The sequence below is a fragment of the Saccostrea echinata genome, unplaced genomic scaffold (genome assembly GCF_033153115.1).
Source record: "Saccostrea echinata isolate AGI-Se365-2 ecotype Australia unplaced genomic scaffold, CSIRO_AGI_Sech_v1 ptg000056l, whole genome shotgun sequence".
NCBI classification, from domain to species: Eukaryota; Metazoa; Mollusca; class Bivalvia; order Ostreida; family Ostreidae; genus Saccostrea; species Saccostrea echinata.
The window spans coordinates 21,492,494-21,617,520 of record NW_026889805.1 but is presented as its reverse complement, the minus strand read 5'-3'; the positions used below and the strand labels follow the sequence as shown (position 1 = coordinate 21,617,520).

Genomic DNA, 125,027 nt, shown 5'->3' with positions numbered 1-125,027 from the left:
GGAGGCTTGGTATAAATATTTTCCAACATTTCAAAGTTCCTTTACATTTTGTTCGCTTAGAAGTTGAATTAATTTCCAAACATAGGATTTCCTATAATAACACTTTTTCAATATTTGTCTAATGTCATAATAAAAAGGACATTAAGAAAAAAAATGAAATTCATCTTCGATAACATTCAATGAATACATTTTACAATTGTAAAATCTATTTTTCCTAATTCACCGTGTCAAAACGTTACTTAAGGGAGTCGCGAAAAAAAAGAAAAAAGTTTCAACATTTAGATTATAAGCAGAAAGCCTAATTCTGCCAATTTGTATTTTGTACATTTCGATATAAGGATATCCACTCCTTAGCCAGGAAGGATAACTCTTAAAATCATTATTTAATTCACCCCCCACCCCCACCCCCCGTCTTGATTTATATTTGGAGAAGTTGGGGCAGATTATATAGTATTGAATCCGGATAGGGCCATGTAATTCACTATCGCATTATCGCACCATCGAGGTTAGAGTGAATGGTGCGATGACGATGAAGCGATGGTGCGATAGCGCATGGATTCAATGTCACGATGAAGCGATGACGATAACGCGATGACGCAATGGTGCGATGACGATGAAGCGATGTTCACTATCGCTCCAACGTGCTATCGCACTATCATCCTCGCATTGTCGCGCCATCGCATCATCGCTATCGCACCATCGCTTCATACATGTAGTCATCGCTTCATCGTCACTGTGCCATTGCATTACCGCGCAATCGACCCATCAGTCGATACTCGATGATGCGATAGTGAACTATATGGCCCTATTCGGATTACATAATATAGGCATTTGAATTACATATTCATTATAGAATTAAATCCAGAACATGTGGTTATAGTTACAGTAAAAAATATCAAAATAAAGCTTGAAATAAGAATATTTTTGTACAATATTAATTTCGTGCATCTCAATATGCTTCAAGGTTCTTCGAAATCGTAGAGACGGTTTTGTAAAATGTTGACATTGTATCCCATTAAAGTAGAAAACAAATAGACATTTTAAGAAGTTGAAATTTCCTTGACATTAGCCTTAGATATCAATGCTTATTAGCATGATATGAAATAAAAATTGAGCTGTGATGTCTTTCAATAACAGCACAAGATTTTCACACTATGTATTATATAACAATTGAAGAAAATAGAACTAAAATACAGTATAAGTATATGAAAACAAGAGGCCCATGGGCCACATCGCTCACCTGAGCACAGTGGCTGGCTGGGAAAAAAGCAGAAATCATTTTAGTATTGAAAAGTTTACATACATAAGTGGTCCAAACCTACCCTAAAAAGGGGGGGGGGGGTTGATTTGAAAAAACTTGGATCTACACTACCTGAGGATGCTTCCATATAAATATGACCTTATGGCTTTCCTGTTCTTGAGAAGAAGATTTTTAAAGATTTTTCCTATATATTCCTATGTAAAAATTGGATCCCCCACTGTGGTACCACCCTACACCCAGGGGTCATGATTTAAACAAACTTGAATCTACACTACCTGAGCATGTTTTCTATATCAATATGACTATCTGATCATGGCTTTGCTGTTCTTCTTCAAAAGATTTTTTAAGATTTTATCCTACATGTTCGTGTGTAAAACTTTGATCCCCAATTCTGAACCCGCCCTACCCAAGATTTGAATAAACTAGAATCTATACTACATAATAAAGGTTTTACAGTAAACTTAAGTTTCATTTTTTCTGGCCTAGTGGTTCTTAAGAAGAAGATTTTTAAATGATGCCACCAAATTTTCACTAATTCTTAATTATCTCCCCTCGAAAGAGGCTGTGGCCCTTCATTTGAACACACGTGAATTCCCTTCACCCAAGGATGCTTTGTAGCAAATTTGGTTGAAATTTGAGAAGAAGTCGAAAATGTGAAAAGTTTACAGATGGACGGACGCCGAACAAAATGTGATCAGAAAAGCTCACTTGAGCTTTTCAGCTCAGGTGGGCTAAAAAAAAAAACATGCAATTTTCTCCAAATGCCGGATACCTATATTTTTTTTCTTCCATAAAATCTATCTGTTGATAAATTTTCAATAGGAAATGCAAAGCTGGTGTTTTTATTCGCGTTTCCTGAAAATATATTTGATAATTCCCCCTTTATATATGATTGACTATACAGATGAACTTTGAAGAAATACCATGGTAAATACACATTACTTTGTGAATTCAGAAACATTTTTGTGAGCATTTTCGATTATTTAACTGTTGATTTTCAGAACCTGAGGATCGGACTACCTTAGGAGATCATTATCTGAATTACTGATATGTTGAAGATATCACTAATGAAATAATTGTCTTCTCTACAAGAATTTAGCACATATTCCTTGAATAATTTTGTTTTCAATTGATGATAGTAATAATTTAATTTAATAATAATTGATATGATACGCGCAATAATTCAACAGAAGAAAGTTTTCATTCAAACATCGCGCATTGAATCATTGAATTGTTGCTCTATTGTGCGCATCAATTTAATTTAAATAAAAACATATTTTCTTAAATTGCTACAATTGTCTGAGTCTTCAGTGCAAGCATTTAACTTGCAATCTGTACTTTTTTAGAGCCAAAAGCTTTTATATTTTTAAGAAAAATTAACAGTTTTTAGAAATTTCTCAAAAAAGAATAGATTTGGAAAAATACCATTACTCTTTCCCTTTCACCTCTAGACCATAATCAATGCTCACTTTGAAACAGTACCATTTTAGGTTATCAATCATAAATTATCATTACTCTAACACTTTTTTTTTTTAGTTTAAAGTAAAATGAGTGGTCAAAGTGGGCTCTCTCCTTGTTCACAAGCAATAAATAACAATAACACAAGGAATTAACAATCTATTGTTTCAAAACTATCAAGTTGAGCATATCTAAACATCATTAACAGAACAATGTACATCAATATCAGTATCAATTTAACATCCTTTCCTCACATACATAAAAAATAGAGAAAAAATAGCACCAAATAAAAAGAAGATAAAATGGTACAGTTATACAAATAAAAACAGCTGGTAAACATAATGCTCTTTGAAATGACAAATATTTATTGATTGTTGACCCCTCTGTATAACCATAAACTTTAAAATGTCTGCATAAATAATAGAAACATAACATGTGCCAACATGCCAAAATGCCCATTGAAGTATAAACCATTTTAACAAATTTGAACATATACCTAAAACTAATGAAAAATGTTTTTTTTTTACTTTGATACATATAAAGGCTAGTGTACATACTGAACTTCTCTAGTTAATTTTCAACATAGGGTACCTGCCATGTTTCTCCAGGAAAAATGTTTAAAGACATTGAAGTATTAGAGGTAAGAAATCACGGTTGTTTACTTACATTGGGAAAAATGCATGCAAATAATATTTTTTTTCAATGACTCTATTTTGATAATATATAATATTAAGAATACTTTATTCTGTGAATTTCAAATTGGGTCATTTACTGTAGATTTTTATTTATTCCTCATAACAAAGGGCAGATCACTCTTATGGCATATAATAGGACTGAATAAGAACTCTTCAGTGAGCAGGGTTGAGACCTTCCTTAAAACTAAGTCTTATAATATCTTGAATTGAATTTAACATATTTTTATTGACAAAATGTCAAAAATAATATTGTGGAACCCAGTTGTGGTGCAGGTCTGTGTTGGAGGCCATCATTTGAACAAACCTATAATTCCAGAAACTGAGGTTTGAAACAGATAGATAAAAGCTCAGTCTGAACCCTCTGTCTCATATGAGCTAAAACTAGTCCCATTGATTTTGTTAAAAAAAAAGGGGGGGGGATTAAAATCTTAATCACCTTATAAATCATAAAATGGAAGCTTTAAATAAATATGGAAAATAATTTCTTAGAAAACTAAGAAAACAGAAAAAGGATCAGGCAAGACAACTTGCTATAAAATAATATGGAAATTCATCTGTGTAAAATGATGTATGTAATATGAGAAAGTATGATGAGTGTGATATAGAGATGAACTATAAAAATTACAAATGTGGACTTTGATAAAAAACAGAGAATATGTATGGTAAATACACAGGTAAAATGATCAAAATAGAGGTGAAACAAGTACTTGTTTTTTGGAGATCACAGAAATCATAAACATTAACAAACATCACATTCGTGACATTGCAAATATCAATTTCTAATGCCAGCAAAAACAAAACATCAAGATACATTATTTAGGTGGGAAAAATAACAGAAATATACCATAAATTCATTTATCATCACACATGACAGATTTGTTATTCATGAAAAGAAAGTAATTATTTCTCAATGCATGTTTGTTCTATTGATAAGCTCTTTCATAGGCCTATTTCTACTTGTAGTTTGTAAACAGAATTCTCTGATGAAACTGTAGCTCTACTGGTTTCAATCCATTATTCTCTAAAATCTATTTATCAATTTGAATGCATTATCTGTGAGTATTTTGTTTAGAATTCCTGTTGTTTTTAAACTTGAACAAAGTTTTATTCAAAGTGCAAGAAAAATTTATGAGAAAAGAGATTTTAAAAAGAATTTAAACTTGTACATCAAACCTCAATACCTTGAATTTGATGGGGTAGGGGAGGGGGATTAAGAATTTAAAGAAACATCCCATGATTTAAGATATTGAGGTTTTAATTCAAAAAAGGGTTGGGACTTCCAACTTACTTAGACATATCCATGCAATTCAAGAAATTGATGTTTCAGATAGCTAAATTCAACTGTATTCTATTTTCTTGATAAAGATAACGAAGTCTTTATAACAAGATAATTTAATCATTATAATATAACTCATTATAATGAGATAATCAACTTGTTATAATTAATTACGAACTCATTATAATATAAGATAATTATTTTGTTTTTATTAGATAAATATTTTATCTTCTCAAAAATGAGCCTATCTAGCTTTCCTAGTAACAACAGCTGCAATATAAAAAGAACAAGGTTCACTAAGGTCCTCTTTTGGCCCTGTGAAAGTCAAAACTGCTCAGTTTTAGTTTAAAATACATTAAGTTTTACTTGGACCCTTTGGTGACTGCATATCTGTTAAAAATGATGCAAATCTCTTACTAGTCCATGTATTATATGCCATCATAAATTGTCATTATCCTCAAATCCTGAAAATTTCTTCAAAAATGCATGGCCAAAAATTTAAGCCATTTTTTTGATATTTTGCATATAGAGCCCAACCTCTGATCCAAAATGTGCAATTATATAATCAAAGAACTGTTTATAAAGATTATCATATACGTTTTATATTTTGGATTGAGGGGTGGGCTCATATTTTAATTCTTTGCTGAAGGTACTCAAATACACCCATTTTCTGCAAAAATCAAGATCAATGCAATTTAACAAAGCCGTTTTTAAATATCTGGACTTTCAGAGGAACTCTTTTTATATAAATGAAGGCACTATCTCTACTTTATATTGATGTTTCAAATGGGACATTGGATTTTGGCTACTTAATTGGTACATGGGCAGGGCCATTTCATGGATAAAGCAAACATAGTCCTTTGATTTACAGTCTTGATATCGTATTTTGTTTATGAAAATTAGACCCACACTGTAGGAGACATAGCATTTTTGAAGAAAACATTTTTCTATATAAGGTGGTAATCATGTCAACAGTTCATCAAAATTTAAAGAAAATTAATAAAAGAACTGTCACCTAATTGAATAAAAAAATTAATTGAAATTGGACTTCCATTGTAGAATGGTGTATTATGAAACATGTACAGTAGAGGGTGTAAATGTTTGAAAGAATTTTACAAAGTATTGTTGCTGTTTAGAGAGCTAGACAAATAAGGAAGTCAGATAATGGACATTTCAACATCACAGAAGCTACTCAGGTATACCACCAGTGGAGCTACAGAGCAGTATCCATAATAATTAATAACTGCAAGGCATTTCTTGCCTTTATTTAATACCTGTTTCAAATTCATAGTTTTATAACACTTCTATTGTAGCAATATCAAATGGAAAATTATTTTTGAAAAAATAATAAGAATACATGTACTGTCATGTGCTAGTGTTATGGTGTAAAAACAACATGAAATAATGACCTATTTGCTACCTGATATACAAACTGATTTCTTTCAAAGTACAAAGCTCATATTCAGAAAAATAAACGTCAATATAAATAGAAAGATGTTGTCAAACCTGTTCAGTAACTCAGTATCACATATGCATTGAAAAGATTTAAGTTTATTGAAACTTGCATGACATTATTAATATGTCAGTTATATCCAACCGCATACTAGTACCCTCAAAATGCTAAAATATCACACATATTTACTCTGGAATCACCACATTTTATGGGGGTTCAATTTCTATGTATACCCTAGCTTATCCATGGAATTACAACTTCAACCAACATGAATTAAAATGATTACACATTTTTCAAGATCACCACTGTACAGTCATAAAAATGTTACACACCTTGCGGGAGATTAAGGATCATCACCATACAGTCATAAGAATGCTACATGCCATGCGGGGGATCTGGTATCATCACCATACAGTCATAAGAATGTTACATGCCTTGCGGGGGATCTGGTATCATCACCATACAGTCATAAGAATGTTACACACCTTGCAGGGGATCTGGGATCATCAATGAACAGTCATAAGAATGTTACAGGCCCTGCGGGAGATTTGGGATCACCACTGTACAGTTATAAGAATGTTACATGCCTTGCGGCGGATCTGGGATCATCACAGTACAGTCATAAGAATGTTACACGCCTCACGGGAGATTTGGGATCATCACTGTAAGTGTTAATGGGCTCTGGATTAATACAGGCCAGACTGGGGTTCAAACAAGCTGCCAGTCCCTCCTTCACCCCACCTGGATCCCCTATAGTAGAGTGATGGTCTAACTTTGGACTGTTCTCATTTTCAATGTTCAGGTCTAAGGACTCCCCCAGTCCTTCATCTGCCCGGAGGGCACCAAGACCCCTCCTTGGACTGCGGCGACGAAGATTATTTGGTTTTTCTAGAAAAGACACGGATGTATTGTCCTTTTCTGACCTTTCAGAGGTCTTGCCCTGCGAGGATTTATCCAGGGAGGTGTAATCCGGGGGAGGATTTTTGTTGTGAGTCTCATTGATAGTTCCCATGGTGATTGACCTTTTTAACCTCTCTAGGTTGACTTGGTTGCGTCGTCTGCAAGATCTACGATCTGAAATGGACATAGAACATAGTGTTCTGATTAATCTGGTGTGCTATTCAAATATTCTCCTTTCAAAATATATGAAATATTTACAGTATTTAAGATATGAAATAATAAATTAACATTTTTAATTCAGAAAAAAAACCTATGTTGAATAAAGTGTGCTTTTTAGAATTTGACTTGAAGAGAAAAAAATTTTACAACACAGAAGAAAGTGATGTGAGAAGGCAGGCAGTTTTGTTTCTATGAGTACACAATTACAGACAACAAACATGGTGTTCAAATAAGTGGGAAAAAAAGGTAGAAATTTGGTACAGCTAATGTACAGAAAAAACTTTTAAAAGCAACAAAAAAATGTGTAGCACTTTACATAATTGTACATACTGCAATTTTGTTCCAAGATATAATTGCTAATTTATATCAAATAGAGGTACAGTCTTAAAATATCAGTTTTAGATTTTAAAAAATATTTAATGACATTTAAGAATGTGCTATTTTAGTCTTAATTTACATTGAATTTAGTGTTTATAAGAGCCATAAAATTACAGAAAAAGAGGTCACATCTCTCACCTGAATCACACTGCTTTTACTGAATTCAGAAGATACCTGGTACTTTATTATGGCCTAAACTATAACAATCTAAAGTACATTACAATATTTGCTCTTTGAATGAACAAATATTATTAAAGTCTACACTGGGTAAGCTTATCATATTGAAAATGTCTACATATTAAAATGTTGGACTCTACTGAAAATGTAAAATGTACTAAAGGGTACAGAGATCAGAGATCAATGACAAAGGGATGAAAAACAACCCATAATGGATAAACTCTCTACTACATAGTCAGAAGGGGTTATTCAACTTTGTAACATATTTTCTTTAACAAACAGCTGATTTTGTCTTCAACATTCAACAATTTCAAGAGTATTCTTATGTATTTTGATTTCACTTGACTTATACAAACTGTAATATGCTGGCCAGGATTTACCTATAGTTCACAAAGTACAGCTAAATACATGTAATTAAACTTTGTTTAAGATTCATAATCCCCCCGTTTCCTCATATAAAATGTTGCTTTAATACCGGTACTTTTGATTTTCCAATAGAAATGTATTTCGTAAGTAGGGGTGGCAACAATTAACTGAATAACCGACTTATCAATCAGAAAGATTGAAACTGGTTATGATTTTCATAATCGGTTAGTCAATTTTTTTTTTGCAGTATATGTATTTTTAATAATAATTTTTTTTTTTAAATCTAAAACTCATAGCTAACATGTTTAAAAATGAAATGCTACCATATACCAATCAAATATTTTACAATGCCACTGCTGTCAAAAAAGTCCCAGCCCATAATTTAGTCATTATAACTCTAATACAAATCAAAGTTTAAGTACCCCCTCATAAAAAAATTTACCTGTCATGCGTTAAAAATAACAACTAGCATAATTTTCTACTTAGCAATGTTTTACAAATTAATTCATCTTGTTCAGTGCGATACTTTACAATCTATTCAGCGAAATGCCACTAACCACAATTAATCCAGAGTTTGGCGATATTTTAAGAAAGACCTGGATGGCAAAATAGTACAAAAACCTAAGATCACACAATTTTTACACTTCCTCACTTTTTTAAACACCCAACAATAAAAATAGCAGAATCAGAATGGGGGGGGGGGGGGTAAATTGCAAATTTAGCAGGCATCTTGAATTCAGTGGATAATGAAATCTTTTTAATATGAAAATAAGAATAATAGTGGAGTTGCAAATTTAATGTCAATGCTGGTGAAAATAATTGGTTTGACTCTGATTGCAATATGTTCATGTTAATATGTTTTCCTCCCTTTATTAAAAAGTAAAGAATTTGATTATCCTAGTTCCTAGTTAGCATTTTTTTTTTTTTTTACAAATTTGTTTTTAAAAATATAAATTGAAAAATTCATAAAAAAATTACAAACAAGTCTCATTTTTTGTGGTTATTCAGTCAGAAAAATTTACATCTAATCAGTTACAAAAATGTTTCTGATTGCCATAAAGGAATAAAAGACATTTATCCTGTTAAGAGTTATCTCCCTTATCAGAGTATCGATGAACCTTTAACGGAAAAGAAAAGTACTTCAACATTTTAAAGATTATATTTTGATGTTCTAGTGGAAATTTATTCAGCTTACTTTTTAGGGATGTCAACCCAGAAAAACAAATCAACTTCTAAATGACATCTTAATGTATCTTTATGGAGTCTGATAAAGGTACTCTCTGAATAGTACGTATTAAAACACTGTTAGTCTCGATTAGTACAAAAACGAAAATAGATAAGAAATCTATAGTCAGAAAGCAGATTCTGCATAAATATATTTGAAGTTCTTGTATAAGCAAGATTCTGTGAGAAGCTCAAGTAAAAAGTAAGAGATATAAAAAAGAAAGACACCTTAGAAGTCACTAATATATGAACAGCGGTCATTTTTGTTAGTATAAGGCAAGCCATTGTATTATAATTAGTACACATAATATGAAAACTATCTCACACCTTTCACAAGAAAATTCCAAGTCTGATTAAATTTTAGTTAAATAGGATTTTCCTGTGAAATACTTGCAGTATATATTTTAAGCCATTTGTTTCATGTCCAAGCTTATACCTGAAGAGTCACTGGGCCTGCTTCCAGTCCTTATATTTCCCATCAGCTGTCGTCCAAGTGCTTGGGGACTTTAATAAAACTGTCGCTTATATCATTGGATCACATTGAAAAAAAAAAATCACAGAAAAAAAGTTGTGTGTAAACTACATGACCATCAAATTATGGAAGACAACAGTTACATTCAAGCACTGCAGTGATTCTTATAGCCACAACATCACTATGGTAACAAAATGGAGGAAGAAAATGTCATCTGGCATGTTGTCCCCAAACAAAAAACAAGGATTCAAACATGACGGAAACATTTGGACTGCCAGATAACATAAGTACATCAATTCTACAGAGAGATCTTGTATGGAAAATGGACTACCATGTGAATACTGGAGAAAAATATAATGCTGTTTACAAAAACATGGAAGAACACTTTCTTTTCTCTCTGACAACTTTTTGCATCCATATGGTAGCCCTTAAGGCTAGAGAGGAAAAGAGAAGAAAAGCATTGGATTGCTTTGATAAACACTGATATAAAAGGAAAGTGTGCTTAATCCATAGGGAAGCCATTTTGACTCTGTGTGGAATCAAAACTCTCTGAGAGCCCCCCACAGAGTTGTTTCCAATAACGCATCTTCTTACTGGTTGGTTTTGGCTGGTTGGGGTTCGGAGTTCGCATTCCGTTATTGCGTAATATTTCAAGCAGTTCATATCTAAAAGAGGATATGTCTTGTTTGATTTCTTGTACGTCGTCTTCTGTGACACCCTCCCCCCTAAGTGGACCTCTTTGCTTTTGCATGATGTATCTTTTTATCAAGTCTTTCATAACACGCTGAAAAGTAAAACTTTTTTAAATAAACAGTCTGCCACAACATATTATTTGTTATAAGGTATATTGTGATGAAGTGATTTATGACTTTACATATTAATCTCCCAAGATCGCATAATAAAAATCAATAGTATATATAATGATTGCTTTAATCAAATGACAATTGAAACTACTAGTCCATGCACAGTAAGTTATTCTCCATAATAACATACCTGATACCTAATTTCTTTTTCATTAATTTTCTTTACAATTTTCTGGAAAAAATGAAAATTTCAACATTACAATTCTTAACACAATTAATTCTTTACTAAGTGTTAATAAGCATTTGATTCATTAAATGTCTCTGATCATTCATATGGTACAAGTCTGTGAGAAGACTGTAGCTCTACTGATTTGGACTTGTTGACAGAAAGAATTCAGCAACTGACATCTCTTTTGTTTTGAAAGAACTCTTAGAAATAATTATAACACTTATTTACTCTATTCAGAGATCATTTTAAATGAAGGAATTTTGATTTAATTTTTAGATTCAATTTTACTTCTTATGCCCTGTTCACATGGACAATTTAATTCACTGCAAATTAAATCTGAACTGCATTCACACAGAGAATTTAATGTGAATTAGTTTAATTTGAATTAATTTTCTGCATATCAAATTGCTTTGCAATGACTCTGTGAAAGCTAAGTGAAGCTAATTTGAATTAAATTTTCATACATGTGTAATGGCAAAATTAAGGCAATGCCTCATGTTGGTAGTCAGATATAAGTACTTATGCTATTTTTAAGTAAAAAACAAAGGAAAATTAAGTTTACTACTAAAAATGTACAGACACTATAGCATTATGTCAAATGTATTATCTGCTCTGCATAATGTGACATGATTTGCAAATTACTTTTTTAATAGTCTTTCTTTAGATCTATAGAAATTTAATTTTTATTTGCATTAGTTTACTTTGCAATGATTGCTGTGTGATGGCAATTTTATTTGCATTAATTAGTTTAATTTGCATAATTTTATTTTGAATTAATGAATACAAATTAAATATTTACTTTGCATTCATGTGAATAGGACATTAAGTCATTTCTTTTCAAATTACAATACAGTAAAACACGCATAAAACGAGTGCTAGGGACAGATGATTTTGATTCGTAATAAACGTAATTCGTTATATCCATTAGTATCACAATACAGGCTTAAAGTCACAAGGAATAAAAATTATTACGCTGTAAGCATCAATTCATTATAAGCGTGTTTGCTATAAGTGTGTTTTACTGTATTGATATACAGTCATACAGTATTATAAAACCTCCTGCAGTCTACATCTGTACCATTCTTCATTCAAATTGGACAAATTTTACAAGGAGCAATACTTTAGAATAATAGCACTTTATCTACCATTATAAGCTAGCCCATGGTACATGTATTCAGTTTGACATAAGCGGCCACTCATATGAAGCAAAATCTCACATGAATTTTGTTTCTTATAAGAATGAACTTACTCGTATACTTTGCCATCTGTTACTTGTCTGGTTGAGAGAGCATGAACACAGATTATTTTTAAACCACAAAATTAGATAAATGAAGGATTTGGGGCTTGGTATGATGTTAAATGGAGGAGGGAGTGTTCCACTGTCCTCAAAATAACTCATCCATAGTTTGGACCGGGCAAACTTCCACTCTTCATCTGCTTGGCTCTGGAAAAGATATCACAAAGTTCATATTCAATTACAGGACACAAACAAAGATATCACAAAGTTCAAATTCAATTACAGGACACAAACTTTCTACCTATATACCATATAGTTGGTTTCTTAAGTGGATGTAAAATTTGGCATTTTACTTGTTCAAAGGTATGCTAATAATTTTGGTGGGATTTATAACGGACAAAGGATTACATGACCTTGTAAATACCAAGAAGAATACTGGCTATTTTACTGAGCTACAACTAAAATGTTAAAATAAGCCAAGGTTAGCACCCTGCTAAAATAACCCGCTATACTGTTAAAGAATGTTCAAATATATCTTGTACTTTCCTCAGTTCATGTAAATAAATGAAAACAAATCCCTCCTATTTTGGTTGAAATTTTAAGTCATATTAACTTTAGGTCAAATTAAATAAAAAATTCCTTTCAAACAAGCTCTCCACTATAAATATAAGAACAGCATTTAATTTTGTACTGTGCACACTAAACGTCAAACAAGGTCTTTTGGATGGTATACATTCCAGAAGTACTCTCTTGGATACAGTGGTATGTGGGTGGGAAATAGCTGATTTTCACAGAAATATTCCACCTTTATATTTGTTATCCAACACCAAATCACATTATACATTTATTGACTGGGTTCGAGGGCAACATGTGTTTTGTCGGACCCAAGAACCAAACTGTTTGCCTGAGGCCGTTAGGCCAAAGGCAAACAGTTTAGTTCGAGGGTCGACAAAATGCATTTTGCCCAAGAACACAGTCAATAAATGTTTTGTTATACCTTTTATTTTATTTACATACATGTATCGTGTACTGGTGTCCATAATGTAAATTTCCTTTACCCGCACTATGGTTAAACCTGTGATGTAGCAGTCCAATATCTCATCGACAGGTCCAATATCTCATTCAGCAGTCAAACATCGATTTTCAATGGACCGCTCAGTAAAACATTGGAAATGTCAGACTTTTTTTAGTATAGATTTATTTAAGGAATCACTGTCTAGTTAGTAGAGTATGCCAGGGCATCAACGATAGTTGGAAACGTGGGATAATTTGCATAACGGGCCAAGATTAATGAACCAGAAAGGGTCATCGGGAAATAAAATAAAATCCAGACAAGTTACATTGGATGGACAGACATAATGATTACTATCTGGTGCCCATATAGAGTGGGGAAACATTTAAACAACTGACTGATTTATATGTACCAGTAAATACCTAACTAAAGAATGCCTGGTTTTGCCCAGAAATCTTTCAGGGTTTATAAATTCTAAAACTCACTGATGTATTGTGGTACGAGTTACTCATCATGGCTATGAGCAAATTCAGAAGAACAACTAAGGCTATCCAGCTATAGGAACCAAACATCAGCTTTCCTATAAACTCAGTGAATATGTGCTTCTCCTGTAGCTCTGCATTGTTCAGATCTATCAGGCCATAGATAGACCAATACAGGGTCTGTAGAATCTGAAATAAGCTGAAAGAGAATTTACTACACACTTTTATCATGTTTTGCTTGTATTTACATCAGGTTTTAAGACTTAATTGTAAATTTAATTGGCATTAAAAAGATGCATTTTAAAAAAAACAAGAGGCCCATGGGCCTTATAGGTCACCTGAGTATCATATAACAACTTTCCAACAATTGAATTTTGTTCGTGTTTTGAAACAGGGGCCATGAAATTCACAATTTTGAAAGAGGTACCATTGCTCATCATAACCATACACTTAGCATGCTTACTTTGATTACTTACTTGATACCCAGAGACAGAGCAGTAGAACAAAGAAAACATTAAGGGCCATGAAATTCACAATTTTGGAAGTGGCACCATTGCTCATCATAACTAGGTACATAGTTCATTGGTTTAATACTCAGGAGTAGAGGAGAAAATTTTAAAAGAATTAATTCATTTTCACTATATAATATACAGAGCCCCAACCTAACATCAGAACCCCTGACTCAGGGTCCATGAAATTCACACTTTTGGAAGAGGCGCCCTTCCTCATCATAGCTATGTACATAGTCATTGGTTTAATACCCAGGAGAAGAGGAGAAGATTTTCAAAGAATTAATGCATTTTCACTATATAATCATTAGAGCCCCACCCTAACATCAGAACCCCTAACCCAGGGGCCATGAAATTCACAATTTTGGAAGAGGCACCCTTCCTCATCATAGCTATGTACATAGGTCATTGGATAATACTCAGGAGCAGAGGAGGAGATTTTTAAAGAAATAATGGATTTTCACTATACATTGTATAATCATTAGAGCCCCGCCCTAGCACCAGAACCCCTGACCCTGGGGCCATATATTTCACAATTTTGGTAGAGGGCTCAATGCTTATTACAATCATGTCAACAGTTGGCTGCTTATAGATGCACCCAGAGAAGCTATATGCCAAAATAGGTCAAAATTGGTTCAGTGGTTTCAGAGAAGAAGCTGAAAATGTTTAAATGTTAACACACGATGGACGACGCAAGACGACGGACGAAAACATATAGCAATAGGTCACCTGAGTAAACTCAGGTGACCTAAAAACATGACCAATGGCATATAACACTTTTATATATAACAGCATTAGCACTGAATTATTCTTTAGATATCAAAATTTTCTTCCTTGTTGATATTGAAAAAAAATACAATTTTATTCTATCATGAAGTAAACGTACTTGGCAAATCTTTTGTATCTGCGATCACAGGACTCCTCTATATTCTGCTCCCTACACTCCCTCTCTCTTAGTGTTGCATAGTACCAATATAAATGATTCAATCCACAGGCAAAAGAAAACAGCACCAACCCGTATAACACTGCAAACTTCATAATGTCCAGGATCATACGACCCAAAGATATCTGCAGGGGCCCCAAATGGGGATTCACTGTAAAAATGTAAATCAATTTCAAAGAACTAAATATATTGGCTGCAGCGAACAGAGACTCTGCTATAAGATTTGGGTCGTAGGCATTCCAGTCTTTTCTTTCTAGTTGTGCACTTGGTTTATTTTCTTCTATTTCTTTCTGTACCTGTAAGGAAATATAGATATTGTATTGTACGAAGAGAAATTGTAGGCTTCAATGCCCTTGTTTTTTTTTATTCAAATTGTTGATCTTAGTTTGAGAAGAGTTATCCCTCTTGACAGTGTAGATCAAATCTTGGTATTTCAACTTCAAAACAGCAACTTCATCAAATTCTGCTGAACTTACCTGTAAATAAGCTATTAACCTAAGTGTAAATGTTGCTATGTACAAAGAATTCGTAACAAAGTCCAGAATATTCCACATGTCATGGACATAATCATGTGCTCCTTCATCCCAAAGCTGTTTGATCTCGGTCCATATTAGACCTGTTAAAAAAAAGGTTACACACAAGTTTATGGTCAACAAACGAATTCAAACTTTTGGGAAAAAGTTTTAAAAGATGTCAGAAGTCATTATATTTAAAAATGGAGCTTATACAATCATTGATATACTTAATGTCAAATTGTACTCATTTTTATTATTCAGTGCAGTTTGCAATTAAACAAAATTACTTTTTCTGTTTCTGAGTAAATTTATCTATTGTAATATGTAATATGAGTGTTTTTCAGTGGTGTCCATTATAAGCTGTTGGCAGCCATTTTACCAGCTACATAGGCCAAGATCATCCATTCCACCATTGTGGCTGGAGCACCCCTTCGTTCTAACTTGATCTTCTCTATGTCTGACCCCACTTTGGTTGATAAGCCAGGAATAGGAATCTCTACCCTCTGTGACACCAAAATCAGTAAAACTGTCCAAAAAGAAACCATCCCCAGTAAATACACAGATCAACAAGTACCCAAACCATGATTCAGATATTCATACAAAAATTAATGAAATTTCATACTTCAATCTTCATAGATGTCCAACATTAATGAAGTACTGGGTACATGAATTTTTTTTTAAAGATGTATTTGCATATACATGTATATATCAAACTCTAATTTAAACTTGGTGAAAGATATTATACTTCAATTAAAATACTGTAAATATACTTTTTTCTGTGGGTCATAATTCCACGGAATCACAATTTCTGGTCAATCCGCAGGTAGAAAATGGATTATCATTGTATGTTTTAACTGTATGCTGTGACAAATTTCTGCAGAAAATCTGTGACCATGTACAAAGCATAAATTTATCCCACATCGAAAATAGTATGTCTACAGTAACAAAATAAACTACTGTAGAAAATAAACTTACGTAGGAATGTAATATAAGAAGCACTGTGACATATAAACTTTATAAAAGGCTTTCGTATAAGTTTGCCTAATCGACTCTTGGGTGCTAACAGATAAAACAATGACAGCAGTGGAAAAGTGAGTCCTATTAAAAATGTTATCATCAATCTGGATACGATATTATGTCGGCGGAAACCCGGCAAGCCCTCGTACCACAGAGAGGCTAAAAGTTGTTGGCAGTTAGGATGGGCTACAAACTGAAACAGAAAAAAACAGAGTTATCTTTCTTTTAACACCACTGCTTTGTCATAACAAGAAAATTATTGAGGAATAATTCCACTGTTAAAGATCTTCAGTACAGTCATTTCTATTTTTAAGAAGGACAATTAAGTTTTGAACACAGAGGGGGAGGTTAATATTTTCTTCCTGGGTATTTCAACTTCTTAGAATTACCATTATGAAGTTGTATTTGATATCAACAAGCAATGGCATCAAAATATGAAGATTAGTGTCTTCTATTAAAATAGATTTTATTTTAACAGCACCGGCAGGTTTACATAAAGGTATAATACACTTTTAAGGCAACAACCTTTTGGAGATAGATGTAAAAAGAAAAAATTATCAAACTTTGCTGCTACCAGAGCACTGACAACTAGGAAATATCTATGAACTACAGAATTTGGAAGAGGCAAGTATATATAAGAATTTATGAAATATGTATTAGTGCTCTTGAGTCCACAACTTCATTCACACATATCACTACAGTAAAACTCATTTAGTACGCACACGTATTTACGGATATAGCAAATTTTTTTGCAATCCCCAGCGAAATTCTTCACATTTCCTTGTAAACTTTAACAGATATACATGTAATGAACTCGGATATAGTGAATTTACAGTTATAGCGAACTGATTTTGCATCCCCTAGAAGTTGAAAATAAATAAATTTACATCTTTTATAGCGAATCTTCGAAGATCTAAATTTTAAAAAGATTGAACTGACATCATTTTGTAAGTATTTATATTTGAAACTCAGTTTTTCCAAAAACTTTTGTGTTCCAAAGTAAATTTAGTATTTTATACTTCCCTTCAATACATTTGGTAGACACACTTGAAGGAAAAAATCTATATTAGTAGTACTTATGAATTTGCTATATATACATTAAGGAATTCATTATACAGATATAACAAATTACGGATATAGCGAAGTAAATTCGCAGGTCCCAAGAACTTCACTATAAATGAGTTTTACTTTATGTCTTGCACCTCAACCTTTCGTCTTTTGTACCTGAACTCAAAAGGCTTATTCTTCATTACTATAGGAAGTATGACACTTACAGGTCATATGGTACTTGTTTATTTGTGTCTATACAATGTAGGGATTACCTATTAGATTCTTTGACCTTGCCCTTTGGACCTCTGGCCACCTAGCATCTCTGTAGCATTGCAGTGTAATACTGAAAGTTCTGATGGCAAGTACCCTTTACACTTTGTGCAAAAAAGCTTAAGCTGACTTGCATGCCTGCACATATGCTTGCACTCATTGAAACTCACATACTTGCTAATAATTTTATCACCTACAACTTTGTTGTCCATTTTTTTTTTTAATTTAGCCTCCTCCTCAAAGAAAAACCTATATCCAACTGATTATTTGTTTTAAAAGATTGCTCTCATTTCATGCAAACATTTTGTTTGTTTGAAAGGTAAAATCTTGAGATACGTCCTGACTTTTGTTAAAGATAATTGTCAAAGTTTTCGAGAAAATACTTCATTTTGTCATCCAGAAAACTATTAATGTTTTTAGGACTCACTTATAACTTGGACATTGAGGTTTGGTCCAAAATTTAACTCCCAAAGATCTTATTTATAAGCAAGTATATAACCTACCCTGGGTCCATATCATAGGTCCAAGAAGAATTCACTGCTTATTTAATTGTCATGGAAATAGTTTAATAAATGTGCAGGATTTAAAGACTGCCTTATTGGTTTAGGGTTGACCCCACTGGTCATCCCTTGAGCCCCAGAGGAGGGAAGACTATGAAATTCAGTATTCCTCTACACCCACGACAGTAATGTAAAACATGCTTAAACATTCATGTAGTGTCTGCATTGGATGAACAATTTGATTTGTTATAAACATGACTTGTTATAAACATGATTTGATATATCCAATAAATTCATGAGATATGTCTTAATTAAGGTCAAGATCTAGTAAATGAAAGGTGCCTATAGATTTTTCAAATTTGAGAAGCCAGTTCTTTTAATGATCCTTTACAAATCTAGCTTGGTGAAATAAGGTGTATCGGGACATAATTTTTAGGAAAACTCAACAAAAAAAACATGTTTTAAACTATCATTTTCAATGAAAAACTGAAGAAAGTCAGGTATAAATTTTGGAGTTTTTCCATCTCAGAAAAAAGAAATGTATCAATATTGCCCACAGTCTCTCAGAAAACAGTTTTCAGTGTCTTCCAGGCCTCTACTTGAAAATGAAATCAAATTGAATATATGTATTGGGGTTACTTTTGACATGATTTCAAATAGAATTCCATGAAAATGCTTCATTTTATACAAAATTCTATTACAGCCATAAAGTAGGGGAAAAATTAAGTCTAAATCAATTATGACGTCATAATGGATCTACCTTCAAAAAGACAGTCTAAACTCATTTTCTAAATGATGGGGAATGATAATCACTTGGCTATAAGTGTAAGCTCATTATTGGCATTTATGGTTCACTGTAACTGTGTTTTACTGCACTTTTAATTTCATATCCCCATCATTGTATTTAATTAACCTTTTTAAAGGACAAATTAATACACTTCACATGATACTATAAGCCCTAGCTACTCAGACCAAACTCAAGATGGCATCATGCATCGGCAGATGCAGACTTGGATGCTATATATATTGTAGATGTGTCCAAAGATACTATGTTAATGCAATTATCTTTACTAATGCACATTATTGAACATTCCTTGGAAAGACTTTCTCTCAATTATAGATTACAATCTCGAATCTTTGATTACCCTGTACTTATTTTATATATAATGATTTTCCTTTTCCAATTCATTTTAAACTCAGTGTCATACTAAGTGACCTTGTAGTTCTTGTTTTTGTAAGAATATACATAAAGAACATATGAATTTTACTACAGTCAAACCTCGTTATCTCTAATGCAATGAGGCTGAGAAAAAACTTCGAGATATCTGAGGATTCCAGATATTGAGGGTAAAATACTTAAAGAATAAGGGCTTGGGACTTTCAAATCACTTCGAAATAGCCATGGTATTTGAGATATCAGTGTTTGAGATACCGAAGTTCAACTATATTTTTTTTTTACTGCATGTTCAATTTATATCAGTTCTGGAAAATTAAAAATTTTTAAATTAGATATTCACTACAATTAGTGCCCAATTTTCACCTAGAAAGATTAAATTTGTATTTTAGTAAATATTCAGTTGATATGTATGTTTGTTAACTTTAATGACATCATGAGCCAAAGATGAAAGCTAGTGCACGGGCTTTTGGAGTGGAAGAATGACACTTTATAGTTGTCCATCTATCTGTAACCTGTTTCATGTCATTTGTAAACTTGTAACATTTTCATCACATCCTCCAGATCCACTGTGCCAGTTCAAAAAACTTCCTTTGGCAAAGAGGATTCATATATAATCAAATTAGTGTTGTAAACAAGTATCAGGTTAACTGATTAATCGTCGAACAATGCGAATATCCAGCGGGTTATTAAAACTGCTACTCGGTTACTCGGATATGGAGACAAAAGTAGAAAAGGAATGCTATTTTGTTGATAAATTAATACTTACATTTGTCCCCCATTTTATTTACCGTTATTTAACATTAGGCTTGATCTAGCATTTCACAAACACGACCAATTTGTTTTGATTACACTTACTAATTGATTGCTTTGATTGCCAAGGGGTATACCAGTTTTGAAGATAATTAAGTTAATTATAATAACCTAGTTAAATTGTGCTAGTCCGCAGTGCATGATTAAAACAAGATGCCGCCAAAACATCAGAGGTATAGATTCCAAAATATTTTAAAAGAATTTAAATCCGTAGAGTGTAAAATATGTGAAATGGAATTAACATACACAGAAACAATAACTCTGAAACCAGGGATCTAATAAGATTGCAAAGACAGCCAACTTTTACGGGATATTAAAAACAATTTTATTTAGAAGCTTTTGAGTTTTTGCAATTATAAATAAATAAAGTACATATTCACTGCATTTGTGTCAATGATAAACACATAAATTGTAACGGAGTAATGTTTATTACAGAAATGTTGAATATGTACCGCCAGCAAGGATGTTAGAGGTCTAAAGAAAAAGCATCCAAGTAACTGGGTACTCGATCAGAAATGTAAGCAAGTAATAATAATAAGGGTTACTGAAAATCATTCGATTTGACAACACTAAATCAAATGATTAGGGCCATGCACTTTTCCAATGGGATAACAAAATAACTTGGTGTCATTTTAAAAATCTCTTCTTTAAGAACCCCTGCACTAGAAAAGAATTTTGGTGCCTACTTTACAGCATATGCTGTGGAGGTTTACACTGTTATTTAATCTAGCTACAGATTTCCCATGAGGTCTGACAGTTAATTTCTGTATCAGATAGGAAGTGATTGTGTGCAGCAAGCAAAAAATTCAATTTGGTGACCATACCATATTCTACCACTCTTATGACCAAGTGTAACTACTGGGTACAGAGTTCCTCAACAAATATATCTGAACAATTAAAGCATACCAAGGTCTATACTGAAATTCAGTTTATGTTATTTTTCTCATTTTTCATGCTGCAAGAAAATAAGATCTAGAATATTGATTGATTGTATATAATTGTTCAACATTGCATTTCTACTTTAGAGGTTTCATGTTGCATTACTACTATATAAAGTCACATGTAAAGGGCACACTTGTGTAAAGGACACACCTCCAAAGTGGGGGGGGGGGGGGGGAGGTTCTTGGAAAAACACAGATCCTATGGATAAAACGATATGGATATGACTTATTTTACCAGCACATGTTATGTAAAGAAAATGTTTGAAAAGTTGAAATATTTATACCATTTTAAAAACAAAAGTAGCTAGGACACAATTGATTAATTTTCTCTTTTTGTTACTCATACATGTATTACTGTTTATACTCGCCTATAAGTCAGTTAAATATTTTCAGATTATTTTTGAGGGATTTGCCGTTGACCCGCTTATAAGTCGGTACAATTTTTTGGCCAGAATCGGCAAACAATTTCAAATCAATGCTCTTATGTTTAACCAGTGTTTCAAATAATACTTTAAGAAATGAAGCCGTTTTTTTTCCTCAGCAAATCAATTGCATATTGATACTCTTTGAATGTATTTACTTGTGTTCAAATAATATTTTTGGATATGGCATCATTAGTTAACCTTTATTTTTCAACAGATTATCAGTAATCATCGGAAATGTTTGAGAAATACTACATTCCTCTGTCCAGAAAAATACTAACTTTTTACGACTCACCTATTAGTTGGACATAGAGTTTTGAACAAAAATTCAACTCCCAAAATACTGGCTTATAGGCAAGTATATATGGTAATCCATTTGTATAGTAACAGGCATACCATATATGCATTGCTCTCAGCTTGTCCTTGCAAGTGCTTAGCAACACTTTGCAGGATTTCTGAGGCCTCCATGAGTTTATTTCAATCTGCTATATTCTCAAAATACTGCAAAAATTATCTTACACATCATTACATGTATTGACCCCCTGAGGATATTCTTCTTACTGAATATTCATTGGTTTCTTGACTAACATTGTTGTCTGTTAATTGGCCTAGGTATAGCATGAGCCTTTGGAAATTCAAAATTGCACCCCAGTTCTTGAGGATCATTACCAAACAAGAGGCCCATGGGCCACAACGCTCACCTGAGTAACTTTGGCCTTGCTGTTTTTCACCCGATTTCCCCCTTGTAATACCTATTGTGGCCCCGCCCTACCCCAGGGGTCATGATTTGAACAATTTAGAATCTACACTACCCCAGGATGCTTCCACATAAGTTTCAGCTTTTCTGGCCCAGTGGTTCTTGAGAAGAAGATTTTTAAAGATATTTTCTACATATTTCAATGTAAAACTTGGATTCCCTATTGTGGCCCTGCCCTACCCCTGGGGGTCATGGTTTTAACAATTTAGAATCTACACTACCCCAGGATGCTTCCACATAAGTTTTAGCTTTTCTGGCCCAGTGGTTCTTGAGAAGAAGATTTTTAAAGATTTTTTCTACATATTTCAATGTAAAACTTGGATTCCCTATTGTGGCCCTGCCCTACCCCAGGGGGTCATGATTTTAACAATTTAGAATCTACACTACCCCAGGATGCTTCCACATAAGTTTCAGCTTTTCTGGCCCAGTGGTTCTTGAGAAGAAGATTTTTAAAGATATTTTCTACATATTTCAATGTAAAACTTGGATTCCCTATTGTGGCCCCGCCCTACCCCTGGGGGTCATGGTTTTTACAATTTAGAATCTACACTACCCCAGGATGCTTCCACATAAGTTTTAGCTTTTCTGGCCCAGTGGTTCTTGAGAAGAAGATTTTTAAAGATTTTTTCTACATATTTCAATGTAAAACTTGGATTCCCTATTGTGGCCCTGCCCTACCCCAGGGGGTCATGATTTGAACAATTTAGAATCTACACTACCCCAGGATGCTTCCACATAAGTTTCAGCTTTTCTGGCCCAGTGGTTCTTGAGAAGAAAATTTTTAAAGATTTTTTCTACATATTTCAATGTAAAACTTGGATTCCCTGTTGTGGCCCCGCCCTACCCCCGGGGGTCATGATTTGAACAATTTAGAATCTACACTACCCCAGGATGCTTCCACATAAGTTTCAGCTTTTCTGGCCCAGTGGTTCTTGAGAAGAAGATTTTTAAAGATTTTTTCTACATATTTCAATGTAAAACTTGGATTCCCTATTGTGGCCCCGCCCTACCCCCGGGGGTCATGATTTGAACAATTTAGAATCTTCACTACCCCAGGATGCTTCCACATAAGTTTCAGCTTTTTTGGCCAGGTGGTTCTTGAGAAGAAAATTTTTAAAGATTTTTTCTACATATTTCAATGTAAAACTTGGATTCCCTATTGTGGCCCCGCCCTACCCCCGGGGGTCATGATTTGAACAATTTAGAATCTACACTACCCCAGGATGCTTCCACATAAGTTTCAGCTTTTCTGGCCCAGTGGTTCTTGAGAAGAAGATTTTTAAAGATTTTTTTCTACATTTTTCAATGTAAAACTTGGATTCCCTATTGTGGCCCCGCCCTACCCCCGGGGGTCATGATTTGAACAATTTAGAATCTACACTACCCCAGGATGCTTTCACATGAGTTTCAGCTTTTCTGGCCCAGTGGTTCTTGAGAAGAAGATTTTTTAATGACCCCACCCTATTTTTGTCTTTTCTTGATTATCTCCCCTTGGAAAGGGGCTTGGCCCTTTATTTTAACAATTTAAACTCCCCTTTACCCAAGGATGCTTTGTACCAAGTTTGGTTAAAATTGGCCCAGTGGTTCTTGAGAAGAAGTTGAAAATGTGAAAAGTTTACAGACGGACGGACGGACAGACAGACGGATGGACGGACGGACGGACGACGGACAACGGGTGATCAGAAAAGCTCACTTGAGCTTTCAGCTCAGGTGAGCTAAAAAGGGATAGTGCATCCAGATTCCCAAGTAAATAAGGTTCGTGATAGGTACCTATAGGGGCTTTAGGCACACTACCACCAGTATAGGGTGTACCATTAGGTATCAACAAAATTTCCCTCCCACTATTGACATTTATTATATACCCAACTGTTTGTCATTCAGTTTTACTGCTGAATTTATGCAATCATGTGACGGTGTGATCCGACGTTCCGGATCACCACACTGTGGTTTTCTGAATCCATATCACCCCTCTCTGAAACTGATGACGTAGTACACAGATAAATGACGTTTTTATTCTCGCGTATCAAAAAGTTCCTTTACAAAATGGATTGTTTAATGGATAAAAGTTATGTAATTGATCTAAAAAGCTTCCTATTATTATATTTTGCTAGTTGGAAAGGGGTATATAATAAATTTATCATTATAACAGTAACTTGATCCGAAGAGTCGTATCACGTCTCGTTGACAGGCGCGGATCATCAGATCAAACTCGACGCTTCGCGTCTCGTTTGATCTGATGATCTGCGCCTGTCAACTTGACGTGATACGACTCTTCGGATCAAGTTACTGTTATAATAATATATATTTATCAGACCTGATCCTCTATATTGCCATAACAGAAGCTAAATTATTATAAGTGCCACTTCACCATTTTTTTTATTTTTCATTTTCTACTCTTTAATCTGTATAATTTACACTTTAAACTGTATAATTCACACAATCATTCAGTAAACCTCATATGTATATCATGAATAAACATGATTTAAAGCTAATAGCTGGACCATAAATCCTGCAAGTTTATATTTTAGTCTTAAAAGGAGATGGGTGAACAAAGCCTGCAGAACGCCTATGTCTTCAGATATATAAACATAGGTAATCAGTGATTACAGAGCTCACCTCAACGAATGTTGTCTTTAAGTAAGGCTAAGTCACACACTAAACTAATAATCTAGTAGTGTGCATCCCTAGATGCAACATTTATGCAATTTTGGTCTGATATGGCTTGCTGCTTGGGAATGGACTTATCTAAAACTAGTCACTCATCCAGAAAATGCAAGTCAAATCCAGCATCTGTTATTTAAAAAGGTAATGTGGTATTTGTGGGGTTTGAACCCTTGCAAAAAAAATCCGGAGTATCATTTTCCTTTGAGACTAACATGCTAATTAACCACTATGCTACAACTCCTGATAAATATTGGCATTTAAATCAGGTTTCTGATATGACCCTAGACTAAATGGACTTCAAGTATTTCTCGGAAAGATGCAAATGTTGTATGGTAAAGGTGTACTTTTAAGGTATAGTGGGTCTTTACTCCATTTGTTGGTTAACCAAAAAATGTATATTTTTATGCAAACTTTGAGGATAAACTTTCATTAAAATGGAGCGAAGACCCATTCATATTAAAAAATGTGTATTATAGTATGAGAAAATTATCCTTTTTGCCCTCTTTAGTGTGTGTATGCAATTTCATAGGCAAATAATTTCAATCTTTGTGAGATTTTTGCAAATTGTGGAGATTTTACATATGGTAATATTTTTATTATTATAATAATATAATATTTTTAAATTTCAATATGAACTGTGTGTTTCTAACATATTTTTTTTTTTTACTATTTCCAAACAAAACATTCCTTATAACCATTGTTAATAGCCCTCCATTGATACCATCACAAATTTTGCCTATTTATACTGTTAATTTAGGTGGCAAGATTGAGAATAGACAATAAATGACAAGAATAAATACCTTTTTCTGTTTAAACTTGATGGCCAGTTTTAATCGACTGAGCTTAAGCTTGTCACTAGCGCGAGGTTCCATCTCCTGTCCTCCCTCGTTGTAGGCGGGATTAGTTGTATCATGGTTCAAGATCACTTCCAACTCCTTGGATCCACGGATCTGTTCCAGCAAATCCACTGCAAATTCTTGGCACTTTTTGGCTAATTTTTCATAATCCAACTTAAACTCATTTTCTAATTTGCTAAGTCTTCTAAGTTCCCAACTCAATTCAAAAGAGGTCAGAATAGGGTCTTTACTAGACAAAGCGATTAAGGAGGGACTTGCTAGTGCTTTGTAAGCATTGATGCGCGACCGACTGTGACGTAGACTGTCATCGGTACTTCCATCCATGCATGATTTACAGTAACACTTGATGTTGTGGGGTTTGGGGATCTGGTATCCCCGGTCTAGTAGTAGTTTGATGATTTCGTAGTTGTCACGGTGAGCTGCCAGGATTATCGGGGTGATATCGGGGGTAAATGAACTGGAGGGAACACTCTGATGAAGAGACTGAAAAAAAAGCTTTGTTATTAGTGTTATCAGTCTATTACTTTCAAGAATTATCTCTTAACTTTAATAAAATCAGTTGTAAAATCATAGGTAATTTGCAGCTTCTCATGTATAAGGCAAAGAATAATCAAGAATAATTAAGTTTTTATGTCCCCGTAATTGGAAATTCAGGAGCATTTAGTTTTTGCCCTGTCTGTCCATCTGTCTGTCTGTTTGTCCACAAAACTTTAACCTTACCCATAACTTTTGATTGATTGGAGCTATGGCTTTCATATTTCACATGTGTATTCCTTGTGACAAGACCTTTCTTTGGGTATCATCATACTTGACCTTGACCTTGGATTTTTGCCCCTGTTTTGCAAAATTTTACCCAACTTTAACCTTGGTCATAACTTTTGAACAGTTGGTGCAAGGGCTTTCATACTTCATACGTGTCATCCATGTGACAAGACCTTCCTTTGGATACCAACAACTTGACCCTTTGACCTTGACCTAGGAGTTTGACCTACTTTTGGAAAACTCTAACATTGGCCATTACTTTTGAACAGTTGGTGCTAGGGCTTTCATATATGTACTTCACATATGTAATCCTTGTGACAAGACCTTACTTTGGATACCAACAACTTTGACTCTTTGACCTCGACATAGCAGTTTTACCTTCTTTTGAAAAACTTTAACCTTGGCCGTAACTTTTGAGAGGTTGGTGCTAGGGCTTTCATATTTCACAAGTGTATTTCTTGTGAGAAGGCCTTTCCTTGGGCACCATTAATTTTGACCTTGATGTTTGACTTACTTTTGAAAAACTTTAACCTTTTCCGTATCTTTTCAATGGTTTTTCAATACAAGGGCATCAGTGTTTCACAAACACATCTTGTTTTAAAGAAGATTACAAAAGAAAATTCTAATCTGCATGTAGTACATCTTTTTTTCAACATGTCTGATTGTTTATCAATATACATTTCAAAATGTGAGACAAGAAAATTGATGCTTTTTTCTCTAAGGGCAAAGAAGGTTTAGATGAAGATATTTTGAGGGGAAGTCTGCTCAATTTAATCTGCATAATATATTCCTTGTCCAACTCAACATCTGTTTCAAGTACAATTACATACATCATTTAGAGGATACTAAACAAAAGGAAAAACTATCTTAGCTAACAAGGTGATCATTCAATTTAATCATATGGCTCTGACTATTAGACATGCATTTCACAAAGTTTGGAAACTCAATGCAGCCTTACATGTGTCCACAGAATCATTATTTCTCTATAAAGACCCACTTTTTATAAACTTCCTTTATGTTAAATGTTACACCCACATATTCCTCTCATATGATCTGAGGTCCATGATTTAAACAAACTTTAATAGACACTACTTATTAATAAGGGGATGGTTTTTTTTTTTTTTGTAAGCTACATCAGTTTTTATTGCAATGCAGTGGCAGATCCAAGATTCTTGAAAGGGGGGGGGGGGGGGGGCACCAGTTTGGGATTTGGGTGGGGGCCCAGAGTCCACACCAAAAAAATTGATTTATTAAATCTTATGTATATTTTTGGACACAAAGGGGGAGGCCCGAGCTCCCCACCCCTAAATCTGCCAAAGCAATGATTTTAAACAACTAAATATTATGTTCACATTCCAAATTCATTATTTCTTAATCTTCTCACCTTGGAAAGAACCTTTTCTTCATTTGAACAATCATAAATTTCCTTACTCCAAGAAAATATATTGTAAAGTATGGGTCAAATATGTCCAGTTATACTGAAGCATCAAAGTATTGAAAAAAAGGACCAGAAGTAGACTGTAGCTCTACTGCTTTCTTTTAACATTAAGGAAGAGAAAAGTTACACAGACTTGAAAATATGGTGATCAACACCAATAAATAGAATTATGATACCTAGAAATCCCACAGAATGTGTAGATATAGCCTTTTGAAAAAAAAGATCACAAAAATTTCTATTTTTAGGAACCATGGCAACACCCATTGACAAAACAGAAAAAGTGATTTTAAAAATATAACTATGTATCTTTGTGTAGTCTATCTGTATGCCAAGTTTATTGAAATCAGACTAAAACGGTAGGATGAGTAACATTTTGAAAGAATTTCACAGAAATATCTCTATTTAGTAACCATGGAAACACTGTTTGTTGCAATCAAAAACTGATATATAAAATTAATCATCTTAAAAACATGCAATCTGGGTACATAAAAATTTAAAAGAGAGCAAATAGCTGCATCTTTAGCAACCCTTTAAACATGAAGTCAGAGGCAAGGTTACTTAGATGGGATCCTCAAGGGAACCTGATAAGCATTAAAAGGGGATAAAACATTAATGCATGCAAGAGGAAAATCTGCAACATGGAGAAAATTTTATTGTACATACTTTAAAAACAATATTCAAAACAATCCCTTGTCCATTGGGAGTACATGTATAAGGACTCAAAGACAATAGCACATCAATATTAATTTTCATAATCTATTTTATAAGCTATGAAAATATCAAATTAAAACATAAGCTATAGATCTAATCACAGTAGAGCAGCACACTCTGAGATAGGTGTAGATCTACTTTTAGTTTTTGAAAGAAAATAAAAAGTATCTTCTAAAATTGATAAAATAATTTCAAACTATAAAAATATTCTATACAAAGACAGAATAATGCACTGCATAAAATAGCTTGGTACAAGTATAATACATGTATGTTAGCTGATATAAACATGCAATGACTGATTACATGGGTTTTGTACAATAAAAAAAAAACAACAACAATTTTTTTGAGGTACTATAGAATTTATGTTTTGCCCATGTGAAATCTTTACTATCAAAATTAGGGATATACTGAATTTGATGTTATAGTTTGTTTTATTTCACTTATATTTTTATAATTTGCAAGTTTTTTTTAGATACTCGAATGGCATATACTACAAGCAGTAATTATCATTCCATAGCTCCCTTCAAATTACAACAATTTGTTGAGCTCAATTATTTCACAAACAGTATTGCAATTTTGATAATTCATTGAGAAATTATAGATACTTTCACCAAAAATCCATAAACTGTATCGCCACGTAGATGTTTCCAACAAAAGAATGATTGAATTATTCGTTTTTGTACATGAATAAATATCTACAGTACCTCTGTTTAATAGCACTATAAAATTAAAAATAAAACTGCAAAGACATTTCAATACCAGTGTAGCACACAGAACTCTGATACAGATGAATTAATATGAATTCTGAACATTGATGTGTATTCATGATACAATAGTAGTCCATCCATCAACTTTTTGTTTTCTAAATTTTTTTTCAAATGTTTTCCATAATACATGTATTAAATATATTACATTGACATTTGAATTACTAATAGAACATTTGCATTTTATGTGAAAGAAATGTAAGTGAAAGGAAAACAGGAACATAATCTTGAAATAATACAAATAATGATAGAATGGAAGAATATAAAACATGAAACAGTATTTTTCTGATTGAATTCCATCAGGGACCTGAGCATGATGGTTATGTGTTGGTATAGTATGCTGGTTATTTAAAATATACAACTGTATAAAATATGAATTATAATCTATATAATTAGTGGTATGTAGTGATAAGTTAGATCAAGGGAGAATACTCACCCTTTCATGACGTGAATCGATGGACTGTAATAGACCACACAAAATTAAGCACAGACACAGACACATATTTCTTACACATATCAAAGGCCTTTTTTTCCTATTACATATCCTTTCTCTACTTTTCTATCACCCTTCTTTCCCCCCCCCCCCCCCCCCCCCCCCATGATAAAAACTAGAGGCCCATAGGCCACATCACTCACCTGGTCACCTTGGCACTTTAGTTAGACATAAGCAAGAATCAGTTCAGTACTGAAAAGTTTAAATAATATTAAGTGGTCCCACCCTACCCCTAACTGATGATTTGAACAAACTTGCTTCCATATTTATATGACTAATCATGGCTTTGCTATTCTTGAGAAGAAGATTTCTAACGATTTTTTTCTACATATTCCCATATATAGCTTTGATTGCCTAAAGTGGCCCCACGCTATCACCAGGGGTCATGATTTGAACAAAATTGAATCTACATTATCTTAAGATTCTTCTGTATTAATATTACTAATCATGGCTTTGCTGTTCTAGAGAATATGACATTTGAAAGATATTTCCCATATATTCCTATGTACAACTTTGATCATCAGCTGTGGCCCCATCCTACCTAGGGATCATTATTTGAACAAACTTGAATCTACACTACCTGAGGATGCTTCAGTATTATGGCTTTGCTGGTCCTCAAATGCCAGTATATTTTCCTATATATTCTTAATTATGTATAACTTAACTTTGATCCCCTGTTGTGGCTCCACCCTACCCTGGGGGTCATAATTTGAATGAACTTGAATTTACACTACCTGAGGATGCTTCTGTATTAATTAATATTACTAATCATGGCTTTGCTGTTCCTTAGATTTTTAACGATATTTCCTTTATGTTCCTGTGTAAAACTTTGATTCCCTATTGTGGCCCCATCCTACCCTTGGGAGTCATGATTTGAACAAACTTGAATCTGCACTACTTGAGGATGCTTCTTGAACAAACTTGAATCTACACTACTTGAGGATGCTTCTTGAACAAACTTGAATCTACACTACTTGAGGATGCTTCTTGAACAAACTTGAATCTACACTTCCTGAGGATGCTTCTTTATTATTATTACTAATCATGGCTTTGTTGTTCTTGAGGGAAAGATTTTTAAAGATATTTCCTATATGTTCCTGTGTAAAACTTTGATCCCCTGTTGTTGCCCCACCCTACCCCTGGGGGTCATGATTAAAGAAATTTGAATCAACATTATGTAATGAAGCTTTCACATAAGTTTCAACTTTTCTGGCACAGTGTTTCCTGAGAAGACGATTTTTGAGAGATGCCATTAAATTTTCACTAATTCTTAATTATCTCCCCTTGAAAGATGGCCTGGCCCTTCATTTGAACAAATTTGAATTCCCTTCCTCAAGGATGCTTTGTGGCAAGTTTGGTTAAAATTGATCCAGTGGATCTAGAAAAGAAGATGAAAATGTGACAAGTTATATATGATGACAACAACGATATCGACAACAAAAAACAAATTTTGATCTGAAAAGCTCACTTGAGCCTTCAGCTGAAGTGAGCTAAAAAAAAAAAGAGTGCACAAACAGTTTCTTGATCAAAATGTCTGTACAAGCCTAAAAACATGAGAGTTTGAAAAGAAATCTATACTGAATTTGTAGGAATTTTGTTAAGATACAATGAAAAGTTAGCATTTCTGCAATATATTGATTATACAGCTACAAAAAAAAATTACACAAGACCTTTAAGAGCAGGAAGTCCTTGATATGTGCATATTAATTATATAACAATAAAATCTACCACACAATCGCTGTAAGAAAAAATTAATACGTCAGAAAAAACAGATGGCGACTATTTACACAAGCAAAGATTATTGCACAAACAATAAAAGTATACATTTCTAATTAACCAGAAGAAGAGGTGCAGAAGATTATAGCTAAGGACACAGATAAAAAAAAATCACACAGGAAACAGCTGTTAGGTAACAATACATGATCAAAGTGCAGAGAAGAAAGCCGTGCTCAATGGCTGCCTCCCATAGTGAATACTGAGTGAACCTGTTCAGTGGTGTCGATTTTTTTAAATTACACAATATTCACACAAGCATATACATACAACTGATCCTAGGAAAACTGGAAATTTTACTACATTTGGGTTTCAGACATACAATTTCACAATGTGATACATTAATTTACATGCCAAATTAAGAAGATGATGTTTTGCCATTCAGTACATTTTTAATGCTGTATCATTTGATCACAACTCTTGCTGTTTCTTGTTTGAACATATCAAATATAAAACAATATCATTTGTAATCTTAATAGTAACCTTGGTCTGAACTATAGAGAGTGTGTTATTACCTAGCTGGACAGTCCTTTGCTTTGAGGTCAATGTCACTGAATTGGAATTTATGTAAGTCTTGTCTAGTCTTTAATGTTTTAGAGGAGAAATATTGACAGCTCAGATATGGCACAATGGTAGCTTGGCTCCAGAGAGTATGTCATCTTTCTTAAGCCAAGATCATGCACTTACGCAAAGTCGAGATCATAGATCAAGGTCAAATTCATAAACTGTATAAATTCTTGTCTACTCCCTAATTTATAATTGCTCAATCCTGAGCATTAGCAGACATCCTTGACATCAATAGCAGTGATCTATTTCTTAGGAGGTTACAAGTGTTCTGAGAATGATATCTGTTCAGTAAAGGATTCTAAAGATGATGAGCAGCTACCTTGTGACCTCAGAATCAATAGGGGTCATCTACTCTTCATTGAGTACTAGTGTACCAGATGATTTCTGTCAAGCAAAGGATTCTCAAGATATTGAGTGGTCAACCCATGGTCTACATACCAGCTGAAAAACCATTATGCCCCCCTTTTTTTTAATAGGGAGAGGCCAAAAAAAAAATGTCAGTGTGTGTCACAGATAGTCAAGCAGATTTCTTACTTTAATAGAATTAAATATCTCAAAAGCTTTGTCTATGTGCTTTTGACATGTTTGCAACTCTCTATTCCTCCAATAATAATGGAGCTCTCAAACAAACAAGAAATTTTGAGAAACATATATGCTCCATGTGTGGCAATAATTTTAAATTTAGGAAGTCTGTTACAGCAATGGGGTCAATTACATAGGAAAGTAATTAATTTAATTTATACAGTTACATGTTCAAAAACTTAAATTAAATTACCATTAAGGGTTTTGGAATGCAATTAATTAAATTTCAATTTCTTTGCAAATGTAATTAATTAAGTTACAAATTATTTACATTTTTATAAGAAACACTTTATCACACTAAAGCACTACTGACCACATGTATAAAAGCAATATAAATAAATATTCATGAATTTTCCTTTATATTTATACTAGATTTAGTTACACTGTTTATTTTACATTTACATTAAATGTTCATCAAATTTTCAAATATTGTGTCCCCTAATTTATGTCATTTGACCCTTTTCCTTTATATTGTAAACTCAAAAACCATACAGGTCATCTAATCCTTAGGGGAAACCAATAACAAGTTTTAAAGTTTATGTCTAAGAGCAAAGGGTTCTAAATATATAAAATGAAATGCAAAAGAAACACAACATCCTATTTTAGGGGGAAATATTATATATAATAGGATAAAATTTTGCTTCTAAAAAAGTAAGGACATCTTCAACTTTGTAAATATCGGTAATTTAACGGTTGAATGATTTTCATATCATTACCGGAAGTTAAATTTGAGTCCGCTTAACAGAAATCAAAAATTGCATGTTTAACAAAATATTTGGCAATAATATGGGGTTTTAAGAATTTTATCTGTTCATCAAAAGTAATGAAGTAATGTTATGAAAAATAAATTTTCCTTTCTTTTCCATAAGCGATCCCAAGGCCTCCTAAAAATGATTTCAGTACGAATTTCCATTGCTCTAGCAGGAAAATATCAAAATAAAGGTGATGGAGAGTTGCAGATGCAAATATGCAACACATCATGCCTCAACAGGCTCTTACTTATCATTAGCATGAATGACAGTCCTTGGACGGGAAGTCCAAGGGTTACTACACTGCACTTGGCTAGAGAAAATTTGACCTCATCATCTGAAAATCAGGCATTTAAAAATGGCAAAGAATATTTCTTTCACTCAGATCTCGAGATTGATGAACCTACTGCATCATAGAAATCAAGCTGCAACTATTGTACATGGCAGTCTAAATGCACGCTGTAATTGAATGGCCGGGGTGGGGGGTGTTTTAACATTCATGTGTTACTTTCTAAAGATTAAAAGATTATAATTTAACATTTTTATCAAATCTCTGATGTTTATAAATCGAGTTTTACCTTACTGTATTCATTTTTGAAAATCATTTGATATAAAATTCAAATATTTGTTGATTACTGCTTGTTGCGTTTCTTTTGCATTTCAGTATATTAAATGGATAATACCTTCCTATATTTTTTTTCAAGGGGGGGGGGGGGCAAGGTGGGAGGGCATTAAAATGATGTCACAAGTAGAATTTAACTAAAGATAATTATTGTCAACTTGAAAAAAAAAATTGGCCATTGCACTTCAAAGTCACAATGAAGAGTTAAAATTTCAATAGCTGTTTTATATTCTAATTTTCCTTTGATTTGGTTTGTAGCAGATATGCTCATTCAACAATAAAATATATAGGTGTTATAGGTACACTTTAACAACCTTAGAAGACAGACACACATTACAGCATCCTGAATTCCTGTTCAGCAGGGAGGGTGTTTTTATATTGTCTGTACTTTACCATTGGCACCAGTTTTAATGGACAAGAGGTGTTGTTCCAAGCTACAGTAAATTGGAAACCCTGTCAGATTAATTACATTTTTGTTTACATAATAGGTTGGAACTCCTAAGGTGAGATGTTATCTGATGCCTAACTGTTGGGTGGTTGGTCTTCCTATTGTTTATGGTTTATTTAGTGAGTACTACTGAGAGAGCGTGACTTCTCAATCTCTGTTTTTGTTCTTCTGCAAAAATAAACAGCTGTTAAGCTCAACTTGCTCCCTTCTTTAAAACATAAATATTTGGTGACCTGCTGGTAAATCCATTCTTTGATGAGATGAGATATAGCTGTTAAACTGAGCAGCTATGATCATCCCCTATGATGTGGGGGACTATATCGAATGTGGTAAAGGTTCATGAACTTGTCTTCAATGCAAGGACAAATTGACTTTATTAGTAACAGGCTGTAGAGGTTCAGCATATAACTTCACTGTCTGTATAGGAGGAAAATAACTTAAAATCCACTACCGTATATTCATATTCTCAGACAGTATTAAAAAATGAAAATTAAAGAAAAAAAGAATTATATATTATACACTGAATGGTAATTTTAATCATATTGAAGACAAACTATATTTTAGAAAACTCAGACATCCATAAATATATTGTAAGGCAAAAGGTCATTATTTTCACATCGAAAACATGAACTTGATATTTTCACAAATTCAAACCACTTTACATCAGATGCCTAATTAATGGGAGAAATAAGCAAAATCGTATATCCATATTAAAAGGATAATGTGTCAAATGGCCCACAGCAGACTGACACAAAAAAGTATTCATACTGAATTTTGTACTATTTTTTCATGTACTTCATCCTTGATATGTGTACCCACATGGGATACCACTTTTACCAAAAATAGGAAAACTATATGGAAGACATCTCTATATTTCAGATAGGGGTATACTGTTTAAATTGAATTTCAATTGCATTTTAACCCAACTCCACTTTTGAAAGCCATTAAAATTCACAAGTGCAAATGAGTACAGACTACCCTCTTGACAAAAGATACATCCCTGCAGCAATTAATTTTGCAACATTTTTTTATCTGTGAGATTCATGCAGATTTATCTGCACTAGCTGGATGCTGCGCATTTGTCCAGGTCATCATTATAAATCATATTTGTGAAAAAGCTGTGATGAATGTCAATCTACTATTTAAAACAGGAAAACAATTTCATTTCTGTATGTGAGCATTAAGCATCTATATTAAGTCCCTAACCTTTGTAAATTTTCTTCACTGGTCTTTCCTGCATTCCATCTATTAATATTGCATCAAAAATTAACCTAAACCTCTCGTTTGTAGTAAAAATGTAAACATGTAGTAGACCATCATGTTCTGTCATTCATTCAACAGACTGGAGTCAGTTGTTCTTGGAAAGCAACTCTGTGCGAAATAATAATAGCCATATATATATTATTAAGAAAGAATCCTAAAGCATGCCTATCATTTTGTAATTGCTATACCTTTAAAAAATTGTTCCTATATAAATCTTTACTAAAACAAGAGGCCCAAGGGCCTTAACGGTCACCTGAGTACCACAATTTTGAGGATTCATAAACTGACAAATGAAGCTTTGTTGCAAAAAAAAGCAAGAAAAATAGTACGATTAATATCAACAAAATAATTGTTCTAGTATCTATCTATCTGTCCTTCATTTATCACTATTACCATGCAGACTTTTAATAAAATGTCTATTACCTCTCACATTGACCTCATTTGGCCTTTGAAGAACATTTAAAAAGATAAGTTATTTTTGTTTCATTTTTATTCATGTATTATTTCCAAGTCTACCTGATCATTTAGACTAAGAAGTACTTTTTGTATTACCAGGTATACAATAAATGTTCTTGCATAATTCTCTTATTCTTTTAACCTTTCAAATACATTGCCTACAGTGATTAATTATCAAAGGTGAATGGCAAAGGGGAATAACTTCACTCAGTAGAATACAAATTAATAGAGCCCTGGCCAGGACAGAACACTTGACTAAATGGTCCAGATGTTCAAAATTCTGGTAAAAATACCCTTGATTATTAAAACTTTTTATTCTGAAATTGCCTCCAATATGCCCAGGAGCAGAGATGATCTTCAAAGAAATAATGCATTTTCACTATTTAACACAGCCCTACCTTAACACCAGAACCCATGACCCAGGGTCATGAAATTTACAAATTTAAAAGAGGTACCCTCATCATCATAACTATGCAATTACATGTAGTTGAAGATTTTCAAAGAATTCACCCATTTTCACTATATTATTAATAGAGCCCCCCCCCCCCCCCCCCCCCCGACACAACAGAACCCCTGGAACCACAAGTTTTAAAAATTTTGTAAAAGCATCCTAAGCAATAAAAAAATAAATTGCTCATCATAACTATACACTTGTTTCTTTGCTTTATAACCAGGAGTAGAAAAAATATTTTGAAAGAAATTATGAATTTTCACCATATAATCAAGAGTCTCCCCCCCCCCCCCCCCCTTCACCAGAACCTCTGACACTGGGGACATGAATTTCACAATTTTGGAAGAGGTATTCTTGCTCATCATAACCATGCACTTCCTTTATTTAAATAATACCCAGAAGCAGAGAAGAAGATTTTCAAAGAATTTTCACTATATAATCAATGGAGCCCCGCCCTAACACCAAAACCCTGATCCAGGGGCCATGAAATTCACAATTTCTGAAGAGGCACTTTGCTCATCATAACTATGTACTTAGTTTCTTTATTTAATACCCAGGAGCAGAGAAGAAGATTTTCAAAGAAATAATGCATTTTCACTATATAATCAATAGAGCCCTGCCCTAACACCAGAACCCCTAACCCAGGGGCTATGAAATTCACAATTTTGGAAGAGGCACTCTTGCTCATCATAACTATTACATACTAGTTACTTTATTTAATACCCAGGAGCAGAGAGGAAGATTTTCAAATATTTAATGCATTTTCACTATATAATCAATAGAGCCCCGCCCTAACACCAGAACCCCTGACCCAGGGGCCATGAAATTCATAATTTTGGAAGAGGCACTCTTGCTCATCATAGCTATGTACTTAGTTACTTTATTTAATACCCAGGAGCAGAGAAGAAGAAGATTTTCAAAGAATTAATGCATTTTCACTATATAATCAATAGAGCCCCATCCTAACACCAGAACCCCTGACCCAGGAGCCATGAAATTCACAATTCTGGAAGAGGCAGTCTTGCTCAACATAACTATGTACTTAGTTAGTTTATCTAATACCCAGGAGCAGAGAAGAAGATTTTCAAAGAAATAATGCACTTTCACTATATAATCTATATAGCCCCACCCTAGCACCAGAACCCCTGACCCTGGGGCCATGAATTTCACAATTTTGGTAGAGGGCCCAATGCTTATTACAATCATGTCAACAGTTTGACTGCTTGGTGTCCAGGAGTAAGTTAAGAAGAAGATTTTTAAAGATTGCATCAATTTTGGTGGTTTTAGTCCAACCCCTCTGGCCCCAGGGGGGCAGGGACCATGAAATTCACAAATTTTGTTCCCCTTCACCCATAGATGCTATATGCCAAAATTGGTTGAAATTGGTTAAGCAGTTTTGGAGAAGAACTTGAAAATGTTCAAAAGTTAACGCAAGACGACGGACGAAAATGGATAGCAATAGGTCACCTGAGTGACTCAGGTGACCTAAAAAGTCTAACATTTCCAATGTTTTACTGAGCAGTCATAAAGAATCCATGTTTGACCGCAGAGTGAGATATTGGTTATACTGGATCGCTTATGTCACACAATGGGTGGGATCAGAATTTGTATTTGTTGGTGTTCGACAGTGATGGAATTGACTGAGGTTTTATAACCTCAGTACATGTATTGGTAAAGGAAATTTACATCAAAGAAGCCAGCACAAGAATCATGTATGTCAAAAAATAATAAAAGGTAAAACAAATCATTTATTGACTGTGTTCTCGGGTAAAATGCATTTCGCTGATCGGCCCTCGAACCAAACTGTCTGCCTTTGGCCTAATGCCTAAGGCAAACAGTTTGGTTCTTGGGTCCAACAAAATGCATGTTACCCTCAGACACTGTCTATAAATGTATAATGTTGTACTAAAACCCACCCATTCTCTTCACCTTTATTCATAATGGAACAAAGGTTCAAAAACCAGTACAAATTCCACTGTTATAGGGTACTAGCTAGAACATTTTGCAGCGATATTTTTCTCATAATTATAAACAATTCAAACTATTGACATAGCAATATTTTTATTCACTCTTCTTTGAAAATTATCAGAATTGTAGATTTATTATATTAAATTCATCAAAGAAAAAGGGGCCACTGACAACAGCTACGGGAATCCATCTTTTAAACATTTATGCAATGAATATTTAGTACAATCTTTGAATCAGACCTGTAGCAGTGATAGTGCATGTTCATATTTTAGTCTCAAAAATCAATATGCTTTGATTTCTACCTTAAGTTTGATATAGTCTAACTGAACAGGATAAAAAAATAATAATTGATAATCAATGAAAACAACTGGAATATGAATCTCCGATTTCTATCATGACAGAAAGTAACCAATGAACATTAAAGCCTATCTTTCTCAATGAATTATTTGTGTGTTCAGATAGTACTTTTGGTTTGATTCTTGTGCATCAAGACTTATTTTGTACAAATTTATATAAATATCTTAAAAATAAATGTCATCAAATTCATTTTGTGTGGAACTTCTCTTTCAAAATTATATATCTTAACCCTATAAAACCAGTAGATATAATTAGACAACACTGGTTCACCGTATAAATGACTGTATGCTTATTCTGAGCTCCTGCGATTGGAATTTTTCCTCACATCCCTTAATGATGTTTACTTTTGCATCAATGGAGAATCAAATTGTGTAAACAGGGAAATGTCAAAGCACTTCAGACCTGGTGTCTGGAACAAAGGCTGCTTTAGAATTGCTACAAAGTGCATTATATGTACCAAATTCCTTGTTAATTTACTTCAAAGACTAAGGTAAGATCAGGTTTTTATTCAATAAATGTTTCATCAGGAGGAAATGCCATGGAGCACATAACAGCTATACACCTGCCAGAGAATCAAGGTGTTCTTGGCATTTATGGCAAATATTGCTTTGACATTAATGCAGTTCTTAAATTACTGTGGAACTTTACATTCCTAATCAAATGTTTAAATAAGCCTCATTTTCTTTGGCTGTGGTTCAACTGAGAGCTGAATCCTACAGTCCTCTTTACAACATATTTTGATCTATATAAATGAAAATTCATTATATTAAAGTCATGTAGAATCTTTAAGTACACACTACAAGTAACACTGTTGTTTTTGTGTTTTTTTTTCAAATCGCAAATGATGCAGAGCTATGCTTAAGAAGTCAGAAGCAGGTTGACATCCAATACTAATCTCATTCAACTAGATGCTCAGCTGTCTCTGTAAATCTCCAACAAGCAGAGAGTCAAGCTTCTGGTTGAATGAGACTAATCCAATACCAGCCTTTGATTGGGTCACTGGAAACCAGCCAATGAAAACAAACCATTATGGATGCTCAACCTGTTGTAAATGAGTTAGCCTAAATTACAAAGAGAAATGAGCAAAAAATTCATTAGAATGAATGAAGAAGAGACTGGTGACTGACAGAATGGGATAAGAACAGCTCTAGCATGCCCAGAAAGTCTCAGGGTTAATAGAGGTGACTAAGCTCTGCTTTAGGCAATTTTTCCTCCATCAATCGCATGCTAAAAAGCTGACAGTATGAAATGAAAAACCATGGTAGATACACTGTAATGAATTTCAGGTGAAAATCTGAAACCAGATTCTGTGTAGATTAGAGGATTAATTAGAGGCAAATATAAAAGGATCAAGACCAATTTTGTGAATAATTAATTCACTAAAACAGAAAATCAAGTAAAACAATATCACTTTACTGAAATATAGCTCTACTAAAAGATATTTAAAAATGCATTGTTCACACTGATTTAAAAAAAAATGATGGTCTTCTTGACTGGTTAATGGAAAATGATAAATTATATAATCAAAACACATATCTCTAAAAAGATTAGGGAAAGTAAAACCATTAAAATACAACAAAAAGTTATCCCTAGACTTCCTGAGGTGAATGAGAAAGGCTTGAAGTTTAACCACACAATATCATACCTCCTCTCCTTTAGTGGCTACTTCATGGTTTAGTATCAATTCAACAGCTTCTACATTCTCTTCATTGATAGCATGGAGAAGTGAGTCTCCAACCTCAACATTATAATTTAACAAAACTTCAATCATTTCTATATTCTCATTCTCGATGGCAATGAGTAGTGCCGATCGCCCCAGAGGGTCTACACAGTTCACATTGAGTCCTGTCTGGACTCCCATACTGAGAAACTGACGAGTTGACGGAACATCTCCTCGTTCTACTGCCAGAAGGTATTGCTTTTCATCATTGGTAAGGTCCATTTCTTTACGAACCACACCCATCCCGAAACTGTCAGCCTCCAGTTCCGTTTCAGGGTCAATGTATCGTCCCTGGTTCATGAGTTTCTCTCGGTACTGGTAGTATACTTTGTCCATGGTTTTGCCGTCCAAATTGCTGGAGTCTAGTGGTCGTGTATTGGCATCGGTTTCTGGCAATGTGCCAGAGACTGACTCCTACAATAGAAAAATATACTGGAATTAGGCCAAATAAATTTAAACTTTTGATTCTTATCCTAATTTGCTTAAAAATCGGGTGGGTGGGTGGATTGTATTTTTTTTTTATACTTGAAAGTATCCAAATAACATTCATCTGATACAAATTTTTCACACTGTTAATGCCAATACACACATATTTTATTGTTTATTCTTTAAAAGAACATTTTTCTTCTACAAAAATATTCACAATATTAATAATTTTATGAATAATCAAAACTGCTGCTGCCACACAAAACTGCTGCTGTGTAATGATCACGTGTAATGTACATTGTACATGCTGTTGCTGTACGTGGTATATTAGTCACCTCTTTTCATGCTTCTCACTGGCCTTTCTCCAAATATATACCTTTTAGTTTGACCAAACACTGCTTGTGGTTAGTACAAAATGTTACAGATTTCCACTGTCCCTATAACGCCCAAATTTTTGTTCTAAACACATTAGATATTGTTAAAAATTTGCAAAACAGAGAATCAAAAATATCTGTAGAATTTAGCCTCTTTTGAACAGTTCTAATAGATTTATCATTTCCTGTAGCACTTTTATTCCCTAAGGTCTGCTGACGATTTTTTAAAATAAGACATAACGAAATTAGTGTAATTTTCCTCACATATGTTTCACTGTACTTTTACTTTGTTCAAACTTACTGATGGTATGTAGATGTATCAAATTTTATATTGTCTTTTTATAGAGAGTAATTTTTTTTCCTCATTATATTTTCTACATTTTTTTCTACATATATACTGCATTTCTGATTTTTCTCTATTCTCTGCATGGTCTCCCTGTGCTAAAAACAGTGTCATGCAACCTTTAATACCAGCAGGTGGTAACCTTATCAAGTAAAAACATTATACTAAACACTGGGGAGGGACACTTTGAAAGGGGTGAGCAGGGATAAGAATCTAAAATTTAATTTTATTTGGCCTTATGTTTCTAGATAAAAATGACATCACATATTTTAAATTGATAATCAAATGGTCATATTTCCTATTTAAGATTCTGTACCATTGTTTGCACTACTGTAAGCTCTATACTCCTCAGGGATATTTTAGTTTTTTAATACTTTGTCTATATGGAAAAATATACTGCTTGGCTAATTTGTACATGTAACTGTATGTGAAACTATGCACTATATAAACTTCAGCACTGAAAAACAAATACCAAGATGCTTACTAATGAAATGAATCTGACCTGTTTATACTTACAGGTGCTCTAGCATCAGCATAAGTAACAAATGCATATGTACTTGTATGATACACCAATTAACACAATTACTATAATGAACACCTAATCCTCCTCCGAGAGGTCAAAGTATGGTAAGTATGAAAGCTGGTGATTCGCTTCTTTTGAAATACAGTAGTGTCTATGTGCAGCAAAAATGTTGCACATAGTGTATTTGTTATCCAGTCATCACTGTTTTCTTTTCAAGACTAGGTACAGTACTTGTACCCATGGGGAATCATGAGTAGGGGAGGAGTCCAGAATTTTTGGATCCCCCCACCCCCCTTCATAGGTAGATTCCCTGAGTAATTGTAACTTTCCTATAATAATCTGCTTTAACTTTATTATTTAAAACAATATGTTTTTGTGAAACACTGATGCTTCAGTATGGCAGCTCATGGCCAAGGCTAAAGTTTTTCAAATGTAGGTTAAACTCAAAGGTCAAGAGTTCAAAAATGTTAGTATCCAAAAAAAGGGTCTTGTCACACATGTGAAATATGAAAGCCCTAGCACCAACTATTCAAAAGTTATAAGAAAGTTTTTTTTTGTTTGTTTTTTGTTTAATGTCCCTATCGAGAATTTTTCACTCATAAGGAGACACCACCACTTGACGATGGAGGGCTGCAAATTTATACCTATACTCGGCACTTGAGGCCATTGAGCAGTGAGAGATCTTTTTTGTGCCAACACCTACTGCGATACGGGACCTCGGTTTATACAGTCTCATCCCGCAGTGGATTTGAACCCACAACATAAAGATCAGCTCCTTACTCCGCGACTCTAGAGCTAGAGAAGTTATAGTTTTTCAAATGTAGGTCAAACTTCAAGGTCAAGAGTTCAAAAATGTTGGTACCCAAAGAAGAGTCTTGTCACAAGAAATACACAAGTGATAAATGAAAGCCCTTGCACCAACCAATCAAAAGTTATGGCCAAGATTGAAGTTTTTCAGAAGTAGGTCAAACTCCAAGGTAAAAAAAAATATGTTTGTACCCAAAGAAAGGTCTTGACAGAAAGCACCAACCATTCAATAGTTATACGCAAGGTTAAGGTTTCTAACACCAAAAGTTTACTCTAGCTCCTTCATAATTTAATTAAGGTCTGATGACACGTTCTTCAAAAATCTGATTTTGCATCTCTTCTTAATATACCAAAATCTTTTATAGTTATTAATATCTTCTGATTTCTAGTCAAAATTTCTATAAAAAAATATATGAACCAAAAATTGTGATATGACCAACTGAAGTAATTTCCTGTAGAATTATATAGGAAATACCCTCCTCCTGAATTTTACACAAATGCCTGGTTAATTACCCCAATTTTTTGTAAGAGAGTTTCTTAAAGAAAAACTTCAATATCAAATTCTTGGGAAAAATTATATATTTTTGAGGAATATGTCTTCTGACCTTAAAGAAGCTCTATAAACACTGATCACTGAAGAGTTCTAATTCCATGGTATTTTTTTGCCCTTGATATAAAATTGAATAAATAGAAATTTACAGTAAATGACACAATTTGAAATAGATTAAAATATTCCTAACATTATATTAGACCAAGATAAACTATGGTAATTGAAACCATTATTTGCATGGTTTGTAAACAGTGATTTCTGTTCACCAAATACTTCATTGTCTAAAGAAACTAGAAATATGACCATAGGATATGAATGCTCTGCCGAGGGTATATTAGTAATGCAACATGAAAATTTGTATTAGTGTATGAAATTTGATGAGAATATCTTGAATAGTTTCTTTAAAATTGATATTGAAATCTAAAAAGTTGGATATAGATCATAAATTCTCGCCAAATTATGCATAAGTGCGTAAACTTACATAAATATATCTTAAATTGTTTCTTTTAAATTAAGCAAAATGCAAATCTAAGAAAAGTGAGGTCAAGGTCACAGGAAAGTTCAAGGTCCAATGTTTTTGATGCAGTTGAATACTTCTCACAAATACGTATCAGCATATTAAGGTTTGATAAAAATATTTTGAATGGTATATTTAAAACTGAGCTAATTTAGAATAAATAAAGTTAAAGTCAAAAGAAAGGTCAAGGTCAAAAAAAGTTGATGCAGCTGAAAAGGTTACATCAGTATGTATTAGCATATGAAGTTTGATAAAAATATGAATGTTTTCTTTAAAACTGAGTTAAACACAAATTAAGAAAGGTGAGGTCAAGGTCAAAGGAAAGATCAAGGTCAAAATATTGATGCAGTTGAATAGCTTACATCAGTTTGTATCAGCATATGAAGTTTGACACCAATTTAAGAAAAGTGAGGTCAAGGTCAAAGGTATGGTCAAGGTCAAAAAATGTTGATGCAGTTGAAAAGCTCTTATCAGTATGTATCATTATATGAAGTTTGATAAAAATATCTTGAATGATTTCATTAAAACTGAGCTAAACACTAATTTAAGAAAAGTGAAGTCGAGGTCAAAGGAATGGTCAAGGTCAAAAAATGTTGATGCAGTTGAATAGCTTACATCAGTATGTATCAACTTATGAAGTTTGATTTCACTATCTTGAATGGTATCTTTAAAAATGAGCTAAACACTAATGTAAGAAAAGTGAGGTCAAGGTCAAATGAAAGGTCAAGGTAAAAAAAATGTTGATGCAGTTGAATAGCTTACATCAGTATGTATCAACATATGAAGTTTGATTACACTACCTTGAATAGTATCTTTAAAACTGAGCTAACCACTAATTTAAGAAAAGTGAGGTCAAGGTCAAAAAATGTTGCTCTCATCAATATCTATCAGCATATGAAGTTTGATAAAAATATCTTGGATAGTTTCTTTAAAAATGAGCTTTGAACAGAGCTAAATGCAAAGTGTGACGGAAAGACAGACTGAAGGATGGAAGACGGACATGACAAACACTATATGCCCCGGCCATATTCATGGTGGGGCATAAAAATGAGTGTTTAGAGATTCCTTAATTGTAACAAAAAAAAGCAAGAATCTATCTTTTTCCAGAGTTAGAACTTTGATGGCAGCTTTCTTGTCAGTTTGCAGAAAGAAGTGGATTATATTTATACTTCGGAAGGGTAACCTAGACATAGAATTTATGTGAATTGTTCATGACTTTGTTTGATACCCCAGACAATAAAAGTGCAGTATTTGAAACTCACAACTGATAGCTTGAATATCTTTCTATATATCCCTGTTGACACCTATCAGAACTCTGGTTGTTATAGCTGTAAACTGATTTAAAACACCCTCAATATCTTGTAAATATTATCAGATTATTGAGAAATATTGATGTTACAAATAGGGGCCTCATCACCTAGAAATTGTTTTCCGATTGCTTATCAAACAACGCAATAAATATCAATTACAAAAACTGGCAAGTAAAAAAAAAGGTTCTAAAGTTTCTCAACTTACAATACAATGGCATGAGGCCTTGTTATTGAAGGACACAGTTTCAAATCGATACTCCTTATCCATGATTCCTTGAAGCATAAAGAATGAATATTGACAAAGGGCTATGAGTTGGGGTTAATACAAACTTTCATCCACAGAAAACATAAATAATCTTAATCATCCCATCAAAAAGGACTCAATACGCAGAGTGAGATATGTTACATGTTTTATGAGGATTATTAGACATATAAATGAGTTATAAAGAAGAGCATAGCAGTCATGTTGGACCACAAAGAATGATTATCATACATTTAATCCAGAAGCACTGATATACAGACTAACTTTTAAAATCAGAGGTGATTTTTTAGAAATAAATTTATCCCCATGGAAACACTGTGTCTGACATAGCAAAATGTTAAAAGATATTCCCAACGGCAAAATTTTGAACATGTCATTTACAAATTGCTCCGCCACATGCAAACTCAGACAAAATTTTAAAAGACTGTCCTGAAAATCTGTACTTAACAGCCCTCAAAAACAGCGTTAATACACCTTCAAATAAGGAACTCTTGAAAAAGGAGACTGTTTAATCAAAAATAAGAACCATCAAAGGTCTTTGAAGTTGATGGCAACACTGTGCAATCACTGAATGATGCTGAGATGATTCAAGATCCTTGGTCAAAAATCAATTAGAAAATGTGGACCCTCTATGCTGCATGCGGAGATTGAAGAGGAGGCTGATCTTTTTTATGCCTTCTGAGTAAAGCAATTGATACAGATATTGAGTCTTTAGAGTATTAGTAACTGGATTATGACCCTCACAGATCAACAGATAAATGTCTTCAGATGACTGGGTACAGTGGGTGCTAGCTTGTCGTGATTTCAGACTTGTAGTCAGTGGAATCAACCCATTAGAATTAAGCAATCTATTAGTCCTGGTCAAATAAAATATATTATGAAGACAGGGGCAAAATGTCATTACCAAATAGAGCCTAAAGAATAGTTCTTGACTGGTGTGCCATGGTATGGTAGCTAAACCTGAGTGCTATTCCCATCTTTTTTGGCAACTGAAGTATACAGCAATCATTTGGGGAAAAGAAAGTGATTTCTGACACAAAAATGGAATCACGTACGTTTGTTATCACCTATGGACAATATTGGTAATAACCATTATCCAAAAGAAAAACATTTCATTTTGTTAATATCCAAAAATGTTATATCAGCATCAGACTCATGATTTTAAATACTCTAAATAACACAGAAGATAAAATCAGCTTTGCAGTGCTAAATTGTATTTTAAAAAAAATCCAAATCAAAACAAATAAAATAAAATGTTAAAAATATATTCTTGAATGAAATGCACACTCAAAATTGAAAGAAAAAAATCAACAACAATAAAAAACAAACTCCTAACAGCTGAAATCACATTCCTCTGCTTTTCTCATTGCTGAAACACACCAGACTATGGAAACACACCAGATTCCCAAATGAACAATGGGCTTCTGATTTATTCACTGTCAATTGCAAAATTATTGCTTTAATATGAAAGTCACTTACTAGAAATGAATGTTTTTGGATAAAAAGGCTATTGATTTGGAAACAACAATGATAATTGCCACATTATTACTTATGAGAGAGTTTCTAGCATTAGTTTCTATGACAATCGTCAACCCTTTGCAGGGCATTTGATTGTTCAGACACTTTCAGAACAAATTTTATTTGACCTACAACAGCTTTACAATAGCCCTTCAAACAAAAAGGTCTTCCATGCTTTTAGGAGAATGTTAATGGCACAGAATATAAAAAGATAAAATGGCTTCTTTTCATAAAGAAACAAAATATCAAGTTTGGGGAAAATGTAATCTATATATTTTTAACTACATTATATCTAATATCATGTAATCCTTGCTGTGCTTTTGTAATTTTGTAATACATATACCTTCAAAGTTTTTTTTAAATTATAAATTAAGTTCAATTAATAAACATTTAACGAACTGAAATCTGAGTTGTGATACATTCATAATCATCATCCCTCCTTAGTTAATTTGAAAATTTTGCTGCGCATCTTCAAATTTTTAAAAAAATTTGTTTACAAAAAAGCAAGTTTTGTAGACCTGGGATGATATTCAGATACATTTATAAATCATCATACAAGGTTCTACAATACATGTATCAATAAACCCATGCATTCCAATTTTGAATATTTGATCAATTTAAATACTGTATGTCAGTTAAATATGCTAAAGGTGTATAGATTTTTAACTCCTTAATCCAGGAGGTAACTTTCTCATGCACAGATCAGCAGGTTTTGTTTTATCAACATGATCAAATTAAAAAAGAAAAATTACAAAAATTAATACTTTCCATTTTGTTAAATCAAAATTACTATATCAATTGTTATCTATTCTTTGCATAAATAAAGCTTGAATAACATAAACCAGGAGTCTCTGATGAGACTGTAGCTCTATTGATTTGTAAGGGCACTGCAAAATGGAGCATCCCCTAGCAAAACAGCACATTGATCCAATATATATTACTATTTGTGTAACTTCCTCAAACGCACACAGACACAAAGTTACTATATCCCCTCCATCTTCATTGCGAGGGGATAATAAAGAATTAAGAGAAAGTAGAACCTGCCCTTTTAGACTTCTGACCATTTATTACTCCACTGACACTACACCATGTCCAAAGTCCAATATATCTTTTTTTCTCTTGTGTTTGAAATTATGAATATTTTTTTTCTTTTTTTTCTCTTAATACCTATCATTCATAATCCTAAATATGCCACTGACATGTTGGAAAAGCTTTCTGCATAAGACCCACTCAATAATTCTCCTCTACTTGTTTGTGTCCAGTACATCCACTACATTGTCCTAAACTGACACTCAAGTTCCTTTTTACAATGAACAGTTAAGCCAGAGAAGTTGTAACAGTCCAAACTCATCTAACAACACTGATCAAAAAAGAATACTGTATACATGAGTAAACTATATTCTGAATTAGCTTCATAAACTTCAATAAGTGCATATGCACTAACATGCAGTTGAACATATGTACTCTGAACATTTAAATTTTTAATTTAGAAACAACTTCAGTATCTCAAACCCTTGGATATTTTAAATTTTATTGACAGTTCCACTGAGTTCCAGATATTAAGGATTGACTGTATTTAATAGCCCTATGATATTATAGAAGACCAAAGTGTTTCTCAGAACAAAAATAACACTTGAGAAAGTTCACTTATTAGGAATTTCAGTTTATATCTAACCTCTGTACTTGAAATAAACAAACATCCACATACAGTCAAATCTCACTGTCTCTGACTTGATGGGACTAAGAGGAAACATCAAGATATCAGATGGTTCAAGATATTGAGGGTAAATTACATATAGAAAACATGGTCAGGACTTTCAACTCACTTTGACATATCCAAAGTGATATACTCTGCTCAATAAAAAATTACCAGTGCATGTATTTAATTTTAAGCATTCTTTCACTCCTAACTCTAAATACTGAAGGAATGACATTGAAAGCTCAAGACCTGGAACATATATCTAAATTCTGAAATATAAATATAGTCTTGACCTTGAAAAAAAGAGGTAACAAAGCTCAAAAATATGCATATATCCTCTCTAAATGGGGTTTTTGTTATGAATAGGGTACAAAAATAGGTATACAATTGTCAAAGAAGAAAAATAAGTTTTTTTTTCAATAAAATTAAATCTATTGCAGCTATCAACATGTCCAGAAAGCTGTGAAAATTTTGCCTCATCACGTTGTTTTCACATTATCGAATTTAGAAATTATTTGGTATTGTTTAATATTTATCCAAATGAAAGCCTTAATTTTCACTACAGTTTTAAAGTTGTGTTTCCAGTGACTTGAATTAGCCCAGGCCAGTAGGAAGCAATTTCAGTTTGGGGGGCACAGCCATACATTTTCAGTTGGAGGGTGGGGGTGGGGGGGTGGGGACACGATCAACTACCAAAAATTTCTTGACAAGCAATAAAAAAAAGAGAAAAAAAGGTCGATCATCAAATGTTATTAATGAGGAGGCACACGCATAAAGTAGCTATGTTTTCTATAATATTCTATATATCAGTAATTAAATTATTAGCCCCCCCCCCATTCCTACAACCATGTAGCCCACTTTATATTTGCCTACTACTGAGGATGACATATTAGTCATCTCTAAAAGTGGGTTTTCTATCATGTTATAATTGTTTAGCAATTAATACTTGCACAAATTACAAGAGACTTAATTGATACCTTATTACAATTAAAAATAATATAACAGACCTTATTGAAATTATCCATGTGGCATGGGTAAAACTTTTCCATCAGTTTGAATACAGTAAAACTCATTTAGTACAAACACAGATATTGTGAATTCACGGCTATAGCAAAGTTTTTGGAATCTTTACAAATCCTAGGAAAATATTACGGTTACATGTTATTGTATAACAAACTCTGATATAACAAATTTACGGATATAGCGAACTGATTTTGTTACCTGTAGAGGTTTAAAATAACGAAAATGGCATTCTTATAACAAATTTTCAATATCTTAAAATTCCAAAAAATTAAACTGATATTATTTTCATAAGCATATGGATTTAAAATTCAATTCATCAGAAATCTTTAGTAACCCAAGGAAAATTTGTATTTAATACCTCCCAGTACATATTTTGTAGTATTACTTGAAGGAAAAGATGCATATTGCAAATTCGTTGTATATACTCTTAGGAATTCGTTATACAGAAATAATGAATTATGGATATAGCGAAGTAAATTCACAGGTCCCAAGGACTTCGCTATAACCGAGTTTTACAGTAATATATTTAAGAATGATAATTTCTGCATTTTTCTTTTCTATTCAACTGCTATATCAATTCTATTTTCATTCTTATACACATTTGTATAATATAATGGCTGACAACTGGAGAAATACAAGGTATTTAAACATTTATATAAAATGTAGTTACAGTCATTGTAAGCATTACAAGACTTTTGGTTTTTTTGCTTTACAGGGGTCATAATAAATGAAAAAAAACCCACAAAAAATACAAATAAAAAAACAAACAAGCAAACAAAAAACAGACCAAAAAAAAAAAAACGGCTTGTGAAACACAATCATTTTCAGTGCATGGTGACAGAGAAAAATTGACCTTCAGCTTGACATGTAACCTTGACCTTATATGAAGCTTTATTTGTGACCTTTCACCTTTGCCAAGCATTAAGTAAATCCTTGCATTATTCTTTACTTTGTTTAAAAATTGTGGACAGAAAACCAATCAAGAGACACCTAAAATAGACACATCTAACCAAAAGTAATCCCCTGCCCATCTCTTATCGAGCCATATAAATATTCCAAGTGGACTTCTTCCAAAGCTGAAAGAAACAGAAAATATGTTCACCAGCTTTACAATGATGATTAATCAAGGGGACTGGAAATATTGCACTCAGGAAGACATAAGGTTTACCTGTCGTTCATTTGAGACTCTTGGCACACAGTTTATGTACAATACATGTTCCCACTCTTTGTTACCTGCAGACCATGTGGATAGTAATCAAGATGCCAAAACAGCCAAGGATAAAATTATATTCATTTTTCTATTTCACTTTAGATAATAGTTGCATGGTCACAAAAGTTGAAAGATTCCTGTCAGTAAATGAACTCATTCCACAATGGAAAAGGACAACTAGAATTTTTTCTTTAAAAAAAATCAGAATCAGTACGTATTGCTGTTCCAGACCTTGTACAAAAGTGACAAAAATAAAGCCAATATTTTACATACCAGTTTATCTCAACTGATTATCTACTCATCAATGTCATAATTAGATCATACATGACACATCACTGATTTTCAGGCACAGATGGTTGCATAGGGGAATCTGAAGTGATAAACTCACCTTCAAATCATCAGAACTGTCCATTGAGGTATTTTTGTCAATCAGAAGCTTAATAATCCATGTCAAGATAGATGATGAAGGAGTTCATATGTCACTACACAGCAGCATGAAACACACATTAAGGTTTGACAGTTCCACACCTGTTGCAAAAATCTGCAATCACCATACAACAACAACAGCCTCTAAAATACAGTCAACTTTTGCTCCCAACGGAAATTCATTTAGTATGTTTAACAAAAAAAATGCACAAATCATCTCATTGATTTAATTTTTCAGCTTCAGTAAAGTGCAAGGACCAGAAATTTATTAAAGCACTAGATAGCATAATTCAGTATTTAGTCCACATGAATCACATCAAAACAGTTTCCACTGTAGAACTACATTAATCTGATCATTCACCAAAAGCTTGGATCATCCCCAGGGACTAGAGATTATTATAAATTATTTGAATCCTATACAATTTTCCTTTCCGATTCCTGCTTATGATTTTGTGTTGGTCACATCAAAAGGGATCGGGACCAGATTTTCAAACACTTTCAAAAGTACATCAAAGAGATGCAACTGATCTAAAAAAAAAAAAAAAGAGCTACTTGCACTTCCACTGATTTGGTATTGGGTAAATCTCCCAGATAACACAAAAGCCATCAAACTAACTGCAGCTGAAATGTCACATTAAATGGTAAAAGTGCCTTAATAAAGTGAGAGTAATTTTGTCCTAAATGAATAATATGTGGCAGATTCCAATGTCATAAAACTTTTGACTGCAATATTCAAAATACTCCTGGTCAATACAGTACTATATTCTCGTTCCACCTGAGAGATGTGTATCGGAATCTGTTGACAATAAGTGAAGTACATAGTCCTGCTGCTGACACAAGTGTACTGTATTTGACAGAGATGCCTGTTGATGGACACTGGAATCTACTTAACACTCCCTAATGAAATGTGTTTGACCTGTGACCCCACATCACCTGATTGATCTCCCTTAGCTAATGGTTTCCCAAACTCAGCAGTGCACCAATTTGCAACAAAAACAAAGATCTGCATGGTGGAGATAAAGCTTGTGTAAACATCACCACAGCTACACAGTTACAGTAACTGATTATTACAGTCATTAATTCATTTGCTATCAATAACCCAGACACAATCCCCAGGGGATTTCCCACAAGGACAATAGCAGCATCCCTGATTTTCTCTACTATCAATGGCTTTATATATCACTGATTTTTCCAATAAACTCTCTGACTATTTGGCTCTTTATTTAACCCTTAAATTAGCTTCAAAATGAATGACATTTGTTTGTGACCTCTTTTGTTGACATATGATTTAGATATTCTATGATATATATTATATATATACATTGTATATTTAAAAAGAGCAAAAATCAAGCTAACAATCTATTCTGGACAGCAAAACCAGCATATGACATGAGAAAAATTACCTTGTTACATTCAACACTCTCTTTACATATGGTTGGATACTTTTATCAAATGCTGACCAGAATATGATATCATGTAAAATAGCTAAGTTTTTCTTAAAATGTGAAGTCCATGAGTAAAATGTTTTGGAAAACATCATCTACTACTTTTTTCTTCGGTTTTATTTTATTTCCATCTGCATATTAATATTTTGACGGTGAAATGGGTGTGTATGCCAGAGTAACCAAAACCAGAAGTCTCTGATGAGACTGTAGCTCTACTGGTCTGTTTGTATAACAAAAGAAAAGTAGCACTTGGATTTGAAACATTGCAACATGCAACAATAAATAGAATTATGTATCTTAATGTAGTCTACTTTTGTGACAAGTTATATTGAAATCAAATGAAAACTAGGAGTAGTAGCGTAATGAAAGTATTTCACTAAAATTTCTATTTTTAGTAACCATGACAACACCATTCACCCAAATAAAAAAAAACAGAAATACATATTATGTATCGTAGTGTATTCTAACTGTGTGCCAAATTAGATTGAAATCAGACCAAAATTGTAGGAGGAGTAACGTTTTAAAGGAATTTCAAAGAAATTTCTATTTTAAGTAACCATGGCAACACTGTTCATTGAATTCAAAAACCAATGCAATAAATTATGTATCTTAGTATAGTCTTCTTGTATGCCTAATTATATTAGAAGCAGACTAAAACTGTAGCAGGAGTAGTGTTTTAAAGGAATTTCACAGAAATTTTTATTTTTAGTAACCATGGCAACACCGTCAATTGAATAAAAAAACCGATGCAATAAATTATGTATCTTAGTGTAGTCTACTTGTGTGCCAAGTTATATTGAAATCGGACCATAACTGTAGGAGGAGTAGCGTTTTAAAGGAATTTCACAGAAATTTCTATTTTTAGTAACCATGGCAACACCGTCCATCGAAATCAAAAACCGATGCACTAAATTATGTATCTTAGTGTAGTCTACTTGTGTGCCGAGTTATATTGAAATCGGACCAAAACTGTAGGAGGAGTAGCGTTTTAAAGGAATTTCACAGAAATTTCTATTTTTAGTAACCATGGCAACACCATCCATCGAAATCAAAAACCGATGCACTAAATTATGTATCTTAGTGTAGTCTACTTGTGTGCCAAGTTATATTGAAATCGGACCAAAACTGTAGGAGGAGTAGCGTTTTAAAGGAATTTCACAGAAATTTCTATTTTTAGTAACCATGGCAACACCGTCCATCGAAATCAAAAACCGATGCACTAAATTATGTATCTTAGTGTAGTCTACTTGTGTGCCGAGTTATATTGAAATCGGACCAAAACTGTAGGAGGAGTAGCATTTTAAAGGAATTTCACAGAAATTTCTATTTTTAGTAACCATGGCAACACCATCCATCGAAATCAAAAACCGATGCACTAAATTATGTATCTTAGTGTAGTCTACTTGTGTGCCAAGTTATATTGAAATCGGACCAAAACTGTAGGAGGAGTAGCGTTTTAAAGGAATATCACAGAAATTTCTATTTTCAGTAACCATGGCAACACCTTCCATCGAAATCAAAAACCGATGCACTAAATTATGTATCTTAGTGTAGTCTACTTGTGTGCCAAGTTATATTGAAATCAGACCAAAACTGTAGGAGGAGTAGCGTTTTGAAAAATTGTTTACAGACAGACGGACAGACAGACAGACAGACAGACAGACAGACAGACAGACGGACGGACGACGGACACCTTACTATCGCATAAGCTCTTCTGGTCTCTGACCAGTAGAGCTAAAAATTAGGCAATAAAATTGTGCTTCCTATGTAATCAAACTGTCAAACTTAATAACTTTCACAAAGAATTGAAATATTCCAATTTTAAAAGAAAATAAAAATCTTAATCTGCAATAAGTAAATAGACACTCAATCAAAAACATTATCACCTGCTGGTTCAAGTAATCCGACTTAAGAAGATGTGCTGTGAGTCAATAAGTTAATCAACTCCCTCTACCATATTTCTAATACATTGAACATACATTTCTGGCCTCTTGAAAAGGCTAAGCTGACCATCTTATCAAAAACTGCCAAGATTTTTCTTGTTACTGATTTTAATTACCTTTTGTTTGATTCTCCATATTTCTTGGGTTTCAGAAGAACTGAAGAGGCCACATATCCCTCTATAGTGATACTTCCAAGTAAGGCTGTATAATGCCTACTAGTCTCTCAATAAAATGGAGCACCAGTACACAAGGTCTAATTACATGTATTCACCAATCCTTTTGGTCTTGAACAAGTTCATGTGAGGGTTTTCAGGTAATTAACTACATAAAGTTCAGAAACCTTTATTAATCATTAGACTGATTGCTTAAGACGCAGACTTTTGTAATTCTAGGATTCTATTTACTAGAGCAAGATCGTTGTTACTGTATAGCCATCTTTTTTCATCATTAACAATACATAAAACACAAGTACTTAATCCAAATGTCAACATTTCTTTTTTCCAGGTTATTCCATTGGCATTTGAAATATCTCTGATAAAAGATTAGCCTAGTTTTTCCCTCTGTAAAAAGTTCAGATGACTGTGAAATAAAGGATAACTTAAGGAAATGTTCAATGTCAAATCCGGTGAAATTCAAGTCATTTTCAATTTTCTATCAATAATGTAAGAAGTCCTGCTGTATCCTACCCCAGATTCAGCTGTAGAATGTGTGACAATCTGGAGAAAGGTTATCAGAGAAGTCATGGGAACCATTTCCTTATAATTCCCACTGGACAGTAGTTGGCAAGAGAGATCGCTTATCTTATAAAAGTGTCAGTAAAGCTCCTAGACCACATCATGGACCGCTTAACTCCTTCTTTGGAAATATTAACCTCTCTGTGAAGTCTTCAATACCTTGTTCCTTCATCTGAACAATTATGAAGAAAACATTACAATTTCTACCCAGAAGAATCTTTGAAGAATCTGACAAGTCCTTGTATAAAACGTCCATCAAAGTTCAGAGCACACATTATTGAGAAACTGCCTTTACCAAGACAGTTAATCAATATTGAATCTTATAACTACAATAATTGCCTCGAAATGCACTTATCTTAATGAAAACCAGTACTAGAAATTGTATAAACATTACCCATTTCAAAACCTCAGTCTCTGCTTTCGGAGGTTTGAACCTCCCACAAGATCTTTGGTTTCAAATAAACTTAGCGAACATATTTTATTTCTTCATAATTGTAAAATGACTTCAGTATTTTACATAATTGTTTGTGGCAATTATTTCTTGAATATCTGCCCCAATAAAATGAAAATATAATAACATGTATATGGACCATTCATCAGTCTTAGTTCAGGCAACTATGCTGAGTTCTCGATCCTAATTCTGTTGTAAACTTGGATCTCCATCTCAAAAAATACTTAAGCTATAGAGATTTGAGGAAAAAAATTAAACTTCTGGTTGACGGATAGATAAATACCATAAGTGAAGGTAGCTTTAGTAGACTACAAGCAGCAAAACATTATACATGTACTATCTTTAAACTCAGTGCAGAAACTGCAAAATTAAATATTATTAGATCTATTACATGAGTGGAGTTTAAATGAGAAAGAGTTTATCCATTCAACCATATCACCCATGCAAATACTAGTCCTTTGTGTCTCCTTTAAATCAAGTCAGTGGTCATCTGTAAACTATAAATGACTATTAGATCCTACTCTTATTATATTGCCCTATAACTGTGTAATGTGGTTTGAGTCCTGGATATTGGCCTGGGTAACTCAGTAGATAGAGCACCTGACTAGGGATCAAGGGTCCCCGGTTCGATTCCTGATCCAGTCATTTTTCTCCCTTTCCTGTTACCATGGTTACAACTGTTTCCTCTTATTTTCAGTACACTCCATTTGCTACTTCTACTGACAGGGATATAGAGATTCTACATACCTCAATACTAAGTTTGTCTTAATTAAGACTTCCTTAAAATGATTAAATCAAACTGATGTCAACGAATGAAAGGGTTAATATCTGTCTCAGGTGGTTACATTTTGAAATGTTTGATGTATAGGGAATTTTTTCTCCTTGTTCTAGATTTTTGATCAATATATCAACAGGATGTGATTCAATTGGTCATATACAGATATTCACATATAATATACATGTGCTCTCTGAGTGCAGTAAGTTCACCTCAGTAGACACTTATGAAACATATGTTACCCCCTACTTCATCAGCCATCATTGATACTAATGCATTGGAGACCAGTCAGTGGTATTAATTGTATGGTTTTTCAGGACAGAGGAACATTTCACGTCTCTAAATAATGACAGTTCTCAGTAGTTCATCACTGGATGTATTTCTAGACATGAAATCTGTGCTTTATCTACTGATTTGACTTCCTCTATAACCCATTCTTTTTTGTTTTGAAGATGTACATGTACAATCTATTTTTTTCCCCAATCTTTCCAAGATGCAGACTTTTCCTTCACTTCGATCATCATTTGCTTATCAATTTGTAATTCTTTCATTTTAATGTGGAAATTTTTTTTCTTCAAAAAACTTTCTTCTTCATATTTTAGTGATTCTTTGCCTTTCATACATCACCAGGTTTGACTTTTAGGAGTGTTCTTTACATTAATGGTCCATATTATCTTAAGTGAACTTAAACACAGAGAAAAAAAAGATTTTTAAAATAAAAGGTAAAAGATAGCAAGTTCACTGTTTTAAAATAAATGAAATATATTTTTTTTAAATTTAAACAATATTATCCCCATCATCTCAAAGTTAATAGAAAATTGGAGGAAAAATAAAAACATGCAATGCATTAGAAAATAAAAAAATAAAAACCTGATCGAAAATTAAAAAAACACAAACGTAGAAGCTGACTTCACGATGTTGTATATTATTTCTCGTCTTTTTTTTCTTGTTACAGACAAATTAAGTTTGACTACAGGTTAAACAGGGACACCAGGACAGAATCAATATTCAACAGATGTCACACTTCTCCACAGAGAATTATAGAAATTACAAGGAAAAGTGGTAGTTCAAAAAAATAAATAAATCACACAGTAGGATCAATTGTTTAAGTCTTTTAGAATCACCCTCCATCCATGTTGTGGAATTGAATTATTGATAGGTATTAGTTGTATAGTGCTTAATTCAGAATTGGGAACGGTGAAATAAAGGGTTACTTCTCCATTCTTCATGAATAATTATGTACACTTTAAGCAAATCAATAAATAATAATACTTATAGACTCATATTAAGAAAAAAAAATGTAATTTAGTTTTATTTTATTGTCTTTTTCTTTTTAAATAGTTTTAAATTTAGATGTGTGCTATACAATTAAATCTTGTAAGTAATTGTAAGACTTCAGAGGTCAACCTCCAAATGATTGTCTGACCTAATAGTGAATACATGAATTCAGAAACAAAAAAAAGAGAAAAGGATAAATAAAAATTATGCTTAATTTACAGGGAATTCAAATTCATTAGACCCCCCCCCCCCCAAAGGATATCAGTTATCATACCAAATTTGAGTTAATTGTTCCTTTTAATGTATTCTTGTTTTCTTCTCTACTGGAGACAAAGAGTAAAATCTTACTGATAAACGGCCTTGACCTTTTGACACTTAGTTTAGAATCAGCTGTATCATGTAGGATATCCATGGCTAAAATCAATTTAAGTCATTTTTAGCAATATGTTACGACAGATGTCTTGCTTATCTCCCAGAATATCCAGGGTTATGGTACCATATTTAGATTCCACATGTATTTTGCTTAAAAGGTGTGAGAAAGGCTACAGCAATTAAAACACTGTAACACAGACAGGGGGTCAAAAGTTTAAAGTACGCGTTTTATTTTGATGTCACAAACGTTGAATGCCGTGGAAATGCAATGTCATATTAAGCAAAATTCAAAATTCACGCTCACATTGAACAGAAGCTGTTGCAATGGCTTTTCCATTAATTGTAGCTTACCCGAAGGATAATACAGGGATTTTGAAATCTAAATCACATTTGCAGTCAAGGCAAGGAGTAAAAAAATGTAAATACAATGTATATAAGCAATGAATCATTATTTTTTTTAAAGATATAGTCTCATTACTGAACTGTGTGTGCAAATAAATTTTCAAAACGTGCTAACACGCGTTACTCAATTTGTTTGCAGTTACACAGTTGCAGTTATGAATCTATTACCTTTCAAACTACAATGATTCAATGCTTAAATAATCTCATTGACATGATGAAGAAAAGGAAAAAAAATCAATGAAATTTTATACAGTACATTAAGGTGGTATGGGATATACCAAATGAAACTTCTCCTACATATTTATTTACCCAAATTAGGAGTATTTGAAATACCACCATCTTTCAGTACCGGTATGTTAAATTGTAATTTTAATAAATTGTTTTTATTATTATAATGAGAAATACAATACTGTAAACCAACTATTATTCGCTTCATCTTTTATTTGCGATTCTTCAGTTTAAAATCAATACGCAACGATTAATTTCCGTGATTCAGGAAACATTCTCTAGAAAATACAAAGCAAAATAAATGGTTCGCGGCGATTAAAATTTGCGAGTAAATGTAGGTCGCGAAACTCGCGAATATTTCTTGCACACAAATAAAAGTTGGTTTACAGTAACGATTTTTTCTTATACAATTCTTTTTTTTCAAAAGCTTAATATTATAGGCAGGTCTTAGTATTTTTTATTTTCAACAAAAAATAAGCATAAAAAACTGGGAAAAACTTCATTTCTTGAAAACAGACAGATGACATTTCATGAAAGTCTACAATTAGAATGTATCTTAATATGTTAGCAAAGTGAAGCAAAAAAAAATTGAAAATATATATATAAATGGAAAATATAAGATGCATTTAAAATTTTTTGAATTAAAAGATCCGAACGGAAGAGTTATCCTTCTTTATTTTCCAAGGGTTGAAAAAACCTGTGTGCTATTTCAGAAATGATGAGCATTTTTTCCCAAACTTAAAAAAACATTGCACATTGTTGCAGTGGTAGTTTTAAACTTTGAACTGTTTTAAAAACAATGCATGGACGATCGCTTTCGAAGACGTGTCTCACTTAGAGCAATTTCATTCATCTAAAAGTTTTGGGACTATATACAACAGCTAGCTGATTTGTGACCAAACAGTTACTTTTTGAATTAAATAAGGAAGAAGACCAGCTTTGGTTAACGGGATAATTGATTGGTCATAATTCAGCACAATGTGAAGTAATTGCACTTATCCATGCCTCACTGCACACAAGATGCTGTAGAGTGACTCAAACAATTGAAATACAGCTTTTGCATTGAAATAGCATCAGAGTATTCTTTTAAACGGTGCATCTACAAATTTTGACCCGATAATAAGCATTCATGCAAATCAAAACAATACTTCAAACAGAAATACGTCATAACGTAGAGGTATGCCATACAACCCTAAACAAGATTCTATGAATCAACCAAGAACATACCAAACTTCTGCACAATAAAAAAAAAAAAATATATCAATATATAATTTCACTATTAATATCAAATCTATTATTCACTACTTTGTAAAACTTGAACAAATAATTATGCAACAATAATTTATTTTAGACAAATTCATCATATGATAATCATATGTCCTACTTTAATAGGGATATATAACTTAATTGCCTCTATAAATCGTACATCATAAGGCCTATATATAATGTGATCAAGGACACAGAACATATTCATCTTTGGGATCCTAAATAAATTATTTGAAAAAAAAAATTGAATTAAAGAAATACATGTAACAATCAAAATGGGATTTCTATAGTTCCATTAATATGAAAATGATTATTTTGTATAGCCTACATAAACAGCAAGCTATATATTTAAATTTCCAACTGTTTTCTCTTTGATAATTCTTGAAAAGTTAAGTGTCTTTATTTCTTGATATTTACAACTGAATGTCAATTTTTGCCAAGTGAGAGGTCAAGTGACGGCCTAACGTGATTTTTTATTTCCTGGGCTGTTATTGTGTCTGATGTCAGTGGGCGGGGACTACATGAAATTAATATGGAATGCTTTGTGTCTTTCAATTTCTATGAGATGGCATCATTTGTTAAATATATTTACATTTTTATTTATAATATAAATAAAAAAACAATTATTTACTTACTTTCATATCAAAAGAAAATTGTACTGAGCAAAAAGTAAAACTCCTGGTTTAAAACTATTAAATATATTAAGTCCAAAGAATAAAGGAGAAATTTTTTAAATCTTTATAGTTATTATTTATTGTGGATCCGTTTTTTGTTCTTTTGTGCTGGTGTGATACAATCATTTTTCTAAAATGTGTTTGAGGCTACGTTTTTCACAGTTTATATTTAAAGGAGTTTCAACAAAGAATTAGCACCTTTCTTAGAATGATTTGATGATCGATCTTAAACCACAAGAAAAGCTAGGATATTATGAACATGTGATTAATCTATGTGCTGATGGATCAAAGACCTGAAAAATGTTTTAGTTTTTGGGCACTCTATAATTAAACTTCTAATCCCATGTTAGATATGTAAAACTTGAGAAATCAAAAGTCTTCTCTTAAGCCAGTGATCGGCTTCACTGGCAAAAAAAAAAAAAATTAGAACAAAGAAAAAATTCAAAAAAATGTATAAAGAACACACACACACACATAAACTGAAAGTTTTTCCCCTTCACACAGGATCCCTTTAGTATATTTTTAGATTTAGTTCCATTTCAAATTAAAAAAAATAATCTGGATGAAAAATTCTATAATGCCTTAGATAAAATTTTAGAATATATTCTTCTAACAATGTACAATATAATTTTTGATTATAGTTGTAAATGGCAGCTGTGTTCCTTACCTGTGAAGAAATAATCCAGTGATTCCTAGCACTCTCCTAATACATACTCCCAGGATTCAATTTGTCAACTTCTTTCTGCAAATCCAATTGATTCTAAAACAGCTGTGATTGCAGATCAAAAAAACACTAGCTTTTTTTCTCCATTATTCAGAATCCAACATCAGCCAAAAAAAAAAAAAAAAAAAAAACCTTGCACAGTGAACCAGGTTGATCAAAGGCTCATTTAGTCTAGACATGACAACGGATGTCAATCAAATCTACTAATTTCATTCTAACGATATTGCATCCAATCAATTTTTATTTCCCAGATCTGAATTTGAATTTTTCAATGGGTTTCAAATCAGATCAGACTGACTTTAAATGTAACAGAGAAATTTCCCATATCAGCTGATGCTCTGGTATGCTTTGCTGCAACAGTGATGAAGATATTTAAAACCCAGATAGCAGATTGTTCATTAAATCCAATCAATAAACCCCTTCATTAAGAAACCCCGGACACACTATAGATGATACCTGTAGTTATTGATGTCCCTGACTCTGTGGTATTCTCGCGGGAGTGGGGGAACCAGTTAACACAACTCTCAGGTGTGTATCAGATTCAAACGCCTGTCTATTAGTAACACCTTATGTTCTGGCACTGGCTCATTTACTTTGTTTAAACTTAATAAATTGGACCATATTCACATTACTGCCAGGGTGCTTCATTATCAAAATATAAATTATATGCTTTTTAAAAAAAATCAATTGGAGAGAAAAATTGTAATCTTCTTTAAACTTCAGTAGGATTTTTTTGTGTTATTTTTTTCTGTTCAACTTCAAATTAGTATATCATATTCAAGACAAATAAAAAATTATGAATTCTTTTTATTTTGTATCTAAGAAATTTTGTAACCATCAGATTTAATTCTCCTCGTAATTTCTCCATGACATGCACATATTTCCTATTAAAACCCCAGACATCTTCAGTCTACACAGTAGTATATGTTCTCCTTCAGATCAATTACTGTAACCATGCCTTCAATGGTATCACAGTATAACACATTTTTATTCTAATAAGAGTCATACATCTTGATAATATAGACTCTGAAGATACATAATTAATTATCTGTCTGGCCCCATAATCTAAATGTCTGTCTGTCTGTTAAGGCACATGTCAGGTAGTTGTCTCAATTAATCCAAAAGAAAACAAGATGTGTCTGTGAAACAGTGATGCCCCTGTGTGGCAGCTTATGGCGAAGGTTAAAGTTTCTCAAATGTAAGTCAAAATCCAGCTCAAGAGATCAAAAATGTTGGTACCCAAAGAAAGGACTTGTCTCCAGGAATATACCTGTGAAATTTGAAAGCCCTAGCTCCAACTGTTCAAAGGTTACTGCAAAGGTTAAAGTTTTTTTAAAAGTAAGTAAAATGTCAAGGTCAAGGTCAAATGGGGCCCCAAAGGAAGGTCTTGTCATAGTGATACACATGTTTGTGAAATGAGAAAGCCCTAGAACCAAATGTTCACATGTTATGGCCAAGGTTAAAGTTTTTTAAAAGTAGGTCAAACTCCTAGGTCAAGTCAGTGCCAAAATTGTTGGTATCCAAAGGAAAGTCTTGTCTCAAGGAATGCACATGTGAAGTATGAAAGCCGTAGCACCAAATGTTTAAAAAGTATGGCAAAGATTAAAGTTTTTCAAAAGTAGGTCGAACTCCTAGGTCAAGTTCAAAGGGCCAAAGTGGTTGGTACCCAAAGGAAGGTCTTGTCACAAGGATTACATATGTGAAGTATGAAAGCCCTTGCACCAACCATTCAAAAGTTATGGCCAAGGCTAAAGTTTTTCAGAGTAGGTCAAACTCCTAGGTCAAGGTCAAAGGATCAAAGTGGTTGATATCCAAAGGAAGGTCTTGTCACAAGGATTACACGTGAAGTATGAAAGCCCTAGCACCAACCATTCAAAAGTTATAGGCAAGGTTAGTGTTTTTGCAGACAAAACAGACAGACAGATGGACGGACAGGGCAAAAACTATATACCCCCGAATCTTCGATACGGGGGCATAAAAATGCAAACAAACAAACCAACAAACAAACAAACTTGAAACACTTATTTATGAGAATGCAGTTCATTATTCCTCTACCTGCTATCTCAGTGTCTGTATGTACATCTGTCTGTTTAGGCACACATCAGATTTTGCCTCAGTTATTCATTAAGATACTTGAAACATCAAAAAGAATGAAGTTTATCATTATTTTTTGTCTGGCATCCCAATGTTTATATGTCTGTATGTATTTGTTTAGGCACATACTGTATAAGATTGCTGTCTCAATTATTCAAAGGATCGAGACATCTGACACTCTTATATTCATAATGTATCTAATCCAATATTTCTGAATAAAATACTGACACTGAGAGCTATAATTTCATGTAAATGTAACTTCCACTTTCTTTGAATTGAAATATTCTAAAACAGTTTAATAATCAAAATTTTCTAATCACCTACCATGTTTTAATTCATCCTCATATATCATATTGCTGCTTTCAAGTCTGCATACATACATACATTCTAGAATAGCAAAAAGTTCCTGATAATAAAACCTTATACATGTGTGAATAAGAGAAAAATTATAATGCAACAAGGCTCAAAACTGTTAATTTACCTTCAATACTTATTCTATCCTGTGTATGTGTGTACAGTCATATTTTTGCAACTGTCATTTACTAAATAAGCTACTTCCTTCCTGTAGCAAAAGTTTGACCTTTAGGCCACATAAATTTAAAATTTAGATTCTCGTCCTAATTTGCTAAAAAATTGGGGTGGGTGGGCGGATTTTATTTTTTATAATTGAAAGTATCAATAAAACATTCGTTCACGTAATTTTTACATTATGTTAATGCCAATATGAATAGATTTTATTGTTTTCATATTCTTTTAAATATCTACAGAAGATTCCTGTTATAGACATTAAAATATTTATAGTTTTATTAACAAATTATCAAGTACACAGATACGGCACACGCCAAACAAAATGAGGTGCTGATCCTAATAAATTGCATAATGATATGCATGTTTTCTCATCGGCTTTTCCTCAGATACCTTATAGTTTTACCAACAACTCCTTCTGTTCTGTGTGATATATCACAGATTTCCACTGTCCTCACACATTCAATCATTCTAGAGACTTGACATGTTCGACATTAAAATATATCATATTTGCAAAACAGGATTGTGTAAATCTGTAAAATATTCTACTGAAAAGCATAGGCCTGAACATTTTTAAGATTTAACATTTCCTTAGCACTATTATTCTCTAAAGTCTTTTGACGATCTTTTAATTTTTTTAATGCAAAATCACATACAAGTGGAGATCGTTATTTAAACCTTGACCATGTGTATTTTTCTTCGTCTGTTTTTACTTGGTTCAAGTCTCTTTAAAAAAACTTGCTCATGCCAGTGATGGTATCTAGATGTGTTTATGTTATTTTTGCTTTTCTGCCTTCTCTATACTGACAAATTATCTTTTCCTTACATATTTAAACTGCTTTTATTGCCAATTTTTCTCTATTCTTCACATAGTTTTTTTGCTATAAATAGCGCCACGCGACTTTTAATACAGACGGGAGATAACTCTTAAATTTTGACCCAGATTCTTGCTGAATAAAAATACATGAAAATAATATGTTTGGCATCCAAAAAGCAAACTAAAAAACAACGGGGCGGGGCACTTTGAGGGGGGGCGGGCGGGGATGAGAATCTAAAGATTAATTTTACCTGGCCTTACTCATACATACATGTATTAAACCTTTTTTTTTTTTTTTTTTTTTTTTTTTGCTGCATGATCATAGTTTTTAAACTTGACAGTAAAATTCTATAGTTAACAAATTCACATCATCTTCAAGAATTCAATGCTCATTTTGACAAATCAATCACCTGAGCACATTGGTGAGGAAAAAGCAGAAATCAGTTCAGCATTCAAAAGTTCAGTGGGGGGGGGGGGGGCAAACTTAAATTTACACTACCTCAGGATGCTTCAAGCTCCCATATCAATATTACTAATCATGGCTTTGCTGTACTTGAGCAGAAGAATTTCTTCCCCTATGTATTCCTATGTAAAACTCTGATCGCTCATTGTGGCCCCACTATAAATTTGAACAAATTTGAATTTGTTTCTATAATAATATAACTAATCATGGCTCTGCTGTTCTTGAGCAGATTTTTTCAAGATGATTCCTATATATTCTTATACAGAACTTTGACCCTCTGTTGTGCCCCCAAACCACCTAACATTGCTTTTGTATACATATGACTAATTAGGGCATAATTGTTATTGAAAAGAAGATTTTAAAGATACTGCCTACGTAATGTGTATGATCAGGATTTTACAAGGGATATATAGGTTTTCCTTTTACTCTGTCTGGGTTAATGATTGGATTTATGATTATTGAGACAGCTCTGTCCAAGGGTAATTAAATCACACAGTACTAAATTTTTTTCTCTTATCTAGAGACAGGGACTGGGTAATGTTTCTCCCCTATGTTCCCAATGAACATAATTGCAAAATACATAAGAACCGACTGTCTCAATCTTCTTCAGATTTACTACACCCAGAACTTAACATCATTTTTCTAGGATACTTGCTCTGTTGTTTATAACTTTTATACTTTTATTTTGCTGTGTTTACCCTGTAACTTCTTTATTGCTGATTCAATGTCTAACTTCTTCAGCTAGCTTCTGAATGCCTGACTTTCCCAAAGATTTGCCTTGTATACCCTTTGGCTAGTCCATTCCAAGGGTTGTCAGCTCATTCCACTATTTGAGGTTCTTCAATGCATTTTATGCATATGCCCCTTAACCATTACACCTTTATATTACATTACACCTTTCTATTCTATTCTATTCTATTCTAAATTCTATTCTGTTCTATTCTATTCTATATTCCTATGTGGCCGTCCTACCCCTGGGGGTCATGATTTGAACAAACTTGAATCTTCTATTATATTAATATGACTGATAATGGCTTAGCTGTTCTTAAGAAGAAGATTTTTAAAGATATTTCCTAGTATATATTCCTATGGTAAACTTTGGGTCATCCATGATTGGACCAAACTTGAATACCTGAGGATACTTTTATAATAATATGACTAATCATGGCTTTGCTGTTCTCAGGAAGAAGATTTTTAAAGACGTTTCCTATATATTCCTGTGTAAAACTTCAACCCCCTCTCGTGGTCCCGCCCTACCCCCCCCCCCCCCCCTCCCAGGGTTATGATATGAACACACTTTAATCTAGAGTATGTAATGAAGCTTTCAAATAAGCCTAATCTTTTCTTGCCCAGTGGTTCTTGAGAAGAAGATTTTAACAAAATTCTTAATTATCTCCCCTTGAATGAGGGTGTGGCAACTTAAATCCTCTTCACCCAAGGATGCTTTATTGCTTTATGGCAAGTTTGGTTGAAATTGGTCCAGTGGTTAAGACTTGAGAAGAAGTCGAAAATGTGAAAAGTTAACAGATGACAGATGCTGGATGACAGACGGACGCCAGACACTCTTTGATCAGAAAAGCTCGCTTGAACCTTCGGCTCAGGTGAGCTAACAAAAAAGATGATATTTATCATCTTTCCTTTGCAACTTCAAACTTTGTAAAACCTCAACTTTATTTTTTTTTTTAAATTACTCCTGCCACCATAACAGCTAGATTACAATGTAGTCTAAGTATATTTCTACATTGCACCGTGTTATATCCACATTTCTGCAGGCACCCATATTTCAGTTTCAGTTTAGAATTTTCATGCATTGTCCATATTTGTGCTGCGTGTTAACTTCTGCATTTATGAAATTGTATCCACAGAGATAGGTTTTCATAATTTATCACAATCCATAAGTTACATAATGACAGAAGTAGAAATATTGATCAAATTGCAAGCTAAAATCTTAAAATAACATCAAGGTTCAGAGATATGTCACATATATAAATAAATTTTTTAAGTCACAGCTAGGGCTCTCCTTTAAACTTACATACTTGTTTACAATATCTTTCCATATGTCCTAAGGATAAAGACATTGTTATAACAGGGTTTTGTTAAAGAGAGGTTAATATAATGATCAGAACAAACAAGTATAAAAATATCTACGATATGCATGATCTGAAAAGGCCTAATGATTCCCAACCTTAAGGTGTACAATATTATACAATTAATGGATTCAGTGTAGGTAAAAATGTGGTTATAAAGACCCATGTCAAGTGATATTGACCAAAGACAAATAAAGTGATAGTGACTGAGCTTGCCAGGTCAGTATCATTTTCTGTGTCTGTGCTCAGTATCATATGACATGGGTCCTTATAATCACTTATTATACTTCTATTCAGAAAACTCAAATTTAATTACTTATGATGGTAAAAATATGCTTCTTATACAATTATGATGTCATGTTCTACATTACTTTGGTGCAGCAGAATGGTGAATCATGTGATATATTCTGCGGATGCGCTTTCGTGTCTATATCACAAAGAGGCAAATATCACATGACATTCTTTCAGCCAATAAAAATTACAAAAATAATCTTCATAATTATACGATAGGGTGACGTAGAGCAGTCTCATTAATTCCTAGGAACACTGATGACTTTAAATCTTAAATATTTCTACGTTAGCCAATCGTCAGCTGATCTTCAAGTGCTGAGCCCCAGTTTGATTTTCAACAATGGCCAGCATTTTTGAAAATCCAATTCCTAAATGTCAACTGACCAATGACTGACTTAACACACTGTCTGTCAAAGTCACTTAAGTTTAAGAGTGTTCATCCCTTGATGCATCATCCATGCCAGTTTGGTTCAGACAGGTCTTATAGTTTCTTGGTAAAAACTTAAACCAGGTCACTCATCTGGAAAATGTAGGTCAGATCCAGCATCCAAAGCAAGCCTGGTAGTGTGCATCCTTAGATGTATCATCCATGCAAATTTGGTCATTATAGGGCTTATAGATACTTTAGAATGAACCTGCTCCAAAAAGTTTAACCTTGTCCCTATTCCAGAAATGTAGGTCAGATCTAGCATCCGAAGCAAGCCTGGTAGTGTGCATTTTTAAATGTATCATCCATGCAACTTTGGTCAACATATGGCTTACAGTTACTTTAGAATAAACCTGCTCCAAAAACCTTAACCTGGTCACTCATCTGGAAAATGTAGGTCAGATCCAGCATCCGAAGTAAGCCTGGTAGTGTGTATCCTTAGATATATCATCCATGCAAGTTTGGTCAACATAATTATGGCTTATAGTTACTTTAGAATAAACCTGATCCAAAAACTTTAACCTGGTCACTCATCTGGAAAATGTAGGTCAGATCCAGCATCCAAAGCAAGCCAGGTAGTGTGTATTCTTAGATGTATCATCCATGCAAGTTTGGTCAACATAGGGCTTAAAGTTACTTGGAAATGGGACCTGCTCCAAAAACTTTTACCTGGTCACTCATCCAAAAAATGTAGGTCAGATCCAGCATCCGGAGCAAGCCTGGTAGTGTGCATCCTTAGATGTATCCTCCATGCAAGTTTGGTCAACATAGGGCTTATAGTTACTTGGAAATGGGACCTGCTCCAAAAGTCTTAACCTACTCTAAAAACATTAACCTGGTCATTCCTTTGCTGAAATTGCAGTACCTGAAACCTTGAATGGTACAATGAAACACACTAGAAGCAATTTTTATGAATCTCTGATTAATGAAGGGCATTGAAGTACTTAATAAGAAAAATGCACCAAAAACTTAAACCTGGGATGCCGACGCTGACACCAAGGGTATAACATATTAGCTTCCCCCACTTCCTTGAGGTGAGCTAAAAAACTGATGGGGCACAATGAATGACCTATTTTTTTTTATTGTTAATTAATCCTGAGGCTGAAAGATGCATCAAATGTCAGGCTATTAAGGTTTGGTGATCTTAGGACCACTGTTATGCAAAATCAATAAGCCAGGATGATTTGACAATGAATAGCTACACAATTTCAAAGTAGGTCATCAAGACCCAACATTTAGTTAATTTTAAACATCTGACAAGATTTATAATACAAGGCCTCAGTGGCAAGATACATGTATATTTGAAATGAGACTGGTCTATGAAGTCAAAATTAAAAATTGAAAAAAAAGAGTCTCTGTGATCTATATAAGGGTTGTCACATAGATCTATTTATGCATCTATACTGACAAGGTTTAATAATCATAGGTTTCACAAAGTGCAAGATATGCATCTAATAAGATTTGAGCAAAACAGCCATTTAAATTACAAAATGAGGTCATGTTGACCTCTTTAATTAACCTGGGTCACTCATCTGTCAGTTTATTTTGTTTTATCTTATACTTTGATGGATCCTTTACAGTGTTGTATTATACTCAGGTGACCATTAAGGCCCCTTAGCCTCTTGTTTGAGAGGTCACACTGTGGCCCAAAGATGCATTTAACAAAACTGGATGCCTCTAATTGTATATTATATGATTTTGACAATAAATAACCATAAAATTCATAAAGAAAATAATTGTAACCAACTTCAAATTAAAACAAACTAAGGTCCCAAACGATGCATTGATTGACAGGATTTCATGCTCCAAAGCTCAGTAGCAGGTATCAAAAGGGTACAGGAGGGCTAGCTGTCACTGTTTTATTTGCACAATTAAACACTTGCCCAAGGGCTTTAGCTAGAGTGCCCAATAGTTGCAGAGGGGTTGACAGAGGGCAATATTTTTAGTTTTGGCTGACCATAAAGAAGAATATATGTATGCTATGTAAGCCAAACTGTCCTCACAAACTGAACAAGTTGGGTTAGGGACTAGACAATCATAAAAATTTAACTGCTCTATTCAACTCTGACGACTATTGATTGAACCTTGTGCTTTTACTCTGTTATCACTCACCGTTTGAGAGTGTGGAGTGTTAAACACTTGTCAGTCTGAATGCATTACTGACAAAAAACAGGGCTTTTATTAACACAGGTTAATGCAGAGTACAAATCATTTTGAGGCAAGTAACTGCAGCAAACATCCTCAATTTACAGGGCCAGCCCTGATTCAAGATGGAGGAATCAATGTAATTAAGAACTGTCAAATTCAAGTGCAAAGATTAAAAAAAACTGATCACCTCATAAGAAAAGTGTATTTTTCTAATTGAAAAAATGTTTGAATGTTGTGAAAAGATCATTGACCTTACAGTTAAAACCACTAACTGTCAAGAATTATTTCTGAGACAGTTGGATTGAGATGCTGTTAGAAATCTCTTTAATTAGAGAGGAAGTTCTCTCACTTGTAGAAAATTTACACACTTTGGCTTTAGAAGTAAGATAATTGCTCAATAGTACGTAGCTGTTTTCAAATATTTATAAGAAATAACCTCATGCAATTTTGACGTTTTTTTTTCTGATGTAAAACTGTGTGTGGCCTAGCTACCTGCTCATCTGAAACTGCATGCCAAAAAAACAACAAAACAATGAAAATAAAAACATTATATTAACATTAAACTCAGGCCTACTTTACAATGATGTATATCAAAGAAATTTAATTTTAGTAAGTGAAATTGTCGATCTCCCTTTAAAATTGATTAATTTGCAACATCTGTAAAGTACATATGACAAGCCTGAAAGATCAACCAAACCTTTGTTTTCATGGGGAATGACAAGCATCAAACCATTTACATGTAAGGTATCCATTGTACAAATGGGTAAAAATTGATGCCTATATAGTAACCCTATGATTTAATGTTCTAAAATTTACATATGGATCATGCCAAATGAAGTTTATATGTTTTCAGTTCATAGAATCTTTTTGATTAACCTTAGGTTAATTAAACAAGTGACCCATGGGCCTTAACAGTCACCTGAATAGTATAATGCAGTTTTTTTCCAACCTAAATTATGTGGTTTTTTTTTTGGGGGGGGGGGGGGGGGGGGGCGGGGTTACTTCATACTCCTTTGCAAATCTTCTTTGCAAAAACACACCAATGATTTAGACAAACATTAACATTACACATGTGATTGAGGATATTTTCATGATAATTTGAAGCCCACTCTTTATAGGAAAAAATTTCAAACTCATCCAACCCCTCCCCCACCCCTCCCCATTTCACTGACTTGATTCTGTTCTGCATAATAATGACTGAAAATAAATGACAAATATGTATTCAGTATTTTTTATTATGAGATTTTTATAGATCTTATTTTTATATTTCTTTGTAAAAATATAAACCCCTTTGTGGCCCATTCCTGCCTTGGTGGCAATATATTTAACAGTGTTGGATCGACATAGAAATGAAAAGGATAAATCTTAAAAACCATTCTTTTTTAGAAGAGCCAAAATTGTAAACATCAGTGCAAAACAAGTGACCAAAACAGATAGCAATTTGATAATATGTGCAATTTAAACACATCTCATTGTCTGATAAAGGCACATAGTAATGGGGAGGGGGGGGCACTTTTTTTCTAAGGAACGTGTTTTACTGTTAATTTTGTATGGAAATTTTTCAATTCAGTACAGGGCAGTTGCTCCCCCCCCCCCCCCCCCCATTTAATGTTGAAAGGAGAGAGGAACCTGCAACCCCCACCCCCTTTAGAAAATGATACACTGTACTACCTTCCTCTTACAACAAACAAAAACATATTACTTTTATCCAATATATATACCATATAATAAGTGTTGTTTGGGGTTGAACATTTTTTGCCATTTGACCCATTAAAAGTAGCAAATTAATTTCTGTATTTTCAATTTTTTGGGTTGCATTTTACAACAAAAAATTCATTTACAGGATATGACAACTGAATACTTCTGAGAAATAATAATTCATAAAACATTGCTACCTTTTACCCATTGTTGACAATGTGCACAGTGAATCAAAACTGATAGAGTTCTTCTGCTCTATTATCTTTAAGTTGATGTTTGTTAATTTTTTTTTCAAATAACTTCATTTCAATGACTTCATATTTTATTAAGCATATCTTTAAGTTGATGTTTGTTAATTTTTTTTTCAAATAACTTCATTTCAATGACTTCATATTTTATTAAGCATATCTTTAAGTTGATGTTTGTTAATTTTTTTTTCAAATAACTTCATTTCAATGACTTCATATTTTATTAAGCATATCTTTAAGTTGATGTTTGTTAATTTTTTTTTCAAATAACTTCATTTCAATGACTTCATATTTTATTAAGCATATCTTCAATTTACAGGTTAAATTATGCATAAACTGCATTGACATACACACTACTTACATATACAATGATTGGGAAAGAAAGATATGACCTTATTACAGAATGTCTGAATTAATAGTTTTTTGGGAATGCATTTTTGCGGAATTTATCCTGTCTGCAAAATTCTACAAAAAATGGACAACTGCAGAAAATACCCATTATACAGTTTACACATACACATGTATCTACCAGTATCTTAAATGAAACACTTGTAAATCAAACTGAAAATTAACTGAACAGTAATTATCAATGGTTAGTCAATCTTCAATACTGATAGACAACACAGACTAGGTCTTGCTTATATCTGAGTTCTTTTTTCCCCCTAGTACTCTAACTTGACCCAATGACATTTAGGAAAAGGTGACATATGGGTTCCCAATAGGACAATCTTCTATTTGTAGCCAAACTTCAATTTACAAAACCAATTTCAAGCAAATCTCTACTTATATAGCCAGTGGTTGTTTAGGGAAGTGTAGCAATTATTGTCATCAGGCAAAAAACACGTCAGCTTCACAATCTGTATCAAATAGCACCAGAAGAATCAAATCACAGACACAGTGGCAATATTGTTATCAGTAGGATTTTAGCTCATCTGGACTGAAGCTTCAAGTTATCCATCTTTAATCTATCTTGCTGTCATTTTTCTATATATCTTTAAATACTAGGAAACATGTAATGCTAAATAAAAGTTGAGTTTGATAAAATGTCAGGCCACATTTGGGTGAATTAAAAAAAAATGACCAAACGCATATTTATCAACCCACACTAAAAATACAGGCAATGAAAATAGATTTCTATGTCTCAGCATATGTCTTTAGATAGTGTCTAAATACCTGCCAAATATCTCATTGATATCTCAATTAACAAAAAAGTTATGCCCAAAAATGATGCCAAAATTGTCAGGAGTGCAACACCTTTTTGTGACATTTTGAAATTTCAATATTTTTTGAAGATCTGTGAAATAAATAATATTGCTTTATGTTGAAAATAAAAACTTTCCTGATAATATTCAAAGTATTGAGCTTTAAATGTGGACTGTAGTAACTTTTTTTTCATCAAGTTGTGGTCATGGCTGATGTTTAAAAAAATATGTTATACCATGTCAGGAGTGCAACAGAAAAAATGTAGTGTTGCCAAAAAAACATCAATTGTAAAATTCTGAAAGAAAATTGAGACAAAAAAGAATTTTCAAAGTGTAAAACAATAACTGATATACATTTTAAAACTTATAAATGTTATTTAAATCACAAGTAGCATTAATGAGAGTCAAGTATATGTGCATACCCAATAATGTCAGGAGTGCAACATTTGATGTTTTGCTCCCAAGCATGTAAAAACTATTATCATTATATGATTTTCTGATTTTTATTTTGGAAAATAAAGACACAAAGAACATTTTTACCAAATAGATTTATCAATTACAGGGTCTGTCTTTGCTTCAGATCTGTATTTCTATGGTCAGGAGTGAAACACATTTTTTTAAAGATTCAAGTTGTGTGACAAAAACACTTCTATTCATGCTTAGAAGTATTCATTAATTAATAGTGATCTTTTTGTATAATTTAATACTAAATTATTGACACTTTTGCTATTGAAATCCTTCCTTTCTCAATTTTATCAATTCAGATGTGTTTTTATCTTTTTTTGTGATTTTTTTAATGAACGTTGAAAATAAACACACAAAAAAATTGTCATAAAATTCAAGTAATTCCTCCTCAACTTCACTGAAACAACAGAACAAGTTCTTATGTAATTTTCACTTCACAATTCTACTTTAAAGGCCCCTACTTTTGGTCAGGAGTGCAACAAATATGTTGGAATTATAAATCATCCAATAAGAATAAAAATAAAGAAAAAAATGATGAGTAGAATTTTTCTGGTGGGTTACTGTGTTTGTCCTCTAAAGGAAAATATGCTATAAAATATATTTTATCTTCTAAATATACATTTAAGCTAGTTTTTTGGCATAAATAAGGAATAATTCCAGATAGAATGTGAATTTTAAATACTTTCATCTGTTTTAATTATGAAGTATTGGACTATAAATATTGCACAATTTCATTACCACTTGATGTTGCCAACACTTTATGAATTTTTGTGTTCTATGGTTTTAATTTTAAATTTTACTGCAGTCAGGAGTGCAACAAAACTGCTTTGTAATTACCAATGCTTTTTAACTATCTTTAATAAAAAATAAGTTGAAAAAAATGTTTGATACTATTTGATGTTCAAAACACTATGTCTATCAACAAATTACAGAAATTTTACAGTCAATTCAGGGAATAGTTTTTATCATTTCACATATATTTTTAAATACAATTTATATACATTATACTTTGCAAATAATCATGTGTTAAGGTCTTCAAAATATGAAAAACCTGTTGTAAACGATGAAAAATATCAAAACGACAAATTGATTTACAAAGTAAGAATGGGTTATTGTGTGTTATAATTTTTAAAACAATGTTAAATAAAATACATATCAGATGTCAGGAGTGCAACACAATAATGTAACATAGGGTCACTTCAAAATCTAGTATTTTTTGTAAGAGAACTCGTATATAAAAATTCTTTTTTGGCTTAGATTTAAAGAACTGACTTAAATGGACAAAAAAGTGAATTTTGGGGAATTTTATTGCTTCATATTTTTTTCACATTAAAACTTTTCAAGCCAGAATTGAAAAAATAATGTAAAATAACAATCAAAAAGCCAATTTTTGGTCACATATACAAGAGAAGATAATCAAGGTCTAGATTTAATCATCTATACCCCTTTTACCATTTTGAAGCATAAAAAACTAAAATTTCTTGTGATTATGTATTTTAGAAAGTCTTTTAAGGTGTAATGATATTTTCTTTTTTCAAAAGAAATTTTACTAATAAAAATTCTGAAACTTTTTAATCCAATTGTCTATTCTATTGCCACTTCAGGATTTTAAACTAGAATGCATGTGCAATAAGATGATATAAATGAAAAATATGTTATACGTAGTTGAATTTTTCCAAAAAATTTCAGTTTGGTGGTCATTTTTTTTTAATTCACCCATTTCCTTTTTAAACAGAGAGGATTAAAAGTTGCAGCTTGGACAGTCATTCAAACCTCATCAGTATGCAAGAAGAAATCAGAAATTGACTTGTATGGAACAATATGCTTTAAAGTCACATTAATTTCCTAACACAGATTACTGCTGAACTGCTGCTATATAAACTAAGACAACACAGTGTAAGTTTGGGCAGGAAATAACCATGATTTATTTGTTATACAATGATATCTAATAAGACATGTATGTGATAAGCATACTGTTAAATGAAATTATTGTTAACCTCTGATTAACTACAAACACACGCACTCTGCTCTCATACACAAAAAAAAAAAAAAAAAAAAAAAAATTCCCCTTTGCCCTTTTTCCAGAAAGTAACGCTTTCTTGCAAAGTCAAGGATAGTAATTGTGCTTTCTGATTGGTAAATTAATTTTTTATTTAAATTTTCCTAATTATGAGCCCTGATTGGCTTAAAAGGCCCCAGCCACCAGGGGGCACCTGGTACCAAGCCACTGACCTAATTCCCTAGAGGGTCCCCCCTATTACATTAAATCCAGCAATATGGGGTTGATTAAGGAATCATTGTCTAGTTAGTAGAGTATGCCCGGGCATAGTTGGAAACGTGGGATAATTTGCATAAATTTAGATTTTAAAAATGTAGACTAATAGATTTAAATTACACGAAGCCTCCCATGTCAATTTTAATAGTCCCCGCCCACTGATGTCAAACACAAAGACAGCCGCACGAGAATTACATGCATATTAGGCCTCCTTAGCACCAGACACAAAGACAGCCGCACGAGAATTACATGCATATTAGGCCTTCTTAGCTCCTGACCTTTCGCTTGGCGAAATTTACCTTCCGGAAGAATGATCAAGAAATCAACTCAACTAACTTTCAAAGAGTTATCACAGAGAAAACAAATAGAAATGGAAATATATTGAAATCACTTCTCCTTTACTTTTATATTGGTAAAAAAGTAAAACATAAAAATAGTGTCTAGATTCTAGATATTATGTTTTCCCTAAACACTGAAAGAGAATTTCCTCATGACTAATTGCAAATGGTAATGAAGAATTTCCACATGACTAATTGCAAATGGTAATGAAAAATTTCCACATGACTAATTGCAAATGATATCGAAACTGAATTTGTTGAAATCCTTAACCATAGCTAAATTTAGGGCCACAGTAAGGAATTTCATTTAAATTTTAAATCATTACCATAAATGTGTCTTTAGAGGGTCACAAAAGAAAGCTTTGTGGCCAATGGGCCTCTTATTTTCTAAAACTATGAGAAACAAATCAGAAAAAAAAATCTTGCTTTTGGTAAAAACAATTTCTTGATATCTAGCAGGCACATTTTTTGCAAAAGCTGAAAAATAAATTCTTCCATTAATGGCATTGGAGAGCGAGAGCGAGACACTGTGATCTAGAGAGGACAATCAATCCCATACTCATTACAGGACAGAGTTTGATTTTTGCTTTAATCCTGCAATAAATTTGCTATTAGGACATGCCATAAAATACACTTAAGATTAAGGTATTTAGAATTGACATTCAATCAACCTAAACTGTGTTTTTTTTACAAGTATAATATCAAAAAAAAAAATTGAGGCCATTGAGCCACAATGCTCACCTGAGTCACCTTCATACTTGTGATAATATTTAGACCCCAGTACTATACAGTAGCCTTGAAAATACTGGAATTTAGGTGAAAATACTATACACTGCTCATCAAAAAACTGTTCAAAAATGTACAAAATATCTATCAAGAAATTAATATAAAAAGATCATTTTTCTTAATAAATTTCAAACCAACAAATATCACAGAAAAAATACCACAGCATGCATTGTTAATTACTTACTGCAAGCAACTTTTGCAGCTTTTAGATATCATAATCACAGCAATCCCTATGGTCAATGTGAATTTTGTAAAATTAAGACTGTCCATTATATGTACAATTTACCATATGACAGTCTGTGTCTCCAGTCATTGGCATTTTTCTCTTGATACTGAAGCATCTCTATCACTCTGTGTTAGAATAAACAATACTTGTAGCTAAGCAGCGCACTAGAGCAATAAGTTACGGAATAATTTGTGTTATCATCACGGAGAGTGAGAGATACTCTGATTCATGTCATTTTCTCTTCAAAACATCTTTCTACTGACAAAATTCTAACAAGTTATAATTGAGAACCCCTTAAAAACAATTCACCTAAGAGAAGTTTTCATATGTTTAATTATCAGGTGAAATGTTTAAAATCTTTGATCAAAATGTTTTGTTTACATTAACCAGGCATAGTAATTCACACCTCAAATGAGATTTCCTGTGTTGTGAAAGTGAGAATTTATTAGAAGGAAAAAAATAGCTGAGTCTCTGGTAAACCATTCAACATATGGGACAAATTTTCATTTCCTATGGATATTGGTGTGCCAGGTGATCCCATGGATGGGGTAAAAAATAATACCTAATTGATAAATTGATTGTGTTGTTTTAAGTCCCACTGAGAATTTTTTCACTTAAATTTAGATGTCACCACATATCTGTGAAGGGCCTCAAGTTTAGACATTCACTCTGCACTCAAGGCCATTGAGCAGTGAGGGATCTTTTTCGTGCCAACACCTGCCATGATACATGGCCTTGGTTTTTAATGTTTCATCCAAAAGACCAACAACTTTCACTAGCACTTTCACTTTGCCTAGCACTTGGCAAAGGAACAGTTGCTACCCTTTTCTTATGGACATGTCAGTCACGGCTGGGGTATAAACTCACAACCTTCCAATCACAGAGCAAGCTCTCTACCAACTGATCTACCATCAATGTAATTGGGTAAAAAATATGTGACATTTCTTGTACAGCTGGTACATATCACATACATGCACTTTGCTTCAGCTATTGTTCATAAGACATTTTCTCAAAAGAGATTTCTCTCTCTCTTTATCCCCATAAACAATTTTGACCCCATAGTGTGGCCACAGCCTAGCCCCAAGAGTCGTAATTTAACCAAACTTGAATCCAAAGAAAATCGGTTTACTTCTAAGAAGTAAAGGGTCATATCTTTCTTTCCCAATCATGGTATAATTAAGTAGTGTGTATGTCAATGCAGTATTCAATGCATTATTATTACTAGATATACATGTATTATCATTTCACACAGTATTAATATCAATAGATTGAGTTGAAGCAACCTGCGCTCAATGACTTTTAATCAAAATATCCATGTAAAATACACTTTTTTCTCTCAAAATCATTGAAATTTTGAATTCATGTCATTTTCTTGACATCATAACAGATGGCGTTATGGCTGATGAAAAAAGGTAATGTCTGATGATTGGTAAAAGTAATGTTTTGATGTCTTCAGATATTCCTCAGGTTTAGAACATGATTATAGACTTCTCCATCAAAGTTTGATTTTTGGGGCAAATATTGGTTTTTCAGAATATACTATTTTGATTGTCTAATAGCCCCAATCTAAGATTTTTTTCTTTATACCTTGATTCCATATTCCATTGTGGCTAGGGCTGGGTATCAGCTGGAAATTTTGTATTGCGATATACTGCGATATTTTTAACTGTACTGCGATATGTATTGCAATATTTTCAATGACAGTTAAAATGCTCTTTTTCTTATTTTATTAACCTCCATCTATAAGCAACGTATGTAAAACTAGTATAAATAAATTGTTGCCAATTTTTTTTGTTGATTTCACTACAGTTTTGGAATGAAATGCAACCATACAATAGCAATTTTATTGTTTGGTACGATTGAAACATATCTGACATATCAAATTACATATTTTACTTAAGAAATCTAAAGCCCAAGCAGTTTACCAGTATATCAATACTGGAAAAACGAATCGCAGTACGATATTTTTTGTTAATGAATCGCAATTTACCGGAATATCGATATTATTGCATAGCTCTAATTGTGGGCAATCCTACCCTTAGGAACATTATTTGAATGCATGTTAACAGCGATTTTTATTCCCTGTATTTCAAAATGCATTACAGACTTGTAGGATAAAACGAATCACATTAAAAACAAATCTAAGTTGTTTATCCCAAGCATATTCACTACAAGCCTATTCTGCAGTAAAATTATGACCCCGCTGTTCTCAAAGAGAAGATTTTAAAAGAATTTTCACCCCATATATTCACATTTAAATTTTTTGCTACCACTTGGAATATGGGTGGAATTTGGCTGGAATTTGCCAATTCCAGGTGTACCTGGAGACAGAATTTTGAAAAGTTATGCCTGAGAAGAAGAGGCATCTTCCATGCATTTTACAGGGAGGTTAAATTTCAGATTTTCCTGGCATTAATTTATTTCAGTTAGGAGGTTAAGTTTGAATTTAGTAAGGAAGGAGGAAGATTGCTGATTAGTGTGAGTGAAATGGGAAATACAGGTATGTTGATGTTTAGGGCCTTTTGCACTTATAGTATGTGCTGATTAATACCTATTTGGGTGAATTTGAATGTACAATAATTGTCATCCTCTATAGATATTTTGATTCTTTTTAATTCTGAGATATAACATAAACGCACTCCAACTGTAAAATACTGAGTAACTGTAATAAGTAATTTGGTTGTTTCAGTGTCATGGTTGGAGGGATAAAAGCATTTCAAAAAGTTTATCAAATTATTTAGACATTATTTTACACCACAATGATTGTGTCTTGGTGTTCCTTATACAACGAAATGAAACAGCTTTTATACTCTTACATTTTTAGATGTTAATTATTTGTCAATATGTTTGCTTACATTTTCAAAAGGTTAATTTTTTTAATTATCTAGATGATTTCATTCTGGATGGTTTCTGGCTAAGCAAGGCACAACTGTATTGAAAGATATACACGCTATATAAACGCGATTTTTTATGTGAAACAAAATTACTAAATGATTTGAGAAACATGATGTGTAATAAAAAAGAATTACTTTCCACAAAGTTTTACTAAATAAGTCGTTGTAATTACAAAACAATTAAGCAAGATCTGCAATTAAGAATTCAGCCTATTCATGAATATTCAGATGAAGGAAGTGCGTAAAGAGTATATAGACACGCATGTCCGCGGGAAATCATAGACAACGAGGTACATTGCATTTTGACAACGATTTTGAATAAAAGTTAATATCTGTCATTACAAAGTAGATGGTTAATACTGGTTGTTTCGAAAGATAAGTATCTTTAAGCATAAAACGTATGCCATCCATGTCAAAAGTTATTTTGTATACGAAACGGCCTACCTCGTTTTCTTCGCTATTTTTGTTTTATCAATCTAAAAGTAGTGACGGTGTCACATGATGCATGGATTTAAATAGAGGCATTACTGTCTTAGTAGGATAATAAATAATTATAATTTGAGATCTTTATAATGCGTTCATTTCCAATTGTGTAATTTACAATAATTTCGTAACTTTATTTGGTAAACAAAATAAATAAATTTCCAACTTTATTTTTAACTGTCGCAAGTTATAGCGTGTATATCTTTAATCACATATATCTCATTCACAAAGCGACATCATTTTGTTTTAATTATGATAGAAAAGTAACCTAAAACCACTCAAATGTTAAGGGGCTGCATGGGTAAAGGGTATACTCTTACTTCAAGTGAGCTAAACAACATTCATATAAACCCACTAACAAAGTCAATTCTCTTGGTGACCAAATTATAAACCATTTGGAATACCATATTGACCTTGGACCCTGAATTCTCATACTCACTGTTACTCCAAACATTATTTACGATTAAACTCAAACAGCTATAGTGATTATGCACATATATCTTAGTATTCAATCATTACAGATCACTGATATAGATATAGATATTTATATTTATATTTATTATACACTCCTACATTTGAAGTCAACCAGACAACATATACCTCACCTAATTTGACCTTCAGCATGGTGACAGCTTAACTCACTCCCTAACCTACCCCAAGGCAGTGTCAATTGTCAATATCAATATAATATTGCATCAAAATCTACTGAAATCATTGCTAATCCTACTCCAGGGCATACTTACTTGCAATATAACATTTCACTGGAATATTTCACAGATTAAATTGAAGAAATCTGGATGACAGACATGAGGCACAAAAATATAATACCAACAAAAACTAATTTTCCAACTGTGTTAGTGGAGTTTTTTTATATATATTATATTTTAATAGTCTATAACATTATGATAAGAACCAACTGTAGTTTTATATTTATTATACCTCATTATAATTATTCTATACAACGCGTTATCTGATTGGTTCTAGACTATCACGTGACAGGGCCATAAAACTTCATATTTCCCTGTTGTTGTCATGCTTTTCATCATACCGGTATTCAACCTCTTCGGAGACCTAGTGCATTTTCTTGCAATAGTTATCGTTTGTTGAACAAAAACTCCCGAGAGTAGTAGACATCACAATAGCCTGGTTCACGTCACAACTTCTCTAAATTCTTTCAGTTATAGATTAAGTTTAAATTGAGAGTGAATTTAAGAGCAGTGCCGAATGTGAAAGTTCATGTTTATTTTTAAAGTTTTTGCTTGTTTCGGTATAATAAACAATTTATTTAATGAATGTTCCGGAAACATGAAGATTTATTCTGCATAAACATGTAAACATGTAACTTAAAGGCTCCTTCACACACTTTACTCCAGCATGCTAGAGGTTAACAGTAATATACTTTTCACTTGCTGCTGTGAGGTATGTAAGGAGCATAAGGATGTTAACTGAGGCTCTTGTAAATGTAGGGTACATGTATATAGTATACGAGTATGTTCGGAAAATTTTGTTGGACAATAATTCTTAAGAGAGTACTTTCTCCTGGTCTTTTTTGTTTATAAAGCCAGAACATAGAGACTTCACTAGTTAAAATAAATCAATAGTACAGCATGTGACCATGGAAATTATTTTTTGACCTGTAAAACCCTTGGTGCTGTTTCCTCATTAGAAGTTTTCAGAATATCCTTTTTGTAATACCACACTTAAATTGTTACCTCCCTTGTGACAATATTTCCCTACCACTCTAGTTAGCTCAATTATGAAAGCAAACTGTCCATGATGGTCAATTTTCTGCTTGTCAGGAATTGGAGGCTCTTTCTGGGAAGTTGAGGAGGAAAAAAAATCTACCATCTTCTATATTTTTTTTTTCAAAGATACCAAGGATGAAATGAGATTAGGCCTATTTAAGCTCGACAGTATCTTGGAAACAGATTCATTGGAAATGAAATGATTTGACAGTCATCTCTTGATTATTGCGGCCGTCTGTCCACCATTCCTACGCCTGATTAATGACTTTTATATATCAATTCTTCAATAGCATTTATTCTCTTGATATCATCTATTTCATTATACCAGTCTCTGGTTTCCCTTGCAAGAACAAATGAAAGGATAGATCATATTTTGTCTGGTACAAATACTAGTTTTATATTCTTAAATACCTTTTTAAACCTAAATTACTCTGAGATCAAATATTTTTCATTTTCCAACTTTCTCTGGCTAAGCTAAATGAGCTGGTAACTACAGTTGAACTTCAATATCTCAAGCACAGATACCTCAAATACCACAGATATCTCAAAGTCATGCAAGTACAGTTGAACTTTGGTATCTTGAACATGGATATCTCCAATACCATGGACATTTCGAAGTGACTTTAAAGTCCCAAGTGCCTTTTTCTTAAAGAATTTTACCCCAGATATCTTGAATCCTCGAATGTCTCGAAGTATTTCCTTGGTCCCCTGAAGTTCAAGATAATGAGGTTTGACTGTATCTCGAATGCCTGGACATTTTGAAGTTTTTCTTGGTCCCATTGAGTTCAAGATAATGAGGTTTGTCTGTATTTAGTGTGTATATTGTTAAAATTGCCATTATCCATAAAATAAAATTATAATCCAAGACATCCACCTCCATAACTTGACAACAGGTCATCAAATAACTTGTCCATACACCCATATTAAGGTCAGAAATGGCAACTTAGCTGAAATTGATTAATGATAAATGAGACAGAGAAGGATATGGTTACAGTCAATCTGTATGTGTACTTAGTTGACATGTTTAACAGGATTCAAATATATACAATTCATACACTGGCACTGTCATACAAAAAAAATTCAGGGCATATAATCACATTAGCTTACAACTGTAACAGGAAAGGAGAAAATGTATGGCTGGACCAAGAATTGAACCCGGGACCCCTGCATCACTAGTCAGGTGCTCTACCGACTGAGCCACCCAGGCTAATATCCACGGCCCAAACCATTACATTCCTCCCTCCTTAAATTGTCTTCGCCCTCGAAGATACAATCCAAGTTCTTATTTGCCCCTGGCAGGACTTTCACCTGCAAGTCCAGGGGTGGTCAACAGCACCAAATTTGTAACAGGAAAGGAGAAAATGTATGGCTGGACCGGGAATTGAACCCTGGACCCCTGCATTACTAGTCAGGTGCTCTACCGACTGAGCCACCCAGGCCGATATCCACGGCCCAAACCATTACACAACTCTAAGAACCAAAATATTACCTCCATCTCTGAATCTAAACAAATTTCTTAAAACAAATGAATTTTTTTTTTCTGAATTCCAATTTATTAACAGAGAAGGCAGCCAAAAAACCAAAGAAGAATACTCTGTCCATCCAAAATTAGGGAATCCATGTAGTCCATAAAGACAAAGTGTAGTGACCAACAGTTCTTTTTTTAAGACAAAGAACTTCATTTGACTTCAGAGGAAAGGAATTCTCAATTAATTCAAACATGTCTTGTGAATCAAAAAAGAAGATGGGTGAACAAGGCGGGCGAAGTGCCTATAGTGCGACAAACATGGAGTGAAAAATAAAATCTCAATTACCCGGTATATAAAAATTTTCTTCGATATTTCATCTAACATTAAAGTATACTTAATGTAAAATCTCTACAATTTACAAAAATCTCACAAAGACTGAAATTATTTACCTACGAAGTAGCATACACACACTAAAGAGGACAAAAGGATCATTTTCTCACACTTTAACAAGATTTTTCGATATGAGTGGGTCTTCGCTCCATTTTTTTGAAAGTGAATCCTAAAAGTTTGCATAAAAATATACATTTTTTGGTTTACAAAAACATGGAGCAAAGACCCACTCTACCTTAAAAGTACACTTTTATGACAAAGCATTTGCATCTTTCCGAGAAATACTTGAAGTCCATTAAGTCAAGGGTCATATCACAAACATGATTTAAATGCCACTATTCATTATGAGCTGTGTAGTGTAGTGGTTAGCGTGTTAGTGGTTAGCGTTTTAGTCTCAAAGCAATATGATTTTTATTGTTAGGGGTTCAAATCCCAAGAATACCATTTTATTTTTAATTAAAAGAATAATTTTTTCCGAGATGTTTTTTTCTCAGAAAAGTTTTGTTGATCATAATTTCATACATTTCAATAATGAGAACTTTATTTTAAATACTTAATTCACAAATTGAATATGATTTTTTTAATATCTGAAGCTATAGGCATTCTGCACGCCTTGTTTCCCCATCTTCTTTGATATACAGTGGATTCCATTTTATCGGATATAGAGGATATTCAATGTTTTGTATTTGGATATGGAATTTATTTCACGAGTGGGACAGGATTTTTGATATTTTCACGAGTGCGAAGCACGAGTGAAAATATCAAAAAATCCTGTCTCACAAGTGAAATAAATTCTATATCAAACTACAAAACATTGAATTTTCTGTTTATTACATTTTCTTTGATTTTTCCCTTTGCCCCTGTCTTTTCTTAACATAGTGTCATAGGCTGTGGCGTCATAGTTGTAACAGTTGAGAAGTCATAGCTTGGCAGTTGTGAGATTGAAAACATTGTAACATGGATTTTAGCAACATATTTGGGAAGAAATTGGCAGTTTTAATCTCTGTCAAGATGGTTTAGTTTCTTTCTCAATCTTGTTGCAGGCCAGAAATTATATTTTACTTACTTTGATATCCTTTCACACTGTGACAGAATATCATTTTGGTATCCTTTCACACTGTGAGAGAATATCACTTTTATTCAATGAATAAATCACAGTATTTCACTGTTGAAAATGTAATAAAGTGGTTTAACTAATATTTCAGCTATTTCAATATAATATCAGAGCACAAAACCATTTCTTATATATTTATTAATAATTTCAGCTGATATTCTGATCTGAAAATCAATTTGAAAATTGTGAGACAGGTACCACATTGAGAGCCAGAATCTGTGTGCGTAAACAACCTATTCAAGTCCCAGAGTAGTAAGAATTATATGTTAGTGTTTTCATTTATATCTTAGACATTTAAAAAACAAATTTAATTTAGCCTAGCAAGTGTTCATGTGTGACTTTTTATGGTTAAATGTATGTTTAATACTTGACTGCATAAAATTTATATTGGAAATGAACTTATGGCAATGCCATTTTCTACTGACTTTTACAGGATTATTTTTGATAAGTGAGTATTATTCAGTTCTCCTTGTCCTGTATCAATTCCATTACAGAACAAGATCCTCCTTAGAAGACATGAAATATTCAGCACCGGGGATTTCCAAAGATTGACAGTCTGTATTAACTTTATTCATGTGACATTTTTTCGTTTGATTAACTTCAAAATACATCTGCTTACAGGAAGGAGTGTTTGAAAGAGAAAATAACCGATTATTTTTTTTCTAGTTCTGATTTTTCCTGTCATTATTCCTCTATCTTACTGAAATTCTGAAAAGAAGACATAATCCATAATTAATATGGCTTCTCCCTTCCACAAAAGCTTATTCTGTGGACCAAGAAAGCATCTAAATTAAAGAAAACTGTCAAATGATCACCCAAACCTGCCAATATCACGAAAAATTATGGATTATTTCAGACAGTTGGTCTCTTTATAATGTGGTATTTTAATCTTCCATTCATCTTTGGTAAACATACAGGCATAGATATTCTGTAGAAACAGTACTTGGTGTCTAAGTTACAAAAGAAAAATTGTGAAGAAAAAAAAATAGTGTTAGAGGGTTAGCAAGATACAAATTATGCAATCTGCCCCAAAAAAAATTGGTATATAATTTCAGCAAAAAGTGATTTGTATTTAGCAGTTTTATTGTGCCATTAAAGATGAGTCTTGCCTTCAATGTGAAATGAATTGCTAAGGATATTCAATTTTAGTGACAGGCCTTTCAAAATCTGTTGGTATCTGGTATTTATCTGGCTGAAATCAAGACAGTACCAGCCAAAATATTTGTTGGTGAAAAATTCGGAAATATTTTAAAAATCACTTCTACAAGGTACCTCCTATTTTTGTAAAAGTACCGCCTGTTTCTAATCTTTTTTGAAAGCCCTGAGTGAGCTCAACACTCTCACTATATAATTCAGTAATTCCAAAATTACATCCTTGCTAAACATTCTGTTTCTGCTTAGGGCCATAAGGTACCCAATGTACATCTGCTACCTCAAGGAGATTCCCATATCTGGACCACATAGGTCTAACTGTGAAGAGGCTGTACCTGGCAGATAAGACTTACATATTCTGCTTACTTTTCATAGTGCACTGCTAGCCAAGGGTGGAGCTGAGAGTGACAAGCACAAACATAGACAGACACACACACTGTACGCATAACACAGGGTCTTGGAGGAGACTAGGCCCCTAAATGCATGGCACGCATGGCCCACCGGTGAGTGGATATGCCTTGGTGCCTGCAAACCTAGCTCCCAGCTTTGGATCAAATAGCCTCACTGTGACATGTTTGAGACATGGATGCCCTGTTCAAACTGGGAGTTTAATTCCAAATAAATGCAAGTTACTTTGAATTGAATATGAATGATGTTAAAATGAAAAATGTAATGCAAATTAGTTTAAATTTCGAATTATTAATTTACTGCACATCAAATTACTCTGCATTAACTCTGAGTGAATAGTGAACACTATTAGCAAAGGTACCGTATATACTCGCCTATAAGTCATTTTTTTGGGAGTCAAATTTTGGTCTAAAACTCTGTGTTCGACTTATAGGCGGGTCATAGATAGATTGGTATTTTTCTGGAAGTCTAAAGGTTGTATTTTAAAAACAATCTCCCCGATTATCATTGTACAGTCTATATATTATATCATTTATGTATTCTAAGATTATGCATAAAGTATACAAGTATTATAAATTTTAATTATTTTATTTTATCTTAGGTGTGCGTTACTTATTTTTTAATGATTTAAAATTGAATATCGACGTTTTTTTAAAAATATTGATTAAAACCAGGTTAAAACATTAGAGAATTGATTTGAAATTGTCAACCAATTCTGGAAGAAAAGTTGTACCGACTTATAAGCGGGTCAATTGCAAATCCCTTCAAAATAACCGCAAAAAATACAACCGACTTATAGGTGGACCGACTTATATGCGAGTATATACGGTAATTCGAATTAAATTTTGAAGCATGTGTAATAACAAAACTAAGTCAATGGTCAGATATACCTGGTAGGTACTTATGCTATTTTTGAGTAAAAACAAAAAATATTTCATTCACAAAAAATGTGTACAGACACTATGACATGTCAGATGTATACTGTAAACCAACTGTTATTTGTGTCATCTTTTATTCATGATTTGTCAGTCTGAAAATCAATCCGCAACAATTAATTTTTGCGAATGAGGAAATATTCTCTGCATAAACAGAGCAAAATAAATGGTCACTGCGATTAATATTCGCGAGTTAAAGTAGGTCGCGAAACTCGCGAATATTTCTCGCACGCGAATAAAAGTTGGTTTACAGTATATGCTCTGCATAAGGATACATTATTTGCAGATGATGTCATAATAATAGCATTAATCAAATTATCAAATTTTAATGTGCATTGGTTTACTTTGCATCCATTAACTGTCATGTGATTACTATTTAATTTGAATGAAATTAATTCGCATTATTTACTTCGCATTAATTTAATACAATGTAAAAACTTAAAGCACATTCATGTGAGGGGCATTCAATTTAGAATTTCATACTGATAGCTGGAACAGTCATGGGTCAGGTCTAACCAGCTTGGGTCCTCCAGCTGGTAAGAACCCTATTCTGAGTCTGGTATTTTCATGGTTAATCAAAGATTGAGTTATACATGTAAACAAGCAAATTCAAAGAACTGTGGTCCCTGCTTTTAGTGTCTTAGTGGTTCGGATATAGCAGTTATTTATGGCATATTGTTACTGTCTTGTTTGTGTGTCCTTCAAACTTCTAGGCGAAGGTCATGAAGTCAAAAATGATATACATTTATGAAAGATGTTGTCATAGGTAATGTAATGTGAAATATGAAAGCCCTATCTTCCCTCATTCAAAAGTTATTACCAATATTTAAAAAAAAACTGAAAAAGACTATAGGTTAAACTTCAAGGTCAAGGTCATGAGGTCAAAAACCAGAATTCATTCAGAAAGGTCTTGAAACAGGCAATGCACATGTCAAGTATACGATCAAATATCACAGCACTTTCGGAAACTTCTCGTCACAGGTAATGTACTTGTCAAATGAATGCCTTATCTTCTCTCATTCAAAAGTTATCACCAATGTTAAAATTTTTGAAAATTATGTCAAACTTCAAGGTGAAGGTCATGGGGTCAAATATCATAGTATGATCAGAAACAACTTGTCACAGGTAATGCACATGTGAAATATAAATGCTCTATTTTCTCTCATTCAAAAGTTACAAACAATGTTTAAAATTGTGAAAATTAGGTCAAACTTCAAGGTCAAAGTCACAGGGTCAAAAATCAAAGTACATGTACATTTGGAAAACGTCTTGTCACAGGTAATGTACATGTGATATATGAAGTCCTATATATTCTCATTCAAAAGTTATGACCAAGGTAAAAGTAATGCTAAAATTTTCAAAAAGTAGGTCAATCTTTAAGGTCAAAGTCATGGGGTCAAAAGTCATAGTATATTTGGAAAGGTCTTGTCACAGGTAATGTACATGTGAAATATGAAAGCCCTAACTCTTCTCATTCAAAATGTATGACCAAGGTTAAAGTTTTTGTGACAGACTGACAAACAGACAGACTGTCAGACAAATGAGATTTAATGTTCCCTCCCTTTCACGAAAGCGGTGGACAAAAATGTGGCTTTGAAGAATTTGGTACTGCAGGATAAAAACTTGAATGAATAACCCCCCTCTCCCCCAAATTAAATACATATAAACATTTGCTAGTGAATTATTTAAGATAAAGAGTACATTTTTTTTCCCTGACAAAAATGTCTACCAATTTATGTGGAGCAATTGTTAGGGAATAGGCTTATATAGTTGTCAGTAAATCTATTAATTTCCCCAAAACTTTTGAGTTATAAGATTTAAGATGGCATTTATTGCACACTTGACTAAAATGCTTCAGACCCTACAAGACCCTAAGCAACAACAATTGACCAGGATTTATTGGAATACTTAGTGGGCAAACAAGCAGCACTCTCTTGCTTCCACAATAGACAATTAAGTTAACAATCAAACTCCAAAGACCTAACGAGACCATACTCGAGGGGATGAGGTTTACTAAATATTAACAGCTTGAACATCAACATCTTCCATCACTGTCGCTTTATAAGAGTTACAGCATCCATGTAAAGCCAGAATTGCGATAGCAAGCAAACGGCAAAAAATATAACAAGAGGTAACTCATTCAAAATTTCTACTGTGACAGCATTTATGCATGATATTTTTTGATGTGGCTATGAGAAATATCTCACAAAATATGACCTTCACATTAGTCCAAAAGATGACCTTTATGTTAGTACAGGTAAACAGTCAAAAAGATGACCTTCACCTAGTACAGGTTAACACAGACTGAAATATGACCTTCACAATAGTACAGGTAACACAGTTCTAAAGATGACCTTCACATAAGTACAAGTGAACACAATCTGAAATATGACCTTCATATAAGTACAGGTAAAACAATCCAAACTATGACCTTCAGATAAGCACAGGTAAATAAAGTCCAAAATAAGACCTTCACATTAGTACAGGTAACAAAATCCAAAAGATGTCCTTTTAACAAAGGTAAACAGTCTATTTTGGAATGTTTACCTTTGCTACAAGGTCATCTTTTGATATGACCTTCACATTAGTACAGATAAACACACAAGTCATGTTACTTGTGTAAACTTAACCTTCTTTGTACTACAATTAATCAATGCCTTCAAATTTTTGTAATTTCAAAAGCTAAAGATAATTCTCCTAGAACAAATTACATCAGATGAATAAGCTTAATTATTTTTTTGTTTTGAACAGTAATCTCCTGGCCAGAATAATTGCAAACAGATATGCTACTTAACAATTTTCTTAGTTCAAAGATTTCATTAGATGAGAATCATCAATAGGCAAATCCGTTTACATTGCTATAAGAATGAGAGCCATCATTTACAGTCAAGTCTTGATAATCAGAAGGCTTGTGAAGTTTCCTGATCTCTGTGACGTACCTTTTATACTTGGTTTTTGTTTGTTTGTTTGTTGTTTAACGTCCCTCTCGAGATTTTTTCACTCATATGAAGACGCCACCACTTGCCGGTGGAGAGCTGCAAATTTTGACCTATGCTTTTTATGCTTGGTAGATATAACTGCAAGTTCTAATTCCAATCAAATCATCCAAAAAGTGTCTATCGAAGCATCCATATTATTGGTGCTTGACTGTATGCATACCGGTATGTAACAGGAAAGGACAAAATGTATGGCTGGACTGGGAATCAAACTTGGGACCCCTGCATCACTAGTCAGGTGCTCTAACCACTGAGCTATCTAGGCTAATATTCACGACTCAAACCACAACATTCCTCCCTGCTTAAATTGTCTTTATCATGCCCTAGAAGTCCTTGGAATGATAATAACAATCAGTTTTAATAAGAAATAAATTAATAAGAAATAAAGGAGAAAGTATTCAGTAGATGTACATATATCACGATAAAGTTAACTAAATCAAGTAAATATCAAATAAAGTAGGTATCATGTAAATTTCACAATGTTTTATGTGGAAACATGGTGTATTTTCAGCGGAGTTTATATTTATGATATATCACACTTTTCCCCTAATTTACAGTAATCTCCTCTTGCTTTAACTTACTTCTTAAAGGCTATAAAGATTGTTACATGCTTTTAGTTTAGATTACATGCTGATCTCCTGGCTTTTAATAGATTTACTTGTTTATTTATTATCCTTTATTTTTCTAGCTTGAGGGTATATTTCACTGGCTTCTTGGATTACACACTCCATAATAAAGTATTAAACTTTATTCTCTTCATTGTGTACGTATCATACAAAAGCGTATCATTTATAGATAATAAATTTTGACTTCAGAAAGTAATATACTATACTACATGTATAACAAGTCAATAAATGACATTATTCTATTAATACCTTAATGGTATGTAAACAATCAGTATTTATTCATAAAAGGTACTCACCATGCCTGAGGAAAAAATCTGGTTGTGACGTTTCATCTCCGTTTTGTCTGATCATATCCTCAACAGTACTAAAACCTACAACAATCAGAGAAAATTAGTGCACTGTCATGAAAGATGGATTTTAATGGAGAATCATACAGATGTAAAATTTGAATACCTTAGCTTATAATGGCAAGATAGAAATCAGTCATTACGAGATATAAATGAATGCTGATGAAAATCAGAGAGATATACATACAACTCGGATTAAGTACAAGTCTCCTAGACCAGGACCACTGAGGACCTCAAAAATCCCTCATTCCTCCTTCTACCACACTTAGCTGATGAAGAATCCCTCCTTGGGGAATTTCCTACAACAAAAAATACATAGATCGAGAAAATGCTGAGAAATTGGCCGCAATCTTGGAAATGTATCTTTTTATGTTGTGGCTATGTGATGGATGGACTTATTTAAATTTGTGCATCATTACTGCCAAAGATACATGGCCATTTCTGTAGATCAATAAGACATAAGGAATAGGAGAACACCATCAATTGATTAACAGTGATAAGAATTTCCACTAGAGTCATTGAAACACATCATGGAAACCTGACAGTTAAAATGTGATTGCTACATGATATATAAAGCTCTAGTATTGTACATTTTCTCACAAATCAAATGTGTCATGCATTTTTATTACTTTAATTTGTATTTAATCCAAACATTGCAGTTCGATCTACCATAATGTAGAATTTCAAGGACCTCTTTGATATGTAAGACTAATGCACAAAAAGTCTTTTCTTAGCTAATTAGAATTAAGAAGTGCATTAAAGTTAATGTGAAATCTTAATTATGTTGAGAGGACTTTTTTCCTCAAATAAAGAATTTAGTTTAGTAAATTGATACATGGTAAGAAAAAATCTCAGCCAATCAAAGGCTGCATTTATCAGTTTGCATGGCAATCCAGTTTAAAAACTGAAAACTGCAGAAAAAAAATACCAGTAGTAACAGCTAGACCTCTGGTCAGAAAATCAAGTATGAACAAGACATAAGATTTATTGAATTTTCAACCAAATGCAGGTTGATCTTGACTGAGATATTCACATTGAGATATTCAAAGGGAGTTCAATGTGATATCATTTAGATGATGATTCCCATTCTACAGGCAACTCTTCACAGATCTCTTATGACTCAGTTGTAACAGAAAGGGATAAAATGTGATAAAGACAAGACCAGGATTCCCATCTGCAACCCAAACTCTAGACAGGTGCTGTGTACCCATTGAGTGAACTATATGGACCATTGACAATCAATCCTGCCTAACCATCACATTCCTCAATCTTAAATGTCTTAAATGCCTAACCCCCAACCCCCACTGAGTGCACTACCACTGAACTATCAACCAGGTTCACTTGCAGGTGGTCAGATACTCAGTTTGTAGAACATCTGTCTAGAGTTCAGAAGGTCCAGGTTCAAATCCTGGTCTGGTTCATTGCATTTTCTCTCACTTAGTTACACAACCATTAAGTCCCTGGGATGTATCTTAGTCTGTATCAAGTACCTAATAATAACTATATTACACTATAATCAAATTTCTAAGACTGTACATAATCACAAATTTCTATGCAGTCCTCAAGGCTCATTATTTTGAACTGAGCAATAACTACAGTAAAACTCATTTAGTATGAACACGGATATTGTGAATTCACGGATATAGCGACGTTTTCTTGGATCCCCAACTATATAAATTTAATGAATTCCTTATACGGATATAATGAATTATAGAGAAGTAATTTCACAGGTCCTGGTGACTTTGTTATGACAGAGTTTTTCTGTACCATTAATATCATATTAACTATATGAGCAATCCCAAACCCTCTTTAAGAATTTGAAATATTTTCAAAATAATTTCAAAAAAAATTTCCCCATTTTTATGATTAAGAAAACAAGAGGCCCAAGGGCTTGGAATACCATATAATGAGTATTTTCTGTGGGTGGAAAATATTGTGAAGCAGTTAGCAGTTTTTTTTTAAGTATACAGTTATTTGTCAGAAAGTTAAAAGTTAAATCAGGCAAAAAACTATCTTGATATCAGCCCCACTTACCAAGTTTGAGAAAATGATATAAATTTTCGTTATATTATTTTGCGATTGCAATTTTTGTGGATTTGTCTCATCCGTAAAAATTCCGCAAAAATTAGACAACCACAGAAAATACCTGTTATACAGTAGGTCTGACTCAGATACAACGTCACTGTGACCTACTGTACACATATGTGGACAAATATATATTAAATACTTAATGCTTTCTTGTAAAGTTTTCACACAGATAAAGAAACCCAGTTTTTGTTCAAAGAAACAGCATAATAACCACAAGAAGTTCATCATTTACAGATTTCACTGGGATGTTTCATCATGTACATATTTCACTGTGACGTTTTTTATTGAAGAATCTTCTTCATCTGAATAATAAGTCTACACAGTAGTGGACACCTCAGATACAACTTTGAAGAGCAGGAAATGAATAAATAGTTTTCATAAATTCAATTTATTTCAAGTCAAATCTTATTATTTAAATATAAGAATATAAATGATAGTGATGTGTACCCAGTATATCAATGATTAGCACAGTTCCCTGCCAAAATAGACATATGTCACTTTAAAACATTAGCAAATGCAAGTTGTAAAAGGGTTTGCACATTAAAATTATTTTCTGTCAAAGGAGATGGGCAAACAAGGCTTGAAGAATGCCTATGGCTTCAGATGTATAAAAATCATATTGAGTTTGTGAATTTAGTACTGTAAATGACTTTTTATTCGTGAGAACTTTATTTTCTTGTAGTTATGTGAGATGGTCTGCTTGCCAAAATTTCATTCTTGCATATATTTTTATTAGTATAGATTATATACATCAATACCCAGAATTTATGAAAATTTTGTCTCACTTATAAAAACCCATCTTGCAAAAATAAGGTGTCGTGAAAATTTGGTGATCTACAGTATTTAAAGTAAAGTTCTTATTATTGAAATTATTAAAAACTTTTCTGCAGAAAATTTTCTCAGCAAAAATTATAAAAAATCTATCTTTAAAAAAAATTATATGGTATTCTTGGGACTCAAACCCAGTATAGCAATAAAAATCCTGAGTATTGTTTACCATTTATGCCACAGAACTCCTTCAAGTATTTTACAGAAAGATACAAATGTTGTGTTATAAAATTGTAATTTTAAGTTATGGGGGTACTTTCCTCCATGTTTTTGTTGACTGAAGAGTGCATATTTTTACACATACAGCCTACTCAATCCACTTATACTGAAATTGCTTTTTTTGAAATATTGCTTATTTTGAACTAAAACAAAATTACCTAAATGTTTTCATTGTGCATTTTTATAATTATTCAAGTGTTGTAAATTTAACTGTGCCATAATATTGTTTTGGGTTAATTTACGCATTTTAGTCATCAGGATCAGGATTTTAAAACTAAAAAAATTTGGTTGTATTAAAAAAAGTGTTGGTCCCTTGAATTTTAATATATCCCAACAGGGTTCGAAATTCACTATATACAACTCGCAAAAAGCGAGTTAGAATTCCCCAATTGCGAGTTAAAAATTACGTAACTCGCAAAAACTTGCGAGTTGATTTTTTTTGCATTGAAACTGTAGCAAAATTATATATGACAGAACACAATGCCTTTGATTTAAATCAGTAATTTAAATAAAAGTCACACTGTACAAATGTAGTTGTATTTTGTGTATTGTACAGTAGTTACTTTTTCCTTAAGTTACATGTATTTAATTTATATAAATTTAACTTTATATGAAAATTGCGAGTAGTCTTATAAAATTGCGAGTTCACTTTCCTGGTACTCGCAATTATTTGCGAGTTGTAATTTTAGGGAGTTTCTAACCCTGCGGCCAAGTAGACTGTACTTTCAAGATAAACTTTCAACAAAAATTGAGCAAAGACCAACTCGTATGGAAAAATTATGTTATTGTATGAGAAAATGATCATTTTTGCCCTCTTTAGTGTGTGTATATTATTTCATAGACAAATACATGTAATTTCAATCTTTGTAAAAATTTTGCAAATTGTGGAGATTTTACATAAATTATACATTAATGTTCAATGAAATATCAAAGAATATTCGTTATAATTGAGATTTAATTTTTCACCTTTTTATTTGTCACGTACACCATATGCATTTTGTTTGCCTTGTTTGTCCATCTTCTTCTTGTCAACATTTGAGGGCACTATAAATGAAAAGGCACTAATTAGTGATGAAGTTTGGGTATACATATATACATGTATAAACAAACAATCTGTTGAATGTTAACCTGAACACATCAGGAAATGTAGGTCAGATCCAGCAAATACAGCAAGTCTGGAAGTGTGCACCCCTAGATGTGTAACAGGAGAGGAGAAAAATGCAACAAACCAGATCTGGATTTGAACCCAGGCCCCCTGAATCTCCAGTCAGGTGCTCTACCAACTGAGCTTTCTGGCCACTGGCAATTGAACTCGTCTGACCACCACACTCCTCCCTCCTTAAAGGTCTTTGGCCCCCAAAAACACCAACCCAGGCTATTTCCTGGCAGGTCTTTCACCTGTCACTTCCATGCAATGAAATGGCATGGCACGGCACCAATTGTAACAGGTGAGAAGAAAAATGCGATGGACCAGACTGGGATTTGAACCCAGGCCCCCTGAATCTCCAGTCAGGTGCTCCCCCAACTGAGCTATCTGGCCACCAGTGATTGAACCCGCATCTGACCGCCACAGATGCAAGTTTTGTCACCAAAAGGCTTACAATTACTTCGGAATGGACCTGCTCCAAAAACTTAAACCTGGTCTCTGATCCAGAAAATGTAGATCAGATTCAGTATCTGAAGCAAGTCTGGTAGCCTAATGTGCATTCTGAAGACATTTATCCATGCATTTTTGGTCAACTTCTTCAGTTACTTGGGTATGAAACCGGGCACTCCAAAAACTTTAATCGCTCCAAAAAACATTAATTAACCTGGTCTTTTGTGGAATATATTGGCTGAAAAAAGTAGCATCTGAAACCTGACTGATATAGTGAAACAATTACTAGTTGCATCCATGCATCACTGATCAATATATAGAGCATAGAAGTACTCGGAAAGAAATCTGTTCCATAAAAATTAATCCGGGACAGCAAGGATGAGGGTCCAACTTACATAAGCTCCCCAACCTATGAAACTCATGCATTGAAATTCTCAGCTGGGTCACAACGTTCTGTCTGATGTCATTAAACCCCCCCCCCCCCTCCCTCATCGGAAATACTTCGTTCCCCCGTCTCATTCATGTGATGGGCTTATCAACCATGGGTTTGCGACGACCCCCCCCCTCCCCCCCCCCCCAAAAAAAAACTTTATTGTAATCAAATTTTTACAATCTTAATCTACAATACATATATATTGCTGCATGACTTTTTTCTACTAGAGGGAAGTTCCATTTTAATATAAAGCTTTGACCTCTAATCGCCTCTTTTTCGACGCCATCAATTTTCCCTAGAAGAATCATTATCCGTACGACTTACCATTTGATCTCGTCGGTAGTAAGAACGAAATATCCAGCATCTGTTATCCCCTCGGCTTCCTAATTCACGTTTGACAAGACAAAAACTTGAACCAGAAGTCTCTGATGAGACTGTAGCTCTACTGGTCTGTTTGTATAACAAAAGAAAAGTAGCACTTGGATTTGAAACATTGCAACATGCAACAATAAATAGAATTATGTATCTTAATGTAGTCTACTTTTGTGACAAGTTATATTGAAATCAAATGAAAACTAGGAGTAGTAGCGTTTTGAAAGTATTTCACGGAAATTTCTATTTTTAGTACCGGTAACCATGACAACACCACTCACCCAAATAAAAAAAAAACAGAAATACATATTATGTATCGTAGTGTATTCTAACTGTGTGCCAAATTAGATTGAAATCAGACCAAAATTGTAGGAGGAGTAACGTTTTAAAGGAATTTCACAGAAATTTCTATTTTAAGTAACCATGGCAACACTGTTCATCAAATTCAAAAACCAATGCAATAAATTATGTATCTTAATATAGTCTTCTTGTATGCCTAATTATATTAGAAGCAGACTAAAACTGTAGCAGGAGTAGTGTTTTAAAGGAATTTCACAGAAATTTCTATTTTTATTAACCATGGCAACACCATCCATCGAAATCAAAAACCGATGCACTAAATTCTGTATCTTAGTGTAGTCTACTTGTGTGCCAAGTTATATTGAAATCGGACCAAAACTGTAGGAGGAGTAGCATTTTAAAGGAATTTCACAGAAATTTCTATTTTTAGTAACCATGGCAACACCGTCCATCGAAATCAAAAACCGATGCACTAAATTATGAATCTTAGTGTAGTCTACTTGTGTGCCAAGTTATATTGAAATCGGACCAAAACTGTAGGAGGAGTAGCATTTTAAAGAAATTTCACAGAAATTTCTATTTTTAGTAACCATGGCAACACCGTCCATCGAAATCAAAAACCAATGCACTAAATTATGTATCTTAGTGTAGTCTACTTGTGTGCCATGTTATATTGAAATCGGACCAAAACTGTAGGAGGAGTAGCGTTTTAAAGGAATTTCACAGAAATTTCTATTTTTAGTAACCATGGCAACACCGTCCATCGAAATCAAAAACCGATGCACTAAATTATGTATCTTAGTGTAGTCTACTTGTGTGCCAAGTTATACTGAAATCGGACCAAAACTGTAGGAGTAGTAGCGTTTTAAAGGAATTTCACAGAAATTTCTATTTTTAGTAACCATGACAACACCGTCCATCGAAATCAAAAACCGATGCACTAAATTATGTATCTAAGTGTAGTCTACTTGTGTGCCAAGTTATATTGAAATCGGACCATAACTGTAGGAGGAGTAGCGTTTTAAAGGAATTTCACAGAAATTTCTATTTTTAGTAACCATGACAACACCGTCCATCGAAATCAAAAACCGATGCACTAAATTATGTATCTTAGTGTAGTCTACTTGTGTGCCAAGTTATATTGAAATCGGACCAAAACTGTAGGAGGAGTAGCGTTTTAAAGAAATTTCACAGAAATTTCTATTTTTAGTAACCATGGCAACACCGTCCATCGAAATCAAAAACCGATGCACTAAATTATGTATCTTAGTGTAGTCTACTTGTGTGCCAAGTTATATTGAAATCGGACCATAACTGTAGGAGAAGTAGCATTTTGAAAAATTGTTTACAGACAGACGGACAGACAGACAGACAGACAGACAGACAGACAGACAGACGGACGGACGACGGACACCTTACTATCGCATAAGCTCTTCTGGTCTCTGACCAGTAGAGCTAAAAATGACGATTTTTGATCAAACTTACGCAGTATTTTCCCCAAAATTTCGCGAGGAATTCTACAATTTTCCAAATGATGCAATGTTTCAAAGAATATGTGACTGTGTAGGTGTTGTATATGTTCATGAAGACAACAGTGATAAGTTGCTGGGTTCGTGGGAGTCCGTTAAAAAAGCACACGATGTTCTAACAGCGTACCTCTTTCTAAAATCATTGAGTACCCCAATGACTTTTTCTGACAAATTGGAGAAGACTGCTTTCTCAGCAAACATGAGTCTTGACAGCACAAATGAAAAACGACCTTCGCCTAGTGCAACTGATACTCGCGTCAGCCTTGGTTCAGCACCCACGGGCTTGAACACCGGCTTGAACATGAACAGTGAAGGATTTTACAAAGACTACTTGCAAATTGAGGAGGGGGGTGGGTCTTTTGATTTAGATCCTCACTATAAAGCAGAGCTTGGCAAAGTTAAACCACAGTACGATGATGAAGGTCGAGTTGTATACAACTGCGACATATGCAGTTATTTTGGACACAAGAGACACAACCTAGTGGTGCATAAAATTCGCACACACATTCGTCCATATAAATGTGGGAAGTGTAGTAGAGGTTTTGGATTACGTAAAGATCTTCGCCGACACCACAATAATAAACGCAACTGTTCAAGCTATGGGAAGGATTACAAAAGACATTGTGGTGAAGGAAGACTGAGGCTGCAGGATTTACGATTTTTAAACTTGGACGACGCAAGCCAACAAGAGGCAAATTCAACAAACTGGGCAAATCTTCCTGAAAATGCTAGTAAAGAAGACACTGACAGCTCCACACTTCCTGGAAAAGATACTGAAAATACACTTAATACCACAGACTCTAATCCAATTCATAAAAGAGACAAACACAGTGATGGTGCAGCAATATTTAATGAAGAAAATTCAACTGCTCTAGATAAAGAACAATGTAATTCTGAATTTGAAGACAATAAAACTTCACATCAACACAGGGAAGATCTCTTATCCAGTGGTATTGATAAAGAACAAATATTTGTGAAAGCTGAACCAGTTGAATTTACAGTCAGTCAAGCTAATGAAAATCATTGCAATTTATCTACTATCAGTTCAGAGCCTTGGACTAAAACAACATCCCTTAAACAGCCTAGTAACCCAGGAGACATGGAAGGGGCTCAATTCAGGTGTGCCATTTGTAATTTCAGTTCTCCAAAAAAGCAACAAGTCGATGACCATACAAAAAGAGTTCACTGTAAAATATTTGAATGCTCTATTTGTGGTTCAATGTTTGGCATGAAGAAGGACCTGAATCGTCACTATCGTAGAACTCATAGAATACATTTTAAATGTCGAGGCAAAGAGACTCATGGATATGCAGCCTAACAAGTATTTTCATTTATTTAGTTTAGAAAAGCACAAAATTTGTACTACTGTAAATCAACTTTTACTCATGAGCGAGAAATATCTGCGAGTTTTGCTTTTGCTACCTTCTATTACTTGCGAATATTATTTACTGCAAACCAATTATTCACCGCTGTATTCATAAAGAATGTTGCTTCATTTGCAAAAAATAAGCAGTCATAGATGGATTCCAAACTTGAAAATCACAAATAAAAGATGTCAGGAATAATAGTTGGTTTACAGTATCCATCATACCTGCTACTCATATACATTTTAATTGGAATACTTGTGGCAAATAACATTCAAATGTATTTGTTTTGTTTGTTAAATATGAGATCCAATGCCTTTAATAAGATCAAAAGAACAAGAGGCCTGTCATCTGTCATGTTATCTGCTTTTTTTCTTTATACTCCTTTATAAAATGTTGAGCTGTAACAGACCCACCCAGCTCTCAGAGCTGTGAAGTTGACAAATATGAATCAACTCTACAAGAAGATTTCTATTAATTTGACAGTATATATCCTTGTTCTTAGATATTTAAGAAATATTTTTTCTTACATTTAACAGGGGTCCTGAATCAACACCCCTGGCCAATTTCATTCAGTAGTTCATGGGCTGACTGTAGCAACATCTTTTGGAAAAATTACAAATCTTGATTTTCTTACCTCTCAACCAGTCACATTAGGCAATTCTAAGACAAACAACTCGTAACACGTTCATTTGAGTGTCTACTGAATCATTTCTGTTTACATTATGTAACTATTGATGAAAACTTTTGATGCTTCTCAATGAGAGAAGCAAGCCCTAAAATATCAAATGAAATTGGCCAGGGTCCCATGGTAATATATTGACTTAGAACCCCTGACATTATGAGTGTATCATGACTTTGACCCAAGATCATTCTGGGAAGTTCAAGGTAACTGATAGAAAATTTGTAAAATTCATGATCATAGGTCTATAACTTCCTTAATGGAGAAATACTGGATGTCAATATTTCACTCAAAGATTATTTAAGACCAGAGGATGTGTCATTTTTTAAACCAAGGTCATTTTTACAAGGTCACATTTACAATAGGGCATTTTAAAAAAAAGTAGCAGGGGGTATTATTTTGTGTATCTGTGATAGAGTAATATTTTAATTTATTTTATTAAGTGAATATTATATTATATAGTTCAGTGACTTAATATTCACATGTATATATTTTATTTTTAGCATCGCGCAGCATTTCGTTTTCACGGAGTTTTGCGCTCACCGTTAATAAAATTAATAAAATACTACAACTTCATTTGGTTTTAATCTTTACTTATGTTCTAGAAGTTCTTACTTATCCTGAGGGTATATAATGTTATTGGTCAGTTTTAATAACCAAGCTTGCGATTGGTTAGGGACGTTTTTCCCGCCGATCTCTTTGTGTATCGGTCAGACATCTATAGACCATTGAGAAAGTGAGATGAGTATTTTTGGTCATCATTATATACAATATTAATTTTGAGACGAGACCTCAGGACAGAGACTGTAAGTTGACTTCTATTTCTTTTATCTATACTAATTCTTATTCTATACTTTCCGATAATTCATCGTCTTTGATTTTTAATGTAATTTTGTGAAGATATACTGAGTTCAACTTTATCATTATTAAATGAAGCTTAAAGTATAAATTCTTTGAGTATGTAAATAAAATATCAATTATGCAGAAGTGTATATAGAATATAATTATTGTTTAATAGGAGTCTATATATCAAGACCCGTTATTTTTATCGGGTGGCCATTGTTTGAGCCTTGATCCACAATCAGGTATACCTACAATTATTTTCTATTTATTGTGTATATATTATTGCAAATAGATTTGTGAACTATTCATTTTATTTGTAATAGTTCTATTTGGAATAGTTCGATTTATATTCTCGTTTTCAAGACGTCGATGTAAGGGAAATAACTCTTACTTTTCCATGTATTTATTTCAATGCTCAGTATAATGTGTAATACTTTTATGATCGATTATTATAAGGTAATTCATGCCTAAATTCATGAATATCATTATAAATGTAATATGGTTGTTTGTTTTCTAAATACTTATAATTTGTTATTGATATTTTCAGGGCTTTATTGATGTATTTATTTATTCAACATGACAAAATAAAATGATCGAACCTTAGACGCAGGAGTTCTTCTTTAACAGCATAAGAAAACCCTGTTACAGAAATGGCGCCCATGTAGGGACCCTGCATTCCATTCCTTGTGTGAAGTTTCCCGTGTGTGTACTGTGGTGATTAACTCAGTTCGTGGTACTGCTGGACTGTGACAATGTCGGAAGTGAATATGATATGCTACGACGTCTAAGATGTCCATGGACTTACCAGTATTATAAAACTTTAGTGTAGTGATTTGTGTATACATGTATATTTTGCCTGGCCAGTAGAAATACAGAGAGAGAGAGAGTACGTACGTACGGTAAGGTTGTAAAGTTACCCTTTTTGCACTTGTGTTATTTTTTTCACCTCTGTTAAGTTCACCTGTATATTTTTTTTGTTGGTTAAACTGCAGCTGCATATTTTTTTACAATGTGAATTATCAGTTTATTTCATTTGATTTTCTTCAGTTTGAAAAGTTTCAGTTGAACTCATTTTTTTTTCGTTCAGTTTAAAGTTAGGAACCGCGAGTAAATTTTGCATGCTTGTACTAACACCCTCCTTTCATTTCTTACTCTCTACTTTCTGTTTGACAATGTTGACATTTCGACGATAGTAGTACATGTATAGTGTATAACGGTAACGTGTGCCTATAGAACCACGTACAACAGTTGAGCGTTGGGTATCAGTGTTGAGTATTAGTATATTACCTGATCAAAAGCACAGTCAACGTATATTTGTGTTGGTTAGGTGTATTTATTCTGGTCAGTCTGTCATTCAAAGTCTGTCGGTAGAGTGTATATATTTAGAGAGTGTTTGGTTGATACACAAATTGACATAGAGATAGTATTATACTGTCGGTTATACATGTAATCGTGTCTTTTCTTCAAAGCCTTTGCCTGTGTTTACCTGAGATCTAGATCAATCGCGAATCGCGTTCATTGGTTTGTATATAATTATGTGTATTTTATAAGTTAGAATTAGACAGTAGTAGTTATTGTAGTGTACATAGTAGCATAATATTTTGACTGTTTTTTTTTTTTTTCTTTATATAGCACACTTTGAAACCATTACCTTGTGCAGAGTATTCAAGTTTGTGTAGTGCTATTAATAGATTTAAATTTCCAGTGTAGACGACTGCTGTCGCGAAGATCGTCACGCTTGAGCAGACACACCTTTGATTGCTATGCAGAATTATCTGCCCTTAGTTTATTGCAATTGACGAGTTATCTTTCTTAGAACACTTTATTTCAGGAATACTAAACTGTGAACATTTCAATTTCAGTTTTGTATTTGATCAAGGTTGAAAGTATTTATCATTAATTTATTTATTTTCAGCTACAGATTAAGAAGTTAGTGAGTTTTCAAATTTAATTTGAATTATTTTTTTTCAGAATTTAATTTTAAATTTATTTCAGCATTTATTAATTTAATTTTTTTTTTAGCCGTTAATCTTGATTTTTTTTCAGCATTGATTATCATGCGTTAAATTTATTATTATTTGTAAGAAGAAACCTGACAATGCTATAATTATTTACAGTTCTTGAGTTAGATTCTTAATTAAGAAATTAGCTATATAGTTTTACACAAGTTGACATACTATTAGAGCTTAGTTACAATAGCACTTAGTGGTTAGAGATATTTAAGCAAAATCATGGCATCAGATCAAAGCGTTCATTTGAAGAAGGGTGAAGACAGTGCACTTAATCAACAGCAAATCCAACGTATGATCAATTACTTGTCTGAGCACACAGATTATAAGATCTTGACAAATGATGAGTACCAGCTATTGAGGACACCTTTGGACCAAAGCACACCCGCTGCAGAGGGTGGAGCTAGGCCAAAAGTTCGCAAACCATCAACAGTCAAATTTGAACCTCAGGAACACAATCAACCATCACATTCGGATACATGCTCAGGATTTGTGTTTGATTCATCGACTGTTCGTCCTCGGTTTTCTATATTTTCTGGAGAGGAGAAAAATGAGACAGCATTTGATGTCTGGAAAAATGATGTGCAGTGTGCTCTCAGGGATGGTGCTTGTGCAACTCACATAATCCTTCAAGCAATAAGATCCTCCTTAAAGGGTAAAGCTAGGAGTCTGCTGCTTACATTACCCACAGATGCAACTCCTCAGCAGATATTATCCAAACTGGATGGAGTCTATGGGAACATCTACCCCAGTGAGAAGCTGATTCAGCAATTCTATGCTTCTAAACAGGAGGAAGGAGAAACTGTAGTGGACTTTGGCATGAGATTGGAGAGCATCTTACAGCGATGCATTGAGAGGAAAGCCATCAGCAATGATGTGAAGAATGAGATGCTGAGAACAAAATTATGGTCTGGGTTGAGTGATAACAATCTCCGCAATGCGAGCCGCTACAAGTATGACACCATCAATGACTTTGAAACACTGAGAAAGGAATTACGTACCATCGAGCTTGACATGAAGTTATCAGCACCATCATCATCATCAAATGACAAAAAGAAATCACAAGTATCCAAGATTGGAGATAAAGATTCCTCTATGGACCTGATCCTTAGAAAATTAGAGGCTATGGACAAAAGAATTGGAGACATGGAGCGAGAAGTCAAGAAATCAAAATCAAAGGATTATTTTCCTCCCAGAACTGAACAGACTAATACAGGAAATTACAATTATTCAAGAAACCGTGGAGGTTATCAACACTCTGACAGAAGTCGAGGATCATCATATCCAAACAGAGGAGGATATAGAGGAAACCGAGGATCCACATACCAAAACAGAGGAGGATATGGTGGATACCATGGTAGAAATTTCAATTTAAACCAATAGAAGCCACTAATGAGGGACAAATTGGCGGCTTTATGGAGGAACCTTGTCCCACTGAAATCAACTCACAAATTTTATGCATAAGATGTGGACAATATGGACACTCGGATACAAGATGCCATGTTAGACTAGACCATTCAAGACGTCAACATGATTTTATTCCACTAAAGACTAGGAAACAAATATCGAGACAAAATACAACACTTGTCGGGTCATCAAATGAGATAGAAGTGCAGATACAAGGTGTGCTGACACAGGCGCTCATCGATACTGGATCTGCTGTGTCGACTATAAGTCGCAAATTTTATGATACCCATCTACAGGATATTCCACTGCAGCCAGTTGATTGCCTACTTACTCTTGAGTGTGCTGATGGGACAGAATTGCCATATCATGGTGTAATATCATGTGAACTACGAGTTGAAGGCATTTCTGATGCACCAGAGACAATTGAGTGTTTGTTTCTCATAGTGAATGAGACTACTTACCATGAGTCAGTACCAGTTCTTATTGGGACCAACATCCTTTCTGTACTTCTGATGGAAACAAAACAGAAATTTGGTGTCAGATTTCTACAGAAGGCAAAATTACATACCCCATGGTACCTTGCCTTTCGATGTATGACCCTGCGTGAGCGTGAGTTATCCAGACGTTCATACGTGCTAGCACTGGTGAAGTCAGCTGAGGAGAGACCTGTGACTATACAACCCAACAGCAGTGTAGTCATCCAGGGATACCTGCATGATGAGTTACCTTACCATCCTGTGTGTGGGATGCTGTCACCTACAGTCAACTCTCGTATTCCAGCTGATCTGGATAAAGAGCCCAGTGTCATCACCTATGATACTGCAAGGAATTTTCCAGTACCAGTGCACATCAACAACGTTACTACAAACAAAGTGACAGTCTACCCTCATGCATTACTGTGTGAAGTGCAACAAGTCAGTGTCCAAAATTTTCCAAGGAACAACTTATCAGAAACATCAGATGTATTGGAGCAAATTGACCTGCCTCGAGATGAACTTTCTCAGTTGCAGCTAGAGAAAATTGAAGAATTGCTCAATGACTATGATTCCTTATTCTCAAAAGGAGACACTGACATTGGATACTGCCCTTTTGTGGAACACAGAATTGAGCTTGATGATGAAACGCCTTTTAAGCAACGTTTCCGTCGCATTCCACCATCTATGATTGATGAAGTGAGAGAGCACATAGAGCAACAATTAGCAGCCGGAATTATTAGGAGATCTCACTCACCATTCGCATCAAACGTCGTCCTAGTACGAAAGAAAAATGGACAACTGAGGATCTGCATAGACTATCGCCATCTTAACAGCAAGACCAAGAAGGATAACTATGCCCTTCCTCGTATCGATGAGATATTGGACTCCCTTGCTGGAAATACTTGGTTTTCTGTCCTAGATATGAAGTCAGGATATTATCAGATCCCTATAGCAGAAGAACACAAGGAGAGAACTGCTTTCACTGTCGGTCCCTTGGGATTCTTTGAACATAATCGCATGGCGATGGGATTAGTTAATGCTCCAGCAACGTACCAGCGACTAATGGAGGAGTGTTTAGGGGATCTTCATCATCACATCTGTTTTATTTACCTGGATGATGCTATTGTGTTTTCAGGAGATAATTTTGATGAACATCTAGACAGATTGAGGACAGTATTCCAAAGACTGAAGGATTGTGGGATCAAATTATCACCAAAGAAATGTTCTTTGTTTAAGAAAAGAATAAAATATGTGGGCCATATTGTATCTACTAAGGGAATAGAACCTGATGATGATAAAGTTCAGAAGATTAAGGAATGGCCTACACCCACAAAACCAGAGGAGGTCAGGAAGTTTTTAGGTTTTGTGGGATATTATAGAAAATTTATCAAAGACTTTTCAAAAATAGCTAGACCCCTTACGAATCTTATACCGTCAACCACCAAGTCAAAAACAACAATGAAGAAGAAAACTAGGATTCCTGAGTGGCATTGGGAGCAAGAGCAGGAAGAAGCTTTCCAGATGCTGAAACAGTGTTTGTCATCCCCACCCATCCTTTCTTATCCTAATTTTGACTTACCATTCGAAATTCATACGGATGCCAGTTCAGTTGGTTTAGGAGCCATTCTCTATCAAAAACAGGAAGGAATCAACCATGTAATTGCCTATGCTAGTAGAGGATTAAGTAAATCAGAACGCAACTATCCGGCACATAAATTGGAATTTTTGGCGCTGAAATGGGCAGTTACAGAAAAATTTCAGGACTATCTATTTGGCAAGAAATTTACAGTTATAACAGACAACAATCCTTTAACATATGTACTTTCAACAGCAAAACTGGATGCGACTGGGCATCGATGGGTGGCAGCATTGGCAGCATTTGAATTTGATATTCTCTACAGACCAGGACGTAACAACTCAGACGCAGATGCGCTCTCAAGATTACCTGCTGTAGAACCTAAGGATTACCTGCCAATCTCAAAAGACTCTATAAGGACTATAGCAAGCATCCATGTTCAGCCTCAAGAACCTTACATAGAAAGCTTAAGTTTCAACCATGAAACTCTTCAGCCCTTGATGTCAGTACAGTGCCAGCAGATTCATCATATTGATATTGAGAAAGCACAACATCAGGATCCTATCATAAGAGACTGGATATACTTTGTGGAGCAGAAAAGATTTCCTAGGAAACATGAGTTACCACTGACACAAGAATCAACAATCTTCAGAAAGAACTTCGACAAATTCAAGATCATTGACAATAAGCTGTACCGAGAAACAACAATTGACTCAGAGATACAACAACAACTTGTTATACCACCTGACTTAGTCAACGAAGTTTTGAAGTATTCCCATAACAACATTGGTCATCCAGGGAGAGATAAGACAACATCATTTATTAGAGAGAGATTTTTCTGGCCCGGTATGACGTATCATATCGAGGAATGGATTAAAGGTTGTAAAAGATGCCTGTTGAGAAAATCGCCAACCACTGACAGAGCTCCTTTAGTCAACATACAAACTTCAGAACCTTTGGAATTAGTCTGTTTGGATTATCTGACATTAGAAACTTCAAAAGGTGGATATCAGCACATTTTAGTAATCACTGACCACTTTACGAAATATGCCGTTGCCGTACCTACAAGAAATCAAACTGCCAAAACAACTGCCGAAGCCTTTTATAACAACTTTGTTCTTCATTATGGCCTTCCAAAACGACTACACTCAGACCAAGGAGCAAATTTCGAATCTAATATTATTAAGGAACTCTGTAATCTCACAGGAATAGAAAGATCAAGAACAACACCCTACCATCCCATGGGAAATGGCCTCACAGAAAGATTCAACCGGACTTTACTTCAAATGTTAGGAACGTTATCAACAGAACAAAAACAGAACTGGAGGAAGTATGTCGGACCAATGGTGCATGCATACAACTCGCTAAGACAAGACACCACTGGCCATACTCCTTACTTCCTGATGTTTGGACGACAACCCCGGTTACCTGTAGATATAGCATTTGGTTTGAACAACACCACTACCAAGAAACAACCAATGACTAGCTATATCACAGATCTACAGAAGCGGCTTGAGAAAGCACATGAGTTGGCAGCAAAAGCAACAAAGAAAGCCCAAGAAAAGCAGAAGAAGTTCTACGACCAAAGAGTTAGAGGAAGTACCATCAAAGTCGGAGATACTGTTCTAGTGAAGATCTTGGCTTTTGATGGAAAGCACAAACTCTCTAATAGATGGGAAGATGATCCTTATGTTGTTGTTGCGCAGCCAAATCCTGAAATCCCTGTCTTTACTGTAAAGAAGGAAAATGGTTTGGGGAGGCAACGCACTCTTCATAGGAATTTACTACTCCCAGTGGCGACTTTTAATCCTGATGATCAGGAGAATAGTCCAAAACCAACACCTGTTCCAGCTCCAAGGAGGAAGAGAAATGTCCATGATAACAACAGAGAACCAGAAACTCTTGAGTTAAACCAGGACCATGATTCCGATGATGAATCTGACATAATTGTAATTTCCTCCAAGAAAGTGAAAGTGCCTAGGCCAGTAACTACAAGTATCCCTCTTGATCGGACTGGTGACGATCAGAATGACAAGAGTGGACAGGATATGGAAGCCGAGAGGGACGCCTCTCATTCCACAATGAAGGAAACAGATTCCATGCCTGAAGATAGTAAAAATACAGATGATACAGACTCATCTATAGATGAAGTTAGTGCTGGAGCTGCTGAAGTAGGTTCATCTGCTATGGAACTTGCAGAACAGGATGAAGAACAGGAAGAAAATCAGGGAACCATTGATAGTGTAGAAAACTCGGTCAGCATAGCACCTTTACCTCCCCCTCGCAGATCCAAGAGAACTACAAAACCACCCCAATGGATGCAAGATGGAGAGTATGCTGTAAATATGGTATGCAGGGCAATGTTGAATGCAATTTTAGACAAGGATTCCAAGTAAGTACATGTATTTGATTTAGATGTTTTTATTTATTGTATATATGCTCCAAGTATAATGACGAGGACGTCATTTCGTATGGAGGGGGCATATGTGATAGAGTAATATTTTAATTTATTTTATTAAGTGAATATTATATTATATAGTTCAGTGACTTAATATTCACATGTATATATTTTATTTTTAGCATCGCGCAGCATTTCGTTTTCACGGAGTTTTGCGCTCACCGTTAATAAAATTAATAAAATACTACAACTTCATTTGGTTTTAATCTTTACTTATGTTCTAGAAGTTCTTACTTATCCTGAGGGTATATAATGTTATTGGTCAGTTTTAATAACCAAGCTTGTGATTGGTTAGGGACGTTTTTCCCGCCGATCTCTTTGTGTATCGGTCAGACATCTATAGACCATTGAGAAAGTGAGATGAGTATTTTTGGTCATCATTATATACAATATTAATTTTGAGACGAGACCTCAGGACAGAGACTGTAAGTTGACTTCTATTTCTTTTATCTATACTAATTCTTATTCTATACTTTCCGATAATTCATCGTCTTTGATTTTTAATGTAATTTTGTGAAGATATACTGAGTTCAACTTTATCATTATTAAATGAAGCTTAAAGTATAAATTCTTTGAGTATGTAAATAAAATATCAATTATGCAGAAGTGTATATAGAATATAATTATTGTTTAATAGGAGTCTATATATCAAGACCCGTTATTTTTATCGGGTGGCCATTGTTTGAGCCTTGATCCACAATCAGGTATACCTACAATTATTTTCTATTTATTGTGTATATATTATTGCAAATAGATTTGTGAACTATTCATTTTATTTGTAATAGTTCTATTTGGAATAGTTCGATTTATATTCTCGTTTTCAAGACGTCGATGTAAGGGAAATAACTCTTACTTTTCCATGTATTTATTTCAATGCTCAGTATAATGTGTAATACTTTTATGATCGATTATTATAAGGTAATTCATGCCTAAATTCATGAATATCATTATAAATGTAATATGGTTGTTTGTTTTCTAAATACTTATAATTTGTTATTGATATTTTCAGGGCTTTATTGATGTATTTATTTATTCAACATGACAAAATAAAATGATCGAACCTTAGACGCAGGAGTTCTTCTTTAACAGCATAAGAAAACCCTGTTACATATCTGCAGTACCTCATTTTGATACATATGGTTCACATCTTTTAGAAAGTCCAAGAAACATTCCATTTTGTTGTCCCAGCTACCACCTATTCAGAATGTCAGAAAATCGCTCCCTATATACAATTTTGATTGTTTAATACTTCACTAAATAATCAGCATTTTTCCTCTTACAAGATTGTGAATATTTGATTTTGGGGATAAAATAATCTGAAATGCAGAACCCAATATATATATATATATATATATATATATATATATATATATATATATATATATATATATATATATATATATATATATATATAATTATATATATGAGAGAGAAATAATTTTGTACATGTAGCTAAATATATATGACCAATATTTGTTGACATCCCTTTTTTAAATTCATAAATAAATATGTATATGTAATTCAATACTTGCTTTTGGTATGGTTTTTAAGGGTGTTTAATATGAAATACAAGGTAACTAAATGGTTTGTTCTTTAACTTGTATGAATTTTGTAAATTTTGGTGTTTAAAGCACATTTCAGTTGAATTTAAAGACTTTTTTTCCACTTTATACTTCAAGGGTTGCAAAATATATTGACAAAAAGAAAATCAAGATGTATTTGTGAAACACTGATGCCCCTGTATGGCAGCCCAAGGCCGATCGAGGTAAAAGTTTTTCAAATGTAGGTCAAACTCCAAGGTCGAGTTTAAAAATGATTGTACCCAAAGAAAGCTCTTTTCACAAGGAATAACACATATGAAATATAAAAGCCCTAGCACCAACCATTCAGAAAATATGGCAAACAAGAGGCCCAAGGGCCTTAATGGTCACCTGAGTATGATAAAACAATTTCAAGGATGCATAGAGTATAAAATGAACTGAAAGGTGAAGCTTTGTTGCCCAAAAGCAAGAAAAATAGGGTGATCATGATCAACAAAATAATTGGTCTTAATATTCATTAACAGTTCATAAATTAGGTTCCAATCTGTTCCCCATTTATCACTATCACTATACAGTATATTAACAAATTATCAATGCTTCTGTACTATTTTAATCCTTTGTTGAAATCTCTTACATTGGCATCTCTTGGTCTTTGATGAATATTTAATAAGACAAGTTATTTTTGTCTCATTTTTATTTATCTACTACTTACAAGTCTATCTGATCATTAAAACTATGAAAGTACTTTTTGTATTATACAATAAAAGTTTTTGCATAATTCTCTATTTACCTTTCAAATACATTATTTACAGTGATAAATTATCAAAAGTAAATGGCAAAGGGGAATAACTCCTCCCAGTAGAATACAAACTAATAGAGCCCTGGCCAGGACCAGAACACTTGACCAAATGGTCCAGATGTTCAAAAATCTGGTAAAAATTCCCTTCCTTATAAAATTTTTATTCTGTTTGCCTCAGATATGCCCAGGTGCGGAGAAGATTTTTAAATAAATAATGCATTTTTACTACAGATTCACTATATTATCAATAGAGCCCCCCCCCCCCCCCCAAAACACCAGAGCTTCTGACCCTGGGACCATATGTTTGCTCATCATCACTTTGTTTATTTGCTTAACACTAAGGAGCAAACAGGATTATGTAATGGAATTAATGCATTTTCACTAAATTATCAAGAGCCCCACCCTCACACCAGCACATCTGACCCAGGGGTCATGAAATTCACTACTCTGGAAGAAGCACACTTGCTCATCATAACTATACACTTAGCTTCTTTGCTTTTTTAACCAGAAGAAGAAAAGAATATTTTCAAAGAAATTTTGCTTTTTCACTTTATAATCAATAGAAGCCCCCCCCCCCCCCCCTCCTCTCACCAGAACCCTTAAACCTGGGGTCATAAAATTCACAATTTTGGAAGAGGCATCCTTGTGTATCATAACAATGTACTTTAGCCTGTTTAAGCAATACCCAGGGGCAGAGAAGAAGATTTTCAAATAAAATAATTCACCTTCACTATAGGATCTATATAGCCCCGCCCTAGCACCAGAACTCCTGTCCCCGGGGCCATGAATTTCACAATTTTGGAAGAGGCATCCTTGCTTATTATAACAATGTACTTAGTTTGTTTAAATAATACCCAGGTGCAGAGAAAAAGATTTTTAAAGAATTAAAACATTTTCACTTTATAATCAATAGAGCCCCGCCCTAACACCAGAACCCCTGATCCAGGGGCCATGAATTTCACAATTTTGAAAGAGGCATCCTTGATTATCATAACTATGTATTTAATGTGTTTCAATAATACCCAGGAGTAGAGAAGAAGATTTTCAAAGGATTAATGCATTTTCACTATATAATCAATAGAGCCCCACCCTAACACCAGAACCCCTGACCCAGGGGCCATGAAATTCACAATTTTGAAAGAGGCACTCTTGCTCATCATAACTATGTACTTAGTTACTGAATTTAATACCCAGGAGCAGAGAAGAAGATTTTCAAAGGATTAATGCATTTTCACTATATAATCAATAGAGCCCCGCCCTAACACCAGAACCCCTGCCCCTGGGGCCATGAATTTCACAATTTTGGTAGAGGTACTCTTACTCATCATTACTATATACTTAGTTAGTTTATTTAATACCCAGGAGCAGAGAAGAAGATTTCCAAAGAACTAATGCATTTTCACTATATAATCAATAGAGCCCCGCCCTAACACCAGAACCCCTGCCCCTGGGGCCATGAATTTCACAATTTTGGAAGAGGCACTCTTACTCATCATAACTATATACTTAGTTAGTTTATTTAATACCTAGGAGCAGAGAAAAAGATTTTCAAAGAAATAATGCACTTTCACTATATGATCTATATAGCCCCGCCCTAGCACCAGCACCCCTGACCCTGGGGCCATGAATTTCACAATTTTGGTAGAGGACTCAATGCTTATCACAATGATGCCAACAGTTTGACTGCTTGATGTCCAGGAGTAAAGAAGAAGATTTTTAAAGATTGCATTAATTTTGGTGGTTTTAGCCCCACCCCTCAGGCCCCAGGGGGGCAGGGACCATGAAATGCACAATTTTTGTTCCCCTTCACCCATAGATGCTATATGCCAAATTTAGTTGAAATTGGTTGAGCGGTTTCAGAGAAGAAGCTAAAAATGTTCAAATGTTAACGCACATTGCATGTCGCACGACACACGCCGACGGACAAAAACGGATAGCAATAGGTCACCTGAGTGACTCAGGTGACCTAAAAATTCAAAAGCAGGTTATACTGCAAGGTCAAGAGGTCAAAAATATTGGTACCAAAGGAAAGGTCACAAGGAATACATGATACATGTATATGAAAGCCCTCACACTAACCATTCAAAAGTTATAGCAAAGGTTAAAGTTTTTCAAAAATAGGTCAAATGTCAAGGTCAAAGTAAAAAATTATTGGTTCTCAAAAGAAAGATCTGGTCACATGGAATACACATGTGAAATATAAATGCCCTAGCACCATGCAATCATTGAAAAATTATGGCCAAGGTTAAAGTCTGGTAAAATTTTGCAAAAGTAGGTCAAAATCCAAGAGAACAAATAGGTTGGTACCCAAAAAGGGATACACATGTGAAATATGAAAGCCCTAGCACCAACTAGGGCAAGGTTAAAGTTTTTGCTGACAGAATGATGAACAGACTTGAAACTATATGTCCCAAATCTTCAATTGGGGGAGGGGGGGGGGGCTAAAAAAATAAAAGAAAATGGCAATAACTGTCTTAATATATGATTTACTGACTAAAATGATACAAACTCGCAGAGTAAACTTTGTCATCTTTCTTGATTGTTTACATCTGCAAAGTCCTAGCTGATCATGGTGGGTGACACAGAATTTCATTTGACAGAAAAATAAAATATGTTCACCTGGAAGGTTGAGTGCAAGTAAACATACCTTTTTGAATTCTAGAACGTTGAATTTTAGTCACTCAGAGAGCTAGGAATTTGTTTAATAAACATGAAAAAGAGAAAATAACAAATAATATGCAGTTTGTAACATTTATTGAAGATATGCCCTGGCAGGTTAAGGTTTCTGCTAAACCTGTACAAGTCTTGGAAATATAAACAGTAAAGAATAAAAAAACAAAAACAAATGGCACTTAAATGTATATTATGAACGTTTGAATGAAATATGAATGAAATGAGATTCAATATCTTTCATCTACATGTAAGTGGTTTACAGGAGTTGTACCTGAAATTTTGTGCACTATATGAACAGAAAAGAAAGTAGTCTAAGCAAATTTATGGCCAGACAAGAATCACTTATCATTCCTGGACTTTTTATCTGCTTCTTTGAGACCAATCCAGGTGTTCAGTTGCTTGGCTCGGATTTTGCTCCAGATGACATGATCACTAAGGGAGAGAATCTGTGCAGCACACAAAGCAGCTCCCTCTGGGAACATCACTGTGCTACATCCCAGTCCTGTAAACAGAATTATCTACAATTATCTCACAGAAACATCACTGTGCTACATCCTGGTCCTGTAAACAGAATTATCTGTAATTATAACACAGAAACATCACTGTGCCATCACTGTGCTACATCCCAGTCCTGTAAACAGAATTATCTGTAATTATAACACAGAAACATCACTGTGCTACATCCCAGTCCTGTAAACAGAATTATCTGTAATTATCTCACAGAAACATCACTGTGCTACATCTAAGTCCTGTAAACAGAATTATCTGTAATTATAACGCAGAAGCATCACTTTGCTGCACCACATTCCTGTTAACAGAATTATCTGTAATTATTACACTGGAACTTCTCTATGCTACATCCAGTTCTTTTAACAGAATTATTTGTAATTAAATAACAGAAACTTCATCGTGTAAATCCAAGCCCTGAAAACATTATCTGAAATTATGACACAGAAACATCACTGTGCTGTATCACATTCACGCAAAACAAATTTATCGTTGATTATGACAGAAACATCACATTGCTGCACCATATTTCTGTAATAGAATTACGGTAAAACACGCTTATAACAAAGTGCCAGGGATGGATGATTTTTCTTCATTATAAACATAATTTGTTAAATCCGTTAAGTTTACATTACATCTTATTGCCACAGGGAAAGAAAATCACTTCGCTGTAAGCGTCAATTCATTATAAGCATGTTCGCTATAAGCGTGTTTTACTGTATCTGTAATTATGACACAGAAACATCAATGTGCTGCATCTCAGTAAACGGAATTATTCTGTGACATAATGAGGATGTCCTGATGAGGACGAAAGGAGCAAAAATACAACGGGGGCGAAATTTTCCCTGTATACAGCTGTTACACATTATCTGAGTAGTTAAGGTTGCATTCTGTGTTTGAAGGATGACTTTATAATATGGAAACATTTTTCAACTCATACGGTAAGGTCCACTCCTCTTGTGTTTATCTATTATTTTAATGTCAGTAATCTCTGAGTTGCTTACCTGAGGGTAATCTGAGAGATGACCAGATGTCGTGTGATCCCCAGTCCCCTGACAATGGTGGACAATTGATGACTGGCCAAGTGGCATTTCCTGACAGAACTGGACCCAGACCATTACTTCTGCCTGCTACTGCTATAAACACAGTGGGTATCCCTTCACCTGGACAGAAAAATACCAGATGGAAAAGTCTAGATCCTTAAATGTTGGTTATTAACTACATAAATTTTCTGAATGGCCAGTATAAATCTGTATTATAGGTTTTGGGTGTTGCAAATTGTTTACAGGTAGTTCTTGGTGCATGAATTGAACAAATTTGAATCTACATTACCTGAGGATGCTTCCATTTAAATATGACCAATCATGGCTTTGCTGTTCTTGAGAAGAAGATTTTTAAAGATTTTTCCTATGTATTCCTATGTAAAACTTTGATCACCCATTGTGGCCCCACCCTACCCCAGGGGTCATGTTTGAACAAACTTGAATCTACACTATCTAAGAGTGCTTCCATATAAATATAACCAATCATGGCTTTGCTGTTCTTAAGAAATAGTTTTTTTAAAAAGATTTTTTCTATGTATTCCTATGTAAAACTTTGATCGCCCATTGTGGCCCCACCCTATCCCCGGGGGTCATGATTTGAACAAACATGAATCTACACTACCTGAGGATGCTTCCATGTAAATATGACCAATCATGGCTTTGCTGTTCTTGAGAAGAAGATTTTTAAAGATTTTTCCTATATATTCCTACGTAAAACTTTGATCGTCCATTGTGGCCCCACCCGACCCCCCGGGGGTCATGATTTGTACAAACTTGAATCTACACTACTTGAGGATGCTACCACGTAAATATGACCAACCATGGCTTTGCTGTTCTTGAGAAGAAGATTTTAAAAGATTTTTCCTATATATTCCTATATAAAACTTTGATTGCCCATTGTGGCCCCACCCGACCCCCGGGGGTCATGATTTGAACAAACTTGAATCTACACTACCTGAGGATGCTACCACGTGAATTTTAAACTACCTGATGATGCTTCCATGTCAATATAACAAATGGCTTTGTTGTACTTGAGAAGATTTTAAAAGAATTTTCCCATATATTTCTTTGTACAAATTTGATCCCCCATTGTGGCTCCTCCCTATCCCAGGGGTCATGACATTTGAACAAACTTGAATCTACATTACCTGAGGATGTTTCCATATCAATAAGACTAAACATAGCTTTTCTGTTCTTGAGAAGAAATTTTTTTTTCTATATGTTCTTATGTAAAACTTTCGAACCCCCATTGGGCCCCATCCTACCCCCGGGGGTTATCATTTGGACAAATTTGAATCTACACTACCTGAGGATGCTTCCATATAAATATGACTCATCAGGGCTTTGCTGTTCTTGAGAAGAAGATTTTTTAAAGATTTTCCCTATATATTTCTATGAAAAAATTTGATCCTCCATTGTGGCCCCGCCCTACCCCCGGGGATCATGACTTGAACAAACTTGAATGTACACTACCTGAAGATGCATCCATATAAATATGACTCATCATGGCTTTGCTGTTCTTGAGAAGAAGATTTTTAAAGATTTTCCCTATATATTTCTACGTAAAACTTTGATCACCCATTGTGGCCCTGCCCTACCCCCAGGGGTCATGATTTGAACAAATTTGAATCTACACTACCTGGGGATGCTTCTGTATGAGTTTCATCTTTCCTGGCCCTGTGGTTCTTGAGAAGAAGATTTTTAAAAGATGCTATTAATTTTTCACTAATTCTTAATTATCTCCCATTGAAAGAGGGCATGGCCCTTCATTTGAACAAACTTGAATCCCCTTCACCCAAGGATGCTTTGTGGCAAGTTTGGTTGAAATTGGCCCAGTGGTTCTGGAGAAGAAGTCGAAAATGTGAAAAGTTTACAGATAGATGCACAGATGGACAGACGGACTACAGACAAAATGTGATCAGAAAAGCTCACTTGAGCTTTCAGCTCAGGTGAGCTAAAAACTACACCAAAAATTACGATGGAAAATAACCATTAATACTACAGATCTATAAATACCTTCATACTCAGCCAGGATTTTCATTGTCTCCTCAGTGCCTTTGTGAGCAGAGGTCACCCTCAGTTCACAAGGAACACCCAGTGTCTGGCAGTTCATCCTGATTTTCTCACTATGGGCCATGTCTGAGGAGGACCCCATCAGAACCACTGCTCTGGCTTGAGGTTTGGGGGACAGCAGCTACATAAGGGGAAGAGAAGAATTTTAACAATTGTACAAATAAGAGAAGCCAAATCCACTTTAAAACTTGAGAAAAAAATACTGAAGGTTAAAACTCTTAAAAATCTCCATCTCGCTGCTCATCAGTAAAACCTGAAATTTCAAGCTATCGGTAGAAATATTCTAAAATGGCACTTATTCTAATTGTAGAATTATCTATGTCATTCAGAATCATGCCAGAGTCGGTCAGTTCAATTCTGCTACATTACAACTCTACAAGGACATACCGGATATTAAACTGTGATGAAAGCCTGTCATGGTACACAGATCAATTATTCTAATTACCTTGACCCTAACTGCCACCCATTCAAAGTTCCTCTTGACCGTGTCCAGAGCATCTGCCGTCACTTCCTTTAGTTCTCGGTAGACCTGCTTGTCCTTCATCAAACGTTTGTCTCCTGATGGCCACAGCCGCCAAGAATCACTGTCAATCACATCAGCCAGGAGGATCTCCCCTATAATACAGAGAAATCAAATCTAGTCAAGTCTAACACAAAGACACCAGGGATCATTGTCTATCACATCAGACAACAGGATCTCTCCTATAATACAGAGAAATCAAATCTAGTCAAGTCTATCACAAAGACACCAGGAATCACTGTTCATCACATCAGCCAATAGGATCTGTCCTTTAAAACAGTAAAATCAAATCTAGTCAAGTCTAACACAAAGACACCAGGAATCACTGTTTATCACATCAGACAACAGGATCTCTCCTATAATACAAAAAAATCAAATCTAGTCATGTCTAACACAAAGACACCAGGAATCACTGTTTATCACATCAGCCAATAGGATCTCTCATATAATACAGAGAAATCAAATCTAGTCAAGTCTAACACAAAGGCACTAGGAATCACTGTCTATCATATCAGCCAACAGGATCTCCCCTATAATACAGAGAAATCAAATCTAGTCAGGTCCAACACAAAGACACCAGGAATCACTGTTTATCACATCAGCCAATAGGATCTCTCCTATAATACAGAAAAATCAAATCTAGTCAAGTCCAACACAAAGACACCAGGAATCACTGTCTATCACATCAGCCAGCAGGATCTCCCCTATTGGTATCCTTGAAAAAATTTTAATATTCCCAAATTGTGTATCTCATAAGCTCTCTATAAGTAATACTTACAAACTTGTAAGAAAAAGAATACAAAAGTAACTTTTCAGATATGAAGAGATATTAAACAAGAGGCCCATGGGCCACATTGCTCACCTGAGCACTGTGGCTAGGAAAAAAGCAAAAATCAGTTCAGCATTGAAAAGCTTTAATGCATAAGTGGTCCCAACCTACCCCTAAAAAGGGACCTTGGAGGGGGTATGATTTGAACAAAACTGAATCTACACTAACTAAAGATGCTTACATATTTCTTTGTCTGTGACTTTTTCCCCACAAGTTTGAACTTTCATTATGGTCCCACCCTACCCCTGGGGGTCATGGTTTGAACAAATCTGAATCTACACTATCTGAGGATGCTTCCATATAATTATGACCAATCATAGCTTTGCTGTTCTTGAGAAGAAGAATTTTAAATAATGTTCCTATGTGGCCCCACCCTATCCCCAGGGGGTCATGATTTTTTTCGAACATGAATCTACACTACCTTAGGATACTTCCTAATAGTTAATAACCAACCATGGCTTTGCTGTTCTTGAGAAGATTTTTTTCTATATACTCCAATATAAAATTTGTCATTAATTTGTAATTATCTCCCCTTGGAAGAAGGTGTGGCCCTCCATTTGAACAAACTAGAGAATCCCCTTTACCAAGGATACTCTTGTGATCAAAAAGGACAAATTTTGATCAGAAAAGCTCACTTGAGCCTTCGGCTCAGGTGAGCTAAAAAGGACATTAATAAGATTTTTTTGACATAACAGCCATGCAGGTGTGCAAACACTTTTATGAATTTTGTGATTTACAACAAAACATTGATCTTTATGCAATAATTGTGGACTTTGTTCTACTCTGAATGAATAAATTTGAGTTTACAGTGTATATCTATACAATAACCTGTGCTGGGTTTAACTCCGAATTCTATTTTCATATCAATTAAGCTGCAGTCCAGTGAAGCCCAGCTCCTCTCCAGGATTTCAAACACCGTCACTGTAGTTCTGCTCATGATGTCTAGCTCATCTTGACCAATCAGAACACCTCCTACCTTCATCTGAGCGGACAGACACTGCTCGTACGACCACTGCGGATCATGGTTCTCATCATCCTGGGGAGAAAAAAAAAACCCAATTCACTACAGTAAACTCGATCTGAACTATGTACTAGGTAAAACTGGTGTGAAAGGGGTAATTATTGCATAAATCTGTATCTATAACTTTTGTCAGAAATACAGTTCATATTATTCTCTGGTTCAAAGAGTTTATACTTCATAATTTCTCTGGGATGATGAGAGTGCACCCGGCCATGCCCAGTTTTGATAGTGTTTCTTAACATGGATAAAGCTTATGCTCCATCCAAAAAGGCAAATTTTTTGTCAATGTCACCTCAGAAAAGAAGTATGCATGATACTGGTACCTTAAAGAAAGTCTCTTGTTTAGGGGGACAGAATCTAAATCCCTCTTTGACCCCTTGGTTTCTTTTCAGGAATGACCCAGTGGCAATCCTCCTTGTGACCCATTCTATGGGAATCATCTCACACTTGTAGCCAAGGAATGCCGTCTCTCCATGGCGTCTCACAAAGTGAGTTTTTATACCTATAATTACATTTCAGATCTATATGAAATAAAGTTAAAGTTTTCAACATGTAAAATAGAAATGAAAACCCCCCATCACTTCCTTAACCTCAGTCTGTAAATATTGTTATTATACCTCTATTAAGAATACTCAAATTTGATTGGCTTGTTAGAAGGCTTTTAAACTCAATAATGACTCCAAAAAGTACCATTTACAGCAATAATGACCTAGGAATCATTGCACGTGGGGTATAATGACCGGTCAATAAAAATAATGACCGCTAAAAATGACCTGTTAATCCAAATTCCATTCAAATTTTAAAATTAATGCATACAGTAATGACTGTTCATTACAAAAAATGCCGTTATAAAAATATGTATAGTCTTTTTATGATACGGAATACGATTGTCCTTTAGATGCGTCATAAAATTTATCGTTTTCATTGAAACTTTCGTTACAATGTCAAATTCAATGAATGCAGACTTGGCTCTTTTGTACAGTAAAAGTCTGCACCAGATTGTCATTGTACTCAGAAATGGTATTTGTGAATTTATAAAAATGCATGTTACTGACAATCACAGAGTGTTTTAATAAATCGGCGGTGCAAAAACTTACAAGACTTGCAGGTGAAAAGTAAACAACTTCACTAGCGAATCCCGATCCCGATGAAACACTGATAATAACAGATCGTAGATCTAATACACAGTTGATTATTTTAGTAATTAAGCCTACAAAAATTGTCTTGACTTATATCGGTATAATAAAACAATTGATTATCCCTTATGAGGTCAACATGGTGAAATAAGGACCCTCGACCTGGCCCACTCGCTGACCTGACCTGACCTCGGCCGCTACGCGGCCTCGGTCAGGTCAGGTCACCTCGTGGGCCAGGTCTCGGGTCCTTATTTCACCATGTTGACCTCATAAGGGATAATTAATTGTATATTATTTGGTGTTCTATAAATGTGAAACTCTCTAATCTCTATATACCTTGGGGCTACTCCTATACATGATACATTTCATGCCATGGTGATATCACATTTGAAATAAATAGGAATTTTGAATCAGTGATCACATAAAAAGTACAAAACAATTATTGACTTGTATTTAATCCATGCAGTCATTTTGCTCAATCAATTCCATGAACATTAAAGAATGAGGTGAATATTGCTCTTTGGGAGTACCTATCCAGTAAACAATTAATACACAAGCCAGTGATTGTTTCATTTTCTTTTATTTAGAGAATATTTTCCACAAATTCAAAGCATTTAAGAAAGATTAATATGAAGGTTAGATGGCAATGTTCAAAGTGTCATCCTATACTGACACATAATTAATGTCAACAAGTAAACCATAATGTTCATTTCAAAGACCAAATATAGGTAGTACACATACTCTGTACTCTTTCCAGTATTATAAATGACTGCATACAGTACCTGCAGAATTCAGTAACTCAAAAATGGCAGTGGTTGTATCTGTAGAGATTGCAGCCTTCCCTTTCAGGTCATGGGACCGATCCCCATCCCCCGCAGTGATGCGGTCCTTTGACTGTAGCACCACCAACTCTGGGTCATCAGCCACCTGGTACACCACCTTGGTCTTACCTTCAATCACCACTGGTCCAAGTTTGACTTCTGTAAAAAAAAATCACAATAAACCTTAAATAGCAATAGTTAACTTAATATTTAGTCAAACTATCTTGTAGTCTAATTTAACTGTTAATCCAAAATAATCCACTGTTAATCCAAAAAATGCCATTATGTTAAAAACCATCCATGTTATAACCATCCAGTTTTTCATGAATTGGTAGATGGATGTAAATACACCTCATTCATTTATCATTATCTCTTCTCTTATTCTAGTTCTAAAAAAAAATTCATTCCCCTTTGCCCCAACTCTGCAAGCCCTTTAACTTTGTCCCCTCCTTCTCCTCCTACTGACAATTCCTCCTGACCTTAGGTCCTCCTCCCTTTGTTTCACATATCCCCTATCCCAATGCTGTTACAGATAAATAATATTTCATGATGGTAGGTAAGGTATAATACATACTTGAGACCTTGACCTTCATAATATAACCTTGACCTTTATGGTGTAATATTAACCTTGACCTTGGCTGTTATTAATATTTTTGTATTTTGATTATTTTATAAGTCTGGACCTATCTCTCCAAAGTACAGCTTTATTGGAGACCATAATAATCTTTACTAGTTGGATGCATGCACTAAACATTC

At 33.9% G+C, this 125,027-nt stretch overlaps 2 protein-coding genes across 2 annotated transcripts in view; both read right to left on the bottom strand.

Annotated features, from left to right (window-relative positions):
• Nucleotides 1-9,866: 9,866 nt before the first annotated feature.
• On the bottom strand, nucleotides 9,867-93,157 carry LOC133173794 (transient receptor potential-gamma protein-like). Its single transcript, XM_061308839.1, has 11 exons — nucleotides 93,077-93,157; nucleotides 41,124-41,612; nucleotides 26,018-26,557; nucleotides 16,585-16,819; nucleotides 15,989-16,135; nucleotides 15,571-15,710; nucleotides 15,038-15,390; nucleotides 13,646-13,841; nucleotides 12,161-12,355; nucleotides 10,873-10,914; nucleotides 9,867-10,663 (listed from the first exon to the last, which is right to left on the bottom strand). The coding sequence occupies exons 1-11, from the start codon at nucleotides 93,110-93,112 to the stop codon at nucleotides 10,382-10,384; spliced, it is 2,655 nt and encodes an 884-aa protein (XP_061164823.1). The 5' UTR covers nucleotides 93,113-93,157; the 3' UTR covers nucleotides 9,867-10,381.
• Nucleotides 93,158-116,385: 23,228 nt separating this feature from the next.
• Nucleotides 116,386-125,027, bottom strand: part of LOC133173083 (multifunctional protein ADE2-like) — a 9,020-nt gene continuing 378 nt past the window's right edge. The window contains exons 2-8 of the mRNA XM_061308002.1: nucleotides 124,233-124,430; nucleotides 122,638-122,816; nucleotides 122,122-122,329; nucleotides 120,390-120,559; nucleotides 119,888-120,065; nucleotides 117,833-117,991; nucleotides 116,386-116,823 (exon numbers count right to left, since the gene is read on the bottom strand). Of these exons, the coding sequence (XP_061163986.1) occupies nucleotides 116,660-116,823; nucleotides 117,833-117,991; nucleotides 119,888-120,065; nucleotides 120,390-120,559; nucleotides 122,122-122,329; nucleotides 122,638-122,816; nucleotides 124,233-124,430 (1,256 nt within the window). The 3' untranslated portion in view covers nucleotides 116,386-116,659. The remainder of the gene's footprint in view (nucleotides 116,824-117,832; nucleotides 117,992-119,887; nucleotides 120,066-120,389; nucleotides 120,560-122,121; nucleotides 122,330-122,637; nucleotides 122,817-124,232; nucleotides 124,431-125,027) is intronic.

Bases quoted from the DNA above. Each gene is read 5' to 3' on its own strand.
- LOC133173794 (XM_061308839.1), bottom strand. From the start codon at position 93,112: ATGAAACGTCACAACCAGATTTTTTCCTCAGGCATG. The intron at 16,136-16,584 runs GTAAGTTTATTT...CTTTTTGGACAG, and splicing joins TTCTTATATTACATTCCTAC to TTTTACTGATTTTGGTGTCA. The intron at 10,664-10,872 runs GTATGTTATTAT...TTTACTTTTCAG, and splicing joins AAAAAGAAATTAGGTATCAG to CGTGTTATGAAAGACTTGAT.